Source organism: Papio anubis, chromosome 4, assembly GCF_008728515.1.
Source record: "Papio anubis isolate 15944 chromosome 4, Panubis1.0, whole genome shotgun sequence".
NCBI classification, from domain to species: domain Eukaryota; kingdom Metazoa; phylum Chordata; class Mammalia; order Primates; family Cercopithecidae; genus Papio; species Papio anubis.
In genome coordinates this window covers 170,020,362-170,147,111 of record NC_044979.1, presented here as the reverse complement: position 1 = coordinate 170,147,111, position 126,750 = coordinate 170,020,362, and the positions used below count along the sequence as shown (strand labels likewise).

The window sequence follows — 126,750 nt, the reverse complement described above, 5'->3', positions numbered from 1 at the left end:
AGCATCAAGGTCCATCTTCTAGACCCTTCCCAAGGCGGTATTCTCACCTTAGGCTTCCAGAGTTGCCTTACATCCTTAATTTAAACGATCTCCTGTTTAAGCTGGCTTCAGAGGTTGTGGTTGCCGGCAACCAGAAGACTCCTAACTCAGCATAAAAGTCACAAGAGTGTCAGCACGCTTCAAAGAGAACTTAGAGAAATGTCAAAGTCAGTGAAGTTCCTTTCCACACTTAGAAAGACAAAGTCACCAAATTCTATTTTCCCTCAAATCAAATTTATAACTGTCTTTCTAAATTAAAAAAGCATCATAAGACCATCAAAAATAACAGAAAATTTTAAGAGTGGGTTTTAAAAATGAACTTTGAGTAGGGAAAAAAAGTTCCTATTGCTAAAATAAAACAAAACAATAATCATAAAATAGCATAACATTTGTATTCATTTTATAGGTGGTAACAAAATAGAGCCTTCCAAATGAATTATTTAAGGGGTTTATTCATTGAAGCAGTCTTTGATACTGTTCTTTCGTTGTGAAAGCAAACACTCAGAAAGTCAGCAATTTGCCTTCCACCTTAAATGAATTTTTTAAATGTCTATAATTTCTCAGAATGTGCAGAAATGCCTTTGGTTCATTTAATAAACACTTGGCAAGTGACTACTGAACACAGCGTCCTTTAATTTCCAGAATAAAACAGGATGCAACTAAAAGTATCTGGAGTAAAACTTTCCCACCTGGCAAATGAATGGGCACATTTATCCATGCATTGGCACGTTTGCATAACTGGGCTGCAATTGATGTAAGAGACAGGTGCTAAGAACAAAAATAACCAAACATGGTTTTCTAAGCGCCTCTTCTCCTTTTATATTGGGTAATTGCAATGGCTGACATGAAGGAAATGTAAGGAGAGGAAATGATTGGGAGGTGGTAGCATATATTAATTAAAATGTGTGTCCCTTGCCTATTTGAAAAAAAAAAAAAAGAATCACGGAGATTATTTTTTTACTTATTTTGGTTCCTTCCCCTTCTGAAGAGCTGGATCAAATCAGCTCCTTTGAGCCAATGAAAAAGGAAGGCTCTCTACTTAGAAGCCAAAGAGGGAAGCAGAGGTGGATCTTAGGTCCTGTTGCCACAGCTGGTAAAAGAGGCCCAGCTAACAATTTCCAAAGAACTAGTGAGGAATTTGTACACGTTTTACGGCAGCACAGCCTCTTAAGAGATTACCCCTAGGTATAGTTGATTTCACCCTTGGAGATGTCTGCAATGGTGTTGAAAGAGCATGTTTTATTTCGTTTCTGCCTGTGCTGTTGATAGCTCATAGATTTGATTTTTTCTCTTCCTTGGGAGAGGCTATTGTTTATTTTTATTTTATTTATTTATTTTTGAGATGAAGTCTCGCTCTGTTGCCCAGGCTGGAGTGCACTGGCCCTATCTCGGCTCACTGCAACTTCCACCTCCCAGGTTCAAGTGATTCTCCTGTCTCAGCCTCCCAAGTAGCTGGGATTACAGGCATGCACCACCATGCCCAGCTAATTTTTATATTTTTACTAGAGACAGGGTTTCGCCATGTTGGCCAGGCTGGTCTCAAACTCCTGACCTCAGGTGATCCACCTGCCTTGGCCTCCCAAAATTCTGGGATTACAGGCGTGAGCCACCGCACCGGGCTCTCTGCTTATTTTCTTGTGCGAAGGTCATTGATCTCTTTGAGCCTCAGTTCTAAGAATCTGCAGTAATAACACCAGTTTGTTAAGATGATGTGGGCTAGTTTACGTGTATACCCATTAATGATTTCAGAGCTACACAGAAGAGATTAGTATTATTATTCTCGGAGTTATATAGACAAGTAATTAATCTGGTCGGAGAACTAAGAAAAGTCACCCTCTTCACTTAGCTTCCTGGGGGAGTGCAGATGGGGAAGGAGAGGAGAGAGGTGGGGATCCACAGATGGGGAGGAAAACGTTTGGTGTGGTCTGTATCTGAGCGATGACCAGCTGCATTCTGGAGTCAGTTACAGGTAACTTTGTCCTCACCGCTCGCCTGAGGTTGTTCCTGTTCACTCCTGTCTTAACACATCAGAGAGCCAGCTGCGAGGGTTTGCTGTGCTTGCATGTTGGCTTTCTGTTTTGTTGGTGCTTTCCTTCCCCTTGAACACTTTGTCCAACAGGCCCACTTTGCATGCTGTAAGCAGCTTATGGTAAGCCAGCAATGAAAGGGCATACCGTCCTAAGGATGAAAACACGGACCCACCCAGCAACAGGTTGACTGGGTGTTGTTTTTCCAAAACCAGTGCCTCATCCTTTTGTTACCCTTTTCACAATGCCTGGCCGAGTTTACCGAGAGTTTTCGGCTTTGCAGTGTCATCCATTCTGCTGCATTTTATCCAATGTCTTGTGGTCTTTTAAAATACCAGCCTCACTGAAAGACAATTTGCATGCCTTGAAATTCACCCTTTAAGGTACAATTCAGTGATTTTTCAGTATATTCAAAAAGCTGTGCAAGTATCACCACAATTGATTTTGGAACATTTTCCTCATCCCCAAAAGAAACCTCGTACCCTTTACCAGTCCTTTCCCATTATCCCCTTTCACAAACCCTGGCACCCACTGAACTACCTTCTGTCTCTGTGGATTTGCCTATTCTGGACCTTTCATATAGATGGAATAACATGTGGCCTTTTGTGACTGCCTTCTTCCACTTAGCATAATGTTGTTTTCAAGATTCCTCCATGTTGTGGCATGTTATCAGCATTTCATTCCTTTTTAGGGCTGGAAAATATTCCATTGTATGGATATACTCCTGGTTTGTCCATTCTTCAGCTGGTGAACATTTGGACTGTTTCCACTTTTTGGCTATTTTGAATAATGATGCTGTGAACTTTTGTGTACAGATTACTGTGTGGGCATATTTCTTCCTTCTCCTTTCCCTCCCCTCCCCTCCCCTTCCCTTCCCTTCCCTTCCCTCCCCTTCCCTCCCCTTCCCTTCCCTTCCCTTCCCTCCCCTTCCCTCCCCTTCCCTTCCCTTCCCTTCCCTTTCTTTTGGAGTTTTTGCTTTTGTTGCCCAAGCTGGAGTCCCCTCCCCTCCCCTCCCCTCCCCTCCCCTTCCCTTCCAGAGTTTTTGCTTTTGTTGCCCAAGCTGGAGTGCAGTGGCGCTATCTCAGCTCACTGCAACCTCCGCCTCCAGGGTTCAAAACATTCTCCTGCCTCAGCCACCCCATACAGGCATGTGTCACCACGCCCAGCTAATTTTGTATTTTTAGTAGAGATGGGGTTTCTCCATATTGGTCAGGCTGGTCTGGAACCCCCAACCTCAGGTGATCCGCCCGCCTCAGCCACCCAAAGTGCTGGGATCACAGGCGTGAGCCACGGCGCCCGACTGTTTTCATTTCTTTTAAGTGTATACCTAGGAGAAGAATTGCTGGGTCATATGGTCATTCTACATAGAACTTTCTGAGGAATTGCCAAATTGTTTTCCAAAGTGGCTGTGCCTTTTTACATGCCCATCAGCATATATATATTGTGAATCCTGAAAATTTGAGACGGGTCTCAATTAATTTAGAAAGTTTATTTGCCAAGGTTGAGGGCACACCCATGACAGGCCTCAGGAAGTCCTGAGGACATGTACCCAAGGTGATCAAGGGACAGCCTGGTTTTATACATGTTAGGGAGACATGAGACATCAATCAATATATGTAAGAAGTACATTGGTTTGGTCTGGAGAGGCGGGACAACTTCAAACAAAGGCAGGAAAACTACTGCAAAGGCAGGAGGCTGGAGGGAGCGCTCAGGGTACAGATAGGTGATACACAAACGGTTACATTCTTTGAGTTTCTGATTAGCCTTTCCAAAGAAGGCAAATCTGTCTCGGTGAGCAGAGGGGTGACTTTGAATGGAATGGGAGGCAGGTTGGCCCTACCCAGCTTCCAGCTTTAGTTTTCCTTAGTGATTTTGGGGGCCCAAGATTTTCCTTTCACATCCTTACATCACATTCTATTTTGTGAGTTATTTCTGCATGGGTATTACTATTCCTCTTGGGTTTCGCTCCTTGAGGACACAGACTGCCCTAAGACTGTGATAATAGTAATCATAGAACCATGCACCTGGCAAGTTCTGAATAAATCTCAGCTGTTGGTTGGATATACTTTTTGTTATAATTACTAACACTTCCTAACTAGAGAGTAAGCCTACTCTAAGAAAAAATACAACTCTAATTTCACAACCTCCAAAGAACCCAATGCATAAACAGAGCTACCATTTATTAAGCAATTACCGAATTCTTAGTAATATATCATTTATTTAGATGAGGAAACTGAGATTCAGTTTATTTGTCCAAGTAGTTAAAAGCAAAGCTGAAATTCAGACCCAAGTTCTCACTGTATCATACTGTCCAAAAAAAAAAAGAATTCTATTTTTCAGGAAGAGACATGTCTGCTCACTTGAGGTCCTCTATTTTTCCGCTGTTCCCCAAAGGAAAGGGGTGATCTCTTAATTCTTTCGTTATGTCCTATTGTACATAACATATAGTGGTAATTCAGAAAAATTACTTCTAATTACATAAATTTTGGACAATGGTATAGTGACTAGTACGCTGAAATAGAAAAGTAAGGCATTGTTATCATCGTTCTAGTTCGGTCTTTATTGCGACTATATCTGACAATATACGGTAAGCATCTAACCACTTGCCAGTGGCCACAGAGCCACAGCGAGACTAGGTCTCGCTTAAATTCCCAAAAGTGGGTCCCTGTGCTTCAAAACGTCACCACATGGGAACCACAGAAACGTTGCCTCCCCAGTTATTACCCCAAGGGCCCAAGAGCCGAGGACTCTACCTGGCGCCCTTCAGCGGGCACCAGCTGTCAGAAAAGCGGAACTGGCAACGAGGACTTTGCCCCTAACCAACATGGCCGCCCTGAGGCTTCGGGCTTCGGGCGGCAGAAGGAGGGTCACGTGAAGAGAATTCCGTTTCTTTATTGGCCCCGTCTCCTGGAAGGGCGGGGTACACTAGCCCAACCGGCGCCGGCCTTAAAGGGGCCACCGTTGGCTCCGCCGGTGGCCGGCCGTAGGGGCTGGGCGGGCGGGCTGGCGACGCACCGGGTTTCTGCCCCTCCCGCGCGGAACGGTGACGGGCGGGGCCGGCGCTGGGAGGCCGTGTCGCTGGGAGCCTGGTGACAGCCCGCCGCCTGCCGCCGCGCGATCCCGAGGGGGTTAACCGCAGAGCTGCCGGCCGGGCGCAGACGGGAACGCGTGAGGCGCCGGCGCGCGAGCCCGGCGCAGCCCGCTGGGGCGCATAGGGTCGCGCGGGCGCGGGGATGGAGGACGGCGTGGCCGGGCCCCGGCTCGGGGCGGCGGCGGAGGCGGCCGAGGCGGGAGCGCGGCCCGGGGTGACGCTGCGGCCCTTCGCGCCCCTCTCGGGGCCGGCAGAGGCGGACGAGGGCGGCGGCGACTGGAGCTTCATTGACTGCGAGATGGAGGAGGTGGACCTGCAGGACCTGCCCAGCGCCACCATCGCCTGCCACCTGGACCCGCGCGTGTTCGTGGACGGCCTGTGCCGGGTGAGTGCCGCGCCGGGCGGGCCGTCGGGGCGGAGGGCGGACACTTGTTGCCCGAGGAGGCGGCGCGGGTCGCAGCGCCCAGTCCCGGCCGCGAGCGGGGAGGGGAGGCAGCGACGCCCCCGGGGCCCCGGGCCGCGGACCCCTCAGGGCTGGGGCGTGGGGGCGGCGCCCCGAGGGTCTCGGTCCCCGAGCACCCCCGGGGCGCGCGCAGCTCACCGCGGGGTCCCACAGGCTCGCCCCGGCCCCGGTGTGCGCCCAGGCTGGTGCGACCAGTGGGGTGAATTCGCTCCCCAAGGTGGGGCAGCGCCGCCGCCCCCCGCGCTCTCGCCATGGCCCCGCGTTTACGCGCTGGAGGAGGGGGTCACCTCATTCCTAGGGAGGAGGAAACAGACGTTAAGCGGCGACGTGACTCAGTGTTCATAAATAGGACGATGTCCCTGCATTCCCAATCTGCACTATTGGAAGAAAAGCCAATGTTTGGGTGAGGATCCGTGGTTGCTCATTAGCCAGCGGCTAGCCAGTTTCGGTGGAATGGCGTTGGGGGGAAGGGGACCATCTTTCAGACCTTTAGGATATTTAGTCAAGAACCTTGCCCCCTTGTATGAAGGTGTGGCTTGCTGCCATCGGGGACACCCAGTACATGGGGAGTTGACTCCCTCCCCCGCCTCTCCCCCGCAAAATCCACACAATTTATACACGTTGGAGGGTTAGGGGCAGGTATGAATAATCAATAATGGTGGTGGGAAGGAGGAATTTATTTCAAATCTGCAGTTATTGTGCAGAGCAAAATTTGGACAGCGTGGGCGTCGCAGAATGAAACCGGTCTTTGAGAGATGCCCCATTAGGAGAGCAGCTGTCAAAAAAAGCAGTGCTTTCAGCGCTTGGCTGTGGGTCCACAAATGCTGTCAATGAACTATAGTTGAAGGCTGCTGCCAATACACCACCACTGTGAAACACAGAATGGTGTGCGTAAATGTCATTTATTTATAACTTATATGTTCACTTACTTTCTGAAAGGAATTACAATGGCCGTGTGCTTAGGTAAGCTTCCAGGCATGCTTTCTAGAGCAACAATTGTCAGGAACTCAGGGTCTTACTGATTGATCTTACTCTAAAACCTTTTCCCCTCCGTATAAACTAAGCGCTAGCCAGCATTTCAGTGCTTTTCCTCAGGCGTTCTAGGCTGTCTTTCTGCTAGAACAAGGTCAAGTAACGTAAGACGGCACTTACTTGCAGTGTTGGAGAGAATTCTTTCCAGTGTTGGAGACAATCCTGAAATTGCGTTACATGAAAGTTTGCCCACTTCACTAGCTATTCATTTTAACAAATACTTACTGAGACTTTGCTGCGGGATAGGTACTGTCCTAGGCTCTGAGGCTACATCAGTAAATAAAATAACATTTCAGCCTGCAGGGCGACCTTTTTTTGGAAGAGAAACAAGCAATAAAGAAATATCAAATATATCAGAAAGTAATGATGCTATAGGAAAAAGTAAGACTTGGAAGGCAGGAGGAGGGAGTGGAGGTCTGGGAGAGGAGGGGAAATGGCTATTTTCCAGAAGATGATCAGGGAAGGTCTTACTGACACGGTGATATTTTGAGCAGAGACGATGTAGCTTCATTCAGGCTTTGCTGTTGATTGAGTGCTTACTGTGTTCCAGCCACTGGTTTAGGCCCAGATGATAGAGCGGGGAACATTTCAAGCTCCCTGCTTTCGTGGAGCTTAGGATCCAGTAGTTGAGGGGGAGATAGACAATAGAAAAAAGGCAACTGAACAAGATCATTTTGGATAGTGATAAATGCAATGAAGAGACGGAAACAGGTGGATAGAGAGCAAGGGGAGGGGGCTTGGTCAGAGCGGTCAGGTCCTAATGCTGTGGGGGTTCATAGGTTTTTTTTTGAAGAGCTGGTGAATTGGGGCAGGCCTTAAGGAACCAACAAGGGATGTCCAGGCCTGCAGCCATGAGCAACAGCTGGATGCTGGAGTTGGGGGAGGAAGTCACATGGCCAGAAACCTAGGTGAGGAGCCGCCTGCCTGGAGCCGTAGACTTGAAGGTGTGGAGTTGAGATGCTAAGGCAGGGTACAGGCAGGGAAGAAATTCCCAGGCTTCTGATCTCATTGGCAGAACTCAAAGGGCAGCCAGGAGGCAAGGGAGCCCCAGAAGTGGAGTCCATAGGTTGGGTCATCCTCTCAGGGCCCACAGAAGGGTAGATAATGGCTCTGGGGACAGTGTGGATAAAGGGGACTTACACAGAGGAGTCAGCAGGGAGCCACTTTAGATGGAGTGGCCCAGGGAGGCCTCTGTACAGCCTGGACCAGGCTGACAGGAGGAAGCTCCCTGAGGAGGTGTTTGTGTGGCCGGCGTCCCGGCAGAGGGACTAGCAGGTGCAGAAGCTCCAGTGCAGGGTGAACTCCATGTATTTAAAGGACATGAAGGGTTGCATGAGAGACAGAGAGGTGGGAGGTGGCTGAGGTTGGTTGGATAAGCAGCCGGAAAACATCCCCCTGGGGCCATGGTAAGGATTCAGGTGTGATTCTAACTGCACAGCCTGGTGGAGAATGGCCTTCAGGAGGGAAACTAGGTGGGCTAGAGAGGAAGCAAGGAGACCTGGTAGGAGGCTGTTGCCATCATCCAGGGGAGATAGGAAGGGAGTGGAACTAGGGTGGTGGTATTGGAGACGGAGAAAGGGGTACAGCCTCCATCTGAGCCTCTTCTCTCCATTCGGAGAATCTGGAGCTTCAGAATGGGGGTGAGGGAGGGTTGTGCACTGGTGTTCAATTCTAGGGTCCTGTAAGATGTACAGCCATCAGTGAAAACCCAAAAACCAGCTGGGCTAAGGGAGTCCCAGTCTCTGAAGGCAAACAGTTTTATGCAGTGGGCAACCCAAGAGCTAAAGTCACGGCGGGTCCTTGATAAGCCTTCCAGCAAGTGGACCATTTCTCATTTAGCTGAAAGCATCCTTCTAAGTGGGAATATGTAGTTTCTGAGGGTTCAATCTGGCAGCCTTACTATTAAGACTGGGGTGTCACCTTTGGATGATGTAATTTAAATGTGAGTCCACTTTAGGTTGGTGGTATCTCCCCTTGTGTAAACAGATCATTAACTGCAATGCTGACAAAGTCCCTGGGGGTCTGGCCGTCCCCTCCTTAGCCAGTCTGTTGGATCTGGAGAGTGATGGTGTGAGGAAAAAAGACTGGATCAAACTTCTTTACATATAGTCACATGATTCTGTAAGCTTAGTCTTAAAGGAAAAAAAAAAATTGACCTGAACTACAGTTCTTTTGAAAATTTATGTCGGAAGCTGTTTTGTAACTATAATTAGCTTGGCCTGATACGTAAGATTTGTTTTCGTTGGCTGGCTCAGTATCAATATTGTAAATACTGTATAAGGAGTTTGTTAATTAAATGTATTAGAGATTCACACTGTTACAGATGAATGAAAACTTTTATTAAAATATGATTATTTTCTGTTTGTACAAATATTTGACGAACATATTCCATTATAGTACTCTTTTCGTGAGTCTTTTTTTCTTTTCTATTTAGAAAAGCAAAGCAATTCAAAATGCTTTGAACCGGTGATTACATGTGCTTTGAATTGCTGAAAATGGTTAGTTGGTTCACTGGAATAAGAGTTTATTCAGTCATCATCAAGCTGACCAGGAATTTAAGAGTTCTCAGATAATATTCTGTTCATTTCCAAGCTGGGAATATAGTTCCGTATAGTAATGGAAACAAATACCCCTTTTTCAGTTGTCCAAAATATGAATGTATACTTGATTTATAGAACTTTGTCTGAAGGCTAAGTCAGAAAATTATAGAAAAATTTACTCTTTTCTCTTGAGTAAACTTACTTTAAAAAAAAAAAAAAACTCACCTAAGATTTGTGACAGATACAGTATTATGATGACTTTCTTTTAATAACAAAATATTCAGATCAGCATAAAAGAAGTAGAGGTGACATCCTTACATTCTTTATGTGAGTGGAGACCTTTAAGCAGTGCTTCCAACCTTAGCTGCACGTCACAGTCTCTAGGGAGTTTTGAAAAATTCCCATTTCCAGGCCACTCTAATCCCATTCCAATCTCTGGGGCTGGGAATCACCTGGAAAGCTCCTCAGATAATTCTGATAGTTGAGGTTGAGATTTGTTGTCTGAAGTCAGGGTTTGGCCTGACCAGAGGCATCTTATATCTTAAAAAGATCCCTGAAAATATGATGAAGCTCCACTTCCAGCTAGATGACTTACCCTTTCTGTGCCTCGATTTCCTGAACTGGGAACCAGGCCCTTGGTCTGCAGGCTTCCTTCTCCTGAGTATTGTTTGACCCTGTGGCCTGCAGGCAGGGTTACTGGCACCCGCAGACCAGGAGATGGGGCATTTGTTTCAACCTTAGGTTGCCTCCCTTCGCGTTAATTGCTCACTCTCCACCCAAACGGCGGATCACGCACTTGGCCTCCCAAAACTTGTTTTCTGGTAGCAAGACATCATTCGAAAGCAATTTGATGATTGAAGTGTTTGAGGACCTAAGGTGGCCCTGCTGATGTACACAGTTTCCACTCCTGAGGTTGTATATACTTGGCTGCATTTCTGCCTGTTCCTTTTCCAAGTCAGTCTGTCGTAGCATATTGTAGAATGTGACATCCTAGCGGGAGAGTAACAGTTGGGTTCTATTGCACTGGAAAATCCAGGCAGTTTTAGGCCATTTTCACTTTTCACCCTAGTGTGAGGGTGAGGCATGCGGTTTCTCAGATTTAAATTATGAATAAAATTTCCCCTTAAATGATCTTATCTCCAATATGGTATGGCGTTTAATTTATTTGGGAAGGTTCAGAATGTTGTACATTTTTGAAAGCTACATGTTACATATGTGCGAAGTTTATTTTCAGTTATCCACTATTTTTCTAATTTTAGGGTTACTGACTCTAAAATCAGATGTTTTTGACATCCAGAGCTGCTTTTAATCCTCCTCACCACTCCACCCCCTAACAAGTGCTTGGTTCCCCTCTCATCTCAATCTGCTGTCATCTTCATTACTTACAGCATTTTTTCCTCCATAGCAGTAGCTTTAAATGTTACTGCCTGCAACTTCAGGCTTTTCCAGCCTCAGGACAATTACATAAAGGAACAAAAAATAGGCTTTGTGCTAGAGCAGAATAGCTAAAGCAGGGGGGCTGTTGGTTCCCATGTTTATATGTCAGGCTATATTCTTTGTCTGTTTGTTTCTCTCCTTTTAAAAAAATGTGATCCACTCATTTTCATACATATCACCGAGGGGCCTGTTTGCGCAGGTCTGGGAATGCATCACTCCTGGTACAGTAACAGTGACTGTGCACACATCAGCGTGTGTGGGATGGGTAGACCCTGGTGTACATTTTCTATGCGGAATCATTAGGACTCATTGCAAGGATGCTTGGAAAGTGCCAGTCATGTCACATACAGTTCAGTTGTGAGAGACAATTTTTTCCTTTGTAAATACTAGTCACCATCAAAGCATGAGCTTGCTGATGAGACACAGCCAATCATTCTGCCGTGATCTCTGAGCATTAGGAGGCTATACCATGGCAGTAGAAAGTAAAAATGGCTCTTCTTGGGAAAAGCAGAAACATTTTCAAAGTGTAACATCAGGAGAATATCAATTACCTTAACTCAAACTTTAACGTTGGGGAAAGGGTTGGCTTCATGTTGTGTAAATTTCAATCATTGTAGAAAATCTTTATTTGAAATAGTTGGGGTAGGGTTGTTTTATTTATTTTCATCTCTGAAGATTTAATTGGGTTTAATATGCTCACATTCCCCAGTGAAGTCTACCTGAGGAGGCTGGGAAGCATACTGGTTAAGGCTATGGGTCTTAAGCATGCCTTTCCCACTTACGCAGTGTGACTCTGGGTAGCTATTTATCCTACCGATGCCTTGGTTTCCCTGCCTGTAAATGGGACTGTTGATAGTACTCACATTTTATGATACATATAAAATGCCTGTCAGAGTGATTGGGTCTATATATACAATATAGGTTTGTGTATTAGTTATCTGCTGCCGTGTAACAAATGAACCCAACATTTAGTGGCTTAAATAATCAATGTTAATTATGTCACAGTGTCTGTGGGTCAGAAATTCAGGGATGGCTTAGGCTGGTGCCCCTGCCTCAGAGTCTCTACCACGGCTGCAATAAAATACCAGTTGTGGTTTCATCTGAAGGCTGAACTGAAGGAGTGGTATCTACTGCCAGGCTCACTCGTGTGGCAGATGCTGCACCCTCTCCATAGGTGGCTTGCAGCATGGTGGCAGGCGTCCCTCAGAGCAAGCCAGATGGAGTGGACTCCACCATCTTTTTGTAGCCTAATCTCAGTGATATCCCATCACTTTCGCTGTACTCTATTCCTGAGAAGTGAGTTGGTAAGTGCAAATCTCACTCAGGGAGAGGCAATTGCAAAAGGGCATGAATACCAGGACATGGGGATCTCTGGGGGCCATCCTACAGGCCAGTGGTCCCCAACATTTTTGGCACCAGGAACCAGTTTCATGGAAGACAGTTTTTCCACAGACCAGGGGGCAGGGAGCTAGTTTTGGGATAATTCAAATGCATTACATTTACTGTGTACTTTAGTTCTATTATTATATAATAAAATAATTATACAACTCACCATAATGTAGAATTAGTGGAAGCCCTAAGCTTGTTTCCCTGCAATTAGATGGTCCCTTCTGGGGGTGATGGGAGACAGTGACAGATCATCAGGCATTAGATTCTCATAAGGAGCGGGCAACCCAGATCCCTCACATGCACAGTTCACAATAGGGTTCATGCTCCTATGGGACTGTGCTGCCGCCAGACCTCAGGCGGTAATGTGACCAATGGGCAGCGGCTGTAAAAACACAGATGAAGCTTTGCTGGCTCACCCGCCACTCACCTCCTGCTGTGCGGCCTGCTTCCTAACAGGCCATGGACTGGCACTGGTCTGTGGCCTGGAAGTTGGCAACCCCTGCTATAGGCTGCCTACCACAGATAGATATTCGTTAGTGCACGTTTTTCTTTGTAAACTTTTTTGACTTCTGTGGAACAATCCGTGTTTAGAAATGCATATGAAGATTTCTTTCTAAGGCCAGGCGTGGCGACTCATGCCTATAATTCCAACACTTTGGGAGGCCAGGAGTTTGAGACCAGCATGGCCAACATGGTGAAACCCCATCTCTACTAGAAAACACAAAAATTAGCTCAGCGCCGTGGCGTGCGCCTATAGTCCCAGCTACTCAGGAGGCTGAGGCTGAGAACCGCTTGAACCCTGGAGGCAGAGGTTGCAGTGAGCTGAGATTGCACCACTGCACTCCAGCCTGGGATACAGAGCAAGACTCTGTCTCAAAAGAAAAAAAAAAAAAGGGAGCAAATGCAAACGAATCCCTGACATTATTAAAAAGACTTATTTGCGGGGGGGGGGGGGGGGAAAGGATTTTTTTTCTAATCTGATTTTTTTCTTTTTAGCTTCAGCTGCATAAAAGAATACAGTTTTAGCCGCTACAGTTTAACATAGAACACTTCATTGAGAGGACTATAGCTAGGTTACTAAGTTTCTAAGTATCAAGAACAGTTACCTGCCATATTTCTGAACAAAGAACTCGGGAAACTAAACCTTTTATAACTTGGAAAGGTCCAGTACTTTTCCTTTAGTTACTAATTTCAGCAGGTGCCACATGAAATTCCCATGTGCAATCATAATTAATGCCAAAGAGAGAGATATTTGAGGTCAGCCTGAATTCACAATTCAGAGACAAAAATGTTATTTAATTCATAAAGTTCCTCAACATAACAATAACTTGTCTTATTTTATCACTGTATTAATCTTCTTAGGCTGCCATAACAAAAAACACAGACTAGGAGGCTTGAGCAACAGAAATGTATTTTCCACAGTTCTGGAGGCTGCAAGTCTGAGGTCAAGGTCCCAGCATGGTCCGTTTCTGGTGGCCTCTCCTCTGGGGTGCAGATGGCCCCCTTCTCCTCATGTCCCTACGTGGTCTTTCCTCTGTGTGTGGAGAGAGGAGCAAGCTCTCTGGTGTCTCTTCTTATAAGAACACTAATCCTATTATATTGGGGCCCCACCCTTCCGACCTCCTTTAGCCTAATTACTTCCTTAGAGGCCTCATCTCCAAATAAAGCCACACTGGGGATTAGGGCTTCCGCATTTGGATTTGGGGGATGCAAGCGTTTAGTCCTTAATAATCACCTTTAATTTTTGTTAGTCTTTGTGCTTTAAAGATAATAAAATAGTTTCTCTTCATTAATATGAACTGCTTTATTTTGTATATTAAGTACCCTGTTTATGTAATACATGTCACGGGTGCACCTAGCTGGGGCCAGTGTCACAGGCAGTAAAGGAATTTACCAGGACAGTTGTAGGTAAAGAAAGCCAGATTTATTAGAGAAAGTATGAAAATATGTTGCAGGGGTGCAACAGGCAGCACAGCAGAGAAGGGGCTGTCTGCCAAGCAGCAGAGGCTGGAAGGAAGTTCTATAGGCTTGTGCTGGAGGGGGTTATGTGCTGAACAAGGTCACCGTGCCTGGGGGTTGTTTGTGATTAGCCATTTCTCAGAATTGCTGTTCATTGCTCTCCCCCATCTGGGGCCCTTTTCTCATTGTTGTTTACTTATCAGGACTCCACAATATATATCATTTTATCTTTACAAGAACCCTGTGGCATAGGTACTGTTATCATCCCCATTCTACAGGGGAGGAATCTGAGGCCAAGTAACCTGTCTGAGGTCACATAGGTAAGGAACTGTTGGTCCCTAGACTCAAACCCAGTTTCAGCTAACTCTAAAGCCTGTGCTGCTCATCATCTTTTTTTTTTTTTTTTTTGAGGCAGAGTCTTGCTGTGCTGCCCAGGCTGGAGTACAATGGCACGATCTTGGCTCACTGCAACCTCCGCCTCCCAGGTTCAAGTGATTCTCCTGCCTCAGCCTCCTGAATAGCTGGGATTACAGGTGCCTGCCACCACGCCCAACTAATTTTTGTATTTTTAGTAGGGATGAGGTTTCACCATGTTGGCCAGGTTGGTCTCGAACTCCTGACCTTGTGATCCACCCCTCTCGGCCTCCCAAAGTGCTAAGATTACAGGCGTGAGCCACTGTGCCCAGCTGCTGCTCATCATCTTAAAGTGTGGCCTTAATGCAAGTGAATTTTTCATATACCTTTCACATCTCATTTCAATCCTAGGACAGTTCTGTGAAGAGAGTATTTTTACCTATGGGAAACCGAGATTCACACGAGTTACGACTCTTCATTCTTTCCGTCATGTATTTATATTGTATTTGGGTTCTCTAGAGGGACAGAACTAATAGGATAGATCGATATATATAAAGGGGAGTTAAAGGGGAATTTATTAAGGAGTATTGACTCACACAATCCCAAGGTGAGGTCCGACAATAGGCTGTCTACAAGCTGAGGAGCAAGGAAGCCAGTCTGAGTCCCAAAGCTGAAGAGTTTGGAGTCTGATGTTCGAGAGCAGGAAGCATCCAGCACAGGAGAAGGATGGAGGCTGGGAGGCTAAGCCAGTCTACTCTTTTCACAATCTTCTGCCGCTTTTATTCTGGCGGCTGATTAGATGGTGCCCACCCAGATAGAGGGTGGGTCTGCCTTTCCCAGCCCACTGACTCAAATGTTAATCTCCTTTGGCAACACCCTCACAGACACATTCAGGAACAACACTTTGCATCCTTCAATCCAATCAAGTTGACACTTAATATTAACTATCACATATATGTAATGGATGTTTATGCGTGCCAATGGCGTGCCAGGCAGGTGGCACCCTGGTGCTCAGGTGGAAGGCAGTGCCTGGACACTGGCGCCAGGCAGACCCAGATTTGAATCCTGGCTCCATCATTCCATTCATTCATTCATTTATTCAACACATACCTTTTGGGTGCTACCTATGTTCTGAGCACTGTGCTGGTTGCAAAACCAGCTGCAGGACCCCAGGCTGGCAGCCCACTTCCCCAGTGTAAGGAGGGCACAGCCCTAGACAGATCTTGGTGAATGACAGATACCACCTCTCCCTTCATGGAACTCAGAGCCCACTTGCCTCTCACTCCCCACACCCTCATAAGGTAAATCCGACTTTTCCAAATAGGAATCTGCTCAAAAAAGAGCATTTCTTCAGTGTGATTCTAGTTCTTTTCCATACAGCTTCTCTGGCTTCCACCCATACGCTGTTTTGTCCAGCATTTGGCTAGAGAGGAGATACATTTCAGTCACTTAAACTTTGTGTCTTCAGTGGGTCTTGGAAACATATGCAGTACTGATCTGAGATGAACTGTGTGTCAGGGATGATTTAAATGACCCCAAGATGGCTGGGTGCTGTGGCTTATCCCTGTAATTCCAGCACTTTGGGAGGCTGAGGCAGGCAGATCATCTGAGGTCAGGAGTTCAAGACCAGCCTGGCCAACATGGCAAAAGCCCATCCCTACTAAAAAATACAAAAATTAGCCAGGCGTGGTGGTGGGTGCCTGTAATCCTAGCTACCTAGGCTAAGGCAGGAGAATTGCTTGAACCCGGGAGGCGGAGGTTGCAGTGAGCCAAAGTCGTGCCACTGCACTTCAGCCTGGATGACAGAGCAAGCTGCGTCTCAGAAAGAAAAAAAAGTGACCCCAAGATGGATTCTGTCTGGTTACTGCTTGAAGATTTGCCAAAAATAGCCTCACAATGCCAGATCACTTGAGTAAAATGTTTCTCAAAACGTCTGCCAGTCATTGAAGACTTTTCCAAATGTCATGATAGCAATATTGATTGATAAGGTGACATGTCTCATCCCACTTTGTCCATCCTGGTTTATGCCTGTCATCCAAGGAAAATCATTAGTAGCAACCCCTCCCACTCTGAAGCTTGAATGATAAATTATAATTAGTAATTATACAATCAATTATAGGTCCCCTATTTACTTAACACTTACCACTTGTGTCAGATATTTTAAGTACATCACCTCTTTGAATCCTCCTTACAACCTTCTAAGACATATACTATTATTTCCCCATTTCATAGATGAAGCTTCTTCACCCTTTGTAAAAATAATAAGCACTGTGGAATCCCGGGGTAACTGGATATCCGACTCTGGGGCTCTCGAAGTCCTGGGGCAAGAAGGTTCTTCTGAGGCTGTGCCTTTCATCTCTTCAATGAGAAATTCGTGCTGAGAAGGGTGACGAAATGTCCTCAAGGGTGCTTGATAGATATTGGCAGAACTCAAAAGCACGTCTTTTTTTCTTGCAGCCTGCTGGTTTTACTCTGCCCACTTAATTCTCTGACGAATAACGTTCTCCCCTTTCCCAGAGCCATCCAAAAGAACCCGGAGCATATAAACCGGGAGGACTTCGGGAGTCCAAGCCAGCTGGACCAGGGGTACCCGGTAACATTGCCAGGGAAGGCTGTCCCCAGGCTGCAGGTAGGGGGGCTGCAGGAGAGCAGTCTCCAGCTTGTGGAGGGGCCTGAGAGCTTTGCACCTAGGGCTAGTCCAATGCTGGTCAAAGACCAGTGGTCACCGCTGGGGGGCAGTAACTTCATGTGTGTTCTGCAGTGGAGCTTGCTGGTTGACTTACACTTTATTTCAGGCATCAAAGGCAAAGTGCACTTTCAGAAGGGAGAAGTCATGCCTTGTGCTGCAGAGAAGCTATTATTATAAAGATAAGTGTGTAATTGAACCTTTCAAGTGGAGAACACCCCTCTCCCTCCAGCAGAAACCATGCAGGTGAGAAAGCCGCTTCCGGAGTGGACCTATTCCCTGCTGCTGGGAGATGCTGCCCCCTTTGTTTAGAATACAAGTAGGGGAGCGAGACCACCTGAGGGGGAGACTTTTGAAAGGAATGACCCTCCTCCTGAAGATGACTGAAATTGTCAGCATTATCATGAAAAGAATATGAAATATGAAAAATCAGCATAAAGAAATACAGAGAGAGAACTCAGATGAAAACATTTTATTTCAGAGATAATGGGAATTTTCTGAGCGGGCTTCAGATACTAGGTGACTCAGTAGATTAAGAAGGAAAAGCTTTTGCTAGTAGGCAGGTCACCCGGATGATTCCAGAATTACACCGCTCTGGTCCAGTAGTGACAGTGTTCTGGGCTGGAGTCACGATTCTGGGGAATTTGTACAGCTTCCCTCACATGCACCCAACCTGTGGTTCTCAGGGCTGGTCCGCAATCAGTGCAACTGCTGTGCAGCTCCTCAAAACAGACCACCCTTCAGAAAAATTCTCTGTGTTACAGTTCATGAACTGCCTGGAAACACCTGCAGGTGTCTGGAAAGTGATTCGGGGTACATGACATTGGTATCACTTTCTAGAATAGCTGAATTCGAGATGTATCTTTCAAACTAGATACAGGGTGAAATGGGGTGGGGTAGAGAGCTTGTTGGTTGTGGGGGTGACTTTAGTATAGAACATTCTGTGTTGCATTTGTGGCTTGGAATGAAGTGGACGCCGCTGGCTGCCTTCAGGGCTGTGCCTGAGATTCTGAGCATCTTCAGCTTTGTGTCTGTAAAGAGGGCCAGATGGTGGCTTACTAGGATGCTATGAGAATTGCACGTAGCATAGTAACCTTTGTGATCGTATCGAGGACAGAAGATACTCAGAAAATATTTATTTAGTCTTTATCAAGGATCTTGTTTTCATGTCAATGAGTATGTTGTTACCGGTTTTATATTAGGTCACTGTTTGATTTTTGCTTATTTTTCTGTGTATTTATTTTCTTTTCCCTAGGTGCAGGGTTTGTTGCTGCTTATTAATCTTAGTAATTTTCATGGCTCAGCTGAGAGTGCAGTGAGTGTGAAGGTGTGTATACCTACACTTGTGATCACTGTTATCTCTGAATGCTGAATGTGGACAGCATTCACCTTTATGGATGGACACCCACCTTAGTTTAGAGTTGTTCTTGTTAAGCTACAGCAATGTACAGCAGTCAGGAGGGTTGGCCTGGATTCAAATCCCAGCTCTGCCAGCAACCGGCTGTGTGACCTTGGGCAAGTAACTTAACTTCTCTGTTCTTAGGACTCCTGGTTTCTCAAGTGGGATTATAAAAGCCCCTGCCTCCTGGGGTTGTGTTGTGAGGATGGAAGGACATAATACAAATAGAGAGCTTACAATAATATCAGGCTTATGGTAAGTGGTTAGTGTGAGTTAGCAATTTTATTAAAATGCAAAGATTACAGTGTCTACATTGCTTGCAGCTGCTTAACCTGTTCCTGGAACAGTGCCTGCCACATAGTAGGCACTTAATAAATATTTGTGTATGAGTGGAAGTAAAAAACCATCATGAACATGAAAATATTGTTCAGTCTATTAAACAGTAAACTTTATTTTCCCATGAGTAACTTAGGCACTTTCAGAAACTGTGTGTATTTTTTCAGGCCAGTGGGTTCTGCAGCTTAAAAAATGTGCCTGCATGCATGTGTGTTTGTGAACTCATGTGCATGTGTGTATGAAATGAGCAGATTTAGATGCTGAATATTCAGAATACCGTAGCACCATATATGCTATGCCAGCAGACTAGCAAGGCTTATTAACACTTATAAATGCTTAGAAAAGCCTGTATTAATTTCACTATAGTATGTTGAGACTTTGCTAAAAGGATGTTTTAATGTGAAATGAGCTTTGCTACAAAGTTGCAAAAAACTTAAGATTATAAACACTTTTTGGAAAATAAATCTCGACATAATGAATATGAAGGCCTCGTGAACTATAAACCATAAAAATCATTATTATTGAAGAAAGAAATCCTAGGCTTCTTAGCACAATTTAAAATAAAAATATTGTAACTGAGAAATAAATGCTAATGCTTAGTGGTGAGGTTTTTCTCCTGTCTCCTCACCTCCTTTCCTTTCTCTCCCTCTCTCCTGACCTTCCACTTCCCCTCCTTTCTCCCTTCTCTCTCCTGGTTCCTAGAATGCCTTTTAGAGGAAAAACAGACTTTTTCAGAAATACATTGTCATCTGCTAAATCTCCACCTACTGCGCCAGCCAGCCTCAGCACCCTGCTAGGAGGTGGCTGGTCATTCTTTGCCGTATCTTGCCCTAAGAGGGCAAAATCAAGTTGTGATAGTTCCTATCTCTGAATGCTGCCCTGGTTTCCATTAGATTATGCTGGGGAAGATGACCTTTCTTAATGAAAGTAGGCAGCACCCTGCTGTGCTTTTAATTAAATGAACTAACCTTTAAAAACGCGACTCTCAGCCCTGCAGCAGCATGCCACCCAGCAGTCTGTCCCCAGTGATGGTACTGTGAGCCACACCTGTGTCATAGGGAGGTACCAGGGACTGAAGATCGGAGTGAGGGGCTTTAGCATAGAGTGATTTAGACTCGTGGTTGTTAGGGCCAGTTCTCTGTGCTTTAGGTTCAGGGTTACTTGTCCCTTATCTACCCTTCTAGCCAGAGAACACAACACAGCCATTACAAGCTGACTTAAGCAAAAAGTTACCCTCCAGTTGCAATAGGTCTCCACCTATTGCTCTTGCTGCCCACAAGGCTATTTAATGGCATTGGGGAGAAATGCCTGAAGAGCACAACTCATAGTAAGTACCATTTGCTGATAGTCAGCACCAACTATAGATTGTCACATTCATTAGATGATTTTTTAATAACCAACTATCACTTTGTTAATTATGCCTCAAATCACAGAGGCGTAATTAACTATCAAAGTAATAGTTGGTACCCCATCTTCTCTCAACCCTTCTTTAGGGATAGCCTCTGTTGAGTGTATGTGTACCCTTTCACACACACGTGTAAACATATGTGGTGTGTTTGGAAAGATAAATGCACTTAAATACGTACCATCTGCATGTTTACATTACATAGTATTAGATTGCATACTATATTTTGCTACTTGGCTTTTTAACATGTTGTGGATATCTCGTCAGTAGACTCAATGCCTTTCTTTTTTCTGAAACAGTCTCACTCTGTCGCCCAGGCTGGAGTGCAGTGACGTGATCTCGGCTCACCGCAACCTCCACCTCCCGGGTTCAAACGATTCTCCTGCCTCAGCCTCCTGAGTAACTGGGATTACAGCCACCTGCCACCACGCCCAGCTAATTTAATGCATTTCTTTTGATGACAACCTGATGATTCATGATTAGATCATAACACAACTCAACCAGCTATTCCTATCGATTGTCATTTAGGTTGTTTCCAGGTTTTTTCCCTATTATAAATAATGTTGCAAACAGCATTCTTTGTTTCTTATGTAAATGCATTTGTAAGATACATTGCTAGAAGTGGAATTTTTGAGCCAGAAGTATGGTTACTTTACGTTTTGATAGATATTGTCAGTTTGCTCTGCAAACTGTTTATACTAATGTATTACCCCCAGCATTGCATGAGTTCCTCTCTGCCCACATTCTCGCCAGTACTGGGGAATTAGAAATCATTTTGAATCATTGCCAGGATCTCTGATAGATGGAAAATAGTATCTCCTTGTTTGAATTTGCTTTTCCTTAATTAGGAACAAAGCTGACTCTCCAATATGCTTATTAGTCAGTTGCTTTTTTTTCCCTCTGTAAACTGATTGTGTATATCTTGCGCTACTTTTCTGGTGAGTTTGTCATCTGTACTTAGGAATATGTAAGTTGTTTGCTTATTAAGGAAATTAGTACCTTACTGCATATATTACAGATATTTTCTCCAGTTTGCCATTTGATTTTATGGTGCTTTTACTCCATAGAAATTTGTATTATTTTTACTTGTAGTTCAGATGCAGAAATGTTGCCTTCCTTTCTTCTGAGGTTGTCTCATACTTAGGCCAAGATATATAGGAGTAGGTTTTCTTCTAGAACTTTTACAGTTCGTTGTTGATGCTTGCCTTTAATTCACTGGATATTCTGGTATGAGAAGTGAGTTAGATTTCTGGTTTTCTTGTTTGCATGTTACCTGTGGGGTGTTCCAATATTGTTTACTAAGCAGTGCTCTTTCTTTGAAGATTTGAAATACCACCTAAATGACCAAATATACTCTTCCATCAGGATTCTTCTCTTGATCTTTTTGTTCATTTCTAAGCCAGTTTCATACTGTTTTCATGACTGTGACCTTACATTTTTAGCCTGGTTTAACAATTAATACAGTGAATTCTCCTGTTCTTCTTTTTCAGTATTTGTTTTCCTGGCTAGTATCATTTGCTTCTTCTTTGGGAACTCCAGAAGTATTCTGTTACTTTCAAACTATCCTCTACTCCCTTACAAGAAAGAAAATGAAAACGGAACATCCAAGCCCATTGATATTTTGAGTGAGATTGCTTTGGCTTTATAGTTACTTAGGGAGAGTTGATGTCTTTATATCTTAGGTTCCTATGGTGTTATTCTACTTATGTAAGCCATCTTTTCTGCTACTCAGTACAGGGTTGAAGTTTTCTTTATATAGACCCTATCTGTTTCTTTAGTTTGTACTTATGTTTTTTTCTTCAATATGAACATTTTTATGTAAATTTAAGAAATTATTTTAAAATGGGATTTTAAAATTACACTTATTTTTACCTCTATGTAGAGAAAATTATTGTTTCTATGTATTAACTTTGTAACCAACCACCTGTACTAAAGCCTCTGACTATTTCTAATAGTTGATTCTTTTGCATTTTCTAGGTATAAAATCATATCACCTGCAAATAACGATGATTTTTCCGTCTTGTTTATAATACTCCAAGTTGCATTTCAACATTAAATTATAGAGGCAGCAGATGGGTATTCTAATCTTATGGAAACATGCTAGTCTTTCGCCACTGACCATAGCCTGGGTGTGGCAATATGGTATTTTATCTCACCTTCATGTACCTTGATGACTTTCCCTGTAACAGACCTAGTTACCCCAATAGACACATCTAGCTTTCTTTCATTACTTTTACATAGGCTCCAAGCTGACACACAATTCTTCTTTAAAGAAGCAGCTTCCCGAATGTTCTGTGAGCCACATCTCCATCAGCACGGTCTCGATGCTGCCCCATGGAGATCTCCCTAGGGTGGTGAGAATGTCCTGTATCCACCCTGTCCACTGTAGTAACCACTGGCCACTTGTGGCCACTGGGTGCTTGAAATGTGGTGGCTTTGACTGAGGAACTGAATTTTTAATTTTTTTTTTCATTTTAATTAATTTTCATTTAAATCGTCACACGTTATCGAGCACTTAAAATGTAGCTAGTACGACCAAGGAGTGTTTACTTTTAGCTAATTTTCATTGAAATAGCCCCACGTGGCTGGTAGCCACAGAATTGGGCTGCACAGGTTCCTCGCTCATTCATGGCAGGGTAAGATATGAATGCTAGAAAGGCCGTGGTGGCCACTCGCTATGCCCAGAGATGTGGCCCCTGTCACACAGCAAGTTCATGATGAAACTGAAACTGGGAGCCCAGGATTCTTACTCTCTCTCTCAAGCTGGCATCGCTGTCCGACCCCTACTTTACTCCTCCCCTCCGATTTCCCTTCTGTAAGTTATCACCGAAGTCCCAGTGTGTGCAGACCAACGCACAGCACAGTGAGCAAGCCCGAGCCTCGCGGACGCCTTCCCTAGTGTGGGTCCAACCAAGGGCTGTGCAGTTGTTGAGTTTCCAGCCGAGTTCCTTCACTCCACAGTGTAAAGGTTCTCGCAAGATAAAGGCAGGGAGGCAAAGTCCCTGGCCCTTTGTCGAAGTGGAAAGCGCCACGAGGCACTGTGTTAGTGTTCCAGTATCATCAGGAAATGCCCATACGAGTCCGAATGTATTTTCCAGTCCTTCTAACAGAAGACTTTCTGCATCCTCTGCATGGCAGCAGCGGTTGCTCCTGTCCCTGAGACTGCTCTAAACCTTACGAGAACCCAGCCTGCCGTGGTCAGGGAATGGAGAGAATATAGAAAGCAGAGCCTTCGAGAAGGTCCTCAGCTGAGGCTCCAGCGGGCAAGGAGGCTGTCTCGGTCATAGAGGAGCCATAGCCTTGCTTGCACTTTGAGTTCTTCCAACTTTAGCCAACTCTTTCTCTCTTTCCCCAGTGAGGGGGTTCCCTGCATCAGTCCCTGGGCCCCTGTGGGTCTCTTCAGCCTTCCCTCGCAGTCATTCATTCAAAGGAAGCAGGAGGAACCCCGGAGCTACGGAGACTCTATGGAGACTCTTGACTTTTTCTGGAGGGCAGGAAGGCCTCTGCTCATACTGGAGGTCACCTGTTGGAGCTTAGAGGTTAAGAAGGTCGGACACTTGGTCTTCCTGGCACTGCTGCTCCCTGGTAGCATGGCCATGGGTACCTCAGTTTGCCCACTTGTTGGATGGGGCTCGTAATAGCCACCTCACAGGGCTCCGGGGATGAGGACATGAGTCGACAGACAGAAAGTGCTCAGAGTCCACCCTCCACATATATCAGCACTGATCCACCTGCTCTACCTGCTCCGAGGGCAGGTGACCTCCAGGCGGGGCCCCCTCTGCTCCTTGGGGAGAATCCTTGAGGCATCCTTATCTGGGGAGCATGGCCTACATCTGCGTAGATGGGCTATGTGGGGGACCCCCAGACTCCCCTTTTCACAGCTGGACCACACATATATTCTGCCCCTGCCGGGGAGTGGTCAGCTTGTTTGACACCACAGGTCCCCAGCTGCTTGGGGCAGCCTGCCCAGTGGCCCCCATCAGAGCCGTCCGGGCACTGTGTGAGTGGGTGTTGGGAGCAGTGCCCTTCCAGTGGCCGGCGAAGGCAGTGTGCATGCCTGAATCTGCTGCCAGTTAAGAAGTCAACTCCTTAGGTGGGACAGGGAGCCTGGCCCTCCTGGGAACCTGAGCAGATTGCACAGTTTCCCTTTTTCAGCACAGCTCCTGCGCCGGCTTATATAACAGCAACAACCTGCAGAGCCTGGGCTCCAGGGCTCATTCCCAGACACTGAAGTCTGTGATGAATAGATGGGTCTGCACACTCTTAGCAGAGAGCCAGTAATTTGCTCAAAGGTCAAACTCAGCTTTATTCAGAACACAAAATTACTAGGATTCTATTCTTTCTGCAGGTGTTGCTCCTGTATTTTTCATGGTCAAGGAAAGGCTGTGAAGCACTTTCTTAGGGCTTAAGAGCTAAGGAATATTTTCTTCCTTTTTTGATGATCCTCTTTTCCAGCATCTCAGCACACCTCCAGATGGGAAAAGGCTATGATGAATTTCTCCCACCATTTACGCCACACCCACTCTGTGCCAGTCACTAGAGCAAGTGGTTTCCGGGTGTGTGTGTAAGAAAATGCTCTTAGTGCATTTGTTCTGTGTCAGGCACTGTTTTCCGTAGTGTTTGTCCTGTGCCAGGCGCTGCTGTAAGTACGGCACTGCCTAGAAGTGTGAATGCATTTCATCCTCACATAAACCCTGTGAAGCACATACTATGACTGTCCCCATTTTATGGATGGAGTCACTGAGGCATCTGGAGGTGAAGTAACTTGCCCATGTTTCACAGCTAAGTTGGAGGAGGGGGCAGGATTTGAACCCAGGTCATCTTATTCCAGAGTTAGCATTCTTAACCACTACTTGCACTGCCTGTCCACCCTGGTCCCCCATTTCATTTGCCACCCAGGATCCCTGTGAGGTATGCACTTGTTACGATTCCATTTCACAGTCAAGACACTGAGGCCTGGAGGGTTTGCATGGGGGCCAGTGCCTGCCTGGGACTCCAGTGCAACACCTGCAGGTCTGACTCCTAACACTGATCTCTGCTGTGCACCTGGCCCATTGGTAATTGTCATTTCTGAGCACCTGGACTGTGCTTCATCCAGTGCTTCTCACGTTACGCCTGTCAAATGCAACCAACTGACTTAGGGTCTGAGGCTCCCCAAAAGGGGTACCTTGCCACCCTTCTTCTTCTTTTTTTTTTTTTTTTGATATGGAATCTCTCTCAGTTGCCAGGCTAGAGTGCAGTGGCACGATCTTGGCTCACTGCAACCTCTGCCTCTTGGGTTCAAGCGATTCTCCTGCGTCAACCTCCGGAGTAACTGGGACTACAGGCATGCGCTACCACTCCCAGCTAATGTTTGTATTTTTAGTAGAGACGGGGTTTCACCATGTTGGCCAGAATGGTCTTGATCTCTTGACCTTGTGATCTGCCCGCCTCGGCCTCCCAAAGTGCTTGGGATTACAGGCATGAGCCACCGTGCCCGGCCCACCCTTCTTTTATGAAACATTCTCATTTTTTTCAGCTGTGTCCCTGACTACAGATTATTACATCTTTCTATGTGCTTGTTTACTGGTTCTGTTTCCTCCTGTGAATTGACTGTTCATATCCTTTGCCCATTCAGCTCTCAGACTGTTTATTTTACGCAGGTCTGCTTTCTACCTCAAGGGTCACAACAGGAACTCCTCCAGTGTAATCCATCAACATGTAACGTTTTTGTCCCCTTTCTGTTTTGCAACAACTCTGAAAATAATTACTTGCCTGTACTGCTAAATAAGAGGGTAAGAATGTGATTTCATCCATCCCCCACGCCTCTAGCCCCAGAATAAAAAGCAAGTGGAAACTAACCATGTTTTTCGTATACATATTATGGAATTCCTAAGTCTGTCTGGAGCAGTGGGCACCCAGGCATAGACCACTTCTTTAGACTAAGCACCTGCTCTTTGAGGGCGGGGACTGTACCTGGTTCTGTTTTCCAGATATTTTTCCACTTGTTAATTTCCTAAACCTTTTTCCTATTCTGGAAACCGTGCATACCCTTTCCCCATACATCAGCTGGCCCAGCAGCCAGAGCCTCAGCCCCACTTCCCAATGCCTTGAGGTTCTGCTCCTCAGTCTCTGGCAGGCCAGTACGTCCACTGTCAACAGGCACAGGTGTTCCGAGCCAGGCTGCCCCATGCCCCCTTCTGTGACTAAGAGACAGACCAAGTGGGTCCATGCATAAGAGCTCTTCCAGTAAATGCAAAAGGTGGCAGGTGTGCTAGCCTTATTTGGCATCCCTTCATAATTTTGTGAAAGGGTGGCACTTCTGCCTTTCTCATATAAGCCAAGTCTTTTTCATAAAGATGTAACGATTTGATAATTGGTAATGATGTATTGAGAGGGTTGGAGGAGGATGAGCTTTGCATATGGTGAGAACAGTTGTGCCTATTCTAGCAGCTCCAGGCACTCTGTAACCTGTGGTTAGGTGAGGGCTAGTTGGTATTATGTCAAAACACATGAAATTGCCAATACTTGAACATTTTTGATGAAAAGTATTGGTGCTTCACTATTGTGTTCCCCTCTGTGATCAGGTTTTTCCTATAAGACTATCTTATAATGAGCTTCTCCATAATTAAAGCAAGATTGGGAACATCATAAAAGATGCTAGTGTATGTAAACCTGGGGTCAAATTTTATTGTAATCTAGATAAGAAGGATTTAAGTCATGTCAGAGCAAAGGCAGGCAAATACTAATTTTTAATACTGCACTGCATTGGCACATAACCACTGTCCTCACGGGTCTTCTGTACTGAAGCCCTCATGGGTACCCAGAGTCCAGTTCCCCATCCTCTGTCCTTTGGTTCCCACATGCGCTTAGAAGAGCCAGCACTGTGGTCCTTTACCACATCCTCCTGGTGCTCCAATTAAGTAAAGCCATTGAGGTTTTCCTGTAGTTGTAGATTGATATCTCTGAATTAATCACGAGAGAACATAGACATCGTATAGGAAAATCTGGCCAGAAACAAGACAGCCTCAGCCAAGAAATGTTTTTTCTTGGAGTTGGAAAACACAAGAAACAGATGATTGGGTTCTATTCACGTTTGAAGGGAACATAAATCAACATGGGTTTATTCATAAATGATTCTCCTCTTACAGACTGGAGTCCCGGCGCAGAGTAAAGGCAGGCACGTAGATGGCTCCAGGAAGGGGGCCTTAGGGAACAAGGAGGTCAGGAATTTGTGTGGGTGTATGAGGGTAAAAATTGCCCGTGATATTACTTTGCCATCTAATCCTAGGGCTGGGAAAATGGGACTTTGCTCCCCTCTGCTTGAACTGTAATCACCTCCTGACTAGTGTTTATGTTCAGAAGAACAGCAGCCCAGCCCTGATCCTGGGGGTTTATCAAAGCTTTTTTTAGCCCAGTCAGTCAGAGGACAGTTCCAAAAGGGTGTGGGCGTGTAGCAGACACCATGATCAGGGACTCACGAGAGCTGTGCTGTTACAGGAGTGTGTCTGAGCCCAGCATGGCATTGCATGCAGACCAGGGCAGCGGGTGGTCCTGATGCCAGGTGCCCAGGTGGGCTGCGAGGCTGAGCGCTGCCCGTTCCTTTCCAGAACGAAAGTTCAGACACTGGAGTGCACTTCCGTAGTTTTCTCACGTTATCTGGCTCCCCATCATTTTTCTTTCCTCTGTCTAAACACAAGCATGGGGAGTTTTGACAAGACAGATCTGAAATGCTGGCAGGGTGCAAGGGAGGGGAGCGCTTCTTTATTTCATTTGGTGGCACCTTTCCCCCCAGCTTTATTAAGGCACAACTGACAAATTGAACTGCGTGTATTTAAGGTGTGCATGTGATCTGCAATGGTGGATACCGAGAAATGACTGCCACAGTCAAGTTGGGGAACACGTCTTGATGGCACCTTTTAGAGCTCCAATCCCAGTCATGTTGTAGTTTGCTACGTGACCACCTACATTGTAATTTGGGTGGGGCAGGGAGAACTGGTGCAATGAGATGATGGCCAAGTTCCCTGGACCTGTGTAAAATAATGAACATTTAGGTATTAGCGCAACATATGGACCCACCATGTGAGGATCTCAGAGTCCTTTATCGAGATAAATTTCATCATCGAATTAGAACCCAGTGGCAGTTTAAGAGACTTAATGTGAGCTCTATTTCATCTTAAAATAGTTGCACTCAAAGCTCAGCTTTAATTTTCCTCCACTTCATTCTGATCCTCCAGGGTTTCTCATGTCCCACAGAATAGAAGGTGCCCCTAGCGTGGCTGGTCGGGCCCTTCCCGTCAGCCGCTGTGCTGTTCTTTGAATATATCGTGTTCCCCCCTCAGGCCCCACGCTTGCGAATAGTTTTCGCCCAGAAAGCCATGGCTTACCTCCGTAAGGTCTTGGCTCAGATGTCATTTTGCAGGAAACTGCCCCTGGCCGGCTGGACCCATCCCCTGATCTTCTGTCCTCAGCCTACTTTATTTTTTTCTCTGTGCGCCTCCCTTGTGTCCAGAGGGCACACTGTGTTGTACTGATTACAAATTGTCCATCTTTTCCTATCAGAATGTGGACAGCATGTGGGCAGGGGTTTCATTTTGTTCACGGCTATGTTGTCAGCTCTTAGAACTGTGCCTGGTATATAGTAGGTGCATAAATACGTAGTTAGCATAGCTGGGCAGTGTTCAGGGAGTGAGGACTGGATCGGGGATCTGTCTTGATTCCATGCCCTCCACAAGGAAAGTAGGTTTTGTGTGTCCTGGCAGGTTTCTTCTTCAGAACACTAGAGAGGCATCGCTGTGCACAGATCATAAGGGCTTTTATTCCATAAGCAAACCCTTCTTAGGACCTCCCAGATGAAGACGTAAAATATTGCTGTGCCCCAGGATTTCTAGACCATCCAAATCAAGTATTCGGATCACTCCAATATACAGCTATCATTCTGTAGATAAACTTAATATTTCAACTACGACATAGTTGTATGTATCCACGAGATTCCAAGCTTCTCAGATATAGGAAGCATGTCCTCTAGTCCTCTTGTAGTCTCATCCTGAAGGCCTGTGCTCAGGGACCATCAAGGATCTGACAGATCAGCCTTTCTTAGCCCCTGGCCCCAGCAGGAGGAAATGCTGTGTAAAAGCACAGCGTCCTGGCATGTCAGACCCGGTAAGGGCACTAGGTGCTGAGCAGGTGCTGGGATGGGAGGAGGTTTGTTAACATGAAAAAGTATATGTCAGGATAATGTGGGGAAAACACTCACTTCAGGAGATGCCGTGTAGAAAGGAAATTCAGGACAGTTTTGCCTGTAGGTCTCTAGTTCTTATTACCTTCTAGATGAGAGTACTGAAGTTAGTATCCTGTGAGATGTACTCATGATATATTCATTTATGGATTCATTTGTTCATTCAACAAATATTTATCGAATTGTTCTAGCAATGTACCTGGACCCAGGGGAAAACAAAGCGATATCTTTGCTCTCATGGAGTGCACATTTTCATGGGAGAGACAGATACTGTTTTTTTGGTGTATCGGATTGTGATTACTACTGGAATTAAGCACATGGGGGCTGTGGTAAACAATAATGGGAGGTGCTGCTGGAGGGCCACTCTGAGGATATGATTTTTAAACTCAGCTCTGAAGGGGGTGGTCTGGACCTCTTTGGTAAGGTCCAGGCAGAGGGAATGGTTGGCATAAGGGCCTCTGGCCGACAGACTGTGGTGTGTTCACACAGGAAGCCAGTGTGAACAGAAGGTAATGACCAAAGGGAAATGGGTATTGAAGAATGTTTGCTAGTCTTCTGTATTCGTCAGGGTTCTCCAGGGAAACAGAACCAACAGGATAGATACAGCGATAGATGTGTATATAGATATATAGAGAAATTCATCACGAGGACGTGGCTCACGTCATCGTGGAGGCTGAGAAGTCCCACGACCTGCTGTCTGCAGGCTGGAGACTTGAGACTGGCTAGTCCGAAGGCCTGAGAAGCAGGGCAGCTGATGGGATAAATCCCAGCCTGAGGTGGGAGAAGATGAGATGAGCTGTCCCAGCTCAGGTAGGCGGGCAGTAAAAGGGGACAGACTCCCCCTTCCTCTACCTTTTGTTCTATTCAGGCCCCCAACAGATTAGATGATGCCCACCTACATTGGTAAGGGCAGTCTACCTTGTAGAGTCCACCAATTCAGGTGCTGATCTCCTCCAGAAACACCCACACAGGCACTTCCAGAGATCATGCTCAGTCTGCACACGCCAGGGCCAATTTGACACACAAAATTAACCACCACTGAACTGCTCTAAGTCTTCTCATTTTTTTGATGATCATGTCCTTTTCCAGGAAAATTAGCATCCTTTACCTATTTCTCCTTCTTAAAACTTTAATTACCAATCCTGTAAAGATGGTAGTAAGGGGAGAGTTTAAAAAGCCTTCTGGTTTAGCACTTTGCCATCCACAAAGCTCTTTCACAACTGTAAGCTAATGAAAAGCAGTGAGAGGCCCCATTTAAAAGGTCTACAATTAAATGTGTTCTTCTTCATCCCTTTGTATGATCCAAAGTATGAATACAATCTTTATTATGCTTTGATTGTTTTCTTTACTAAACTTTAAAAAATTGTGGTAAAATGCACATAGCTTAAAATTTACCATCTTTTTTTTTTTTTTTAAAGACAGAGTCTCACTCAGTCACCCAGGCTGGAGTGCAGTGGCGCAATCTCAGCTCACTGCAAGCTCTGCCTCCCGGGTTCATGCCATTCTCCTGCCTCAGCCTCCCGAGTAGCTGGGACTACAGGCGCCTGCTGCCACGCCCGGCTATTTTTTTGCATTTTTAGTAGAGACGGGGTTTCACCGTGTTAGCCAGGATGGTCTCGATCTCCTGACCTCGTGATCCACCCACCTTGGCCTCCCAAAGTGCTGGGATTACAGGCGTGAGCCACCGTGCCCCGCCAAATTTACCATCTTAACCATCTTTACATGTATAGTTCAGTGGTATTAAATATTAAATATATTCGTATTGTTGTGCAGCACATCTCCAGAACACTTTTCATCTTGCACAACTGAAACTCTGTATCCATCAAACATCAACTCCCCATTTTCTCTTCCCTCAGCCCCTGGCAACCACCATTCTACTTTCGGTGTCTGTGAATTCGACTACTCTAGGTTTCTAAGTATTTGTTTCTTCATGATTGGCTTACCTCACTTAGCATAATGTCCTGAAGGTTCATCGATATTGTACATGTGTCAAAATTTCCTTCCTTTTTAAGGTTGAATGATAGTCCACTGTATGGATAGACTACATTTTGTTTATTCATTTTCCCATTGAGGGACACTTGGGTTGCTGCCATCTTGGCAATTTTGAAGGATGATGCTGTGAACATGATTGAGCATATCTCATCAGGACCCTGCTTTCAATTCTTTTAGATACATATGCAGAAGTGGAATTACTGGATCATACGGTAATTCTATTTTCAATTTTCTGAGGAGCTGCCATTCTGTTCTGCACAGTGGCTACACCATTTTACATTCTCATCAATAGTGCACAACTGTCCTGATTTCTCCACATCCTTGCCAACTCTTCTTATTTTCTGTTTTTGATACTAGCCGTCCTAATGGGTATGAGGTATAATCAATAAAAAGCTATACCTTTCAAATTGAAGTATAACATACATACAGAAAAATACACAAATCAAAACCTTGCTGAAATTTTACAAAATAAACACACCCTTATCAGGTCAAGAAATAGAACAATACCAGCACACCTGGAAGCATCCTTCATGTCCCCCCCCAGCCATTATTCACCAGGCACCACCACGGCCCACCAAGTTACCCACCGTGCTGACCTTCATCACCATAGAGCAGTTTTGCTTGTCTGGAACTTTATATAAGTGGAAGCATGTTTTTCATCATTTATGTCTGGTTTCTTTTGTTCAACATTATGTTTATGAAATGCTTATTGACTACAGAGTTCTCCAGAGAAACAGAACCAATAGGATGTATATGTATACAGGGAAAAGTTTGTTTTAAGAAATTGACTCATACAATTATAGTGACTGGCAAGTCCAAAATCTCCAGGGTGGATTGACAGGCTGGAGACCCAGGGATGAACTGATGTTACAGTTCAAGTGTAAAGGATTTCTGCTGCAGATTTCTTCTTGCTTGGGGCAGGCTAGTCCTTTTGTTCTGTTAAGGCCTTTAACTGATTGGATGAGCACCCCGCCTCCCACTGTGGGGGGCAATATACTTTACTCAGAGTTCACTAATCTAAATGTTAATCTCATCTCAAAACACCTTCACAGAAACATCCAGAATCATGTTTGTCCATGTATCTGGTATCTGGGCACCATGGCCCAGCCAAGTTCACCCGTAAAATTAACCATTATATAGTAGTTCACTTTCATTGTTGTTTCTATTCTGTAGTGTGAATGTATCACATTTCCATTTGACTTTTCCAGTTGGGAGTATTATAATAATGCTGCAATAACAATCTCCTACATGTATTTTGACATATATATATATATATATTCACTTTTCCTTGGTTATAGTACAATAGTCTTTTTTATGACTCTGGCTTTGTTTTACTATTATTTTCATTTTGTAATTTTATATTTATGTTCATGAAAGATATAGGCTGATCAGTTTTCTTTTTTATAATATTTTTCTCAGGTTTCAGGATCAAGGTTATGCTAAAAGCATAAAATATGTAGGAAAGGCCCTTCCTTTTGTTTCCTGTATTGAAGAATCGATGTAGGATTCATATTATTTCTTACATATTTGGGAGATTTCACTGATAAAGATATCTGGGTGTAGAGTTTTCTTTTGAGAATGTTTTTAATTAGATATTCAGTTTTATAAATAGATATAGAACCAATTGATTTTCCCTTCTGTCATTTTTGTAAGTTGTATTTTTCTAGGAAGTAGTCCATTTTACTTAAAATCTTAAATATATTGGCATAATATTTATATAGGCTTTCTAATATCTGTAGGACCGTAGTTACGTCTCCTTTTTCAATCCTGAGGGTGACAGTTTGTGCTCTTTTCTTCATCAGTCCTGTCAGAGGTTTATTAAATTTATTAATATTTTGAAAAGTCAACATTTGACTTAATTTCTATTTTTTGTTTCCTGTTTCAGTGTTTTCTGCTTTTTTTTCCTTCTGCTTTTTTTTTTTTTTTTTTTTTTTTAAACAGAGTTTCGCTCTTGTTGCTCAGGCTGGAGTGCAGTGGTGCAATCTTGACTTACTGCAGCCTCCGCCTCCCAGGTTCAAGCAATTCTCCTGCCTCAGCCTCCCGAGTAGCTTGGATTACAGGCACCTGCCACCATGCCCGGCTAATTTTTTGTATTTTTAGTAGAGACAGGGTTTCACCATGTTGGCCAGGCTGGTCATGAACTCCTGACTTCAAGTGATCCACCCATCTCGGCCTCCCAAAGTGCTGGGATTAAAGGTATGAGCCACCGTGCCTGAGCTTTTCTCCTACTTTCTTTAATTTCTTGTTCTGTTTTATTGCTTTTTAAAATCAATATGTAAATCATTAATTTTTACTCTTCTTATCGCATATATTCACCTAAGACTAGAAATTTACCTATGTCATATCCTTGTTATTTTTCAGTTCAGGATATTTTCTGATTTCCAGTGTAATTTCTTCTTTGATCTATAGATTGTTTAGAAATGTATCACTTTGTTTATAAACATTTGAGGTTTTTTCAAAATGTTATTGATTCCCAGAGTAATTCCATTATGTGATCAGAAAACACTCTAAGTCCTTTGACATTTTTTCAGGCTTGCTTTGTAGCTCAGCAGTAAGTCGGTTTTGATAAGTGTTTCATGTGCACTTGAAAAAAATATGCCTTCTTAACAACATATATAGATGCAGTCACGTAACAACAACATATATAGACAGTTGAGTTAAGTTTGTTATTTGTATTGTTTACATCGTCTATGGCCTGTTCTTATCAGTTGCTGAGAGAGGTGTGTTAAAATTTCCCACCGTGATTTGGAGTTGCTGATTTCTCCTTTTTGTCCTGCCAGCTTTATAGATTTGAGGCTATATTGGATATATACAGATTTAGGATTGTTGTATCAGCCTGGCAAATTGACCCTTTTTTATTATTAAATGTCCGTCTTTTTTGCTAGTAATGCATCTTGTCTTAAAGTCTATTTTGCATGATGTGCCAGCTCTTGTTTGGTTAGTGTTTTTATAGCACAGTTTTCCGTTCTTCTGTTTCCTGTCATCTTATTGTTTGTTTTCTGTTTGTTCTACTTGTTCTGTAGTCCTTTTCTTTCTTATCTTCTTTTGAATTATGTTTTTTTGTTTGTTTTCTTTTTGAGATGGAGTCTCGCTCTGTTGCCCAGGCTGGAGTGCAGTGGCACGATCTCGGCTCACTGCAAGCTCCGCCTCCCAGGTTCACACCTTTGTCCTGCCTCCGCCTCCCGAGTAGCTGGGACTACAGGTGTCCGCCACCACGCCTGGCTAATTTTTTGTATTTTTAGTGGAGATGGGGTTTCACCATGTTAGCCAGGATGGTCTTGATCTCCTGACCTTGTGATCCATCTACCTTGGCCTCCCAAAGTGCTGGGATTACAGGTGTGAGCCACTGCGCCCAGCCTGAGCCACTGCACCCGGCCTGAATTATGTATTTTTAAAAATTGTTTCATTTTCCCCCTCTTCTAACTTGTCTGTTAGACATTACTGTTCTTTTAGTGGTTATTCTAGATATTGCAAAATGGTCCTTGACTTATTTTATTAAAGTCTAATATGAATTTAAAATTAGAACTGATATCTTAGTATGTGCTGCTTCTGTAGCTAATGCATTATTCTAGGAATGCTTATAAATGTGGTTCTTTTTTGTGTATCAGAATGGCCCTTAAAGACCTCTTAGAGCTGTTAATGTTATAAATAATCACCAAAGTAAGTGATTATTACCTTAAATACATTAAAAGAGTGAAGTTGAAATCTTAGATAATCTTTAGAAATTATTCAACTTTTTTGAAATTCTGTTACTAATTCTCCTAGAGAAAAAAGAAAATTTGTTTTAAACAAGAATGATTTATAGATTATTTTTTATAGTAAACTACACTGTTTGTGGAAAATATTAAAACATTGCCCTTTGAGCATGCAGAAGTGATATCCATTAAATGCATAGCAAAACATGACCCTCAGATAATTTTTGTTTTCGGTTTCTAATGCCACAGATTTACATGAAGCGATTAAGGACAGGTGGTTAGTGTGTATTTAATTTTGTTATTTGGATTCAGGATGCTCTTATGAATCCTCTGGTGAAAGTCAGAAAGCAGAATTATGGGTACAGGTTGATTTTCAGAAAGCCTCTGTCACCAGGCAAGCAGGTACACGCTTCTGCAATGGTTTGAAGAAGGTATTATCTTTTCAGTTTTCACCTCCTTTGGTCTGATGTCCTCTGTGACCTTTGTAGTTTTCCCCCTGCCTGTCCCTAATTGCACCATCTCATCTAGCAATTTGATGAAAACCTCAATAGGTGTTACTATCAACAGGATTATATTTCATAGTGGAATGTAATTTTCCACTCCAGTCAGTGATGGAAGAAGAGTGGTCAGTAAGAGAAAACCTTTTTTGTAAGAGGGATGTATTAGGAGTGATTCACAAGAATGAACTCTCTTTATGAAGTTTTATGTTTGCAAGGTACAATTTCTTTCTTTCTTTTTTTTTTTTTAAACCATGGTGAGATCTGTTTTCTTAGATGTGGTAGAAACATTCAAAAAGAGAAATACTGTGGTGTTGGAAGGCTTATTTTTCATCATCCTTTTGCTTTGAAGTTGTTTGGTGAATGCATTCTGAATGAGACAGTTTGGCTATTTCTAGCACAATTGAGTTTCTGATTTCCCTTTGGATTCTTAATATCTTTTGAGGGCCAGGGTGGGATATTAATAGAGGTTACTGGAAATAAACCGTGAGATTTTTCTGCATCTAGAATACAGGCAACAAATTGTTACACGATGACAGCAGCAGGCTGTGATTGTTCCAGGCTGTCCTTGGCCAGTCCTATCCTCAGGAATCCAAGTAGGAGCAGGAACAACCAACCATTCCCTTATTCCCTTCAGGAGGAGGCTCAAAGAAAAGTTGTTCCAAGGTAATTGGGAGTAAACAGAAGCTCATCGTTAGACTTTATGATTATAACCAATAACAAATATGTGTGTGTGTGTAATAACAAATTTTGTGTGTGTGTGTGTGATGTAGGAGGGTGTAGTTTTTTCAATGGCCAGCCTTCAGGTCTCTGCAGTGGCTGATATGGTCATGGGGTCTCTCTAACTTGTGGTTAACTTTGTCAACTCATAGCGACTCCAAGCAAAATGGAGGCTATCTCTGTCAGTGTGCTAGGGCAGCTCTAACATAATACCATAAATGGGGGCTTAAACAACAGATCTTTTTTCTCTCACAGTTCTGGAGGCTGGAAGTCCGAGATCAAGGTGCCGGCAGCTGTGGTTTCTCCTAAGGCCTCTCTCCTTGGCTTCTAGACAGCCGCCTTCTCCCTGTGCCCTCACATGGTCTTCCCTCTGTGCACACACATGCCTGGTGTCCCTTTATGTGTCCACATTCTCTCCTCTTATAAGGACACAAATCAGATTGGATTGGGGCCCCACCCTCATGACCTCATTTTAACTTAATTGCCTCTTTAAAGGCCCTCTCTCCAACTGAGGTGGGTGGATCACCTGAGGCCAGGAGTTTGAGACCAGCCTGACCAACATGGTGAAACCCCATCTCTACTAAAAATACAAAATTAGCCAGGCGTAGTGCCACCTACCTGTAATCCCAGCTACTTGGGAGGCTGAGGAAGGAGAATTGCTGAACCCAGGAGGCAGAGGTTGCAGTGAGCTGAGATTGCACCACTGCACTCCAGCCTGGGCGACAAGAGTGAAACTGTCTCAAAAAAAAAAAAAAAAAAAGGCCCTATCTCCAAGTGTGTAGTCCAGTTCTATGGTACTGGTGGTTAGGGCTTCAACACATAAACTTCTGGGGAGTGAAGGACGTGAACATAGTTCAGCCCATAACGCTGTTAGAGTCAGCTGAGGTGTCTCAGTTATATTCAGAGTGTCTGCAAGAATTTATTAACCAACACTGTTGTTCCTAAAACAACCAGCAAGAGGCTCTCTGTCTCTCTGACACTCTTTAGAATGGCACCAGCTTCCGTCTCCACACCGCACAACCAACCCGGCAGCTAGTCCTGGGTGCCTCTTCAGATGATGTTCTGGGCTCCCCTGCTTTACACCCTCCCTCTCTCACCCCTGTCTAAACCAGTGTCCTCCCCTGCCTGTGTTATCACGGAAAACTCCCCATTCTCGCTTCCCTCTTGTCACCCTGGAGCTCTGCCCCTCCACGGAGCAGCCAGTGGTATTTTGAAAATGTAAATCAAACCTGGCCACTCTCTTGCTCTGAGTCCTCCCAGCACATTTAGCGTGGGCTGCAGATGCTTGCCTGGGCATGTGGGGACGTGGCCCGCTCTGCCCTCTCCAGACTCAGCTCCTCCTCGCGTCTTCAGTACCACAGCGGGGCTACTCTGGCCTCACTGCTACTGCTCTCGTGTGCCAAGTGTGGTCCCTTCCTCAAAGCCTGGTATTCCCGGAAGGTTCTTCCCCCAGATACCCACACGGCTTACTCCCTCACACCTCCCAGTTCGCTGCCCAGATGCTCCTTCCTCAGGGACATCTTCCCGAGCCCCTGGGTAAGCCAGCTCACCATCCCCCGACCTCAGACCATCTGTCCTCAAAGCATCTTCATAGCACTGGTCACTCCTTGACATCGGGGTACATAATTGCCTATTGTCTGTCTTTGCTAGAAAGTCAGCTTCACGAAGGCTTTTGTCTCATTTACCACTAAGTACCCAGTACCTTAGAAGCTTAGAAGTTCTTAGTACCTAAGACTAGCACTTGCTTCATGAATATGTATTAAATTGATAAATGACATTCTGTGGCTCAAGTGAGTCTGTGGTGTCAAAGGTTATGCTGGGCAGACTGCCGTTGGTAATGGGCATGGACCCCTCTTTAGGTCCAAAGCAACCCCCGGGAGAAACTTGCGTTTTTCTCTGCCTCGTGCCCAGAATACACCTTGCCTGGGATGATGAGTTGAGAAGCTCCCCACAAGGGTAGATGACTCGTCTGGCTTGAAAGAGATTGGCTCTGTTGGCATTTTGTTAGCAAATTTAGAGTTGGGAGGTCACTAACAAGGCTAGTCCCTGATTCTGCAACCTAAATGGAAAGGCAGTTGCTTTGCAAGAGTGCCGTAGAGTCCGTGGGAGACATGCTTCTCAGCCTGCCTCCTGGTCCACATGTAGGCCAGCTACTTCCTGGGCTGCCTTTTTTCCGAAGATGTTTTTCATGAGTACTGTATTGAAACTTTCATGCAAAGCACCCTGATAGTGTGTAATATTTTTAGGGCCTATAGGCAATGGAGGCTTTACATTTTTGGTGATTTTTTGTTTCCTCATATACACTGGCATTGACCCTAGGAATGATAGCTGTTTTTCTTTAGGCTTGCTTGACTGTCATAACCAGAGCTTAGCAAATGGAGAAAGGGGAGTTGGGGATGTGGGAGCAGGGATTTCTTCTGCTTCCTCCTCCTCTTTCTTCTTCCCTTTATTCCTCTTCTTTGATTTGAGGGGGCTTTTCTGGTATGAGGGTAGAGGGGCATGAATTATACTTCCTCACACTGGAAGGGTCTTCCAGGGGCAACAGCAATTCATTTTTCAGCTCTCTGAGATACTCATTTTGTTTTGTTTTTGAATAAACCTTCACTTGTAGTCTTCCTTTCTCTACCCAGTCCTGGAACTGCCTAAGCAGAGACAGTTTGGACCCTAGAAACAGCATCTTGATTTGGTTGGGATGTTGGAATAGGGATCTTTCCATTCTAAGACACTTAAAAAAATAGTTATTAGGGAAGTGCAGACATTTTAGTTATTTAGACTTTTCAGTCTAGAAAGCATTTTCAATGGTTTTTCCTGTAGAGACTAAGGCATCTCTGAGACAGTGGTGGGTCCATCTCCACAAGGACTTAAAACTCCCGAGTCGCCACTTTGGGTGGTTCTTCTAGTGCTTGTCTAAAGAGCATTTTTGAGCTTTTGGCCTAAAACTTTCTTCTTCCTTCTTACCCGTCCTTTTCCATAGACCTCCCCTGTGTTGCCTGCCTGCCTGCCTGTGCTTTGCCTTGATTTACAGCATGCATGTGCATATGTAGGTGCACGAGACATCCAGGTGCTAGAAAGTTTGCAAGGCCAGGAGGGACATCACAGGGTCCTGGATTTTGGTCCCTTCTTCATGCAAGCACCAGCTAGGCACTTGACCTCTATAGGAAGGAGTCCCTCATCTCTAGAGTGGGGCGGAGATCATGGTGAGCCGTGCACGAAGGTGAGGAACTATAGAGAAAGCATCCAGGAGCCACGTCAGCCCTTCACAGGTGTGTGTCTATGCAGGCAGTCACCACACCCATCTCTCCGCCCAGCTTCAGCTCCAAGGAGCCCTCTTGACCTGCTTTTGCAAACACTGTCTCCAGCTGCTTCGGGTTGCAGCATCTCATTCCTGAAACCCAGAGGACGTGACTGGATAATAGCCGGGCAAGTGAGCTGCGGTGATATTTTAACACAGGCCTGATCTGATCATTCCTCACTCATTCAACCCTAGGCAAGCCTGGATTCATACTTTCCGTGGCCGCCCGCGCCAGCCGGTTTCCATATCAGCCAGGGCCTCAGGAAGGTGGAAGGACATACTGTCATTCTTTCCATTCGCACTGACCCTGCCTGCTATCAGGCCTGAATGCCAGCAGGTTTAGCTAAAGAAAGTTGCAACTGCTGACCAGGCTGTGCAGGCTGGCCTCTGTCTCTAGCACACCCAGGGGTAGATAAGATGGTTCTTGATGATCTAAAGCTGGGTCTGACTTCCCAGGAAAGGAAATCAAACAGGGTCTCCTCCATTCTCGCTGGGAATCCTTGGTTGGGTTCTCTTTTGTTTTGAGCCATTGAAGTATTTGTGTAGACACGGTGGGTCTGAAAGTAATGCACTGTGACACTTTCCCCTCTGTTCTCTGCCACCGGGTGTTAGTGGGATAATCAGACAGCAATTTCCCTGTGGATTCTCAGTGGCCCTAGGAGATAGGTTAGCAGTGGTTATTTCTGTTTTACAGAGTGGAAAGGCAATTTTAAAGAAAAAAATATTCTTCTGCTCAAGGTCACAACTGCAAACCAGTGGCCCAGCTCATGGCTCTGGACCTGCCAACCTGCCACTTTCCTCTTCTGAGGACTGGGTTGTGTCTGGCACTGTGTTTCAGTTTTAGAAAATGTATTTGAAGGAAATGGGAGAGTGGGGTCTATTTTGGGACTCTTGAATAATTCGTTTTACTCTATTTTCTATAAAGCGTAAGAGTGATTCATTAGCAAGCATAAGTAATATCTGAGTGATGCAACTGTACTAGGTTAGGTTTTGGGACCTGGTTATTGAATTGGTCATGAACACTTGTCACATACATGCATTGAGTCATACATTGTTGGAGATGGAAGGCAGCTTAGTGATCATTTAGTCCAGTGGGTCCCAAATCTAGCTGTTTGTCAGAATCACCTATAGAGCTTATTAAAAATTCAGATGCCGCGGTACTACCCAAGGCCTGGGATCAAAGATCTGGACCCTTTGTCTTTATCATTGCATTTTTGCGGGGTGGGACTCTCGCTCTGTCACCCAGTCTGGAGTGCAGTGGCGCAGTCTCAGCTCACTGCAGCCTCTGCCTACCAGGCCCAAGTATCTTCCCACCCCAGCCTCCCAAGTAGCTGGGACTACAGGCAGGTACCACCATACCTGGCTAATTTTTTGTATTTTTGGTAGAAACGAGGTTTTGCCATGTTGCCTAGGCTGGTCTCAAACTCCTGAGCTCAAGTGATCTGCCCACCTCAGCCTTCCAAGGTGCCGAGATTACAGTCATGAGCCACCGTGCCCGGCCATAACATTGCATTTTTAACAAATTCTTGCAAGCAGTTCCTAAACAACTGGCCTAAAAACCTTTAAGGAACCCCACATTTGAGAATCACTGGATGCAAGTCCTTTTTTTCTTGGCTTGTTTTTGTTGGTCTGTTTGTTGTATGTGTTGTCATTCAGGTGAGGAACCAGCGGCCCAAAGGGTAGATGACCTTGCCCGGAGTCACACACATCTGTCACTGTTGGAGTCGGGATGGGAAATCCAGCTCCGCTCTTCCCAGGCATGAGGTTGGGCACTGCATTTAGAGCAACCCAGAACACTGCTGGTGACACTTGGTAACATGCCCTGCACTCTTGGAAAGGCACTTTTGTCAGGGTGGATGTCTTACAGGGCCTGTGAAGTTCAGGAGATTCTTCCACAGCCCTTAGCAAAGGGCCATCTACAAAGCCTCTCTTCCTCCCCGGGCAGGTCTATCCCCCTAGGGCCCAGAGCAGGGCCACCAAGACCAGAGTAGACGCCAGGAATTGACCCTGGTCTAAAACTAGTCTGTCCGTTCTGATCTGCTGCCCAGTGAGAGTCACCTGCCTGGGAACCCTGCTCACAGATGACCAGGCCCAGTAGAGAGATGCTAAGAATAGGTAGTTTGTTCGGATGCAGATTCCTAGGGGGTCTGGCTGATCCTGGCTGATGGCTGCTTATAGCACGAGACCTCAAGTTTCTCAATCTAATATTCTTAGTTCTGCATCAAACAGATGGGAGTTTATTTTCTGGATCCTGCCTATTCATGGAACTCATTTAATATGGAGGGTGTTGTTGATGTCCTTCCTCATCTGCTTCTCAAGCTAGATATTTGCAGGTGAGGGGAGAAGAATCATAAGGTGAGCGCTCAGAGATACGGGGGTCAAGGAGAATATAAGCTCTTACGTTTCCAAACGTACATCTTGCTCTTTTGTGTTTTTGCATGTGACCTTCATGCTGATTGTCCTCTGGACTGTGTGACCTTGGCACCCTCGGTTTCCTCATCTTATTGGTCCTTGTACCTCTAGTAGTCAGTGGACTGACAGTCCACACGCCTCTGCAGGGCTCCAGACCTGGCCGTCTGACTTCCCAGCAGACCTTCCCCTCGGTTGTGCCCAGACTTTTCACACTGTGTCCGAAGCTGAGCCTTCATCTCTGTTCCTGGACTTTCTTCCCCTCTTTTGTCCTCTCCCATCCACTCCACTGTTTGCGCTAGAAACTGGGGAAGTATTGTTGGCACCTTCCCTCTCACTCCTACATATTAGCCAAAGGTTTTATAGATTTCACACCTAAGCAGTGATGTTTCAGCCTGCTTCCACTTTCCTGTGCTCAGGATAACTGCCTTGGTTCAGTCACTTTCACGTAACACTTCTTGCCTGGAGTACGCAGAGGCTCCTACCTAATGTTCTTATTCCGCTCTGGCACCCCTCAGTGGCCCTCTAGTGCTCCCCGAGTGATCTTTTCTTTTGTTTGTTTGTTTGTTTGTGAGACAGGGTGTGGCTCTGTCACCCAGACTGGAATGCAGTGGCATGATCACAGCTCACTGCAGCCTCTGCCTCCTGGGCTCAAGTGATCCTCCCACCTCAGCCTCCCGAGTAGCTGGGACTACAGGCGCATACCACCATGCCTGGCCAATTTTTGTATTTTTTGTAGAGACAGGGTTTCACCATGTTGCCCAGGCTGATCTCAAACTCCTGGGCTTGAGCGATCCACCCACCTCCGCCTCTCAAAGTGCTGGGATTATAGGCATGTGCCACCATGACTGGCCCAAGTGATTTTTCTAAAAACCTATGTATGTCATCATCTCACTATCATGCTTTTAGATACTCTTCAGTACTTGTCTGTTGTTCATAAGATAAAGTTCAAAATCCCTACTTTGTGAATAAGGCCTTTCATTTGGACCCTGTTGTCTCAGCTCTTGCTTCTCCCTCACTCAGCTCATCAGTGCAGTGGTGCTCAACTACCTGAGGTTCCTAGGACACAGGGCGCTGTAGGATGGAAACTGCAGTTGCCTCCACCTGGGATGCTCCAGACCCCTTCTTCATGGAGCTGACCCCTGCCGGCCTTCCGATGGCCTTTTCTCAGTAGAGGTTGACTCTGTTCCCAACTACTATCTGATGTTCTGGAATGAAGAAACGATTTTAGTATTGCCAGCTCCTAGCACAATCATTGCCATGTTATGTGTGATCAATATGTGTTTGATGAGTGAATGAATGAGTTAGCAACTCCTTTAGAAACCAAGTCCTATAATTGAACCAAAGAGAAAGTATTATCCATTAGGTATCTTTGGGTCTTCTTCCACCTGCTTGTTTGTGTTATAATATTGTTGTGATTATCATAGATTTCTTGCTGAGCAGTGATTAGAGTCTCCGTAAACTCCATCCATTTTAAACTTTGAAACATTCAAAGACATTGACCAAAATGTTCAGACTTCTTCGGTGCTAGTACATTGTTTTCAACCTGCTGTGACTTATTTCTCCTAAAGACTACTGCTGGCTGATTTGCGTTTTGTTTTTAATATTCATCATTCTTCCTGTGTGCACATGACAATCAAAGACTGATTTAAAGGTAAAGGGAAAAATACCATCAAGCCTGGAACGTGTCACAACTGCCCACCCCACACTTGGGTTTGTGTCCGAGTTGGACAGTGTCCCCGGGGCTCTTTTTCCCTTGTCCTGGGTTCCTCTGGAAGCTGTCCAGATCCCTGCCCTTGGAGGGGCCCCAACTCTTATTGCCAGAAAGAACAGCTCAGGTAGAGGGCACAGCCTCCAGAGAGGGGTGGTGCAGATACGAACCTGCAGAGGTCTGTGACTTGTTTATTGCACTTATCTGACTAAGACAGTGTAAACCCCTGCGCTTTTATTGGGAAACAGAAGGAAGAACTTGTTGGGACAATTATGGAATCAGAGAATTTTGTCACTGGGTGGTACCTTAGGGATCATCTAAGGTAAACGACATCGTTGAGTTCTTGGGTATGAATGAAAATTTTTCATAAGCTCTCCTGCATTTCTTCCCCTCCAGCCACCATATATAGGGCACAGCAGTTTTGGAGAATTCCACGGGACCCTGGCTCACTCGCTCACTCACTCAGAGTTAAGGATTCTATACAGTGTGATGGGATCTAGTGCTAGACTGGCCTGAGTCCAGCCTATTCAAGTTCTTTGAGTTTATTTCCTCATTTGTAAAATAATGCCTACCTCAGAGCTGTCCTGAGGATTAAATGACACCTTTTGGGGTCACTAATGGTCCCTTACCACACCGCTGTCTCGTCTCTTCTTCTGAAGTTCAGCTATAGGAGCTCGTTTTGCATGTGTCCTTGCTGTTAATGGAACTGCACTTAGGAAATCCGGTCACCAATCTTTCTGTGTTAAACGCCTTTTGAAAAACACTTTCACCCAGCATGGTGGCACACACCTGTAACCCCAGCTGCTTGGGAGGCCGAGGTGGGCAGACTGCTTGAGCCTGGGAGGTTGTGGCTGCAGTGAGCCATGATCGTAACACTGCACTCCAACCTGGGTGACAGAGTGAGACCTTGTCTCTAAAAATATACATCTAAATGCAATAAAAAACACTTTCACTTTGCATAAGCTTCTTTCTTACCCACAGGCATCAATTCTCTGGGCTCTAGGTTTGACCTCCTTTGGGTGGGCTCGCCTTGAAAATAAGACCATCTCAGCCATAGTGCTTGGCATACACTAGAAGCTGAATAAGCAGGAGAGGCAAGAGGGAAGGAGGAAGAGAAGGAGGAAAGGAGGGAAGCGGGAAATGCTGGTACTAGCAAATGAGCATAGCTGCTCCAGATGGGTAGAAGGTGAACTGTGTGTGTGCTCCCATGGAGCCCTGCGGTGCACGCTGTGCAGGCTTGGATCGTGAAGAAGGGCCAGGTAGCTGTGCAGAGAGGCTCCTTCTGACCACATCCTCTGATTTGGTGGAGAGTGACCCACAGGTGCTGTTCGAAAACATTTGATGTAAATGAACTAGTTCTAGCAGATGCCCTCACATTTTGCAGTTGTGAGTTTCCTCTCATTTCTTCTTGATTCCCGTCTGCCTGTGCAGTTCTGCCTCCATCAGCTGTACATTGACATTTAGGTGGTTAACCCTTGATGCCATAACCATTGTCCATGTTTTATTCATAATTTGACTCTAAAACCTGAAAAGTGGTCAGTACAGTTTATGGTATTACAGCTATAAAAATGTTTTTCGATGCCAGCTAAGCAGCTGGTGAGGATTACGTTCCTCCTGAGTAGGTCCGGCTTCTGACGCGGGAGGCACCCGAGGAGAACGTGCTCAGCCACGGAAGCAGACAGACACTCCGTGTTTACACTCAACAACTGCTGAGAATCATTTCATGTCACGTTTACTTCATATTTGGATCTGACTTTCTTGAATAGCATTTTTATTTTTCTTAGAGTTTCTGTTATCTTTTTTTGACGTATTGTGTGCTTTATCAGAGCCTCAAGTTCTTGTATCTTCTTAGTTATAGCAAACATTCTGTTATTCACGTTTCCCATTCTGGACTGGCTTTTCCCAGGACCTGAGGCTGAGCTACCTCCTGGGGGCTTTTCTTCACTCTGTCCCTAAGCTGGGTCTAGTGCATCCTAAATCTCATGTCTTTTTCCTTTATGGTTTATGCCATCATTTTGCTGCACTACATTTATATTTTCTCCCCTAGAAAAGAGAATGAAAAGTCAATTGTCTGATTTCTTGAAAATATATGTGGTATCTCACCCTCACACTTGATTGATAGCTTATCCGCATGTAGACTTCTCCAGTGGACGTTGTTTCTCAGAACTTCTAAGGAAGCTCATTATCTTATAGTGTCCAGTTTGGCTGATGCAAAGCCTGATGTCAGTCCAACTTCCACTCCCTTGCAAATGACTGATTTTTTGTTTCTCTTGAAACATCCTTCTTTGTCTTGGATATTCTGAAATGCTTTGTGGATGTGTCTTCACATGGGTCTCTATTCATAGTAGGCTTCATTTGGTGAGTTCCTTCCATTGGAAAATTCATCGTCTTTAGAACCTGAGGATTTTTATTGCATTCCTTAAGCTCTTCCCTTTGATTTCTGTTCTTTCTGGGCCTCCTAGTAATGCTGGGCCTCCTAAGTTGGGAGGCAAGGAGAAAATGCAGGGAGAAAATTAGACCAATCTAGCATCTTGCCACAGTATTTTTTTTTTTTTTTGCAATGTGGGACTTTAGCCATCACAGGTCAAAATGCCATCTTGGAAATAAATGGACCTTGAGTATGTTTTAGAGGAAGGCATTGAAAATATATGTGGTATCTCACCCTCACACTTGATTGATAGCTAGCTTATCCGCATGTAGACTTCTCCAGTGGACGTTGTTTCTCAGAACTTCTAAGGAAGCTCATTATCTTATAGTGTCCAGTTTGGCTGATGCAAAGACTGATGTCAGTTCCTAAGTTGGAACTCTGTATGTCTTATATTTTCCTTCTTTATATGTTTTCATGACACAGATAATTTTGATGGTTTTCTAATTAGAAAAGCAATGTATATTGTAACAGCAACAACAAAAATTGTAAGTAGGCACGATTATAAAATGAAGCAAGGCCTTAGAGGAGGCAGGAGGAAGCAGAATTGAGGGAACAAAAGATGGCATTATCTTTGGGAGGAAGAGGAATGCTCCTTATTGACAGACCAGAGAAGGGCTAAGACGGAGTCCAGATGTAGGAGCATGTTGTAGCACACAGGGGAGCAGTGAACTCGAGTCACTTGGCCTTGCTAGTTTTATAAAGTGGAAGTTGAGGTCTTCTACTTAGACTGAAGACTTGGGGTCATAAGAAGGTGCAAAACATGTACAGAGGAAACAAGTGGTGACAGGCAGTTTGACCCAGAGCCTTGAAGACCCATCTGAACTTATATGGGATGCAGTCGTAGTGGGACCAGTTGGCCTGGTTTTGTAATGTTCAATTATTGGAACCTATGAGCAGGAGCAGGGTTGAAATTTGACAAGGTAAGCATGGTAACAGGACTTTGATGAGGGAACTCAGCAAAGGCAAAATATTTCCATCAGTGATGGTTAATACAGATGATTGGCTAAATAATCCTTTTTCCATGTTTGTGACTTAGTCTCTTTGTGTATCCCTGCCCCATTCACCATTACCATGCCAAAATGTGTCCCAAGAAGAACTGAGAAAAAAAGGATATTGGGAACTTTTGGTCCCAGAATGGTCTCTGCTAAATCTATCCATTTACATCAAGTAAATTTTCAAAAAGCATCCTTTGATCACTGTTGTAAAACCAACATCTCACCCAAGAGAATAATTTCATCTTGCATGCAGAATTTGTAGCTGACATTTGCTTGGATCTAGGAGGAGAGTCCTGATAAGCCAATGATATGGTTTGGCTCTGTGTCCCCATCCAAATCTCATGTTGAATTGTAATCCCCAGTATTGGGGCCTGGTGGGAGGTGACTGGATCATGGGGGCGGATTCCCCCCTTGCTATTCTTGTGATAAGGAGTTCTTACAAGATCTGGTTGTTTAAAAGTGTGTAGCATCTCCCCTTTCGCTGTCTCTCTCCTGCCATCATGTGAAGACATGCTTGCTTCCCTTTCGTCCTTCTGCCATGATTATACATTTCCTGAGTTCTTCCTAGCCATGCTTCCTGAGCAGCCTGTGGAACTATGAGTCAATTAAACCTCTTTTCTTCATAAATTACCCAGTCTCAGGTAGTTCTTTATAGCAGTTTGAGAATGGGCTAATACAGCCAAATTCACCCATTTTCATGGACTTTAGAATGTTGAGACTGGAAGAAACCTTAGAGATGGTCAAGCCCAGTGGTTAAACAGTTTCATTTTATTTTGTTGTTGTTGTTTTGAATGTCAGATCTTTATAAGTGAATTCTTTCACTGAACTCCAACACATAAAACAGCAAAGTGGAGCAGCCCCTCATGAAGTAGGGGTCCACCCTGGAGCCCCCCATTAGCTCCTAGTTACCCCCTGTGCCATTTCCACCAGCCCCAGGATGTCCCTTATTTTCTAGTTAATGGAACTGAGCCAGAAAGAGGCACATGGTGTCAGAGCTACATGTGCCTCCAGTATTCTGTATTCTTCTCCCTGACATTGGAGAAGCAGTGGGTCCGGGGCCCAAAAGGCATGTGAGTGAGTCCAGCCCTTGGACATCCTAGTTCTTACTGGGCAGAGGGAGCCATCTCCTGGGATTTTTAATTCGAGGCCTTTTTACCTTGAACTCTTGCGAAATCTCTGGGCATAGCAGGTTAACTGCTTGTGTTCTGGTCCCACCAATTTTCTGTGTTTCCTTCAGAGAAGGTGAAGGTGAATTCTGCAGATGTTCCATCCTATTATCTTTGAAACAACTGGGTACTGTGTCTCCTTAATGATAAAAGAGAGCTCTTCTTGAAATAGGATGATCATTTTCCATAGTTTCTTGGTTATCCAATTATGCTAGTGGTGATTAAATTAGGTCTTTGATAGGCATGCAAGTAAAAGCAGTTTGTTGTAATTTATAATAATAAGTAAATTGTCTAAATGGCTTTAATATCATTAAAAATTTTTATCTGGTAGGCACAGTGGCTCACACCTGTAATCCCAGTACTTTGGGAGGCCGAGGCAAGAGGGTTGTTTAAGCCTAGGAGTTTGAGACTAGCCTGAGCAACATGGTGAAACCCCATATTCATAAAAAATTAGCCAGGCATGGTGGCGCATACCTGTAGTCCCAGCTACTTGGGAGGCTGAGTTGGGAGGACCACTTGAGCCTGGAAAGTAACACTACAGTGAGCCATGTTTGTACCACTGCACTCCAGGTGGGGCAACAGAGTGAGACCCTGTCTCAAAAAAAATTTTGTCTGTATTCTCTGTACAGTTCTAATTTAAAACAAATTGATTGACACTGTTAGGGACATTTGCTCTCTCTAATTAAAAATACATTAGTATTTTAACACAATACTTAACATTTAAGAGGTAGATACAAGTTTAAATTTTGTAAAATGTATTTAATTGATTTTAAGTGGTAACTTTTTTTTCAGGATAATTTTGCAACTGTGTCAGAAAACTAAATAATGTGACAAATTTAAACATGTTCCATTTTATTTATTTATTTATTTATTTTTGGAGATGGAGTTTCGCTCTTGTTGCCCAGGCTGGAGTGCAATGGCGCGATCTTGGCTCACCACAACCTCCACCTCCCAGGTTCAAGCAATTCTCCTGCCTCAGCCTCTCGAGGAGCTGGGATTATAGGCACGCACCACCAAGCCCGGCTACTTTTGTATTTTTAGTAGAGATGAGTTTTCTCCATGTTGGTCAGGCTGGTCTCGAACTCCTGACCTCAGGTGATCTGCCTGCCTCGGCCTCCCAGAGTGCTGGGATTAGAGGCGTGAGCCACCACACCCAGTCACATGTTTCATTTATTTATAAAAGAACTCCCCTGTAAGAACAGATCCTTTTTACTCTTCACCATCATGATTAATTTTTGTGAATTTTTGTTAAAGTTTGAAACTTGCTTGAGTCTATGATTGGGGAAAGAATTTTTTTAAAAATGTATTTTATACTAAGTCATGTAAATTTCTATAAAAAAGAGGATATTCTAGGACTGTGCTAAAAGCAGTTTGTAGCTCTCTTAAATTGTATTTGGAGCAAGTTCACTCGAGAAAATTAGATGTGGATTCTGGTCACATTCTATTTTTGGTTTATCGTAGTGTTACTGGGTTGATTGTGCACTTCATGTATCATATTTTGGTTTTGAGTGTTCCAAAAAATAAAGTCCACTATCATCACAAGACAGAGATGTATCATCAGAAAAAAAGTGTTCTAGATGAAGGCAAAAAGAGTTTTCAGCCACTCAGCATGGATATGTGGAAAACATGCTCCAAGTGTTTCAGTGGTAGACCACTAATTCAAGACGTCAGTCATGCTGCTTTGTAATCTTAACTCATATTGCCTAAGAGGTTGTCATTTACATCCTGTTCTTAGGATGTTTTTTCCATACTTACCAGACCTCTTACACCACTGGTAAGTAACGAAAGCTATATGCAGAAGCAAATCACTCTAGTCTTTTTGATAATCCTTGTGCTTACAAAGCTCCTTCTTTCTTTTTTCTTATTATTCCCTTACTTGTCTAGTTCTCTTGTTTTCTCCAGATCATATTTTACCTATAACAGTTTTTAACCTCTACATCTTTAGAAAGGAAAGACCCTTTTTCACTGTCTAGAATTTTCTACACTGGTTGGTTTTTTAAAAAAATCTCTATAGTTGCTAGACTTATTGAACACTCAATTTATATAGGCGCTTGGGGTCCTTCAGCTACCCCAGGGGGCTTGGGCCTGGGCCCTCCCATCTGTCCTTCAACTTTAGGCTGTAGTTGGGCTGTGCCACCAGCTTCCAGGAGAAGCCATGGGCAGGCCTACCACTACCTTCACCCCCCTTCCTCCAGCCCCTTTGCCTCTACCAAACCCCACCCGAAGCCCCTTGAGTGGATCTTGTCCTGAGCCCTGTGGTCTCTGCATTCAAAGACTGGATCCAGGAAGGAATTAATCAGTGTCCTTGGGCAAAGTCTTGAATCCTTTATTATTTGAGATTATGACATGAGATTATTTCCTCATCTGTAAAGTGTAAATAACACCTACCTCAGAGCCAAGATAAGAAATTTAAGATGATATATATGAACACCTAGCACAGTTGCTGGCACACAGGATGTGCTTAAATTGTGAGTCGCTGTTCCCTTCCTTTTCCTTGGTTTCTCTCCGATTGTTCCTCCCCTGCAGCCCGTCATGCGCTCCGTCCTGAAAGCTCTCCCACAGTGATTTCTCCACCTTAGCCTTCTGGCAGTAACTCCAGGGTGGGGAGGTGGGGGAAGGACAGGCCCTGGCTGGCTGTCTGAGCTCACGGATGCCATCAGAAATGGGTTTCTAATCTAGGACATGGTAACATGCAAAACATCACCACGGAAGAAAGGTGTGTTTGTTAGTATTTGTATTAAATTATTTTGAGATAAAGGAAAAAGGCTTTTATTTGAGTCCAGTCTTTCAGGATTTATGGTGATTCCTACACAGCAATTCTTCCAACTTCAAAAATAAACTTAGGCCAAAAAAATTCTCTCTCTGCACTTGCTGTTTAGTGCTGGAAGGCGTTTTCCACAGACACAATGCTGTGTTCTCAAGCCCACAGAAACCTATGCAACCTGTAGTGTGACTGAATAATACTGCTTAAAGGCTACTCTAAAATGTACACACTAAGTGATATGATTTGACTCTTTGTCCCCACCCAAATCTCATATTGAATTTTACTCTCGTAATTCCCATGTGTTGTGGGAGGGACCTGGCGGGAGATAATTTGAATCATGGAGGCGGTGTCCCCCACACTTTTCTTGTGGTAGTGAATAAATCTCACGAGATCTGATGGGTTTTTCCTCATTTTGTTTCTTCCTCATTTTCCTTTGCCACCGCCATGTAAGAAGCACCTTTTGTCTCTCACTATGATTCTGAGGCCTCCCCAGCCATGTGGAACTGTAAGTCCAATTAAACTTATTTTTCTTCCCAGTCTTGGGTATATCTTTATCAGCAATGTGAAAACAGACTAATACACTAAGAAAGATCTTGCAGAGAGGAAGACACTGAAGAAAAAAGGGGTGAAATGAAATCAGACTTGAAATGGCTCTAGGCCTTCTCAGAGCTACCGGAAAGAAGGCCCAGGTGCACCCTGCCCTGCTGGTTCTGCCCCAGCCACTCATGAGTGTGGTTCCTCAGAGAAGCAAGGCTCCTTTCCTCTTAAAGACCCCCTTCATGTATGATTAGCATGGAAGTCCTCCAGCGGATGTAGGGAGAGCCCTCTAAGAGCTCATTCTGCTATAAACACAGGGAGCTAAGGTGGCGCAAACACACCGTGACTCCGGGAATCGCTGCCATCTCGCCAACAGACACACTTTCTAGACTCAAAGTTACAAACTCACTTCACTGTGAAGCTGGAAAACCAAATTCTCAAAGTTAGCTGAAAAGTTAAAAAAAATTTGAGGTCAAGCTCTGCCAGCTCTTCTAATTATATATAGCAAGGCCCTGTGATGGGTTTGTGGGAGGCAGGGGGGAGATTTACATCAAAGGTAGAGCACTTTTAGTTGCTTTTTCTAACTTGAGCACAAAAAAGTGTCTAGATTTCAAGGCTGAATTCTGATTGTAGGGGCTGATGAGGTCAGTGGAAGTGGCCCCAGGCAGCTGCAGTGCTGAATGTAGCAGAGGTCAGCTTTCACTGTGCACTTCAGACTTCCTTCTAAAGGGACCGTGGCATGCTATCAGAGCTGGGGCAGAGGTCCCGAGTAGGAGGCTCACGTCCTGGTGGAAGCTGCCTGAAGAGCATTGCCAACACCCTCACTGCTGCCAGAGCCGAGCCCCTTCTGTGCACTTAGCCATCAGATGGAATTTGGTCCTTACTTTGACGCTGACCAACCAAATGCAGGAGAAACATAGGGAAATATCTATTTCACTCCAGTTATCTTCTGTCCACATAGCAGAATGAACTCTGGAAGATAAGTGGCAAAAGCGAGCCTCATGGCTCCAACCCCATTTTCCTCTTAGGTTGCAATTTCCTTGCATCAGCAGCCCCGACAAGTGGGAAATTCCAGTGGAGCCCATGCTGCTAGGGACTTCTTAGGTGTAAGTGAAACCTTGGCACTTTCCCAGTCAGTAATTAGACAGAAATTCTGAATTTGAAAATAGATTTCAGATTAGCATGAGTGGGGAATTACTTTTTTTCCAACAGAAGGATGCCTCTTAGAGCTTGTGCTCTCAACTTTAGAAGTATTCAGGGGTTTCTTTTTTATTTATTTATTTTTTTATTTGAGATGGAGTCTCGCTCTGTCTTCCAGGCTGGAGTGCAGTGGTGCAATCTCGGCTCACTGCAATCTCCGCCTCCCAGGTTCAAGCAATTCTCCTGCCTCAGTCTCCCGAGTAGCTGGGACTACAGGCATGTGAACCACGCCCGGCTAATTTTTTGTATTTTTAGTAGAGACAGGGTTTCACCGTGTTGGCCTGGATGGTCTTGATTCTCTTGACCTTCTGATCCACTCGCCTCAGCCTCCCAAAGTGCTGGGATTACAGGCGTGAGCCACCGCGCCCAGCCTTGGGGGTTTCTTTTTAGTGGAAATTACCTGTACCTTTCTTACTTTGAAGCATTTTGTTTGTGTCTACACAAAAGTTTGAAATTTTACATAGAACCACAACAGGATTTGGAGGATGGGAAGGTGGGAGGCGAAGCAGTACCACGGATCAGGTTTGTTAGTTTAAAGCTGGCATAGTTTAGATGTTTGTCCCATCCAAATGTCATTTTGAAATGTGATCCCCAGTGTTGGAGGGAGGCCTGGCGGGAGATGTTTGGGTCATGGGGGTAGATCCCTCATGAATGGCTGGGTGCTGTTCTTGCAGTAGTGACTGAGTTCTTACTCTCTGAGTTCACAGGAGAGTTGGTTGGTTAAAGGAGCCTGGCACTTCCTCCTCTCTCGCTCTTTCTCTTGCCGTGTGACACGCTTGCTCCGCCTTCACCTTCCACCATGAGTAGAAGCTTCCTGAGGCCACACGGGAAGCTGAGCAGAGCTAGTGCATGCTTGTACAGCCTGCAGAACCATGAGCTAAGTAAACCTCTGTTCTTTATAAATTACACAGTCTTAGGTGTTCCCTGAGAGCAACACAGCAGGGACCAACACAAAAACTGTCAGGTCAAAGAACAGTGAAGTGGGTTTGCTTGGTGTGCTTCTGGCCCCTCCTCTGCCCCTTTTTTCCGGTAAGGCCTAAGTCTCCCTGGTCCCACTCTCCATTCTCCATCCATTTCAGTGAGGGACTCAAGGGCGCTGGGAATCCTCAATTTGAGCATGGCCTTCCAGGTCACTGTGACCACATTTGTTTTCAAGGAAGGAAGATGGAACATATTTTATTTACAGTTTGTTGCCGTGAAGTGTAACTTTCAGCCGTGTGGACTCATGAAATGTTGGTGGGCATTTGTTCAGGAAGGACAACCTGCAGCAGACACAAGTCCTGGAATATGGAGTGGATCTGGGGTTCACACTGAATTTGGAGACCCTGGATTAGGAGAAGACTCTGGGAGTCATTTGCCCAGAAGCACTCCACTCTGGGGCTGGACTGCCCGGCCCCATGCCACATGGTTGCCCAGCCTCTACCTACTCTCAGGAAAAGGCAGCTTCCTCTGTCTCTAGACAGCCCATTTCATCTTGATGCAAATCTGAAATGGTGCCCCTTTCCCTTAGGCCAGAAATATCTCCGCTTCTGCTGTCGTCTTGCCTAATACATTCCAGAGAGGTAGCAGGTTCAGTGGGTGGTGGAAAGCGTTCCTGCGTGAACGTAGTCACCAGCCCCCGACACCCGGGAGATGGTGCACACGAACACACACACATTGGGGAGCAAAGCCCAGGTGTGAGCTCCGCCCTTGCAGAGCTTCAGGCGAATATGTATGCATGGTCACTGGGGAAGAGACACTGTGAAGTATGATATATCACAAGGTATACCGGCTCTTTATGCTGGTATTTATTATATGTAAGCCACACATTTTGCCAAGGACACATAGAAGGGGGGTCATTGAATTCATCTAATACTGCCTTTTGAAATGACAAAAAATGAATGTGTTGGTCAGGAAGGGGTTCTGGGGCTATTTAATGGCACCATTTCTTATGTAGGCAATGTTTTTCGCATCTGTTGAACAGTTTGTTCTATATATATACACACTCATGTAAGTGGTCATTAAAGAAGCGTCTTCCTCAGTTATGGCTGTATTCCTGTGTAATACAGCTGTGTCAGCTGCAGCGCCCTCACCTTCCCCACCAGCGTGTCAGAGGAGCAGTAGCCCCCATTTGAGGGCACAGGATGGGGTAGGAGACATTGCCACAGAGTGTGAGCTGGAGCAGGCTGCCCTCTGTGCACCACCAAGCCCTGAGAGCCCAGCAGGCATGTGATGTCTTTAGTTAGCACTTCTCAAACTATCTACCAGGCAAACCTGGTTTTTGTTTAAATTTCCAACCTCTTGCCAACAGATAAACATAATATGATAAGAGTGAATTACTAGAAGAAAGAAGTGGAACAAAAAGAGACATGGAATACAAGCCTTAGCTTTTTCTTTTCTTTTTGAGACAAGGTCTCACTCTGTTGCCCAGGCTAGATTGCAGTGGCACCATCATGGCTCACTGCAGGCCTTGACTTCCTGGGCTCAAGCAATCTTCCCCAGTAGCTGGGACCACAGGTGCATACCACCATGCCTGGCTAGTTTTTGTTTGCTTGTTTGTTTAATTTTTGGTAGAGATGGGGTCTCACTATGTTGCCCAGGCTGGTTTTAAACTCCTGGGCTCAAGCAATCCTCCTGCCTTGGCCTCCCAAAGCACTGGGATGACAGGGGTGAGCCACCACACCTGGTCAGCTTTTTCTTATTAACTCCAACAGTCATGCAAATTTTCTGATAAATTTAAAAGTTTTAAAGGCTAATTCTCTTTTTCTGGTTTTCCCTCATGGCATGTTGACCCCTGCCCAGCGATCACATTTTGGGGAGCACTATCCTAGATGACAAGCAGAGGTGAAGCCCCAGATTTTAAAATATAGATGTGTGTATTTATAATTATGAGGTTTTTATAAACTTTATAGAAAAAGAATTAATGAATATTGTATCCAACTTACATTACTTCAGCTTTACTTTAAATCTTTTCCAGTGATCACAGCCCACATTTCGTTTGGTTGTGAATCTCCGCTGTGTTGTTATTCCACTCTTATTCACTGGCCCGGCCCTCCTTGCTACCCGGGCTGTCTGTCCCTGCCTCCCTGTTCTCCCCTTCCCCCAGTCTCCTTTCACATCAGGCTCTGGGCAGCCCAGGGCAGTCTTCCCCGAAATCGCAGCCTGGCTGCATTCCTTCCTTCTGGCGGTCTCACAGTTCTTATGGGGCAGGGTCCGGGTTCCTCCACCAATGGATCTGGCCCCTGCCTGCCTCTCCAGCTTCATTTCTTATTCATTTTCTGCCCTGTGATCCCCCCTGCCTCACATGGTTTGGCTGTGTCCCCACCCAAAATCTCATCTTGAATTGTAATCCCCATAATCCCCACATGTTAAGGGCGGGGACCAGGTGGAGGTGGTTGGATCACGGGGATGGTTTCCCCCATGCTGTTCTTGTGATAGTGAGTCTCCTGAGATCTGATGGTTTTATAAAGTGTCTGACATTTCCTCTGCTGGCACTCATTCTCTCTCCTGCCACCCTGTGAAGGGTACCTTCCGCCATGATTGTAAGGTTCCTGAGGCCTCCCCAGCCATGTGGAACTGTGAGTTGATTAAACCGCTTTCCTTTATAAACTGCCCAGTGTCGGGTAGTTCTTTTTTTCTTTCTTGAGACAGAGTCTTACTCTGTCACCCACGCTAGAGTGCAATGGCACTGTCTTGGCTCACTGCAACCTTAGCCTCCCCAGTTCAAGCGATTCTTCAGCCTCAGCCTCCTGAGTAGCTGGGATTTCAGGCACCCGCCATCATGCCTGGTTTTTTGTTTTGTTTTGTTTTGTTTTGTTTTGTTTTTGGTATTTTTAGTAGAAATGGGTTTCACCATGTTGGCTAGGCCGGTCTGGAACTCATGACCTTAAGTGATCCACCTGCCTCAGCCTCCCAAAGTGCTGGGATTACAGACCTGAGCCACCGTGCCTGGCCATCGGGCAGTTCTTTATAGCAGTGTGAGAATGGACTGATACACTGCCCTGCCCTGTGGGCTTCAGCCATGCTAAGCTCCATGCAGTTCTGGAAGCCTTTTCATGTTTCCCTGCCCTTGGCGCTGATAAACCAGCACTCCACTGAGTGAATGGTAGCTGTTTCTTCATTTCCCCACATGTTTTTCTGTTGTAAACAGCACTGACTGAAACATCTTCATACAATTTATCTTTTTTAATGTAGGAATTAATTTCCCCAAATGGAATCACCAACTCTCAAGACTGTGGACCCTTTATAAATATGGTTGCATATCGTCAAATGGCTTTCCAGAAAGGTTGGATTACTTTTCGGTGTCCACATCATTAAACCCTAAATTTTAACTCAAAAATCTTGCGTCAGATTGGCCCCAAGTTGAGTTTTACGCTAGATTTTACTGTGTATTCTCACATTTCTGGTGGCTAAAGTGAGTGAACTGGCTTTCTGCTTTAGATGTTAGTTCTTCTAAGGTGGGGTCTTTGTCTCTCCACATTCCTTTACCCTGAAAACAGCAGACACGACAATCAATACTGATGGCAATAGTGTGTGTGTGGTGGTGAGGGGAAGTTAAAAGATTTGTTTGTGAAAGAGTCTCTGTTCTATGTGTCAAACAAAGGTGGAAATGAAGAGGAACAAAATAGCCAACTTACTAAAGATATTCTGAGGGCGTGCTGGTGGCAGCAGGTTGCCATGGATGCAACATGAATAGGATCTCTGATTATCGTAGATAAGAATATCCTACTGTGCATTATTATAATATCACTGGGCACCATGAGCATTTTACACGTGTCTCATCCTCATCACCACTGCACAAGCTAGGTACCATGGTATTATTATTGTATTTTATGGATGAGAAAACTAAAGTACATGGAGATCAAATAACTTACCAAAGATGGCAAGGGCTGAGCGAAGCTGGGATTTGGTCCTGGGTAGCCCAGAGCCCTGATACCACCTATGACAATGGAGAGTTTAACTTTTGCATTTGCCTGAGTTGATGTAAAAGTGTCCTTTTGAAAGTATTCTAGACTTTCAAAGTCTGGGATAAGTTTCAGGTGAGTGAGAGCACCTTGGGAAGAGGGACTGAGGTGGCACCGCCCATGTAGCCTCTGCTCTCCCACATCACTCCTTGGGGCCCCTCTTTGCATGCTCCCCTTGCCCACAGCATTTGTCACCTTTCTTCATATGCCACCATAGAAATATGCTTTCTTGGGAATGCCTGGCCCATGATAGGCATCTAATCAGTGATGACCAAATGGAGCAGAATATTCAGGTAAGTCATGGAATATAGAGTGTTTGATTTTCCAGGAGCATAAGAATGTACCAAAAGATATCACTGCAGAGTAAATCAGTGCTCCATGAAGTCTTTATTGATTTTTAGCCAAAATGTAGCCTTAAGAAATTGCCCCTGAGGGAAATGGAGCAAGGTGATTGTTTTATATGCCTTCATAATGAAATTCACAGAGCATTCAGTCAGATTTTCTTGAAGTGCTTGTTCAGTATGACCTCACAGAAAATATGGGGCAGATCTGGGGGTGCCCCACTCTAGTTAATGCAGTCACATGGAAGGAAATGTAATTGAGTGTGGCACTAGTGCACTGCAGTGATAAATGACTGGGGATTTTCTGGGTAGTCCCTGAATGAGAAGGGATAGGATCTGGAGTCTGTTAAGGAACCAAATCCCTGAATCCTGTGTGCCTATGGAAAATTGCAGTGGGCAGGAGCAGCCCATTGTGCTCCAGCTGTCCTCAACTGTGGGGCCACTGTGGCCCGAACACAGGGCCAATATTGATGGAATATTCTTGAGTTAAAATTCAGGTCTTATGGGGATTGACACGGTGTATGGATTCATGTTTAGCTTCTCTTTTTTTCATAAGCAGGTTACTGAGGTAGCTAACTTCTTTGTAAAAATTATCCAGAAAGAGGTCAACACTTTCCAGAAAGTGCTAGTTCTTGCAGTTCTGCTTTCAAGTATTCAAACCAGCCAAGCAAAACTAGCTCCAATATTTTTAACTCTTGGAGAAAGATTTCACTATTTCAAATGTATTTTTGTTTATGTAGAGAGCATTAGAATAATATTTAAAATAAGTTGGTTATTGTAGGTGGGATCACAGCTCCTGACATCAAAAATAATCAAACCATAGCTTACAAATACACTTTTGGGATCATTTTCCCTTGTACTAAAAATAAAGTTTTAAAGTAGCCGCTTGCCCAAAAACAGTTTCTGGTGCTGGAGAAAGTTGCATAGCTTGGGAACTTTTATCCCGTACTTACTCTGATCATGATGTCAGCACAGCACTAGTTTGTCAGTTAGTCCATTCTCATGCTGCTATAAAGAACTGCCCTAGAGAGGGTAATTTATAAAGGAAAGAGGTTTAATTGACTCACAGTTCTGCATTGCTGGGGAGGCCTCAGGAAACTTATAATCATGGAGGAAGGCGAAGGAGAAGCAGACAACCTTGTTCACAGGGCAGCAGGATGGACTGAGTGCAAGCAGGGGAAATGATAGGCACTTATAAAATCATCAGATCTCCTGAAACTCACTCATTATCACGAGAACAGGATGAGGGAAACCACCCCTGCGATCCAGTTACCTCCACCTGGTCCCACCCTTGACATGTGGGGCTTATGGAGATTACAATTCAAGGTGAGATTTGGGAGATTTCGCTGGGGACACAGAGCCAAATCCTGTCAGTTTGTAAGAGTATAGTCAGAATGGCTTTACTGGACATTGCTCTCTTTTGTTTCTTTATTTGACCACTAATTCTCCATTTAGCTTCCTCCAGACTCTTGCTGTACTTCCTAAACAAATGCATCATTCTTCTGACGTCTTTGTGAAATCATGTCGATATTTCCAATTTTTCACACATATTTCTTTTTGTCATCACTTGAACCAAATTTTCTTCTGGTACATTCTAAATTATTAAGTATTACAATTATTAAAGAATTGAGAAATAGTTTCCATTATAAAGCCCTGTTTTCATCATTTAGAACTTTACAACAATCCTCTTTTGTAAAGTTTTCCAGGAAATGGATGTCCCACAAAAATCAACAACCTTAAAATAAATATCAATATGGGCACTATTGTTTGCTTCTGTTCTTTCTCCTTGATATTTATTCTTATTCTTTGTTACTTCTGTGTTCTAAGCGTAAAAGATGGAAAAATGATAAAGGAAGATTCTGCTTTCAAATTCTTAGGGAAGCCTAGGTTACTGTGCTTATGTGGAGCCGTTCACAGAAGGAACTTTAAAATTAGCTGCCTCTCTGAAGCTTTGAGCCCCTCCCAGTGTGGACTTCTTTCCCTGGGACTTTCATGGGCTGCCTGCATCTATCCTAGAATCTGCCTGTACTGGCAACCCCTTCAGACTAAACCAGGCTTGTTACAATCATGACTTGTGCAACCTCTTTTGCTCGCTTAGGCAAATTCTGGATTTGTGTTAGAGTGGTCAGAAATGCCTAGAACCTGACTTCTTAGATTAAAAGATAAAATTGCTGGGGGAGAAAAGTTTTTTAATGGTCTGAACATTTTCTCAGTTCAGAGCCTGAGACCTGCATGAGCTCACCAGTGCTCTCTTTAAGTAATGTTCACTGACTCACCGTGGAAACTTGCAGGCGTGTCAGTGTACCTGAACCCTGCTTTTTTCAGGACAAACTCAAAGACCTGCAGGAAGGAATATTTGAGTACAGCCATCCTGGACCACAGAGGCACAGGGCAGGAATGTGAATGTTGATGCTGGCGATGGTGAGCTGCCTGACTTTAGGCCAGTAGTCTCGATTCGCCGAGCCTCCTTTCTGCAAAGGTAAGGACGGTAACACCTTCCCTCTGTCCTCTCCAGGTTTTGGGGAAACTTGAATGAGTTAATACATGTGAAATGACCTTGTAAACTGCAAAGTGTAGGTTGACTGTAACAGAATTATTATCAGTCAGAACCTGCGTAATAAACTGCAAAATGTGAGCTCTGTTCAAAGAACATCAGGACCCTCTGTGGGACCCAGTTCCGGATACTTTGGCTGACTCAATCCACTGAAACAAAGCGTTATTTCAGAGCATGGCATTTAAATCGTTAGGCTTATTAGACCATTACCAGCCGGGCATTTGTGTACCTTACAAATGAGTTCTTTATCTTCTTCCTTGCCTATGAAAGTTGAAGAAGTGCTTTGGTGGCTGCCTACGTAATTGGATTCATTGTGGAGCTCTACTTTAAGTTGCACTCGTCTGAACTCATTCTTGAACATATAAGCCACTGCCCAGAACAAACAGGGCTCTTCTTCCAGAAAGAATCCTGCGCTGTGAATCAGTCACAGATTATATTAAACTTCCTGACACTACTTAATTTGTCAGGCAAGTTTTGTTTTATTTTTTCCCTAATCCTGGCCTTGTTCCAAATTTTCCAACTATTCCTGGAGTAAGTAGACTACATCCATCCATCTTTGCATTCTCACAATTTCCAGTGGCCCTAGTGGGAATTTCATGTAGGTAGACCGACAGCAATTTATATTTTGTTAAATTATGATTAATTGGAAACCTATTTTTAGCATTTAGATGGAATGTTTTTTACATAGTATTCCATTAGCATAGATATTAATACACTTGAGTGCTAATACCTCTGCCTTGCTTTCCCACAGTTTGTTCACTTATAGAGGCTGAATGATACTATCCACGATCATGTTCTTTCCGATCACATCCTTTTGGATTCCCTGAATTCCATCTGAGCGTTGGAGCCCAGGGAGCCTTTCCCATTGATTTTGCGACAGACAGGGCTGAGATCCGGGAGGTGAAATGTTCTCCCCAGTACGACTCAGTTTGTTACTGGAAAAGCCAGGGCTAGAAACCAGGACTTCAGACTCCTAGAACCAGTGTCCTTTTGAAGATGTCACAGTTCCTTGAAAAACCAGAGTAAAACTCTACAATTCAAAACCTTTAGGAAATATGTTAAGTTATTTGAGATGGCCGGGTTTTCTGTAGAGCTGAAGGGTATATAGCCTCTTGGTTGTTAGAAAAATGTAATGTTTAACCATTGGAGGAATCAGTGTCTAAAATGGACAGTGCAACCCTGCCTCTTAAACAATGATGAACATTTTCTTCTTGATCATTTCCTTTCCTGATGATTCTTAGCAACGCCTTTCTTGATCTTTCCAGCTCCTCAGTCATCCTGAGTCTCAGTCACGGTGGAGGTGGAGTCAGGTATCAGCTTAAACAGGTCTGAACCTGAGGCCTGCTTTCCTAGAGGAAGTCTTGGCCTGGCAAATGTTTCCATCTCTGACTATCTCATGGAGTTCTTTGTCAGATTGTTGGTGCAGGGCTCCCGCACCGGGTAACAGGGCACCCCAACTGCAGAGTAGTTTGGTGATGGGAACCTGAAGCAGCCTTCTCCCTGGGAGTTCTCTCACCTATTAGAATTTCTTCTATGGAATAGCCAAACGTCTTGTGAATGGTCAGCAGCATGAGAAACATTATCCTTTTCTATCAGTGACGCACAAGCATCTCCTCAACAGCTTGAACTTGTCAACATAGTTCATCACGGGCTTGATGGATTATTCTTCACTATTTTAAGAATTTGTGTTAGGCCGGGTACAATTTCGTTGTCACTTTACCTCAAATTCTGATTCCAGGTCAGACATCCAGGAGAATTAAGCACAACATGTAGCCTTAGTCTCTCACCTATAAAAAAGAAATAGTACCTGTCTCCTAGGGTGGCTCGAGGGTTACATGAGAGAGTGAGTGTGGACTGCTTGCATCCATACCTGATAGGTGCCCAGCAGTCGATTTCAAGATCGATGCTATTTCTCATCATCTTCATCCTCGCCATCTTCATCACTAGTGGCTGCTAAATCTATCAACATCATCTTTTTTTGTGAAAGATCTTTCAAGTATGTTTCTCAAGTATGTTAAATGAGAAAATTGTGTTGATGTTTGCTAGTTTAAAAAATGATCTTAAATTTTAAAAAGCCACCATGTGATGCTTGCTAATGTAGCTGAATCTGTCACTCATTTTAGCATCTTCCCCAGGCTTGGCAAAGGCACGCTGTGATAGTTAAAGGTGCCTGCTGGGATCTCAGGGTGTTGGGTTGGACTCTCTTTCTAGCCTTCCCTTTGACTCATTCCCCAACTTGAGCAATCATGTGACCTGCATTCAGCCTTCCATAGATGGAACAAAAGCGTGTAGGCTGCCACCTCCACACCTCAGTGGAGCGTTATGGGGAATTATGAGTTAGCGTTTCTGACACAGGTGGCTGGAGTGAGCCATCCAAGTGTGAGGTATCCACGTGGCTTATCTGGCCAAATGGACATTACCCTTACCAGGGGCTCTGGTGTGGTCTTCACAGCTTTTATTTATTTTATTTTATTTTATTTTGTTTTATTTTTTGAACAGAGCATCGCTCTGTCACCGAGGCTGGAGTGCAGTGGCATGATCTTGGCTCACTGCAACCTCTGCCTCCCGGGTTCAAGCAATTCTCCTGCCTCAGTCTCCCGAGTAGTTGGGATTATAGGCGTGTACCACCACACCTGGCTAATTTTTGTATTTTTAGTAGAGATGGAATTTCACCATGTTGGCCAGGCTGGTCTCGAACTCCTGACCTCAGGTGATCTGCCTGCCTCAGCCTCTCAAGTGTTGGGATTATAGGCATCAGCCACCACGCCCAGCCTTTCACAGCTTTTAAAGGACCATAAATGTGTCCCCATATTTTCATCAGGAGTGCAGTGAAAGCACCCTTCTCAGCATGGCCCTGCAACCTCACAGGTAATGTGATTGATGTGACACCACTGGGCTCAGTGTTCTCTGTTACAGTGGAAGAAACAAAAACCTCAACAATACTTGGTCTTCACTTGAATGGTGCACTGAAACATTTTGTCGTATTTTCCTAGCCTTTTGAAAAGTGTTCTAATATTTTTGCTACTGACTGTATTACAATGATTGCAAAAATAAACTATTTCCAAGAGAGTTCTGTTGTATATTTTTAGTATCGTCAGAGTATCAGAGACCTCACTTGAAAAATCATTAAAAACTAAATTATGTATTTTCGACTTGTGTGAATTGTGCATTTTATTATGAAAACCATCTTATGCCACATCCCTTTAGAATTAGTATGGGTAGTGCTGACCTTATTTTAAACCTATGATGATTATTATTATTTTGAGACAAGGTCTCAGTCTGTCACCAAGGCTGGAGTGGAGTGCAGTGGCATGATCTCAGCTCACTGCAGCCTCAACCTCCTGGGCTCAAGCGATTCTCCTACTTTAACCTCCCAAGTAACTGGGACTACAGGCACACACCACCATGTCTGGCTAATTTTTATATTTTTTGTAGAGATTGAGTTTCTCACCATGTTGCTCAGGCTGGTCTGAAACTCCTGAGCTCAAGCTATCCTCCTGCCTCAGCCTCCCAAAGTGCTGGGATTACAGGCATGTACCACCTCACCCAACCTCGAGTCTTTACTCCTTTTTTTTTTTTTTTTGCCTTTTATTTTTTTAAAAATACCTTTTTATGATGGAGGTTGTCAAGTGTATACAAAAGCATGGAAGATATTCTAATGAACTTTCTATACTCAACTCCTCACCCAGCCTCAACAATTATCAGTACTTGGAATCCTCCTTCCTACACTTCACACCATGGAGTAATTTTATTCTTCTTCTTTTTTTTTTTTTTTGAGACAAGGCCTTGCTCTGTCACCAGGCTGGAGTGTAGTGGCACAACCACAGCTCACTACAGTGCTGACCTCCTGGGCTCAAGCAATCTTCCTGCCTTGGCCTCCCAAAGTGCTGAAATTACAGACATGAGCCACCCTACCAATCATGGGATCATTTTAAACATATCCCAGGCATCGTATCATTTCATTTGTATGTATCTCTAAGAGATAAGGACACTTAACAAAGATAAAGTAAATGTACTTTCTTAATATCATCAAATATCCATTCTGTGTTCAAATGTCCCCAATTGGCTCATGCATATCTTTTTATAATTAGCGTATTTGCGTTAGAATCAAAATAAGAGGCACTCATTGCATTTCAGTGATCTGTCTCTTCTGTCTCTTTTCATCTGGGTTCTCCATCCTTTGTCATAGGTCCCCAGTGAAACTGTTTTCGTCTGTCTCACAGGCTGTCCCACAGTCTGGAAATAGCAATTGCACTGTTAACACTGTTTAGCACGTCTCTGCATTCCCTCTGATGTGGTTTGGCTCTGAGTCCCCACTCAAATCTCATCTTGTAGCTCCCATAATTCCCACGTGTTGTGGGAGGGACCCAGTGGGAGATAATTGATTCATGGGATAGGTCTTTCCCATGCTGTTCTCATGATAGTGAATAAGGCTCACGAAATCTGATGGTTTTAAAAATGGGAGTTTCCCTGCACAAGCTCTCTTTGCCTGCTGCCATCCATGTAAGACGTGACTTGCTCCTCCTTGCCTTCCACTGTGATTGTGATGCTTTCCCAGTTATGTGGAACTATGAGTCCATTAAACCTCTTTCTTTTGTAAATTGCCCAGTCTCAGGTATGTCTTTATCAGCATCATGAAAACAGACTAATATACCTCTATTTATCTAAACTCAGAGATCTGGGAGCTTGCTGAAAAATCAGTTTTTTGTTTTTGTTTTGTTTTTGTTTGGACGAGACTACTTCACACGGAATATCCTGTACTGACTATTGCTGTACACCAAGAGGCATGTGATCACTGATTGTCTCCTTTTGTGATGTTAAAAGCGCCATCCCTGGCTTCAGGTGTGGTCAGTCTGGCCCAGCTTCTGCAATCCCCATCCGCCTTTCACCCGGTGGTTTCAGCAGCCAGTGTTTACCCTAGCCTCCAGATGTATCAGCAGCTCTGAGGTTTCAGCACCACACTTTCAGCACCCAATACAGAACTCACTTTGAAAGAAAGATTTCTAAAAATAACTTGCTAGTAGGTAGTTAGAATTACTGAGTGATTCTTAATAAAGTAATGATTTCAAGGTGAAAACGATGGCATAATTCAAAATGTGTTTACATTTTTTTCCATAGAAACACATACTTCTCAGGATGCTAACTAGGAAAATAAAAAGAATTCTGTCTCAAAGAAAGAAGATGAGTATGAGAAGCAACCAGTAGAGTTAGCTTGTTTACTCTCCTCCCGAGAGCTCTAGCTAAAGATTCGAATAGTGCATTGTTTCTGAGATTTTTGCTTGTCTTAATCATAAGTAATTCTAAAGCATTTATCTTCCTTAAAATGCCAGCAAATTGAGGCAACTTAAAGTACTTCAGTTCCTTTAGGTAATAATGTAAAAAATCACTGATTAAATATTGAAGCGTCCCTTTGAATAAGGTATAATGACATGCTATCTTACAGAGCAGGGGTGTAGTTGCTGCTTCTTATCCCCTTTGCATCCTAATCTCAATTTCAGACCTCTCTTTGGTCTGAAAAGATTTCACTTTATAGCTTATTTGTTTCATCACAAGTAGAGCTGACTCTGGAATGAACTCAGTGTGTTTTGATAATGAGCCCAACACTGTGCTACAGGCTCGCCTACGGGAATATACAGTGTCCTTTAGAATCCAGAAAGAGTGGTTCATCTTAGGAATATATGGCCAAATGTTGATTAGGGATTTAGAGTTAAGATTTTAAAATTGTACCTAGGTGTCTGGGTTTTATATATCGTTCCACTTTTTATGTGGAATAAGCTTCATCAGAATCATTTCAGGAAATGAGAAAAGTAGGATATGGTTATGAATCAGCCATGGAAAACTACGGTATGGAATGAATTAGTCAGAAAAAAGGTTTCAGTGGCCAGCGTGAGCTGTGTGCTATCAGGAAGTGGCATGACTTTCCATGATTTTATGTGCTATAAATCATGTGGCATACTGATCCAGACACCTGGAGTCTTTTTTTTTATTATTATTATACTCTTTGAAATAAAACTGAAAAGCACCAATGGAGCAAAAGCACCAAAACCCTTTCAGTAGTTACTATCGGCTGTAATGGATCTCCACCCGCTCTGTGAGCTCTGCTGGGGAGGGATCATTCATCTAAAAGCCCACTGTGGCTGCTGGGTCAGGTTTGAGAAGCAGTTGGCTTCTGCAGAGTTGCTGCTACAAAAATGTGGCATCTGTCTGTTTCTTTTGTTTGTAATACTTTTTCTCATACCCCTGGTCTAGCCGCTTCTAGAGCTCTGCCATTTATATCTAGAAGGTAGTTGCTTTTCCCTGTGTTGTGCTGTGTTTAGAAAGGTAGTCTGAAATTCAGAATTAGGCAGTTATGTTCCAGTCTTCCATCATCCTATTAAAGAGAAAAAGAAAAACTTGTGCAAATGGGGTGGATTAAAAGTTTGGGTCATGTGATGTTCATAAAGCTATATCTCCAGCAGGAAATGCTAAAAATATACTCAACCACTAAAACTGCCCATGGAGGGAAATAAGTTTATTGCTTTATTGGTCTTGTAAGTCAGTTAAAATGTAATCAAGTCAGCCTCCTCGCTGTCTTTTATGATTGATACGTCCATGCATAGGCATTCAATAATGACAGCTTGGTATGTGTCTATGTGTGCATGATTTTTTTTTAATAGGCACATGTAATGGAATAATTTGGTTAGGAATGGAGTCTGCATGTGAGTGGCTGCATGACTATTGAACATCAGTGTCATTCCCGTTGATTCTGATGCCCTTGGCAACCTGGTAAACATTTTCTCTGGAAAAAAATCTTGTAAACCAGGTTTGCCCTGTTTCTCTGCCCTGTTTGCCATTTGTGGCAACCTGGCAAGCTTCCTATGAAGAATTGTTGGTCTAGAAGTTAACCCAAGTTAACATCGCATAGTATCACTTAGCAATCAGATGGCAAAAATTGGCATGTTCTTCCTCCCCCTCTACCTTAGACCAGTGCCTCCCAAACCTTACTATGCACAGGAGTCACTCTGGATCTTGTTAAAATGAAAATTCTCCTTGAGTAGATCTCAGGTGGAGCTCAAGATTCTGCACTTCTAGCAAGCTCACAGGTGATGCCACTGTTCTTGGACACTATATACTGAATGACATCTGTAGAGTTCAGCAAGAAGCCCAACCCTAAAGGGTATCATGCCTCGAATGCTAGTAATGCAGAGCCAGCCCTTCTGTGTCCAAGACCTCAAACCTCTCTACATCATATAAACACCAGCCCCCAGCAGGACTGAGGAACACCCTAGGATGGAGAGGAACCCTGATAGGGACATCGCATGTGTCCTACCGGCCTTCCCACCTTGTGTCTTAAACTTCACTTGATCCTCTGAGCGCACAGCCATCTGTCCCAAACTCTGCCAAAGCCTCATCAAGAGCTAGTAATGCCTTCCTTTCTCCATTGACTGGACACTTTCTTAGCAAGGAAGATGGTTAGAACTGTTGGTCATCTAAGTCTTCCCCTGGGACCCATGACCCCTATTCCTAAGTCTTCATTCTAAGATTTTTCTTTTACACAGCCCACTTGTCTTCATCCTGCAACATGCAGGGAGAGTTCAGAAAGTTTAACAGGATAAGAAGAGATTTTGACATTAGTGGCAAGGAAAAAATGCTGGAAGTCCAATGAACAAAGGTTTAGGAGGCTTCAGAATTCTTTAAGATTGACTTGGCCGAGCACGGTGGCTCACACCTGTAATCCTAGCACTTTGGGAGGCCGAGATGGGCAGATCACGAGGTCAGGAGATTGAGACCATCCTGACTAACATGGTGAAACCCCATCTCTACTAAAAATACAAAAAATTAGCTGGGCGTAGTGGCAGGCACCTGTAGTCCCAGCTGCATGGGAGGCTGAGACAGGAGAATGGCGTGAACCCGGGAGGCGGAGCTTGCAGTGAGCCGAGATGGCGCCACTGCACTCCAGCCTGGGCGACAGAGCGAGACTCCGTCTCAAAAAAAAAAAAAAAGAATCAAAAAAGAATGTACACTAGGGGAAGTGTCCCAGCGTGGAAACTTTAGCAGCTGTATTTCAGAATCACCAATCACCAGAACATGGGTTTTTGACTAGCTGAAGAATTGTTGAACCAGCGAGAGAGCTGCCTTCTGCCTTCTCCTGTTTCCCTCAATTGCCCCAGTAAAAGTAGGTTAAATCTTTAATTGGTTACTTTATTACCATGGAATTTTCAAATAAACCAGCAAATCAACATCATTATTTTAAAATCTTAGGAAATATGATTCAGGGTTTGTCATTATTTTTTCCAAGGAAGAAATGATTAGAGATATTTTCTGCAAGGGTAAATATCTGTGACTTTTCCAGTTTAGAAGTCAGCCACAGACCTTCATACACAGCATCCAAAAAGGAAGAGTGTTCAGGACATAAGATTAAAAATAATTACTATTGGTATGCACCCATTCTAATGTTTTCTGTTAGTGTCATGGGTGCCTTTAAAAGCCTTTCTGCTATTTTCCTTGGGCCTTCCCAGTTTTGAAAACAAGAGCCCCATTCCAGATGATTGCCAAAATGTGGCATTTGAAAAGGTGAGTTTAATCATTCTCATAGAATTGCTTGTCTGACTTTATCAACATCATTGAGTTATGTGGTGGTGCATATGTGAATGAGTTACTTACAGCTTGGTATTAGTTGATGGCAGGATACAGATTCTATCAGCTATATGATAAAGCTCTGCCCACTCCACTGGATGGATCTGAAAGTAGCGGGGCATGCCTTAGTATGGGGGACTGAAGCTACATTCATTACATTCCTGTCTCATCATTTTCTTTCAGAGGCTTTTCCTCGAGAACATTAAAGCCAACTGTAGAGACCTGTAAGGGTGAAGGTGGTAGTTCAAGATGGGCATATTTTGTATTGTTACATGCTCTTAAGTTTGAAGTGGTATTAGTCTGCTTGGGCTGCCATGATGAATACTACAGACTGGGTGGCTTAAACAACAGAAATGTGTTGTCTCGTCATCCTGGAGGCTGGAAGTCCAAGATCAAGGTGATGGCAGGGCTGTTTCCCTCAGAGGCCTTGCTCCTTGGCTTGTAGATGACATGCTCTCTCTCTGTCCTCACGTGGTCTTTTCTCTGTCTGGTATCCAAATCTCCTCTTCCTATAATGACACCAGGCAGATTGGATTGGGCTCCTCCTTAATGGCCTCAATTTAACTTAGTCACCATTTAAAGGCCCTTCCTCCAAACACGGCCACATTGTGAGGAACCAGCACGGTTAGGACTCAACATATGAATTTTTGGGAGGAGTTCATTTCAGCCAAAACAAAGTTCACAGAAACCACCTTGAATCTGCAAAATGGTTTCTCAAATGGAGATTATTTCATGGTTTTTCCATTTCTTCTTGAGAATAGTTCTGTCTTCATCTTCGTTGGGAGATGACAGATCTGTTTTATTGTGGAAGTAAGAATTGGGACAATAATAACGTAATTCTCTACATGATATTTTAGGGTATCAGATGGTTTTGCTCTGTGAGAATACTTCTTTAGAAATACAATGAGGATGTCCTGCAGAGAACAGAATGGGCCTCTGCCACTCAGGAGTCTTGGAAGTGCTTCCATTCTTACATACTCCACCTCACCATTGATGTGTCACCCTGTCACTGCCACCACCAGCAGGCACATCTCGGGGAAGGAGTAGGGTGGGCCTCAGAATTTTACCTGGGTCTGTGTTCAGTACCTCCTGGAGTTAGTCTGGGTGGCATGGTCATCTCTGGGTTCCAGCAGCTGGCATGGTCAGTGCCTGTAGGTGTTTGGTGGATGGATAGATGGATGGATGGGTGGATGGATGGATGGATGGATGGATGGACAAATGAATAAACCGATAATGTTGGCAAACCACTTCCCACTTAGCTCCACTCAGAAATATTTCAGAATATCAGCCATTGAGGCTGCTGACCTCCTGGTCCCCATCATTGTCGTCTATCTTGTAGACAGCTGCTGTAGATGACACAAATAGAGTTAAACCTTGTTTTGCTTGACGTATATTAAAAACAAGGCAGATATGTCGCTGTCGTGTTTTAGCCTGGACTGGAGGGTCGCCAGCACCACTCTGGCTGTGAGAGAGTACTAATTTTCTCAGTTTCCCTCCTTCATTTTTCATTTTGGGATCCTCAGTATTCACCACCTCGGCAGCCACCATGAATCATCTGGTAGATGCATTTTCAAACTCAAAAGCAGATTGGAACATCACCTGAACCACCTTCAGGTTAGAAAATGAACGTTGCTATAAAAGAAGTAAAAATAATAATTATACAAAGGCATAGGTTAAGTCTTTGAAACTGCCTGCATGGCAGATTTTACATTTTTGAACCGAGGCTGCCGCAGCTGTGGCTAGTGGTTGTCTGACCCTCTTCTTTCACCTGGTGCCTTCAAGGGCCACTGAGAGCATGAGTCAGAGCACACCAACACCCAAACAAAGCACACATGCTCATGGCACCTTAGTCCCTGGCCAGAGACATGCCACTCTTTCATCACATGGGATGGAGACAGTGAAGAGTCTGAGCAACAGAAGACTGATGAAGAGCTTCAGGTGTGAGATGATTAGGCACTGCACCCGGCAAACAGTCTCATAGTCCCTTTTCCTGGGTGTTGGACCGCAATGAGCCGTTTGCTGACCATGCAATTTGGCAAAATCATCAAACCTACACAAAACAAGAAACAAGCGCACAAAATAAGTGCAAGGAGGAAAAGGAGGCATTTTTCTCTAATTGATATATATTCTGGCATAGTCCTTTGCTTCGTTTACAATAGAACTTAGAAGAAATACAGTTTTATTTAGATGGCACTAAGACAGAATTTAACATTCTATTGCCGGCATATTTTGCACTAAACTTTAGTAGATTTACTGATAGATGTAGAAGTTAATAGCAGCTTTTTAAATTATCGTGAATAATGTTTTCTATTAAAATAGTATTTCTTATGCTGTTAAGCAAGGTATGAATTTTATCACAATATAAAGACAAAGATCTTACAAGTACTAAAATGGGATATAAGGTGTACCTCAGTAAAGCTGTCTTTAAAAGTTTTATATTTCAAAAATTTCGACATTGCAGAAAATTTAAATTCTCAGCGGTACTGCCTTAACTTTTTTTTTAATTATTATTTTTACTCTTTTGAAAACTACTTTCCCAGCTTCCAGTTTGAGAGGACATTGAAGAGCTTTTGCAGAAATCGCACGTGTCATTTTATTAGGAGAACTGATTTGATTATTGATATGTTAATTATAAAATTCTTAATCATCCAGCACATATCTAACCATGCAAAACAAATTTCATATGTAACTTTGAAAGCAAAAAGTCCACTGTAATGAAAATCAGTTGAAATTACATTGATTGTCTTAATTCAGTTCTTCTCAAAGAGTAGTAAAATGCAGTTGTTAAGAACATAGGATCTATAGACTTTGGTTCAGAATCCTGGTTCCAAAGCTGAGTGGTGGTAGGTGTCTTCATCTGCGCGGGCTGCTATAACAAAATGTCCCATTCTATAGGTGCCTTAAACAAAAAAAATTTATTTCTCACAGTTTTGGATGTTGGGAAGTCTGAGATTAGGTTGCCGGCATGGTTGGTTCCTGGTGAGGGCTCTCCTCCTGGCTTGTAGACTGACGCCTTCTTGCAAAAAGGACTCTACTCGCCTGACTTCACTTAACCCTAATTACCTCCTGAAGGCCTCACCTCCAAATACCATGTCTTAGTCCATTTCTGTTGCTATAACAGAACACCACAGACTGGGTAACTTAGAAAGAAAATAGATTTATTTGGCTTGCAGTTCTGGAAGCTGAAAAGTCCAAGAGCATGGTGCTGGTATCTGGCGAGGGTCATCCTGTGGCAGAAGGCAGAAGCTGAAGCGAGCACAGGAGACAGGGAGAGGACATGGAGCCAAACTCATCCTTTTTATCAGGAGCCCACTCCCACAATAACTAACCCACTCCTGAGACAATGGCATGAATCCCTTTGTCAGGGCTCTGCCCTCATGGCCTCCTCACCTTGTCAAGGTCTTACCTCTCCACACTGTTAAAATGGCAGTTAAGTGTCTAACACATAAACTGTTGGGGGACACATTCAAACTACAGCACCATTGCACGGGGTGTTAGGACTTCAACATGTGAATTTTGGGGGAACAGAATTCAATCCATTGGACAAAGTACTGAATTGAGGTCATTTGCCTGGCCTCTTCGTGACAGCCTTTTTCTCTTAGCATGATTTTTTTCCAAATTGTATGTCTCCTGGGGTGCATTCCCATACATGGCAGCAAGCAGGTGAGGGAGGGGAAGAAGGGTGAGGGGAAGCCGTGATGTGGAAAGAGGGGTAGACCTAAGTAAAAACCTGGCTGCCGTGACGGGCCTGGACTCCTGGATATGCCCTGTTCTCTTGGTGTGTGGGACAGTCCCTGCTCCTGGGCTCAGGCTTCTGTGGCACCTGGGTGATGGGAGCCCGAACCCTTAACTGAGTCCTCAGCTACTCGATTTTGGCAGGGGTAGTGGCCGCAGCTGTGTAGGAGTTTGCTTGCGGCCGTTTGTGTTCCGAAGAAAACGCCAGCCACAGAATTCACTGTTTTGCTCACTGTAGACCTTGCAAAAGTGTGGACCCCAAACTAGGGTTTGGGGAGAGATTTATTCATGTAGGTATGTCTCTGTTACCCAGAAAGTCATTTTTAATAAGTCATGCACTCATGACTAATCATTGTCTCCACTTAAAAAAACTTTTTTTCCAGGTAGGACATAATAATGGGTCAAGCTACTTATACTTTTCCTGTTTCCCCCTTTTAATGGGAAAAACACGCTCTTTTTCCATATCTAAAATGGAATTGAATGTTTCTTGTAACATGTACATCTCAGGGAAAAACCCATTGCTATTCTAAACCTGCTTCCTCCTATTCTTCAGTTCCTGGTACGGTGGATGTTGTTTGTGTCTTCTGACCTCTACTCTCTGAGTTGGAGACTGATAATTATTGTTAGTATGTGAGCATGCAGTGTCTGTCTTTAAACTGCTAAGACAGTGTTGCTTTTAAGTGACAGTAATTTTCTTGTTCATGTTTGTGCTGTCCTCTTTGCGTCAGCTTCTAAAATAGAGGCGAGTTGTGCACCTGTTAACAATGTGTTTACAACATTGTTGGGGTTTTTCAGACAATTTAATTATACCAGTAAATTATTTTAAGTTAGAGCCTATTAGTTTGAAGCAAAGAAAATAGTTTTTACATTTCTAAAAAAAAAAAAACAAAAACAAAAAAAAACTAATAAACTGCCAACAAATGCTAGACTATATAGTTTTATACTATAAAGTCAGCATTTTAATGTTACTTTCTTCTAGAACCAGAGTTCGGTAGTTCTTGGCCTGCTGGGAAGAAATGTTGTAGGTAAGAGAGTGTTGTTAGGTGGGGATTTTTTAATGCAAAAATGTAAACTTGCCTGATGTGATTTCTTGCCATTTTCTAAGTCACTGAAATGTTTGTTATCTATTTTATTTCAGTAAATCACTTTCTTTTAGCATCCTTCAGGTGTTCAAAGAGCATGTTGTATCTCTGAGGAATCTCGTCTTATTAAAGAATGACTGACATCCTTCAACATTTCTTTTTTTTTTTTTTTTGAGACAGAGTCTTGCTCTGTGCCCCAGGCTGGAGTGCAGTGGCGCGATCTCGGCTCACTGCAAGCTCCGCCCCCCCGGGTTCACGCCATTCTCCTGCCTCAGCCTCCCAAGTAGCTGGGACTACAGGCGCCCACCACCTCGCCCGGCTAATTTTCTTGTATTTTTAGTAGAGACGGGGTTTCACCGTGTTAGCCAGGATGGTCTCGATCTCCTGACCTCGTGATCCGCCCGTCTCGGCCTCCCAAAGTGCTGGGATTACAGGCTTGAGCCACCGCGCCCGGCCTCCTTCAACATTTCTATGGGTGTTTTTCAACCCACAGAAATCCAGTTAAGATACAGGCAAATGTCAGGATCTTCTTAGGACCTGTTTGAAATGACACGTTTCAAAGGAGCTCTGTATGAAAAGAAGTCATTCTTTTCTGTTGAACAAGAAGTTAAATGATTGTATTTGGTGTGCTGGGGCTATTCTTAGGATGTTAGAGCAACCTGTTTAATTTTAGGGCCTAGGGTTATTATTCTCCACGGGTGGTACCACTATCCTCCCCAGGGCATTTGAAAATCCCTGGGAGACTTTGGGGTTGCAGCAAGGACTGGGGAAAAGCTGCTGGCATTTGTGAGGAGAGGGGACTGACCAGCAGGGAGGCTAAACAGTCTAGAGTGCAAGGGACAGGGCCATGCAAGGAGAAGCTGTTTCCTCCACAATGTCGTTAGTGTAACTGCTGAGAAACACCGGGAGATGTCACAGGCTGAGGGAACACAAAGGATCTTTGTGCCTGGTCAGCCCCCTACTTCTTCAAGGAAGCATACTGGGGGTCACATCTATTTTCTCAGTGTTTCCCTTTCACCCATGCCCTACATTGCAGCATTTTTCATCAGAAACCACAGGAGCCTGAAATACACTTCCTCATTTCTGAGATGCCTTTCTTAGTCAGGGCTGAAATTAGTTTTCAGTGGGCACCCACACTCGGGCACTGTACTGGCAAAGCCTTTTGTTAGAAACTGTCACACTGGTGTTCAGATTGTCCTCTGCCCGAGTTTTGGAAGGGTGGGTGACAAATGCCAGCAAATAGTCAACACTGCCCGTTGTGCAATATGCTGTGATCTCCCTCAGAGAGCAAGAAGCAAACTTGAGGTGACACTGAAATGAGGGGCACTGAGCCTGCTTTCGTAGCTTTGCTTTGTTTTTGCCTTTTGGTTTACTTTCTCTGGGGAACACATCCCATAAGAAGGCTGGTCCAGCCCGCACCGTAATGGCAGGCTCCACTGATGGTGAGGAGTAAATGACACAGCAGGCTTTGTAGATGTGAAGTCACAAATCAGAGGGCTATTATTTGCTATCTATTCAACCATTCCCTGGCATTCAAGGATAGATCTTGGAGTTCACATCATACAGCCTTTAAAAGGCTCTCCTGCCCACAAGTTGCCCTCACCACCCCTCCTCCACCTGCATCCCTCGCACTGCTGTCTGCTGAGACTTACAGCCTCATCCCGTGTGTGACTTTTACTCCAACCTGAGGCAGGTGCTTCCTGATAGCAGGACTGGGCCTCCTTTAATTTCTATCTTGGGGACTAGCGGGCTCCTCTGACAAGGAAGAGATTCAGCAAAGGCTCGTTGAGACCAGTCTGGGTGACACAGTGAGACCCTGTCTCAAACAAACAAACAAAAACCAGCTGAGTTTCTGATTCAGTAAATATATATTAGTTTTCTATTGCTGTGTAACAAATTACTACAAATCAAGTGGCTTACAAGGCCCATTTCTTAGCTGACAGGTCTGTAGGTCAGAAATCAGCGTGTGTACAACAGGGTTCTCTGCTCAAGGTTAACAAGGCTGGAACCTGTTCTCTCCTGGGCTGCGTTCCTGTTTGGAGACTTTTGGGGGAAAATCGGCTTCTAAGCACGTTCAGATCCCCATGGCCACTCTAGCTCCTTGAGGCCACTCTTAGTCCTTGCCACATGGCCCCCTCCATCTTCAGAATCAGCAGCAGAGAATGTCTCTCACATCCTTTCTCTGACTTCAGAAAGAGTCCAGTCCCTTTTAAGTGTTCACCCCGCATAATCTCCCAGGGTAATGTAACCTAACCATGGAAACAGAATCCATCATAGTCAGAGTCTGGGGATCATGCAAAGCTTGTCCAGCAGGGGCCAAGATCTTGGGGGCCATTTGAGAATTCTGCCTACCAAAATAGGTAGGGCAAGAATTCTGGCAAGTTCCCAAGAAGGCAGATACTGCTGCTGTGGGAGCCATAGTCTGAAAAGCACCTACCTATGCACATTCTACAACAACCTTTGACTTAGATGGTTCCCAAATTGCAAATGAGGAAACTGAAGTTCATAGGATTCAGTCTAGAGGTAATATTCATAGTACGTAGTAACTGGTACCTCATGGGCACTGACCACTCTGAATGGCTAGCAAAGCAATTGACTATGGCTGTCAGTGCCATTGTGGTCATCCTGGCCAGCACCACCAATTGACTGAGGACCCCCAGCAAGTAAGGACTGTGGCCAGGATTTCTGCCCAGGCCCATCTGACACCCAAGCCTGAGCTTTGGCCACTTCACATGCTAGGATTAAAGAGAAAATGTCATCCCTCGAAGCCTAAGTCAGGAGAAAAAGAAATAAAGAGACAGCAGTTTATATGATTCCAAAGCCCAACTTCTTTTGAACATTCTAGCTGCTGGGTGTTCTATAAAGCTACCTTTCTCCAGTCTTAAATTTGTCTTTGTTTCCTGTTGCTGCTGTAACAGATTACCAAACAATTTTAGTGACTGAAAATAGCACAGATTTATGACTGTACAGTTCTAGAGATCAGTCTCCAAAATCAGTCTCAATGGGCTAAAATCAGGTGTCAGCCTGGCTCCATTCCTTCTAGGGCAAAATCCATTTCCTTGCCTTTTCCCGGGTTAAGAAGGCTCCCACATTCTTTGGCTCATGGCCCCATATCACTCGAATCTCTGCTTCTATCATCCTATCTCCATCTCTGACTCTAACCCTGCTGTATCCTGCTTATAAAGACACTTTGATTACACTGGGCCCACCCTGGTAATCCATCATCTCCTGGTCTCGAGATCCTTAGCTTAGTCACACCTGCAGAGTCCCTTCTGCCATGTATGGCAACATATTTGCAGGCTCCAGGGACTAGGGAGGGGCTGTCATTCAGCCCAGCTCACAGTCTGAGCCCCACACCTATGTGGATCATAACAGTGAACACTTTCATAGAAACTTCCTATGCACCAAGCCTCAATGTAGGCATTAGGTCAATTTGTGCCACCACTACCACATGAGGTAGGTCCTGCGATTATCCTCTTTACAGATGAAGAACCTGAAGCACGTGGGACTTGAGAACCTTGCCCAGGGTCACACAGTTAAGAAATGGAACACCAGGTTCAAACCCAGATGGCCTGGCTCCAGAGCCCACACTTCCACAACTCTGTTGTACACCTCTCACAGATGTGCAGGTAAAAGGCAAACCCTACATATGTAGACGGCAAGAAGCCCCATAACCACCCATCTCTCCTTCCTCTTACACCCACTGTTCCACTAAGGACCCTGCTCACTCAGGTGACCTCACCTTCTGAGTCTAATGAGTTACCATCCTTGCCACTTCTGCCCGTCTCAGAAATGTTGTTCCTGTTACTGTTGCTGCACAACAAGCCACCCAAAACGTAATGGCTTTAAATAACAACAGTCATCTGTTTTGCTTGTGAATCTGCAATTTGCACAGAGATGGTTCTTCTCTCCTCCATGCATCATCCTCTGGGTTTGCTTGGCTGGCAACTGGAGGGTCCACGCCCAAGATGTCACACTTACATAGCTGGCAAAAATACCAGCTGCCAGTGAGGAGCTCAGCCAGAGCTTTGGGCCAGCAGCCTCAGTTCCTCTCTGTATGGGCCTCTTCATGGGCTGCTTGGGCTTCCTGACAGCATGGTGGGCAACGGGTTCCAAGAGAAGTGCCCCGAGAGTACAAGGCAGAAGGGCATGGCTTTTTATGACCTAACCTTGGTGTCTTTTCCACCATACAGTGTCAGTTGAGGCACTCACAAAGGTCCTCCACATTCGAGGGCAGAGGACATACATTCCTCCTCCCAACAGGAATGGCAAGGCTGTAGAAGAGCATGTGGAGTAGGAGACAGTGTTGCAGCCATCTTCAGAGAATTTGTTCTTCCAGAATTGTCTTTATCATAGCTACCTATGACATCCCACCACACCACACATGGCATCCTCCCCAGCTCACCTCTGTTTATAGGCACTTTCCAACCCCAAATTTGGGTGTAGGCAGAAACATAAGATTTTGTCTAATATATTTATTTTGATGTCTTTACCAAAATTTTTTAAATGTGTTGCATGAATAGCATTTTTTAAAAAAATTTTATTTATTTATTTTATTTTTTTGAGATGGTGTCTCACTCTGTCGCCCAGGCTGGAGTGCAGTGGTGTGATATCAGCTCACTGCAAACTCCGCTTCCTGGGTTCACGCCATTTTCCTGCCTCAGCCTCCGGAGTAGCTGGGATTACAGGCACCCGCCACCACGCCCGGCTAGTTTTTTGTGTTTTAAGTAGAGATGGGGTTTGACCGTGTTAGCCAGGGTGGTCTTGATCTCCTGACCTCATGATCTGCCCATGTCGACCTCCCAAAGTGCTGGGATTACAGGCGTGAGCCACCACGCCCGGCCCACTCTGAGCTTTTTGAAGGAATAACCATACCTTCCTCCTCTTTGTTTCTCTGATGAAGAGTCAGTTGCTTAGCTGCATGTATTTGTTCAGCAAATATTTATGAAGGGTTTTAAGGGTTCCAGGGTCTCTGGCTTGGTCTACCCTTAGTACAGTGAAGGAAATCAACTGAAGTGTGGTAAATACTAAGAACTAGGGGTAATTTTACCCAGCCAAGAAGTTCGAGAAGGCACGTGGCAGATCTTTAACAACTAGTAGTTGAATGAATGGAGACATGAGTGATTTCTTGGAAGTCTGCCCTTAATCCCAATCAGTCCACACAAGAATCTGCCCAGTGTAGGTGCTTGAACAATATGTAGGCAGCACCCAGCCCCGGGAGAGCCCACCTGTGCAGGGAATTTTCCCCTGTAACTGACTTACTGCCTGGAATTTTCCCCTTAGCAATGCATTTCTTTGAGATGCAGACTGAGCTCCAGAATTTGCTGATTAAATACTAATTCTCTGGGAAGGCCTTATATATTAAACAACTGTCATCATTAATGCCATAATGGGGAAAAGTTTATTACGTAACGTTCCAGTCTTGTTAGAAAGAAGATTCAGAGGAAGGGGCCATCCACAGAGAAAGAAGAGGGGCTTGGATGTGATTCTGGGACTGCAAGAAGAATGGGGAAAATAATACAGATGAGCAAGGAATAGATGTAGGGACATGGCAGTGACAAGAAACAATTCAGGTGAGTGTCCCCTGGCACTCAGCCCTGACTCCAGTGAGAATGGCTCAGCCAACACTACTGATTAAATGGGAATTTCACCAGATAAAGATGGCGGGCAGGAGAGGTAATCAAAGAAAGACAAAATCAGTATTTTCTGGTGAAATCCCCGTTTCTAGGTATGAAATAGGATTCTTTCAATAGCTAGCACTCCAAAATGTTAATGGGTTAAAAACAGTAGGTTTAGAGATTGCGCATAACAAATACTGTGCAAACAAATTAAAGGCCATGATACCAAACCACTATACAAAAACAGGGAAAGTCAGTTTTCTCTCCAACTACCCTTTACCCTTACATATTGTGTCTGTTAACCACGGTTACCTTAACCATTGATATATAACATCTAGTGAGGACAGGGGAAAGAAGACTTTTTGTTATTATAAAAGTAATAAGTGTTCATTGTGGAAATCCATACTAGAATCTAAATAATCCAAATCCAAATAATCAAAAAGAAAAACACAGGAGTCTTCTAATACTATCACGCATATTCTTTCTTTTCACCAAAATGAGAACAATAAACATTGCTTTGTACACTGTTTTTTTCCCTTAACAGCAAGTCTTGAACATCTTTTTATGTTATTAGTTTTCACCTCCTTACTGTGTGTGGCCCTATAGTCTACTGAATGAATTTAGCATGTATATTATCTGCTCACGGATCTTGATGTATTTTATTTACATAAAACTATGTTATTTGCATATTTTACTTGCCTTGCAGGAACATATTTGCATCTAAATGTTTGCCCACAGCCATGAGGATTTCTTTAGAATAAATTCCTAGGAGTGAAATTGTTGGGTCAGTATTCAGGATTTGAGTTGATGCGGTTTACACTGAAAGTTTAAACTGTTTGAGTTTACCACTAATCTTACTGATATTCCTCTTGAAGCTCCTTACATGGATGATGAGCTAATGATTTGGAATGGAATAAGCAGCACTTTTGTGGTGTTCAGTTTAAAGGCCGTCACATTTCTGAGATTTCAGATGATTAATGTAGGGTGCAAGTCTGGAGCCTTCTAATTCCTTGAGCTTGGGCCTTGCAGGTTGGTTGGCTAATTGGTTGGTGCACAGGTCACAGGGACACACCCCAGGTCACTTCAGAGAAACAGAATTTGTCTCCCAGCCTCCCTTGACAGTCAGCCCCACTGGGGCCGAGCAAAGCCACCTTGCCCAAGTTCCAAACCCTTCTCAGGGTAGCCCCTTCCCAGAACTGACCAACGTGGGGGTATCAAGGCCCAGTCCTCCTGCTCCAACAAGGGTTGTCTCATCCTCAAAGCTCCCCGAAGGGTTGGCTAGGCTTCCGCTAGGACCACTTGATAACTTCACTCTCCCTCTGCCCAGTTTCCTTTACCCCTCCCCTCCCCTCCCGCTAATAACCTCCCCTGCACAAGAACCTCTGTCTTAGAGTCTGGAAGCGGCCAGTAACCATGCGGGGAGTGGGTGGGGAAGTGGTTGGGGAGTTGGCAGGTAGCTGTGGTTGATCACAGTATGTGCTACATAATTTCACCTCTGCAGAGGACAGGAGAGCCACTGTGTCCTCCGTCAGGATGGAAGAGCCCAGGGTGGCTTGGACCAACAGGGAGGGTTTCTTAAATGAATGAAGCAGGCACAATCTTCCCATCATTTTCAATGTAAGAAATAAAATGTACCATAGATTTGTACAAGAGCAGTTAAAAATGCTCTCTTCTCAGAATGGTCTTTTAAAAAACTGTCTTAAAGACCACACTCTGGAAACACCTGGACCTCAGGCTCCTTTCAAATCGTTTTTTTGTGTCTTCTAATGCCAGTCCTGACAAAACTTTTTTTGCCTCCATGAATCATAAGCGAATTCTGTAGAAATCTGTAAGTGAATTACAGTTTAGATTCTCAGGCATACTGTCTGCCTCTCTGGTATGGCCCAATCATTTCTTAATAATTGCTAAAGAAACCAACTGTGGTTTATGTTTGAGCAGAATCAAGATCATCGCTATAACCATGTCACCACCATTCCCTGGCATTTACGGCATAATTTCAGGAGTGGGGGAGAACATTTCACAGATGCCCAGGGAACCACCCATAGGACTATGATGTGCCCATAAATGGGCCAGGTAAAAAAATCAGTACACACACACACACACACACACACACACACAGAACTGCCATATGGGAGTGAGGGCCATGCCCTCTACATGTATAATTCGGTATAAATTGTTAGGCATAGAACAGCTTGAGCCCCAGAGGTGGGTCAGCTTCTCTGCCTGTATGCCTGGCACCTTGCACCATGGCTGGCCCTAGCAGGTGACTAATCTGTTTTTGATGAATTCCCAAATTAAGCTACAAATTGAAACGCCCTGGGGGCTGGTCAGCCAGCAGCCATCATTGGTGGAGGGGCGAGTAGACCACAGACAGCGATGGGACCTGGGGTATTTGGAGAGCACGAGTTCCCCAGCAAGGGGCATCTGCTTGGCCACAGTGAAATGGAGCTCTGGGCCCAGGGTCGCCACATCTCCCCCCACCACCACCAAAAAAAAAAGAAGTCAGAGGTTCTATTTCTGTGTGACACCTCACAATTTTTAAATATTGACCACTAATTTTCCTTCAATGTTGATGGGCTGCAGTTCACCAGGAGAAAACTAACTGGACCATTCTAGGCCTGATGGAAAGGGGACAGCTCTCAGGTATCAGATACTCGGTACAAAGACGTGTGCCCACATTTTAGTCACTTGACGGGAATACCTGGATTTTCCTGATGAACCAGGTTGGCACAGTTGTTCTCTCTTTGGGTGGACAGAGATAATATCCAAGTTGTGATGGGGTCTTGCTTGTTCTTTGTGTGTAGTTTATTGTTCCTTAAGTATCTTTTGAATCGTTGGTGACCCTGATGAAGATGACAGGACATGCTTCCTCATGTGACTTGTTATCAGGCTTTTAAGTCATCAGCAAAGAATGTAGTCCAAGTGTAGAAAGAAAGCATTTGCAGTGCCCTGTTGGGACTTCTCAACTACAGATGTGGAAACAGGGTGTGTGGATGGTAATGGAAATAGCAGGTAAGAGCACATAACTCACTTTTCTCCCAGCACTTGGTGAAAAAAAAAAAACAAAAAACAAAAAACCAACAGCAGAAAACCATTTCTGACCTGCCTCCTGAGTTTTGAAACTGGGTGTGGATACAAACGATACTTAGCGAAGCCATTGAGAACTGGGTTTTCTGTCTTTATTGAAGAGTTGCAGATTTCGATCTTGCCCATTTTTTCCCCTTTCCTCCGTGACCCTCTCACCTTTACTCCTCCACTGACACTCAGCCCGCCATTCACCAGGTGCCGGCGTGGGGTGTGCCTGGACCCTCGCACTGCGCCAGCCTCCCTGGGAGAATCTCCTGAAACAAGACCCGGCCTCTGCTTTCCCAGGAAGCCGCAGTGTCACTTCTTCCAAGGACAGTATGGAATGCTGCCGCGGAAGGAAAAGGTTTTCCAGGCAGCGTTAACCCTAGAAAGTAGAATTCCTAATTGGAGTGTGAAGGGCTGACTTGTTGAGAATGAACCAGCCGCGGGGTTGTGAAAGCTGCTTAGTGCGGGGATGAGGGCTAACCAAACACTGGTGATCCCTGGGCCTGAGGGGACCACAGCCAGCCCACTCCTGGGCGACTGTTCTTCCCCAGGTTTTTGCTCCTGCAGTACTGTACCCCTGGCTGAGAATGGCATCAAAGCAGAAATTAAAGTCAGTAATTAAAGCAAGGTGGGTCTGGAAAGAGAGAGCAAATAAAGAGTAATTAATTAGGATGGCTTTGGCCCCAGTAATCTCCAAATAAATGTTACCTCCCCTAATCCTCATCTGCTGGTCTCCAAGTCATTAAGTAGAGTTTTGATTTGCCTATGGCTATTTTTTCATCTTAAACATTGCAAGCAGTGCGTTTCCAAGAAGTTACAGTGGGGCGGTTAACCTTTATATATTAAGGAAAGATTGAGGCAATATGGAATAAGAGTTAATGGAATTCTGAGCGCACATGGAATTTAACAAACAAGATGAAATCTAGTGTGAACTGTGACCTCAGTCTTAAGATGTACATTTGTACACACTCTTCCTCCCTGCTTTTCCCCAATTATTTTCTTTTTTTCTTCTCTTTCTTATTTTTTTCTTTATAGTTGGAATTTTATTTCTACTGTAAGTGTTAACAGATCATGATCACCATTCTACTAAAAAAAAAAGTCTTTAGCATTTCCATCTTTAACAACATGAATATCGAGAAGACATAATCGCAGCCATCATTTTGGTTACCGGCATAAATCAGCCACTCAGACTTTTTATCTAAGGAATAAAAGTTCTGTGTTATCCCAGAAATACATATTTGTAAACTCTCTTGTACTAATGCATGCAAAGTATCAAAAGATACTTCAGGGTTTCTTATTTTTTTCAAAGTATCAGAACCGTGCCTGGGTGAAGTTTAATATCAGTTACTGTGTTTTCTTACAGAAGATTAATAGTCATTAAACTTCAAAGTGTTTTTTTATTTTTTTATTTTTATTTTTTTTTTTAGATAGATTATAGGGTATTTATTCACAAATACTGAAGGTGACATTGAACAGAGTCATATCATTCTGACACTAAATTATATTCTTCTCAATTGTCAAAATGCTGTATATTAAGTTCAACAATGTACCCTAAAACTTAAAGTATAATAAAAAAAAAAAAAAAAAGAAGAAGTTAGTGGGAATTTTGACCTAATTATCTCTACACTGAAATTAATCTTAAGAAAGCAATAAAACTAGATAAGTAAATTCAATAAATGTACCCTTTAACCAAATTTATTTCTTTTTTTTTTTTTTTTTTTTTTTTTTTTTTAGTAGAGACGGGGTTTCACTGTGCTAGCCAGGATGGTCTCGATCTCCTGACCTCGTGATCCGCCCGTCTCGGCCTCCCAAAGTGCTGGGATCCAAATTTATTTCTATATATTTTAATGAATTTAGTCATAGAAGTTGGTGACAATTGCTACAATTGTACCTACAGGCCCTTTATTTATAACAATTTAACTGAGAAAAAATGTCAAAGTGTTTTTTTAAATGATTTTATTATTTCAGATTTAGAATTCTTAATTGTCGTTCTCTGTAGTTGGAGAACCACACCTCCCTTATTTTCTCCAGGACATTCTGGTTAACACCTTCAAAGCCCATCAAAAAAAAAGGTTATGTGTTTTGCTTTATATTTTCTTTGAAATGTTTGCCCTTCCCTTGGCCAAGTAAATTTTACCAGTAAGAAAGCAATACTAAGAGAAATACACTCTTGAGCCCATCCTGATTTCCCTAAAAGTGAACAAAAATAGAAATTCCTTTAACGATATCAAGAAGAATGTTCTTCTGTTATCTTTCTTACACTTGCTTATCATGAAAAAGCCTAAAGAAAATTGGGAATTTAATCACACTATTGCTTAGACACATGGTCTCCAAATGTTTGGGATCATGAACCTCATTGGTAAAAGATTTTTTAGTCCATCTGCCAGTAAAGCATTTTATTTGTAAATTCTATACACATTTTCCTATATGCTGGATACTTTATGAAACATGCCCTAAAGACAGGTCCTTAAGGTGGACATGCATTCAGCTGAATCTGCTCTTCCTCTTGTCATGGAGTTGGTGCTGGAGACCTCTGCAGTGTACCCATTAGAAGAACCCTGAGTCTCTGCAGCATCCATGTGGTCGGGCCTCCTGGTCTCCACGTGATGGTGTGGACCAGTGCCTGGCATCCTGCTAGGCCCCCCACAGCAAGGACATGGGAAGCACATCCGGGAATGTGTCACCCACTGAGCACACATGTGGCCCTCGAGCACAGCGCTTCCCCTGAGGCCTGTGGGAAACGTCATCACAACCCTACACCACCTCCTGTGACCACAATGAATGGCCTGGCCTTTGCTCAAACCAAAGATGAAGGCTGCCCTTCAGTCTGTCACACCAGCAGCCATGGCCTTTTGATGCCCTGGTGAATTCTGGCTCTTGGCTTGCATCAGATGAGCCCCCACTGGTGCAGTTCTCTGAATTTCGGTGTCATTGACTTGCACAAGCTTTTATCTACATCTCTGGGGAGCTGCAGGACAAGCCATGTTGTCTTCATGAAGCTTTTGTTGTAGTAGGAAGATTGCCAAGTCCCAACATGACTATGATGCCAAGCAGACTATGGTGACAGCGGGAGGTGGGAGTCACCAGGTTAAAGGAGGGAGAGAACACTTAGTCGGGGGAAGCTCCTGGAGGAATGGACCTAATGATGGGCTTTAAAGGATGAACAAGAGTTCAACAGGCAGGGATGAGACAGGGAGGAGCTGGCTGAGGAGCGGTAGAAAGTAGGTACTGCAGAGGGGGTCCCTGGAGGAGATATGGACACATGGCTGGAGAAGAAGGTCCCACTGCCCCGCCTGCCCCAGCTGCTTCCTCACAGGCACCTTGCTTCCCCCTTGCCCCTTCACTGTATTCTGAACGCAGACATCAGAGTACTTCTGTAATATGGAAATCATGTCATGACAGACCATGCTAACCTTCTCCTAAACCCCCTTATAGCTCCCACTTCAGTAGAATACAAGCCAGGGTCTCTCCAATGGCTAAAGGTCTCTCTTGTCCTCATTCCCAACCACTTTCTCCGTGACCCTCCTCTGCAGCCACCCTGAGCCTCCTTGCTGGGCTTGCAGCATGCCAGCTTCTCCTGCCTCAGGGCCTCCACACCTACTGTTCCCTGGACCAGAATGCTGTTCCCCAGCATCCCACGGTTCACTCCCCTGCCTGCTTCAGGTCCTCATGCACTCACATGTCCCCTTCTCAAGGATGCCTTCCCTGGCCAGGCTTGCTTTCACCACTTTTCCATCTTGTCTGCCCCTCCACACTGCTCTGTTGCCCACACTCAAGGCTGTCTAAACATACTGTGGATTGTACCCATCTATCTTGTTTTGTGTCTTTTTTCCCCATCTGGAATGTAAGCTCCAAGAGGGCAGGGAGTTTTGTCTGTTTTGTTCATATTTGAATTCCTAGTACCTACAAACAGTGTTTACACGAATGAATAGGCCGGGCGCGGTGGCTCACGCCTATAATCCCAGCACTCTGGGAGGCCGAGACAGGCGGATCACGAGGTCAGGAGATCAAGACCATCCTGCCTAACCCGGTGAAACCCTGTCTCTACTAAAAAATACAAAAAACTAGCTGGGCGAGGTGGCGGGCGCCTGTAGTCTCAGCTACTCGGGAGGCTGAGGCAGGAGAATGGCGTGAACCCGGGAGGCAGAGCTTGCAGTGAGCCGAGATCCGGCCACTGCACTCCAGCCTGGGCAACAGAGCAAGACTCCGTCTCAAAACAAACAAACAAACAAACAAACAAACGAATGAATGAATGAATAAATGGAAAGATGCATGAATGAATATGAACCAGAAGGCTCAGGTTCAACTTCAAGAGCAAAGGGAAGTCATTGAAGGTTTGTTTTGTTTAAATATAGCATGTTACCTTTTATTTATTTAAAGTGGGGGAAATAAAATCATAACTGCTTTTATTTGATAAAGAAACCCCAAAATAATAAAAGTGAGTTTTAAAAAATGAGGTTACACCTAACAGGCAGAGTGAGAATGGAGTGGACAGGGACAGAGGTAGGAATAGCTTTCTCAGTGCATCCTATAAGGTTGGGCGCGGTGGCTCACGCCTGTAATCCCAGCACTTTGGGAGGCTGAGGAGGGCAGATCATGAGGTCAGGAGATCGAGACCATCCTGGTTAACATGGTGAAACCCCGTTTCTACTAAAAATACAAAAAACTAGCCGGGCGTGGTGGCTGGCGCCTGTAGTCCCAGCTACTCGGGAGGCTGAGGCGGGAGAATGGCGTGAACCTGGGAGGCGGAGCTTGCAGTGAGCTGAGATCACGCCACTGCACTCCAGCCTGGGTGACAGAGCAAGACTCCGTCTCAAAAAAAAAAGAAAAAAGTGTATTTTATTTTTTATCACATGACTGTGTTATCAAATTTTAAAAATATTTATTTAAATGAGACTGATCAGGTGGGCAGTGGGGGTTGGAATTTACAGTGGAGAAGGTAAGATCCAGGAAAACTATCCAAAGTTCTACTCATCTTAGTGGCAGGGTTTACACTTCATTCATCTATTCTTTTCTAGAGTATCTACAGTCATACCTGTCATGTAAAAGGCTATTCAGTATGTGCTGATCAAATGAATGGATATGTGAATGAGATGACATCTGTTGTCAAATGTATGAGTGACTCTTGTGTCAAAGAGGAACTGGTTTTTAGCTCTATGTGATCAAAGCAGAACCAGTGGATGACAGTGACAGGAAGAAAGACATCTGTTTGTTTCTTTAGCTGGCATTTTTGAGACTATTTTGCACCAGCACCAGGACTATCAAGTGGAGTAAGATGTGGCTCAAGCCATCAGGAGGTTCACAGTTTAGAACCAGAGTGTCATCACATAGGTGGTCACCTGCTGAAGTGAGCACGGTGCTAGAGACAGATGTAGGAAGTTTGGAGAGTGCTGAACAAACTTTGGACAAGGGTGCATGAGTGGGTTTGGGGTGACAAAAATTTTTTGCTTGGCCAAACTTGGGTCAAGTTTCTGAACTTTTTCCTAGGCTCACCTGTGCACTTCCTTACAAAACCCAGTTTTGGCAAAGAATCCCGCAAAGTCAGTTTAACAGGAGCACCCCCACCCTTCATATCTGATTGGGTTCTTCATCTTCTACCATCCCCCAGGTGATATCTGATCACCTGGGCCTGTCTTCAGGAAGAATCCTATTAGGTCAGTTTAGCCAGAGTCCTCTTTATCCTAAAGCTTCCTCTTAGTAATTTCCCACCACTAACCCTGACACTGCTCCTTGGCCATAAATTCCCACTTGCCATGCTGTATTCGGAGGTGAGCTCAATCTACCCCTGCCCCCAACCCCCACTGTAAGACCTGGTTGCGGTGGTCTCTACACCCATCGTGGCTTTCCTGAATAAAGTCTGCCTTGTCGGGCTTCAGCAGGCATCATTAAATAATATATATATTTTTTAACACAGGGGGTCATGGTTCGCTTCCTGGAGAACGACGTGCCTGCGCTCAATCTTAAAATAAAGAAGGAAAGGAAAGGGGAGAAGGAGGAATAATCCAGGGAGAGGGAGAGCAAGAGCAGAGGCTCGGGGAAGAGAAGAGGGGAGGTGTGAGGCACATAAGCCATTTGTCTTGGAGGAGCATAAAGATGAGAGCAGCACTGGCAGGATATGTGACAAGAAAGACACAAGACAACCTTGAACAGTCTGCCTGGGCTACAGCAGGAATGGTGCTTATCACTGAAGTTTATACAGCGGGAGAGGAACGTGACCGAGCTTGGTCGGTATCAGGGATTTTTATGTGTCAGACTCGCACACTAGGTTGGAGCGGTAAGACACGGGCCAAGCGAGGCCAGTTAGGAGGGTATTACAGTTGCTGAGGGCTGCCTGCAGCGCTATGCAAGGTGAAGGATGGGATAGAGAACCAGAGGACTTTCTGTGGACCTGCAGGACACATAGGAGGACATTCAAGGTGCCCTGGACCATCCAGAGAGATGGGGAAATAAGCTACAGTACCACAGGACATTGGCACTAGGCGGGCATAGTTCCTTGGAACAAGCGTGGAATCTGCAATCAAAAGCCCAGAGTGAATTCCAGCTTTCCTAAACGTAGTGTGCCACTCTGAACCTCAATATCTTTATCGATGAAATGGGAAATAGAAAGGCAGCTGACATGCTTTAGCCACCACCTGTGTTTCAGGCATTGTGCTAGGCACTTTGCCTCCATCACTAAATCAATCCTCTCCACAACTCTGCATTTGATATTCATCCCTCTTACAAGTTGAGAACAAGTACCCTCTCCTTAGTTAATAATGCCTTTTAGACCGCAAAGTGGTAAAGATGAGGAAGAGAGCAAACCCTGCGGTTTTGTTTTTGTTTTTGTTTTCTTGTATGGTAGCTTAGCCTGGGGAACAATGCTCCACATTCTATAGGGAACGGTTACACATATGAAGTAACAGTAAAACTATTTTACCACTTTGGGAGGTCGAGGCAGGTGGATCACGAGGTCAGGAGTTCGAGACCAGCCTGACCAACATGGTGAAACCCCGTCTCTACTAAAGATACAAAAATTAGCTGGGCGTGATGGCAGATGCCGGTAATCCCAACTACTTGGGAGACTGAGGCAGGAGAATGGCTTGAACCCAGGAGGCAGAGGTTGCAGTGAGCCGAGATCACGCCATGGCACTCCAGCCTGGGCGACAAGAGCAAAATAGTCTCAAAAAAAAAAAAAAAACAAAAACAAAAACAAAAAAACCCCACAACTATTTCACTATTGTAGAAGCAGAAAACTGAAATAAAATGTAATTGTTGTCATTTTCATTCACAAGAGAGCCTTTGCAAGTTGCCTCATTTTTTGCTCAGTGTTGGAAGTCAAAACTCAGTTTCTGTCTTTGGTCAGTTCATATTGTAGACAGCTTCACAGGGGGCACATTCTTGGTGCAGTTGTCAGCTCCTTAGAGTTAATAATGGATGTGCTGAAGTCATCCTAATGATGCTTTCAGAATGCTGTAATGGGAATGATGGAATTCATCATAAACCTTAATTTTTCCTCACTGAAAATAGAAACTTCCTAATGGAAACATGCTCTAACTGTTTGGAGCCAGAGGAGGCAAATGCAGGTTAAAGAGACTCATTTATGATTTGTATGGTGTGAATGGAAGAAATGCAAAGCATCTAAAGCTTTGAGTTGACTAAAACATTCATTTACTTTAACTTCTGGGTTCAGTTTTATCGTGTTGAGTGCAGTTTTTAGAATACTTCTCAAGAGCTCTAATGAGACTATATTAGTGCGTTTTTACACTGCTGATAAAGACATACCCAAGACTGGGAAGAAAAAGAGGTTTAATTGGACTTACAGTTCCACATGGCTGGGGAGGCCTCAGAATCATGGTGGGAGGTGAAAGGCACTTCTTACATGGTGGCAGCAAGGGAAAATGATGAGAAAGCAAAAGTGAAAACCCCTGATAAACCCATCAGATCTCATGAGACTTATTCACTATCATGAGAATAGCACAGGAAAGACTGACCCCCATGATTCAATTACCTCCCCCTGGATCCCTCCCACAACACGAAGGAATTCTGGGAGATACAATTCAAGCTGAGATTTTGGTGGGGACACAGCCAAACCGTATCAGAGGTCTTGCTGTGGGCACTGCTTTCTTCAGATCACTCACATTCAACCAGCAAGCAAGAATGAGGAATATACTTGCCTCCAAAACCACAAGGAATATACAAGTAGGAAAGTCAGCTTTTTAAATACTTGCTTTGGATCCGTTTTTATTCTCACTGGGGAGAATCACTATTTATAAAGTAAATTGATTTGCATAGGACCTTTAGAAATCCAAGTTCACATATAATAGACATGCAGTCAAAGACAGCCTTTCTTAGCAAGAATTGTCAGATGAGCAGATGAGGAGGCATTGACATGAGCATAAGGCAGTCTTACCTACGGGTACAGGGACAGGTGTCCCAGGAAACCCTGTGCTTTGCCCTTTTGGCCAACCAGAGTGTCCAGGTGCCACTGAGGATTCCTGCTACTCAACAAGACGCACTTTGGAAACTCAAATCTGCTCCATACCTCTCACGTTTTAGCCAAGGAAAACCAAGGTGGCAGATCCTAAGTGCCCTCCCCCTGTTCCAGGTCTCTGGTACAATTTGTGAACCAGTGTTTGTTTGCCAGAGAACATGCATTCCAGCCTCCCTACAAAATGGCAGCCACCATTTTAACCAGCTCTTACTCCTGATCTAAAAATAGAAGTGCTCAAATTTACTAAATTCAATTCAGGTAGATAGAACCGATCAATGCAAAGGCAGACACAGAATTACGTGTTTTGGGACAATCTAGTGAAAGATTTATCATTTCTATGAGCAAAGACAGTTGAACAATCTTCAAATACCTCACTGTTCTTTTTTTTTTTTTTTTTCCATCCATATAACGAAATCAAAATTGTAAATTTGGATGAGCCCACACTGTTGTCTCAGATGAACAGAGATGTTTAAGATTTGCCCACAAAATTGAGCTGGAACTTTGTGTTGTGATTTTAAAGGAAAAAGGAAGACAGTGAAATTAGTCTCTTGCGTCTAAATTAGCCTCTTCTGTCTCTTCTGATTGCCTTTTAATGAAATTTGCCCAGTTGCATGCCAGGAGAAGAGAAAAGGGGGAAACAAGAGTTGGAGATGGGGAGGGAACATCAGAGAAGTTCCAAGCCCCTCGGGAGGTGTGGAATGCGGGACTGTGTCTGCTGCCCCCACCTCTGTTTCCCCTTAGCCTCTCCTGCCCACCACCACAATCTTCATGTGCCTGCTGGACAGGCAAAGGCTCCCTGTACTGAAAATGCAGCACTGCAAGCACACACGCTCCCTCTCGAAGCCTCCTCCCGGATGACCACTTCCCCTTGGTGTTTGATGCATGTTGCACTGTTCCGTATTCTACACTTTTTTGGAATACATGCATTTATGTCTTTTCAGGTTGGGAGTTATGGATAATTTGGCAAAGCAGACACCGTAACTGGTTTCTTACATAACTCTACAGTTGGCAGCAAGGCACAGTGCATTGAAATTAAGCAACATTCACTCATCCAAGAGGACTTTGCTTTTCCTTTTTTGGAAGGCTAAATGCCCTCCTTTATTTTTTCCTCTTGCATGTATTTTAAATTATTGGCTGACTTTAATGATTCTTTGAGGTTAATTTTTAAATGTGAATGGCAGTATTCCATTTAACTTCTGGAAGCTTTAGAGCTGTCCCTGTGTGCCCCTAAATTAGAGAAAGCTTAAATAACTTGAGTGCTTTTAGGTGATAACAAAATTGGAGAGAGTGAGAAGAACATAGGACTCAGGCTGCCTTAGGGATCTAAACTGGTAAAATACTTAGAAGGTTCAAGAGTTGCAACCTTTTGGAAGAATTCGAGTCAGTCTTGCATCCCAGTGCACTTCTCCGAACCAGGCATCTTCCCTGCATCTTCCCTTTCAATTATAGTGTACATTCTTTCCATTTCTTCGTCCTTTCCTTTTTCTTTTAACATTTAGTTTATGAGTCTTTAAGCAGGACCTCTTAACCCATTTATGCCTAGTGTTCCATTATTGGAACGCTAAGCATGTGAGAGTTATTTATATCCTACTGCCCAAGGTCATCACCAAGGTCTAATGGCAAAAATTCAAAAAATTGCAACCTCTGGCATAAATGGGTTAATGCTTCTTTGCTCAGTTTCAAAGGCTAGGTTCTCTAAAGTGTTTTTGTATCCTTTGCCAGAATTCAGTAGTGCTTTGAAAATGATCAAAGTGTTGCATATTCCTAGTTCTCAAATTATAATAATAAAATTTTCAAATGAAAATCCTAGGAGTGTTTTAGGTTCTCTTTGCTCCATTCCACTGTGGAATACAAGTAGAAACTGGGACATTCATCCAATAAAATGTCATCGGAAAAAAAAATTTAACTACATTTCAAAATGATTCCTCTTTTTTTCCTTTAAAATTTTTATTGACCAAGACAGATTTCAAAATGTTTTCTCTAATACCCCGAAGTGAAACTTTGATTGAGGTTTTCAGGAAATTCCAGGGATCAAGTATGTCACCCGGACTTTGGTTTCCAGGTTTCCCAAAGCCTTGAAATTTCCCTACAGTCTAATTGCTGTTTACTGCCACAGACCTTCATCCTTTTTCTTTTGTAACATTTTCCATCTTAAGAAGGGTCGTCCCATTCGGCGGAGGAGCGTGTTGTCTGAGTAGCTGAATGGAATTACTACCAGTGGAAACTATGCTGCAAGAGGGGTTGATAAAGCAGCTGCGAAGCAAACCTCAGCTGTTTTTTCCATTCTCCCCAAGCAAAGTTAATTAGCATAGGGAAAATGACTAAGGTGTTGACGTCACCTCTTTCCAGTAGAAACTTACACTTTGTCCCTGTCTGCCTGCAAGCATGCAGGACTTGACTCAGGAATTTGCTGTCCAAACAGGATGCTGTGGAAGCTGCGCTTTTTTTTTTTTTTTTTTCCCAGGGAGTGGGGGCTGGTCCTCACTGCTTTATAAGCACCGGCTCAAGAAGGAACCTACAGCCTCTTGGAAAGGAATCTCACTAGGGGCTTGACTGCGTGGGTCCCTAGCGCTTTCACTGTTAAGAAAGCAAGATGCATTTTAGAAACTTTAACTACAGTTTTAGCTCCCTGATTGCCTGTGTGGCAAACAGTGATATCTTCAGCGAAAGTGAAACCAGGGTAAGGCTTCTAATATAACGTGATTTTCTTTAGTTTTCAAAGCATTATGCTAATTGGGACTACTAACTGAAATACTTGGGGGAATGTGGCTCTCTTGTGGGTTTGGGGGTTTTGAAAGAAATCCAAAGTCTTTTGAGCCTTGAAAATCAAAAGCTGTTGCCTGAGGAATTAACTGAGGAAGGAATTTCTAAAGATCTCAATATTTGACAACATCCAGGTCCCTGAACCAACTAACTAGGAAGGTGAGAGCTGGGCATCGTGTGCTTTTCATTCTGTGTATGTTATAAGTGAACTTTTCAGAAACTGGCTTCTTCTGACGGTGAACAGTGTTTTACTTTTACAGCCAGCATTGCGAATACTTTCGTATCGTCTTAGGAAATAAATGTTATAAAGATATTTGGATGTTTGTAGTAATTACAAGGGCCTGGCCTCAAGCTCCCAGACTTCTCTAATGAGAGAAAATGCAGCCAGAGCAAATAATAAAACTGGAGAAATTAAGCGTGAGATCAGTGTGCCTCCTGCGCAGCAGCTCTCTTTGATAGTGATTAATATAATGATTTTAATCAGTACACTTTTCTTCTTCATTTGACTAAAATGTTAAGTTTTTTTTATCAGCAGCTACCCAGCTATCTAACTGAACTTTAATAATATTGTATAGGAATGAATCCTGTATGTTCTATTTGAGAGGTGGTATTTGTGCATGGTGGTGTTATATGCTGTATACCCAAAGCCATATTGGGACATGCAAAGGTTTCTTTTTTAAAATCAAATGTGAGTCCATAATTGTATGTAATGCTTATGATCTGGCACCATTGTGTTTGGACTAGATCGCAGAGCACGTTCTATGTTTTTAAAGTCCTGCAAAGTGAGCGCACTTAGCATTAGCCTTATGTGAGTAAAATCACTGTTTTTTTTAAATGAAGTAGAGATGCCATCCGAAAGCTGTAATAACTGGATATCAGTTATTGGAACAAATGAGATTCATTTATAAGAGAATGGCATCATAGTCATCTAGATTTTAAAGATAATGTGAGTTCTCTTTTGTTCTGGTCCTAAGCCCTGAACCTGTATTCTAAAAATATTCTTCAAAGTCATCTCTCCCAAATTCTGAATCATAACTTCAAAACTAAACAGTAGGTCACAGGGCCTGTTGATGAGGTCAGACAAAATTCCAAATGTACGAAGACACAGTTTTGCCAGAAACTTGCCGGTGCTCAAGAGAGGTGGGGAAGAGAGTGAGAGGCGGCCAGATGAACTCCACTGTCCGCCAGCTCCGCGTTCCTTCGCACGTGCCTCTGCAGGATCCCTTGTGGGAAAGTCTCAGAAATGTTCATAAACTGAAGAAAAAGCCAGGGAATGCAAGGAGAGCAAGGTCGCATGTTGTTCCGACTGCCCCTTAACGACCTGCCTGGCAGGGACCGGCTACCCTGTTCCTTCCTACCCACAGCCCCAGCCCCAAGTGGAGCAGGCACCATCCACCCATGCCTCCCCGCGCTTGCCAGCAGTGAACATTCCTGAAGACACTCTCCTCTCTTATCCCGAATTCTCGCTCCCACTGCAGAAACACTGCCTTCCATAGGTTCTCCAAGGTCCTCAGTGAGCTCTGCTCGTGCTGCCTACCATCCACGCCCCGTGCCATCGCCTTCTTCCTGGCCAGCCCCTTCTGCCTTTCACACAGGCTCCCACAAACTGTCCTAAGTGTTTTTGCCTGGTAAAAAGATTCACAAAACCCGGCGACTAGAAGCCCATTCAGTCTTCCTTGGAGCTTTGACTGTCCACCAGTTAAACTCCCTCTCCGAGGAGTTGTGGTGGCCCCCAGCTGCCCCCACTGACATCCACACTCCAGGACCCAGCCCAGGGGGCTCTCCCCTGAGCAACCTGAGCTTGGAATCCCCCACTTCGGGCTTTGCATTCTAAGAGCTCATGACATCTCCTAATTCTCGCTAGCCCTATGGCACCAGAGCGAGGTGTGCATAGACATGAAAGCCAGGATGCCGAAAACGGTCCATTTGCAGAACATTAATTTTTAAACCAGTATCATTTTAGAGAGTTAAAAAGTAACAGACTTGAGATAAAAGCGATCGTGGAAATTTTAAAAATCTACTGATTTTAAGAAATGCAAAACTTTCTTTCAACTTTGTTATTTTTCAAGTATTTCTTTTTTTCAAATTAGCTGCAGTGTTTTTAAGCCTTAAAGAAATACTTCATATATACAACATTGCCCTGAGCTGAATGGCGGGGTTGGAGTTGGCTAGCCGGGAAAGGCTATAGGACAGAGAAATATAGGGGGGTAAGTGGGGGAAGGTCATAGGACAGAGAAACATGGGGAACAAATTACCAAGCTGTACCTCCCTGGAAAATGCTCATTCTACTTTTTTAAAAAGTTTGTTACCATAGTAGTGTCTATGTATTGGCAATTGTTCTGCTGATTAAATGAATGTAGTAAATCATACCTTCTTACCTTCTTGTAAAATATCTGCATTTGGACTAAAAGGCCATAGTCCCCTAAGAGGGGAAAGGCTTTTCTCTAAGAAGTTAGGAGTTCTTGAAAGGATTGATGATCCACTTCCTCAGTAAGAAATGTATTGAGGAGACCAGGCACAGTGGCTCACGCCTGTAATCCCAGCACTTTGGGAGGCTGAGGCGGGCGGATCACCTGAGGTCAGGAGTTCGAGACCAGCTTGGCCAACATGACAAAACCCTGTCTCTACTAAAAATACAAAAATTAGCCAGGTGTGCTGGCAGGCACCTGTAACCCCAGCTACTCTGGAGGCTGAGGCAGGAGAATCACTTGAACCTGGGAGGCAGAGGTTGCAGTGAGCCAAGACTGCGCCACTGCACTCCAGCCTGGGTGACACAGCAAGATTCTGTCTCAAAAAAAAAATGTAATGACATCATCTAGTCAAGGGTCATATGCAGGTAAATTTCAACTCCTTTTATTTTTATTGTTATTTTTCAGGCCAAATTTGAGTCCCTCTTTAGGACGTATGACAAGGATATCACCTTTCAGTATTTTAAGAGCTTCAAACGAGTCAGAATAAACTTCAGCAACCCCTTCTCCGCAGCAGATGCCAGGCTCCAGCTGCATAAGACTGAGTTTCTGGGAAAGGAAATGAAGTTATATTTTGCTCAGGTGAGTTGGGTTCGTTGCTATGCATGCTTCTCCCTCCTCCCTCACTCCCTTTTATAAAGCATCTTGTATGTCGCTTATGTTATATGCTGACCGGAAACTCTAAGACTTCATCTTAGATGAAGAGAAAGGCAAAATTCCTAATCGGAATATTCAGTGCCTCACTTGTGTTAAGAAGATATCAAGGTGCATTTGAAAGCAGCGTTAGAAATCGCCCCTGACCTTCCTGGGTTGATAATGATGGGGGAAAGAAAGCCTTCCCTGTTCACTGGGGAGCTTACAGGGTGCAGCAGGGTGGGCGTGGCTATGCAAATACCCTAAGATTTGGGCAGCAGGTTTCCATGGATTTGCTCTTGGGTTGGAGCTAACGACCCACTCCAGACTGAGCACAACCAGAGTGGTTCCCAGCTCATGTGATGCTGGGGGCACTCAGCAGAGAAAGAGGAGTCTGCAGAAGATGCCTGCAAATCAGCCCAGGACTGCTAGGTCTGGCTTGAAAGGAAAACAGGGGATAACCAGACTGGGCGCATATGCTAAGAAACCCTCCAGTTGGCAAGGTTCCCAGCCGCAGGGTACCCATAGTAGGGAGAGGGGTAGCTGGGGCTGGGCTTGCTTCTTCTCCTGCCCACTACCATTTCGACCCTTCTCTGGGGAACTTAGGACAGGTGACCCACCTTCAAGGCAGCTCCCGGAGTTCCATCTGATGTCCTTAGGGGCTGACGGATTGTCAGGGAAGGGGAAAGGAGCTTCTAGAATGCGGCTCCTCGGTAAAGCGAGTCCCCCTCAGGCTCTGAGCACCCCCCGCCCTCCCCCCGCACACACATACCTTGCTGGGGTGGGAGAGGACCCTGTCCAGAGGCTTCCCACAGAGGGAGGAAGCTCATCTGACTCCATGCCAGAGAGTCAAAGTGTCTTTTCTTCCCCAAAGTGCGGACAGGGAACTTGCTGGGCCCTTCAAGTATAAATAAGGCATTTGGGATCCTCGCTGCACCCCTGACCTTTCTGCCCTGGGAGGCATAGGCCGAGCTTTGACCTTGGGTGCCTAGGGCTTCCTCTGTGAGTACACTCCTTTCTGCACTGGATGAGATTTTATGCAAATAATTACTTACTACTCCTCTGACCTTTTCTGATTGTAAAACAATGCATATTCGTTGTGAAAAGTTGGGGAGGGCAATCTGGAAGTGCAGAGAAAACCTACACCGCGCAGCTTGTGATGTGTGTAAGAGCTCTCTGGACAGCCCTCTCATCACGGGTCAGCATTTCTAAAACCAAACTAGGATCATAGGGTATCGTTCCTTATTGTTAGTTTTTAAAGTCTTCTGGGAGGTGGCTTTTTTTTTTCTGGCATCTGATCTGGAGTCCCCAGGAGGGAGTCACAGGGCCACCGCTGGGTGGGGAACCCTAGGGGCAGATGGAGCCCTGGCTCCCTGTCCTTGAGAAGCTGTGTCCTCTCAGAACTGTTGCTTAGGCTTTGAACTTTCAGAGTGTGCCTCTGTGGTGTGAGGAGCGGGGAGAAATTGATTCCAAGAGCCCTCCTGACCTCAGTGACAGTGACTTTAATTTTCCACGTATACTAAAGTCACCTCTGCTGATCTTCTGGTCAAGCGTAATTATTTGCAGTCCCTGTGCCTGTGACTCCCACAGCCCTGGGAGGAGGCTGTCATCCTATCTGCGCCATAAGCAGAGTTCAGATGTCCTTTTGCCCTCCCCGTTACAGACCATCTTACAATTGGTCCTGGAATCGCACCTGTCCGGACGCCTGGACATTGACCCGCCCATCTCCTGGAAGCTGGCGTTAGGTGCTGCTGCCTCACTGCAGTTCTTCCCTGGCAACAACTGACCTGTGCTTGTTTTCTCTCCTCAGACTTTACACATAGGAAGCTCACACCTGGCTCCGCCAAATCCAGACAAGCAGTTTCTGATCTCCCCTCCCGCCTCTCCGCCGGTGGGATGGAAGCAAGTGGAAGATGCGACCCCAGTCATAAACTATGATCTCTTATATGCCATCTCCAAGCTGGGGCCAGGTAAGCAGGGCCCTCGGGTGGGAGGGAGGCAGGGGGAGACACAGCTGCTCCCCTGCACTGGGGAGCAGTACCCCCACTACCCCTGTAGCTCTCGTGAGCCCATGCAGGCATGTTTTGTGAGCTTCTCTGTATTCTTCTGCACCACGGTCCCTTGTGCTGGGAGCACGCCTGCCTCTTGGCGCCACCTGCAATGTTAGACTGGGGCTGATCGTGGGGACCCTGCATGACGCCCCCCTAACCCCCCACAGTGTCCCAGGAATCCATTCTTGTGTCCACTGAGCACAGCCTGCCTGGGAGACCTGAGCCCAGGCCCCAGGTCCTGTCGCTCCAGATAGGGATAAGTGATTGGACTTTGGAAAGGGAAAATCGATGCCCCCTTTAAGAAATGTTATTTTTAATCAAGGTAAATTCACCCTTTCCTGTGATTCTCACCTGGCCTTCTTAAAGGAAAAGGGAAGGAGAACCATAGGCCATGGTGAGGGAAGGGCCGCGGCCAGGCTGCCCTACCCCAGGGCCCGTGGGCTGGTCCCCTACAGGGCTTGCCAAAGAAAGAGGAGGTTCCCATCCTCTGGAGGGACAACGGTGTGAGCACTGCGGGGAGCGGGTAGGTTCCTCAGGCTGTTTGTCCAAAATGTGGGCCTTACCTGGTGGACTTGCAAGCAGTAGATGAGATCATCGAGTGAAAGGCGCTTCAATCAGCGCCTGGCTCACAGTGTTCAATGCAGGTTTTTTTGAAAACCATAAAATGTTGGTGGTTCCTGCCCTGTCCACTAGGGTTTGGGTGAGGAGGCAGGTGTGAGGGAGAGTCCTGGGGTGAAGAGGTTTGAGCCTTCTCCTGCTCTGTCCGTGGAGCAAGTCGAATAAATGCTGAGACCATCAGCTCCTCGTTTCTCCTTGACCAGCAATCTGATGTTCCCTTGGGTTGAGGGTTTTGTTTTCTTGGACCATCAGCAGTTTCATATTGAAAAGATTACGTTTCTGAAAACATTGCCCAAACGGAAATTCCCTCTGTGGGATAAAGCAAGAGTCACATTACTTACTGCTAATTGTGGTGTGAAGGTCAAGATCCGAAATGGCCATTCTGAGGAAGTATGTGCTCCCCCTACGGCAGCTCCTGGCCAGGGGGCATGAGCATGGCTGAGGGTGTGGCGTCTTCCCCTAGGTTAGGGATGGGAGGAAACAGGGTCTCCACTTGCAAAGAGGTTTTGTCAACGGTTCCAGAGGCAAATGCTGTTAATAAAAATTCTTCATACTCCAGAATCTACCACTTCCTTCACCGAGGGCTTACTGGAGAAGGCTTTTTAGGAAATAGATGTAATAAAATCAGTTTGTCCTTGGTTCACTTAATAGTGAGCTTGAGTGAGATTTCATATTTCACCTGTGCTTTTCAACCAACAGGATTGTGGAGATTTTGCAAATTATGGTCCTAGCTTTCTGGATTTTGGCTGATTAGTAGGTAGATAAGAGACTTGCAAAGAGGTAGATTTGTAAGAGGCTCTTAACCAACATTTTCAGCAATCCATCTGACTTCCCATGCCTGAATTCTGTCTCTCAGAGAGCTGAAGCTCCTTTACCTTTTTCAGTGCAGTTATAATAACATTTCAGTCCCACGTGTGATAGAGAAAAGACCACCACCTTCCTTATAAGTAAAAGTATCTTCCAAGTTTAGAGGAATAACCAGTGTGGCTGGAGGTAGGAAGCTCTGCTGGGCCACTCTTGCCCGGTGGAAATCAGTCATGTGATGGGCACACAGTGGTTGATGAGGTGCCTCCTCGCTTAGCTGAACTGCAAATAAATCCCAAGCACAGGCCAGGCCGGGTGACTCACACCTGTAATCCCAGCACTTTGGAAGGCTGAGGCAGGCGGATCACAAGGTCAGGAGATCAAGACCATCGTGGCCAACATGGTGAAACCCTGTCTCTACTAAAAATACAAAAATTAGCTGAGTATGGTGTTATGCGCCTGTAGTCCCAGCTACTTGGGAGGCTGAGGCAGGAGAATCACTTGAACCCAGGAGGCAGAGGTTGCAGTGAGCTAAGATCTTGTTACTGCACTCCAGCGTGGGCAACAGAGCGAGATTCTGTCTCCAAAAAAAAAAAAAAAAACACAAACAAACAAAAAAAAAAAACAGAAAGAGAGAGAGAAAGAAAGAGAGAGAGAGAAGAAAAGAAAAGAAAAGAAAAGAAAAGAAAAGAAAAAAGAAATCCCAAGCACAAAGCCCTGAAGGAAAACTCACCTTGAGGCCACACCCTGTGGGTGTAGCAGGTTGAAGCAAACCTCCTGCCCCTATTTCAGATCCCTGCCCAGCATCACACCAGTAACAATGGAGCCTCAATTCTTACACATCTTTCTAGGTGACATGGGTTGGACAAGCATGTGGTGAGCCGGGTTCTCAGTGCCTCGGGCACTCACTCATGCTGTTAGCTCCATGAAGTCAATACCTTTACCATCTCCTTTACCAAGAAGGGAACTGAGGTGCACAGGGAAGCAGAATAAAGTGCCTATGAGCCCTGGGTACTAAAGAGCCAGGCTCAGAGCTGCGTTCACGAGCACCAGAGATGCACACTCTTCCTGTGGCCAGAGCGGCACCCCAACGGGAGGCCCCAGCCCCTTCATTCTACATTGCCGGGTTTTTCAGTTGCAGAAAGCTCACCCTACCCTTGCTGGATCAGAGTGACCTGAAATTGGCCAACCTGGTAGAACTCAGGCTGACACAGAACAGCAGGGCACTCCTGGTCCCGGGGATTAGAAGTTGTTCTAAGGAAAGGATGCCGAGGTCAAAAACGTTCCCAGAGCGCCTGGCTCCGTGCAGCCACCCCTGCGCCTGCTGCAGGGCCTCCGTGACTCCCTTCCTGGGCGTGCACTGCGACCCTCCAACAGGAGCCCCACGAGGGAGGCCCAGGATTCTGTTTCCAAATGCGCTTCTTCATCCATCTTTTTCCTGAACCGAAGTTTCTCACGTTCACACTTGAGGAAATGCTGACGGAAGGGGAGTTCTCTGGGTAGTTTAGATGTCTGGTGGACACGCGAAGTGTAACTAGAAAATGAGAAGTATAACTAGAAAAATTCCTTCTATACTTTTCATGTGCCTGGACTCCCAGAATGTTTGACTAAAAACAGAGCCATGCACAGTGGAAATATCTCTTTTTCTGAATGAGCTAGCAAAGATTTACAAACCCAAAATATATCTGGCTGCGTCTCTCAGCCCAATCGAATGGTCACGAGCAGCTGGCCCAGCAGAGCCCTGAATGCTCTTTTATGTTTGCCTTTTGACTCCCAAGGACTTGTCGGAGTGACCCTGCAATTATTTTCTTTCCTTAGGGGAAAAGTATGAATTGCACGCAGCGACTGACACCACTCCCAGCGTGGTGGTCCACGTATGTGAGAGTGATCAAGAGAAGGAGGAAGAAGAGGAAATGGAAAGAATGAAGAGACCCAAGCCAAAAATTATCCAGACCAGGAGGCCGGAGTACACGCCGATCCACCTCAGCTGAACTGGCACGCGACGAGGACGCATTCCAAATTACTCACGGGAGGAATCTTTTACTGTGGAGGTGGCTGGTCACGACTTCTTCAGAGGTGGCAGCCGAGATCGGGGTGGCAGAAATCCCAGTTCATGTTGCTCAGAAGAGAATCAAGGCCATGTCCCCTTGTTCTAATGCTGCACACCAGTTACTGTTCATGGCACCCGGGAATGACTTGGGCCAATCACTGAGTTTGTGGTGATCGCACAAGGACATTTGGGACTGTCTTGAGAAAACCGATAATGATAGTGTTTTGTACTTGTTCTTTTCTGGTAGGTTCTGTCTGTGCCAAGGGCAGGTTGATCAGTGGGCTCAGGAGAGAGCTTCCTGTTTCTAAGCAGCCTGCAGGGCCACTCTCTACTGGTAGGAAGAGGTACCACAGGAAGCCGCCTAGTGCAGAGAGGTTGTGAAAACAGCAGCAATGCAATGTGGAAATTGTAGCGTTTCCTTTCTTCCCTCATGTTCTCATGTTTGTGCATGTATATTACTGATTTTCAAGACTAACCTCTGTTCGTATATAAAGTTAAACCATTGTTGTTTTACTTATTTTGGGAAGCCAGGAAAGCGTTTGGAAAATGTATCACCTTTCCCAGATTCTAGGATTCTCGACTCTCTTTGCAACAGCACTCGCTTGCAGAACTCTCCGGGAATACATTCACTCGGCATCCTCAACTGTGCAACGTATAACTTGTGCTTTTGCAAAAGAAGTTGATCTGAAATTCCTCTGTAGAGTTTAGCTTATACAATTCACAGAATAGCAGTTTCACTGCCAACTTTTAGTGGGTGAGAAATTTTAGTTGAGGTGTTTGGGGATGGACCTCAGTTTCTGTAATTTCTTTTATGTGGTGGTTTCTATACATGAATCATAGCCAAAAACTTTTTGGGAAACTGTTGGCTGAGATAGTTGGTTTTTTACCCCACTAAGACATCAAGATACACTTGTAAATAAAGCTGATAGCATATATTCATGCCTGTTGTACACTTGGGTGAAAAGTATGGCGGTGGGAGACTAAGATATATTAACCTACCTGTGAATCGTATGTTGTAGAAAAAGCTGTTCCCATGTCTAACAGGACTTGAATTCAAAGCATGTCAAGTGGATAGTAGATCTGTGGCGATATGAGAGGGATGCAGTGCCTTTCCCCGTTAATTCCTGATGGAATTGTTATACTAGGTTAACATTTGTAATTTTTTTCTGGTTGTAATGTGTATGTCTGGTAAATAGGGATTATATTTTGGCCTTACAATACCATAACAAAGTTTGTCATTTTGAAATACCTAATGCCAAGTAACAATGCATGCTTTGGCAATTTGGAAGATGGTTTTTTCTTTGAGAAGCCAATATGTTTGCATTAAATGCTTTGATTGTTCATATCAAGAAATCGATTGAACGTTCTCAAACCCTGTTTACGGTACTTGGTAAAAGGGAGCCTGTTCGGGAGAGACCATTGCATCGCTGTCCAAGTGTTTCTAGTTAAGTGCTTTTAAACTGGAGAGGCTAACCTCAAAATATTTTTTTTAACTGCATTCTATAATAAATGGGCACAGTATGCTCCTTACAGAAAAGTTGTCATTTTATTTCTAGAATAAATCTGTGAACCTTTTAAATTCTGCAGTTTAAAAGGCTTTTAAACCTTTTTAAACATTTTAAATTCAGGAGGACACATGCCTTTGTCAATTTGAGCTTGGAAACTGCTGATTCTGTGCTGTGGTTCACAGAGGGTCCACCACACTAAGAATGCGTCACTTGCAAAAGAAGAAAATGGATAAAACTGAAATCAGAACTTTGAGTATTTCCTTTGTACAGGTAGATGCTACTATGATGAAACCCCTGTTCATCAGCACCTCCACAAAACAGCAATCGTTTTGGTCATTTGAAGAGCTTCTTTTCTATTAGAAAAGATGTCCATGGAAGATGCTAAGTTATAAAAGCCAGTTCTCTTCGGAAGATACATCTGTAAGCCTTCTGTTTAATCTCTGGCAGCTTTTTCCCTGAAACTCTCCTTTCAAATGGTGGTGACCTTCCTGGGAAGCCCACAAAGGCCTAAGTAACCCAGTGTTTATTTGCCAAAATCTAGGAAATGACATTAATCCTGACCGTCATTAGCATTAGGCATTTATCTATGAAAAGTCACATGCTACCTTTTTTCCCTTTCTTGAGAACCATCATCCTGTCATTTCCAAGAGCATTTGCACATTTTCAAGCCATATATATTCAAGGTTTAATCGTGCTGGAAAATCCACACTTCAATCAAGTTGGTCAAATCTGATTATTGGACAGATTCAGGCATTGACCCCCCCTAAGGACAGGCAGGAAATATTTCCAAATAGAGACTCTCAGCAGGTCCCCTTAGATAAAGGAGGGAAAAATCAGCAATCCCACTGCCGGTGAAGCCAATAGACCTTAGAATTGAAACACAAGTCAAGGAGCAGGCTCACTCAGGACACCCTATTTCTTTTGAGTTGTTCTGTGGCAGCCTCAGCTGAAATTGTAAAACCAATAATGCATGAAGTTTCTGGTTCCCAGGCTGGTAGACCTGAAAGTCACTGAATCATGAATGTGCCTAGGACCCATGCATTGCTTTGTAGGAGAGGGGTTCAGTAAAATGTGAAACGACCGACATTCAACAGGCAGAATCATGCAGGATGCACACGTGGCCATTGATTGAAAGTGTTTCTTCAGCAGGCTTTGATAGAATATATTACTAATGTGATGGGAAACAGCTTAGGGCCATGCAAGAAAAGAAAGTCAGCCCCTGGAAACGAGTGACTAAATCAAAGCGAAGGGCAGTAGATGGAGAGGGGCCCAGCAATTCACGGAGCAATTCAGATGCAGGCTATAAACATTGATTTCAAGTCAGCAGGCATTTAGGATTTTACATTTCCAGAATATTGTGTGTGAATTGCTGCCCACAGGAGATTTGGGTTTTCAGAGAGTTTTAATTTTATGTGAAATGTACAGAACTCACTACAAAGTAAATCGATTTTCTCATACGTTAAATTGCAGGAGATTAAAAGCACTCTATGGACATGTTATGACCAAAAGTCATAGAAAGCCGAAGTCTGTCACACTTCACAGTGCCCGCAGAACCCGCGGAAAGTGTGCCTGGGTACCATAGGTGCATATCCAGTAACATTCACCCAAAGGTCAGCAACTCAGGTGGAAACTGCATACATAATTACCCTAAAAATTATTCAGGAAGAAGGTCCACTACAAGTAACAAGTACTCTTCCCTCCTGCTTCTCTGGCCTCTTGATTCTAAAGTAGAACATGGAGGAAACTTTTCAAGTATATCAACAATCCTTAATTCACATCTGAAATTCTCACTCCATGACTCACCAAAAGTTACACGGCAATCAGGTAGATGGATTTGCTTCTCACATACCTCATTTTCTTCCACAATCCTTCCCTGCTGTTCGTGAAATGTCATTTCAATCATAGCTATGTTTATGAAAGACAGACGGAAATTATTCACAAGTGATTGAGGTACGCTGCCTGGGCCCACCGTTTCTCCTTCTGTCAGGATTCTGATGAGGGACTTGGTGACCCTTCTACACAGCGAACGAGTGCCAAGTAGATGCAGTGGCCACTGCTCAAATCCCTCTTTCAAGAGTGTCAGGGCCTTCCTGGCTGACATTTGTACTCTGGCAGCGCAGAATTTTCAGTGTTTTTAACTTACCGTGTTATTTCTTTTCTCCGCCTAGAAAATTATCTCACTGTCCCAGCCTGGCCTTGCTAACCCCACAATGAGACCCACAGTGTCCTGCTCACCCTGTTCAAATTACCAGCAGCTACCTCTGTGCCCAGCCACAGAACACGTTTCGAGGGGCTGATTTTCTTTCCTTGCATGGCCCTAAGCTGTTTCTCATCAGATTAGTCATATATTCTATCAAAACCCATTGAAAAAACACTTTCAATCAGTGGCAAAGCGTGCATTCTGCACATTTCTGCCTGTTGAATGTCGGTCGTTTCACATTTTACTGAACCCCTCTCCTACAAAACAATGTGTGGGTCCTGGGTATGTTCATGACACAGTGACTTTCAAACCCATCAGCCTGGGAACCCAGAAACTTTGTGCATTATTGGTTTCACAATAAGCGTTATTGAAACGATTGACTCTTTAATATTTCTCCTGCAGGTGTCCATTAGGAATGTCTCTTCCCCCTGAGAATCACTGCCAGTTACTCCCGCTGGGTCTCCCATCATGCCCCCTTCTTTTCCATTGTATGGCATATTTTCTTTTTTATCATAATTGTTAAGTTGTTTGTCTTCCCTGTTGAGGCATAATTTGGGTAGAAGTGGGATTCCTGGTAGCCAGTGACTCATAGTAGACATTCAACATGCAAGTGGATTGGATAGATGGAAGGACAGATGGATAGATGGAAAGACAGATGGATGGATGGATGGATGGATGGATGGATGGATGGATGGATGGATGGGGATTTGGGAGGAAGAGGAGTGAGCAGGCACCGAAAAGAATAGACGAATAATGAGGCTTGTTCCCTCTCCCTAGTCAGAAGGGCCAGTAAGCAGCTTAGAGCTTTAATCCCACAAATTGTCAGGCAGCTGGTGCAAGAGCAGTGAGAGAGAGAGAGAGAGAGAGAGAGAGAGAGACCCTGTGGTAAGTTATGGTCATCAGTGAGAAAGAAAAAAAAAAAACCTTTGTTTCAAAACTCTCCTCAAAACAGATGATTGACTGGAGGGTGCGGCACAAAGGAACTTGTCAGGTGACGGAGACATTCTGTGTCTGGACAGAGCGATGCAGGAAGCTGGGTAAAGACACCGTCATGGTAACAGCTGTATACATCTGTTGAAAACTCATCAAACTTATAATAATTAGAAAGGGTACATTTTGCTTCATGTAAAGTATGCCTCAATAAAGTGTATTTGATTTTAAAATCAGGATAAAGGAAAAAAACATTTATCCTGGATAATGGGCAGGAATTGGGGAGAAGGTCTTAATTGTCATCATATCGTTTTTAAAACATTTTTCAAATGTGTAATGCTTTGATGACATTCTTAAGACACATTATACAGCAAGGCAAAGCAGCATCCCAAATGAGAGAATGAACATTCTAATAAATATTTTCTGTAAGACACTGATATGTCTATGACTATTTGCTAAATTTAAAAATCAACTTGGACCATATTTACTCCCTTAAAGTCTAATAGACGACTAATTTCTTATATGTTCAGAACCAATATGTTGCTACTTTAAGAACAGCATACATAGGTACGCTCGGCCCTCTGTGTCTAAGGCTTCTGCATCTGTGGATTCAACCAACCATGGACTGAAAATATTCCAAAAATAAAATAAAATTAATGAAACAACAATAAAAATAAAACAAATAAAAAATGCCAGGTAGCAACTACTTACAAAACATTTACAGAGTATTAAGTGTTAGAAGTAATCAAGAGATTATTTAAATCACCATCTATGATTGGCTGATATGCCTAGGTTATGTGCAAATACTGTGCCACTATATATAAAGAACTTGAACACTCACAAATTTTGGTATCTGCAGGGGATTCTGGAACCAACCCCCATGGATACCAAGAGATGACTATATATAAAATACTGAAAGAGGCACGGAGAGTGATTTTCAGGCCTCTACCTAAAGCCCTGAATATTAGAAATTACTGAATTTCTTCTCAAGAAGGAAATTACGCCATACACCAGTGTTGCCACACACCCAGAGAACAAGATGACCCGACGCCCCAGCCTGGTCATGCCACATGAGCTGAGCAGTGGGTGGGCCACTGAGCCAGTGACAGAAATCACAAATTACAAAACATCAGAGTCCTTTCTGGAAATAAGTCTTCCTCTCCAGGGAGCAACACATTTGACACTTGACTGGGATACACTACCGGATGCTCCAAGGGTAATGGTTCTCAAGAAGGCAGAAGCGATGGTGACCAACAGACCTCCTTAAAGGCTCAGACGCTGGAGACCTTCCTACTCCTCTCGACCATGCTAGGATGACTACAGCAGAGTCCCTGAGTCCTTTGATGCAAGGGTCCAGGTGAGTTCGAAGGAGAGCCATACAAGGCCGGGCAGACAGACCCATGGTGATGGCTGTCCACGCTGTTCAAGGGAATTCTAGATTCAGGCCATGTGGCAAGGTCACCTTGAGGGACATGCTTTGCTGTAAGCTCAGCTCAAGTGTGTCTGAACCCTCCTCACTTCTTCCAACTGCAGAAGCACATGGAGAAGGGGGAGAAAGGGTTTTCCGCCTCCTAAAATGAGGGCAGCGTGGTGAAGAGCCTCATCATGCCCCACCCAGGTCCCGTGTGCAGGGCAGGGCAGTGCCTGTTTAGCAGGCCAGACCTCAAACTGCTGCTCTGTAGGATGTCAGGGCCTCACACGCAGGCTCCTATCAGCTGGCTGTCTTGGCAAGAGGGCCCTGGTACAGCACTGTCTTCATCAGAGAAAATCACACCCTGCATAATTTGTAACAGACAGAAATGCATGTGGCTCATGGTTCTGGAGACTGGGAAGCCCAGGATTAAGGGGCCACATCTGGCAAAGGCCTTCTTGCCACGACAGGGTGGACAGCATCACATGGTTGTGGAAGGAGGGGTGGGCGGGGAGGGGAGAGAGAGAGAGAGAGAGAGAGAGAGAGAACAAGAGAGAGAGAATCCATTCATAAGGGTGGAGCCCTTATGACTAAACATGTCCCATTAGGTCCCACCTCCCAACACTGTTGCTTTGGGGATTAAGTTTCCAACAGGTTTTTTTCAAACCTTAGCAACCACCAAACAGACAAACCCTTCGGCCTGTCCTGGAGGGCGTTGAGTGGCATGGCCTGGAGCTCACCCAGGGGAACCGTGCTCAGGAGGAGGAGACCAGAAGTTCTGAGAAGTTCCTAAGACCACCTGAAGAGAAGGAGCCTGCTGCCAATGGTGTGGACACCGCAGTGTGCTTGAGGAGCCTTCAGAAACGAGAACGGGTAGGAAAAGGGGGTTGCACAGACCCTTTCCTCAGTGAGGCACCCTCTGCTCCCACTCTCATGCCCACCCTGACATCGGGCTAAAGGGGAGGCACTCATCCACTGACAGGCGCCAGGCTGTCCTGGGCCTGGCACACCCTGGCCTTGTACACCCACTCTCCACACCTCTGCCCCCACCCTCCCAGGGGCAGGGCAGGGCTCCCCTGCAGAGACACAGGGCAAAGAGGGAGAGAGAAGGCCTCAGGCCAGGGCATGGCCTAGTGCCTCCCAGCGCCAGGTCCTGACAGCCTGAGAGAGCTGGAATCAAGGAAGGCGATCCTGGGCCCCAGACAGACGTGGGTGAGCTTCAGCCTCTGGTGGCTGCATACCAGCCAGGGCAGCAGCGCCCCCTCCTGCCTGTGTTGAGCTGTGTGGGCTGCAGGAGGACTAAGGAGAGTTTAAAGGAGGCAGGCAGTGAGGGAGGAAGTATCCCAGGTAGAGGCTGAAGCTTTAAGGAGGATGGGAGGGGAGGCTTCACCCGGAAGGAGCTTGTGGAGCAAGGGCCTGAAGGAAACTGGGGAGAGAGCCTGAGTATCTTTGGTAACTGGGAAGACAGCATTCCAGGCAAAGGGAAAAGAAGAGAGGCTCTCGGGCGAGTGTGCACCCACCATGTCTGGCCACATAGAGGAGGACCCTGGGGCTGGAGGGGAGGAAGGAGGGGAGAATGGAAAGTGAGGCCAGAGGTGACCTGGTCAGGACCTTAGGGGCCGTGTGGGAGAAGGTGAGGGGCTCAGCGGGTGGGTGTCATGGGTGTGAAGAGGTAAGTCCCTCGTCACCAGTCAGCAGAGCATTCCCTGGGCTCAGCTGAAGTCCTGCTGGAGTGTGTGCCCCCTGGGCCAGAGGGGACAGGATTGGTGGAATAAAGTTGTGAGTTTGGGGTTGTGGTGAGCAGAGCGCTAAGTGAGCCCCCAGCACTCCCACTTCCACACGAGGGGTGAACTGGCCCTGCACATGCTCTCCTTGAGTGTGAGCAGGACAACCCTCTCTGCCTACTACAGTTCAGCACTCGTACTACAATGGGACAGTGCTTCTGTGATTACATTCCTTTATAGGAAAAATTGATTTTGCAGATGTAGGTAAGATCCGGACTCATTTGACTTTGAGTTTATCAAGAAGGAAGATTAACAGACACAGGGGCTACTTGAGAGTGGATGGTGGAAGGAGGAAGAGGATCAGAAAAAATAACTACTGGGTACTAAGTTTAGTACCTGGGTGATGAAATAATCTGTACAACAAACCCCCGTGACACAAGTTGACCTATGTAACAAACCTGCACATGTACGCCTGAACATAAAATAAAAGTTAAAAAAGGGGTGGGGTGTGGTGGCTCACGCCTGTAATCCCAGCACTTTGGGAGGCCAAGGCGGGCGGATCACGAGGTCAGGAGATGGAGACCATCCTGGCTAACACGGCGAAACCCCATCTCTACTAAAAATACAAAAAACTAGCCAGCATGGTGGTGGGCGTCTGTAGTCCCAGCTACTTAGGAGGCTGAGGCAGGAGAATGGCGTGAACCCGGGAGGTGGAGCTTGCAGTGAGCCGAGATTGGGCCACGACAGTCCGGCCTGGGTGACAGAGTGAGACTCCATCTCAAAAAAAAAAAAAAAAGTTAAAAAAAAAGAAGAAAGATTATCCTGGTGGGCCTGACTGAATCAGGTGAGCCCTGAGAGGACACTGGAGGCAACAGTGGCACCCCCTGCTGGCCTGGAGCTGCCACAAGGTGAGGGAGGGGGCCGTGTGGCCAGGACTTGAGAGCAGCCTCTAGAAGCTGAGGATGGCCCCCCACTAGCAGCCAGCAAGGAAGAGGGTACCTCCGTCCTACAACCACAAGGAAATGGATTCTTCTAACACTACATGTGTTCTGGTGAGTTCTGCATTAGTTCAGATGAGACCACAGCTCTGGCTGCCACCTTGATTTCAACCTGGTGAGACCCTGAGCAGAGGACCTAGCTAACCCACACCTGCAGTTCTGACCCACAGAAACCGAGATGATGAATTTGGGCTGTTCTGATCCACAGAAACCAAGGTGATGAATTTGTGTTGTTTTAAACCTCCACAAAATAGTGTGAGAAAATACACAGTAGTTGTTTTATACCACTACATTTTTAGGTGGTTTGTTATCACAGTGGATAATTGAAACACCAATTTAAATCCTTTCTCAGCTAATTTTGTACCATTAGTGAAGCATAAACACTCCAAACCGTACTACTATAGTCAAGAAAACCACCTGCTTCTATGCGTGAGAAGAACACTTGGGTGAACACATCAATAAAAAGGGTGAAGAAGGAACTCTAGCTGTGTTGCATTTTGCATCATTTATATTCACTTCTATGACTATTTTTCTAATACTATCCAATGACTGTGTTCTCTCTTTTTGCATGCTTTCTATTAAAAAATTAAAATTAAAATTAAAATTAAAAAAACCCAGGCCAGGCACAGTGGCTCACACCTGTAATCTCAGCACTTTGGGAGGCCGAGGCGGGCGGATCACCTGAGGTCAGGAGTCCAAGACCAGCCTGGCCAACGTGACAAAACCCCGTCTCTACTAAAAATACAAAAATTAGCCAGATGTGATGGCATGCGCCTGTAATCCCAGCTACTCAGGAAGCTGAAACAGGAGAATTGCTTGAATCCAGGAGGCGGAGTTTGCAGTGAGCTGAGATGGTGCATTGCACTCCAGCCTGGGTGACAGCGCAAGACTCAGTCTAAATAAATAAATAAATAATAAATAAAATAAAATCCAGCCAGTGCAGTGGCTCATGCTTATAATCCCAGCACTTTGGAAAGCCGAGGCAGGCAGATGGCTTGAGCGCAGGAGTTTGAGACCAGCCTGGACAACATGGTGAAACCCTGCCTCTACAAAAAAAAAAAAAAAAAAAAAAAAAAAGCTAGGTGTGGTGGCACACACCTAGTCCCAGCTACTCTGGAGGCTGAGGGCTGAGGTGGGAGAATTGCTTGAGCCCAGGAGGCAGAGGCTGTGATGAGCTGAGATTGTACCACTGCACTCCAGCCTGGACGACAGAGCAAGACCCTGTCTCAAAAAAAAGAACCCAAAAGCAACAAACCGTCTTGATTGTTCTGAAGCCTTTCAAGAGCAATCACCTCATACATGTTCTTCCAGAAACACCAGCAGCATGCATGAAACAAAGTAGCTGACCTAGACCTAAGGTGATGTGTGAAGCTCCTCGTGTGCCTCTGAAGAAAGACGGTGTCGGTATGCACGGTATTTGCTCTAGAAAGCATTCTAAAAGCCAAAGTAGAGGTCTTTGAAATGTTTTCAGAAGCATGCCATAGTTGCTAAGTCACTGGGACCCTCTCACCTCTCATATAAACTCCATTCTTATAATGCAAGGGAGCGTTTAAGGCAAAGGCTTTGCAGTAAGCTGAATGTGACCTGCTCAAAAAATCGTCTCTCTTCTCTAGGCCCTCTCCTGTGCAAGGGACATTCTGGGATACCCCATCCCTCAGCCATCATTTAATCCCCCAGGCAAGATATTTGAGGCTGACTCGCAGGTTTGTGGTTATTTCTGTCATCATTAGAGATGTGCTTTATTTCTTTCAGAAAGAAGTCTTGATGAGCTTACGGGACCTGGCCCCTTGTTTGTTTCATACTCATCCTTGTGTGTTACTCAGTTGTCTCTTAGGAACTTCAGAATTGCGTATGAGCATTTTCCCCTCCAAGCTTCCTGGTGTCAATGACGAGCACTCCTGTCCACATAGTGACTCAAGCTACAGCCATAGAAGGTGTCCCCTGTCTCCCTGTACCCCACTTCAACTATTCTCAAGTCCTGGTCATTCTCTCATCTGTCTTTAGGACATACCCTCATGCTCCACCCCCAGAGCCATTCTCTTAATTCAGCCCCCATCATTTCTCACTTTATTATAAGCAAAGCCTCCCCCATCCCTTCTCTACGCTACTGTCAGAGCGAGCTTTTGAAAGCATCAAGTCTTCAAGCCTATGTCTGATCATCTCCAAAGACCAGTCTCAGCCTCCTAACATGCATCCATGTACCCTGGGAATTCTTTCTCACCTCCCGTAAAGACTGCAGGCATGACAGGGCGTCTGCACGTCTCTGGATGTGCCATGCTTCCCCCACCTCTATGCCTTTACATTCAATGCTTTCCTCTGACTTTCCAGCTTCGAATCATTCTTCAGGACCCTTCTTGAACATCGTGTCCTTATGGAAGCTTTGCCTGACATCGGCCCAGTCCCACCAAGCAGAACTACGTGTCTCTGCTCCCGGCTCCTGCAAAGCCATTGCATTCCTCAGCACAACTTTCACCACACTGAACCGACTGCAACAGTTGGCTTCCCTGCCCATGTCCCCAGCTAGTTTGCCAATAAGTTCAATGTATTTGTTTCTGATTTCTCAGCACCTAGCAGAATGCTTGGAATGAAATAGTCACTCAATAAATATTTATTGGATGTTTTGCTTATAACTCAATTCAATTCCTTTTTCTTTAACTCTTTGTAGATGCAGATCTCCCCTGGAAGTGCTAAGCCTGGTGCTATTGAGCAATGCCAGGTCTGTCTCTTAGGTAATGGAACCTAAGGCAAAGTGGGTGACACACATAAATGTTTCACAGGGGTTGTTTTCTTGGTGGAGACAATGTAATGCGTTCACATATGGAAACTTGGGCCTGGCTTTCCCCACGTGCTGCCAGGATTGTCAGGATAGGTTGGTTCTCATCCTCCATGCCCCCTGGCTGTGTTCAAATTGTGAGCTGCCTGATCTATGGGGCCAGTGGGGTTAAGCTGAAGCAAGAAACCACAGAGTGACAAGAAGACATTTCAAAGACGTGATTGGTCTAGAAACCCAGCAATTTTCCAAAAACGTGTCCCCGTGGGATCTGTAGGGCCCAATTTGAAGAGCTGGGACAGAGGGGACATTCCTGGGTTCCCAGCCTGCAATATGGAACTGCTACAGCCACACGATTCTGAATGCACAACAGCACTTCATTCCCAAGGAATTCTCTTTAGAAAACTCAAGAACAAAATAATCTCCTAACGTAGAACATGTAACATACAAGCGCTTTTACACATCACCTGACAGTAGATGTCGAAGTAATTTCAAAATAATATTCTGTTTTTAAAATCCTGTAGTTAAAAAACTTTTCCCCGCAGAGTCTACGGCCTTGCTGTGTCATATAAGCAGCACGATACACTTAGAAAGTTGCAGCAACTTGGAGGCAGGACCTTTGCTTGTCCTGGGAGGTGGGATGACTCTAGAAGATGGCCCACGCCAGGTCTTCTTTAGGATCTAGTCTGGCTTCATTTGAGCTGCAGTAACGCATAAGGGTGTTTGTACTCACTTTACCTCCTTTTATTTCAAGCAAGGAGTTCAGATGTAGAAATCTGCTTGGGCCACTCAGGACACACCCGCAAGGCAATCACAGGAGGTGAGCAGCTTATAGGGATTGCAGTGAGGATAAGAGGACATTTGTTTGTAGCCTGTGTCAGCTGGGCCTGCTCAGGTCTCTAAGACCTGGGTAAGATGGCTTCAAACCCCAGTCCCAAAGCTTTGGGGATGCCCTAAGCCTGGCATGATGACCACTGATCCCTGCCTCACACTCCCTCTGGCCTCTGCCTCCACAATTCCCAGGTAACAAAGTGTTGCTCCCTCATTGATTTCCAAAAAAAAAGGTGGTCAAGGTGGTCAGGCGTGGTGGCTCACGCATGTAATCCCAGCTCTTTGGGAGGCCGAGGCAAGTGGATCACCTGAGGTCAGGAGTTCCAGACCAGCCTGGCCAGCATGGTGAAACCCCATCTCTACTAAAAATACAAAAGATTAGCCGGGCGTGGTGTTGGGTGCCTGTAATACTAGCTACTTGGGAGGCTGAGGCAGGAGAATTGCTTCAACCCAAGAGGCACAGGTTGCAGTGATCCGAGATCGCGCCATTGCACTCCAGCTTGGGTGACAGAGCGAGACCCTGTCTCAAAATAAATAAATGAATAGGAAAGAAAGAAGATCTGTGTTCTTAGTGTTTGTTTAGTTCTTAATGCCTTCACTGAGATACAACTTGCTTGTGGTCTATTTGCAGACATGTGCAATCATCACTTTGGTCAGTTTGAGAACATTTTCATCACCTCCAAAAAAATCTCCAAACCCTTTAGGTGTCACCTCCCATCTTCTTGCCCCTTCCCCCACCTCACAAGCTGAGCCCTAAGTTGCCACTAATCTACTTTCTGTTTCTATAGATTTCCCTATTCTGGACTTTCATATGAATGAATCATATAACAGGAGGTCTTTTGTGCCTGGCTTCTTTCACTTAGCCTAACATTTTTTAGGTTCATCCATGGTATATCCTGTATCAGTACTTCATCCCTTTTTATGACTGACTAACATTCCATTGCCTGGACAGACCACATTGTGTCAGTTCATTCATCAGTTGATGAGCATTTGAGTTTTGGCTACTATGAATAATGCTGCTATGCACATTTGTGTCTAAGTGTCCATGTGGACGTGTACTTTCATTTCTCTCAGGGTATATATGTAGGAGTGGAATTGCTAGGTCCTGTGACATCTCTGTGTTTAACATTTGGGGAGCTGTTTTCCAAGGCAGCTGTACCGTTTTACATTGCCACCAGCAGCGTAGGAGGGTTCTGATCTTTCCACATCCTCCCAATACTTGTTCTCGGCCTTTTGTATTCTGGCCACCCTGGAGAGTGTGAAGTGGTTTCTTACTGGGGTTTGAATTTGCATTTCCCTGATCACTAGTGATGTCAAGGATCTTTTCCTGTACTTATTGGCTATTAGTTTTAGTTTGAGAGGAAGGGTCTCATCCTGTGGAACATCCTACCTTCTCACTCTCCCAACTCTTCTTCCTCACCCTCTACCCTCTGGAATCCCTCAAACACACACCCGAGTCCAGAGTGTTCTCCCTCCACGACGGAGTGGCTGTCCTTTCCTCTGAAGGCCCGGTGCCCTTCAGGGGCCTAGGGGCCTAGGGACTGGGGATCTTTCCCATGTGGGCTCAGCTGACAGAGGCAGGACTTCTCACCCCAGCTGTTTAGGCGAACGTTTCTCCATCTTCTCACATCTGACTGGACATGGGGTGTCCAGCCTACTTTTCAGAAGAATCTACTTTCTTTAGAGTAAAACGGTGGTTTCTAAAAAAGAAGGAACCTTTGAATGATGAGACACTCACCCATGGCTGATGGCAGCTGTAATATTGTGAAATATATATTTGGTCTTCATCCATGTTTCCTGATATACAGTTGGAATCTCCAGAGTGATGAGTGTCTTTTGTATGCTAATGAGTAACGGGTGGATGAGTCCTCTAGGTAACTTCAGGATGGGGAGTGGTCGCCCATAGACCAAGGCATGATCAGAGCATTAGGACTTACAGCGCAACTTTCGAACTCCAGGGCAGGAGAGGGGCTGAAAGTTAAGCTGATCACCAATGGCCCATGATGTAGTCAGTCATGCCGGTATAATGAAGCTTCCATAAAAACCCAAAAGGGCTGAGTTTTGGGAGCTCTGCACAGCTGAGCATGTGGAACTTCCTGGAGGGTGGTCCCTAGGAGGGCATGGGAGCTTCTCGGCCCTTCCCACATATCTCATCCTGTGCCTCCTTTTCAGTCGGCTGTTTATTTTACCCTTTGTAAGGTCCTTTATCATAATGGATAAACATAAGCAAAGTGTTTCCCTGAATTCTGTGAGCTGTTCTAACAAACTAATTGAACCAAAGTGGAGGATTGTAGGAACCTCAATTTGTAGCTGGTTGGTCAGAGGCGCAGGTCACATCCTAGGGCTTGCAACTGGTGTGCAAGGTTGGGGAGAGTCTTATGAGACTGAGCCCTTGCCCTGTGGGATTTGATGCCATCTTTGGGTAGTTAGTGTCAGAATTGAATTGAATTGCAGGGCACCTCGTTGGTGTGTGCTGCAGAATTGCTTTACTGATACGTGTAGGGGAAATCCCCACCTATCTGGTGCCAAAAGTGTGGTTCTGAGTGGTGAATGAGAACACAGAGTAGGGAAAGCCCTGTAGGCTTATGCTATCTCTAGTAGAAGCCATGGTGAGATGTATATGGAAAGCTCAGAGACTCTAAAGCCATGCCTAAGGCAAACTGCTGTGACTTTAAAAAGAGTGTTGTGACCTCTGATCATGTGTCATTACCAGCCTTGGCTGAATTACGGGCTCAGGCCAGTTCCCTTAGCATGTTTTTGCGTTTCACATGTGTCCACAGACAACAATGGACAGTAGCTCTCCAATGCACTCATGTTGACTGATAGAGGAATGAATACGTCAAGTTATGAGGTGGAGTCAGGTGAGTGAGTGCAGGGGCTGGAGCTGGCTCTCCTAATCATAGCCCAGGGTGAGCTCCATCCAGGTAGGCACAAGAGGGAATTATTAGGAATGACAAGAGTCTAACGTAAGTCCACACCCATATAAAGGACAGGACATGTCTTGGGATGAAAAGCCAATCTAGGTTTTGGCCTTTATTCCTGATTGGTGTCAGGAGGTGAGAAACTAACAAGCTGGATGAATTTGGCAAATGGGCAAGTCATTTTCAGGCCAGTTCCTTCATCTTTTGGAATCGTTCATTCATTCATTCACCCATTCTCTGAACAGTTACTGAGTACAGCTAGGTGCCTGACACAGTGCTAAAACTAGGTATAGAGATGAATTGAAGTCCTTATAATCCAACCAGGACTGGATTAGGAACCAAAAGGAAGGACTAGACCACCCTTCTACCCAAGGAGGCCCAAGACAAGCTCGATTAGCAAGGTGATGCTAATGCTGATTGTTGACAGATGGGAAGGTCTCTGATACATAGACCAAAAAAGGCAAGGTATTTTAGAGAGCTGGCACAACCACAAAAGCATGCATGAATGGAGTTCATCTACTCTGTCCCCGATACCCATGACATCAACATTCCTGCAGTAAGGTATCGGACTCCCAGGTCCACACCCACTGGTTGGTGACAACACCAAGTTCAAAGCCCACCTTGCAATCTAGTGATTCCCCAGGGCATACAGACAATGGTGCACATTGTTACTACAGTCCAGAGTGTAGCTCAGGTGCACCTTGACTGGAGATTAGCAGGTATCATTCTTTAACCTGCAGAAGTCCTGGACATTCAGCTGCAGAGCGGGGGCCTGCTAGGGGTGAGATCATAGTATGGGGCTGGGTTCTTGCGTCTGGGCTTGTTTCTGGGCACTGGCCTGGGGCCCATGTACTTAGAGCTTTGTTTTGTCTATCAACCCTTACACCCTCAGGTTCTGCTAGTTCTTCTCCCATACACTAACCAACCACCACCTCTTGGACCCAAAGACTATAAACCTTCTCATCCAGCTCTATCCTGCCCTTAGGGTCCTGCAAATCTATTTCTAGGTCCTAAAACCAATAGGGATGATTTCATACTCTTTATCAGATAACTGAGCATCTACTGAAAAAATAGCAATGTTTGAGATGGAGGCATAAAAGTTTCTTCTCAGACTGATGGGTCACTGTGCCCACTTCCATGCTTGAAACTCCATCTCCATTCTCAATGGAGCCATGAATGTATACCTGAAGTTCTATGAGAAGAGTTGCCTGTCATCTTCTGCCTAAAGCAGACTGCTTCTGTGTTTAAGAATGTGGAGACCCTTTTCTTTCAGTTTTCCTTTGAGCAGTAACTTACTATAGTGGATAACCTTGACTTACCTGGTCCTACTCTCTGCTGTAAAATGTACATAAGTAGAGTCCCTCATCCCTCTTCATGAGATTTGGGATGGTCCAATGGTCAGCTCTTTTATGCTGATTGAGAAGTCCAACTTGCATAGCAGTGCAGCTTCATACCTGACATTATACACATACTTAATCCCACCTTTGCTGAAGCAAGAGACAGCATTGACAGGCAGAACAAGTCCTGTAGCTTTAGGACAAAAGTTGCTGAGTCTTGAGTCTTGTCCCCAAAGGTCTTACCTTCCTTATCCACTCCAAAGCAGAAGTTGGCAGGCAGTTGAGGCAACTGACCAAGTATCGAGAGAGGAGTTCTTCAGGTGTCCATCAATGGGAAACTGGTTGAATGAATTTGAATGAATTATGGTATAGTCACATAGTGAAGTGCTATGCAGCCATAAGAAAGAAGAATAAAAAATTTCTGCCTTTAACCACTATGGAATAATATCCAAGATATATTTTTAGTAGAAAAGGCCGAATACAGACAGTGCACATACATGGTGTTATTTTTTGAAAAATAAGATTATATATGTGTGTATATATACATATTTGCTTATTGTAAAGAAACACTGGAAAGATAAGCCAAAAACCAATAAAAATGATTAACCATACAAGTGGGTAGGAATGGCATAGAGGGATAGGGCTAGAAGAAATAATTCTCTGTACTTTCAAAAATAGTTTTGACTTTTGAACGATGTAAGTGTTTTACATATGCAAAAATAAAATGAAATAAAAAAGATCAGAGAAAGCAGTCCAAAAGTGTACACACAAAGAAATGAGGCCAACTATATATCAAATTGATAACACAGCAAAAAGAATCATTTTAAGAAACTGTCAAACATGGCACTTGGGCTATACATCCTTAGTTGGATACTCTCTGGAAACAGAAAGTATTACAAATAAGCTTTGCCCTTACTGGATTTATTGTTGGTAACAAAGCTATTATTATCATTTTGAGACTATGTGAACATTTTTGGACAGAACAAGAAAGAACTGTGTGTATATAAATCGTGTGTGTATATATATGTATGTTATACAAACATGTTTTTAGGAAACATAATTTTCTTTGAAGGGGAAGATAGATACAATCATTAAATAAAATAAGGTTAAATAATAATTTAGTAATGTTAAATTTAAATTAGAAATATCAGTGTCTTTGGGAAACTTGAGCCCAGGAGTTCAAGACCAACCTGGGCAACATAGTGAGACCTTGTCTCTATAAAAAATAAAAATAAATTGCCTTGTCTCCTATCTGTCATCTTCCTCTTAAAACCTGGCAATTTATTTTTATTTTTTATAGAGACAAGGTCTCACTATGAATGAAAACTTCTCCAGATAAATAGATATTATAAAGAAAAAACAATCATAATTTCTGGAAATGGAAGACACACTTAGAGAAAGATAAAATGCGCTGGAAAGTGTCAACAATAGATTAGAACAAGTAGAAGAAAGAACTTCAGAGCTTGAAGACAAGACTTTTGAATGAACCCAATCAGATAAAAACGAAAATAAGAAAAAAAAAAGAATTTAAAAACTGACTAAAGCCCCCAAGAAATGTGGGATTATGTTAAACCGCCAAACCTAAGAATAATTGGTGTTCTTGAGAAAAAAAGAGAAATCTAAAAGTGTGGAACTTATTTGAGGGAACAATTGCAGAAAACTTCCCTGGCCTTGCTAGAGACCTAGACGTCAAAGAAGCTCAAAGAATACCTGGGAAATTCATTGCAAATAGATCATCACCTAGGCATGTAGTCATCAGATTATCTAAAGTCAAGATGAAGGAAAGATTCTTAAGAGCTGTGAGGCAAAAGCATCAAGTAACCTATAAAGGAAAACCTATCAGATTAACAGCAGATTTCTCAGCAGAAACCCTATAAGCAAGAAGGAAATGGGGTCCTATCTTTAACCTCCTCAAACAAAATAATTGTTAGCCAAGAATTTTGTATCCAAGAAAACCAAGTTTCATAAATGGAGAGATAAAATCTTTTTCAGACAAATAAGTGCTGAGATAATTTGCCACTCTCAAGCCAGCACCACAAAGAAATGCTAAAAGGAGTTCTAAATCTTTAAGTGAAACCTCAAAATACACCAAAATAGAATGTCCTTAACGCATAAATCTCGCAGGGCCTATAAAACAATACAAATAGAAAAAAAAAGTTATTCAGGCAACAACTAGCACAATGAATAGAACAGTATCTCACATCTCAATACTAAAGTTGAATGTAAATGGCTTACATGCTCCACTTAAAAGATACAGAATGGAAGAATAGATAAAAATCCACCAGCCAAGTATTTGCTCTCTTCAAGACTCACCTAACACATAAGGACTCACATAAACTTAAGGTAAAGGAATGGAAAAAGATATTCCATGCAAATGGACACCAAAAGCAAGCAGGAGCAGCTATTCTTATATCAGACAAAACAGACTTTAAAGCAACAACAGTTTAAAAAGACAAAGGGGGACATTATATAATGATAAAAGGATTGGTGCAACAGGAAAATATTACAATCCTAAATGTATATGCACCCAACACTGGAGCTCTCAAATTTCTAAAACAATTATTACCAGACCTAAGAAATTAGATAGATGGCAACATGATAATAGTGGGGGACTTCCATACTCCACTGACAGCACTAGATGGATCATCAAGACAGGAAGTCAACAAAGAAATAATGAACTTAAACTATACCCTAGAACAAATAGACTTAACAGATATTTACAGAACATTCTACCCAACAACTGCAGAATATACGTTCTTTTCTTCAGCACATGGAATATTCTCCAAGATAGACCATATGATAGGCCACAAAAAAAGTCTCAATAAATTTAAGAAAACGGAAATTATACCAAGTACCCTTTCAGACCACGTGGAATAAAACGGGAAATGAACTCCAAAAGGAATCCTCAAAACTACATAAATACATGGAAATTAAGTCATCTGCTCCTGAATGACCTTTGGGCCAATCATGAAATCAAGATGGAAATTTAAAAAGTATTTGAACTGAACCTCTGGGATACAGAAAAAGCAGTGCAGAGAGAAAGTTCATAGCATTAAATGCCAACATGAAAATGCTGAAAAAGCACAAATAGACAATCTAAGGTCACACCTCAAGGAACTAGAGAAACAAGAACAAATTAAACCCAAACCCAGCAGAAGAAAAGGAATAACAAAGATCATAGCAGAACTAAATGAAATAGAAACAACAACAACAAAAAGATAAGTGAAACAAAAAGATTATTCTTTGGAAAGATAAACAAAATTGATAGCCCATTAGTGAGATTAACCAAGAAAAGGAGAGAGAAGATCCAAATAAGCTCAATTAGCAACAAAACAGGAGATATTACAACTGACGCCACAGAAATACAAAAGATCATTCAAGGCTACTATGAACACCTTTACACACACAAACTAGAAAATCCAGAAGAAAGGATAAATTCCTGGAAATATACAACCTTCCTATATTAAATCAGGAATAAACAGAAACTCTGAACAGACCAATAACAAGTAGCAAGATAAAAACAGTAATACAAAAATTCCCAACAAAAAAAAGTCCAGGACCAGATGGATTCACAGCTAAATTCTATCAGACATTCAAAGAAGAATTGGTACCAATCTTACTGAAACTATTCCAAAAGATAGAGAAAGAGGAACTCATCCTTAAATCACTTTTTGAAACCAGTATCATCCTAATGCCAAAACTAGGAAAGGATATAACAAAAAGAAAAACTACAGAGTGATATCCCTGATGAACATAGACATAAAAATCCTCAAAAAAATATTAGCTAACTGAATCCAACAGCATATCAAAAAAGATAATACACCATGATCAAGTAGTGTATTAAGATATAAAGATATATCATCATGTATAAAGATAAACACCATGATCAAGTGGGTTTCATACAAGGGATGCAAGGATGGTTTAACATACACAAGTCAATAAATGTGATACATCACATAAACAGAATTAAAAACTAAAATCATGTGATCGTCTCAATAGATGCAAGAAAAGCATTTGACAAAATCTAGCATTGCTTTATGATTAAAACTCTCAGCAAAATCGGCATAGATAGGACATACACTAAGGTAATAAAAGCCATCTATGACAGACCCACAGCCAACATTATACTGAACAGGGAAAAGTTAAAAGCATTCCCCCTGAGAACTGGAACAAGACAAGGATGCCCACTTTCGCCACTTCTATTCAACATAGTACTGGAAGTCCCAACCAGAGCAATAAGACAAGAGAAAGAAATAAAGGGCATCTAAATCAATAAAGAGGAAGTCAAACTGCTGTTCACCAATGATAAGATTGTATACCTTGAAAACTCTAAAGACTCATCCAGAAAGCTTCTAGATCTGATAAATGAATTCAATAAAGTTTTGGGATACACAATCAATGAACACAAATCAGTAGCACTGCTATATACCAACAATGACCAAGCTGAGAAGCAAATCAAGAACTCAATGCCTTTTACAAAAGCTGCAATAATAATAATAAAATACTTAGGAATATACCTAACCAAGGAGGTAAAAGATCTCTACAAGGAAAACTAAAAACACTGCTGAAAGAAATTATAGACAACACAAACAAATGAAAACACATCTCATGCTGATGGATGGGTAGAATCAATATTGTGCAAATGACCAAACTGCCAAAAGCAATATACAAATTCAATGCAATTCCCATCAAAAGACCATCATCATTCTTCACAGAACTAGAAAAAAAATCCCAAAATTCATATGGAACAAAAAAAGAGCCCACACAGCTGAAACAAGACTAAGCAAAAAGAACAAATCTAGAGGCATCATATTACCTGACTTCAAACTATACTATAAGGGTATAGTTACCAAAACAGCATGGTACTGGTATAAAAATAGTCACATAGACCAGTAGAACAGAATAGAGAACCCAGAAATAAAGTCAAATATTTACAGCCTACGGATCTTCGACAAAGGAAACAAAAACATAAAGTGGGGAAATGACACCCTGTTCAACAAATGGTGCTGGGATAATTGGCAAGCCACATGTAAAAGAATGAAACTGGACCTTCATCTCTCACCTTATACAAAAATCACCTCAAGATGCATCAAGGACTTAAACCTAAGACCTGAAACCATAACCTAGAAGATAACGTTGGAAAAACTCTTCTAGACATTGGCTTAGGCAAAGTGTTCATGACCAAGAACCCAAAAGCAAATGTAACAAAGACAAAGATAAATATATGGGACTGAATTAAACTAAATAGCTTATGCACGGCAAAAGAAACAATCAGCAGAGTAAACAGACAACACATAGAGGGGGAGAAAATCTTCATAAACTATGCATCTAACAAAGGACTAATATCTAGAATCTACAAGGAACTCAAATCAGCAGCAAAACAAAACAAAACAAAAAATAATACCATCAAAAAGTGGGCAAAGGAAATGAATACACAATTCTCAAAAGAAGAAATATAAATTGTGGGGAAAAGGAAGAGAGATCAGCCTGTTACTGTGTCTATATAGAAAGAAGTAGACATAAGAGACTCCATTTTGTTCTGTATTTGAGATGCTGTTAATCTGTGACCCTACCCCCAACCTTGTCCTTGCAAGAGACATGTGTTGCGGTGACTCAAGGTTTAATGGATTTTGGGCTGTGCAGGATGTGTCTTTGTTAAACAAATGCCTGAAGGTAGCTTGCTGGTTAAAAGTTATCACCATTCTCTTAATTTCAACTACCCAGGGAAACGTACACGACCAAATGTCACAGGGACCTCTGCCTAGGAAAGCTAGGTTTCTCCCCATGTGATAGACTGAAACAATGCTGCTAAAAGGTTTATGGAGATGTTTGCATATGCATCTCAAGGCACAGCATTTTCCTTTAAACTTATTCATGTCACAGAGGTTTTTGTTCATATGTCTTACTGCCGATTTCCTCTTTTTTCTTTGATCCTATTGTCCTGCCACTCCCCTGTCTTTAAGATGGTAAAGATAATTATCAATAAATACTAAGGGAACTCAGAGACCGGGGCTGGCGTGGGTCCTCTGTAAGCTGAGCGCCGGTCCCCTGGGCCCCGCTTTTCTTTCTCTATACTTTGTCTCTGTGTCTTATTTCTTTTCTCAAGTCTCTCGTTCCATCTTACGAGAAACACCCACAGGTGTGGAGGGGCAGGCCACCCCTTCAATAAATGGCCAACAAACATATAAAAAATGCTTAACATCACTAATTATCAGAGAAATGCAAATCAAAACCACAATGAGATACCACCTTACTCCTGCAAGAATGGCCATAATTAAAAAATAAAAAAATAATAGATGTTGGCATACATGTGGTGAAAAGGAACACTTACACTGCTGGTAGGAATGTAAACTACTACAACCACTATGGAAAACAGTGTGGAAATTCCTTTAAAAACTAAAAGTAAAACTATCATTTGATCCAACAGTTCCACTACTGGGTACCTACCCAGAGGAAAAGAAGTCATTATGTGAAAAAGACACTTACAAATGCATGTTTATAGCAGCAAAATTCACAATTACAAAAATATGGAACCAGCCTAAATGCCCATCAACCAATGAGTGGACAAAGAAAATGTGGCATATATACACCATGGAATGCCACTCAACCTTAAAAAGGAACAAAATAATGTCATTCACAGCAACAGCAACCTGGATGGAGTTGGAGACCATTATTCAAAGTGAAGTAACTCAAGAATAGAAAAACCAAACATTGTATGTTCTCACTTATAAGTGGGAACTAAGCTATGAGGATGCAAAGGCATGAGAATGATATAATGGAATTTGGGGACTCAGGGGGAAGGATGGGAGGGGTTTGAGGGAAAAAAAGACTACACATTGGGTACAGTGTACACTGCTTGGGTGACAGGTTCACCAAAACATCAGAAATCACCACTAAAGAACTTATCCATGTAACCAAACATGACCCATTCCCCAAAAACTATTGAAATAAAAAAAAAAAAAGACAAGAAATGTCAGTGTGAATTCATAAGTACAGGTATGTATGTGTGTGTCTGTAATTAATTTCAGTCAAAGAGCCTAGAAGTCATAACATTGTAAGAGCAATGGGCACACTTCATGCCTTGAGTTTGGTATCTAAGTACCATTCTCCAGGAAAGGGGACCAGGGATCCTCATTGAACTGGCTGATTCCAAGTCAAAAGCAGTTAAAGTACAAGTTGAGCCTAGGATACCTTATTGTATCAGAAAATAAGGAAATACTCACGGACTAATGGGATCATGTCAAATGAACAGCAGAGGCAGCTTGAAGAGGGTCCCATTGGCCAAACTGAGATTAATTTAAGTATTAGAAATAGTAATGATGGCAGTTGACATTGAGTCATAAAGAAATCCATGAATCCACAGTGATACTCAAAAAAAAGAAAAAAGAAAAAAGGAACAGAGAGAGAAGAGAGAACTCTTCTTTAGGGAACACTTCCTCTAATAAATGTAGAAAAAAAAAGATATACTTTTATTGCAACCCTCAAAGAAGAAATAGATTCAGGGAAGCACCATCAGTGGATG

The 126,750-nt window shown here is 44.2% G+C and overlaps 1 protein-coding gene across 4 annotated transcripts; it reads left to right on the top strand.

The window, feature by feature from the left end:
* The first annotated feature begins 5,106 nt into the window (after positions 1-5,106).
* On the top strand, positions 5,107-104,135 carry RCAN1 (regulator of calcineurin 1). Of its 4 annotated transcripts, none has more exons than XM_003895522.5 (4): positions 5,107-5,542; positions 96,851-97,024; positions 98,886-99,045; positions 102,367-104,135. In XM_003895522.5, exons 1-4 carry the CDS (start codon positions 5,300-5,302, stop codon positions 102,537-102,539), a joined length of 750 nt encoding a protein of 249 aa, XP_003895571.1. In that variant the 5' UTR covers positions 5,107-5,299; the 3' UTR covers positions 102,540-104,135. The 4 variants fall into 4 exon arrangements, with proteins under 4 accessions (XP_003895571.1, XP_009200554.2, XP_009200556.1 ...); XM_009202292.2 differs by lacking the exon at positions 5,107-5,542 and adding an exon at positions 92,970-93,891; XM_009202290.4 differs by lacking the exon at positions 102,367-104,135 and having other exon boundaries at positions 98,886-99,470.
* The last annotated feature ends 22,615 nt before the right edge of the window (positions 104,136-126,750 follow it).

Excerpts from the sequence above, each read along its gene's own strand:
- RCAN1 (XM_009202290.4), top strand. The coding sequence starts at position 5,300 with ATGGAGGACGGCGTGGCCGGGCCCCGGCTCGGGGCGGCGGCGGAGGCG. Across the intron at positions 5,543-96,850 it reads TCGTGGACGGCCTGTGCCGG|GCCAAATTTGAGTCCCTCTT; the intron begins GTGAGTGCCGCG and ends GTTATTTTTCAG. Across the intron at positions 97,025-98,885 it reads TGAAGTTATATTTTGCTCAG|ACTTTACACATAGGAAGCTC; the intron begins GTGAGTTGGGTT and ends TTCTCTCCTCAG.